General features: G+C 43.9%; 1 protein-coding gene across 3 annotated transcripts; it reads left to right on the top strand.

Annotated features, from left to right (window-relative positions):
• The first annotated feature begins 44,174 nt into the window (after positions 1–44,174).
• LOC142310932 (ATP-dependent translocase ABCB1-like) lies at positions 44,175–130,789 on the top strand. 3 transcript variants are annotated; one of them, XM_075348778.1, is made up of 29 exons: positions 44,175–44,256; positions 61,830–61,901; positions 70,101–70,191; positions 81,488–81,545; positions 81,633–81,777; positions 82,113–82,188; positions 84,006–84,197; positions 86,071–86,242; positions 88,604–88,728; positions 89,823–90,000; positions 90,889–91,002; positions 94,163–94,273; positions 95,986–96,111; positions 96,223–96,426; positions 96,892–97,062; positions 97,145–97,306; positions 97,606–97,857; positions 97,941–98,093; positions 98,194–98,298; positions 98,544–98,621; positions 100,227–100,310; positions 101,336–101,539; positions 106,954–107,054; positions 114,957–115,097; positions 117,704–117,860; positions 120,101–120,298; positions 124,913–125,119; positions 126,493–126,639; positions 129,024–130,789. In XM_075348778.1, the coding sequence occupies exons 2-29, from the start codon at positions 61,856–61,858 to the stop codon at positions 129,219–129,221; spliced, it is 3,996 nt and encodes a 1,331-aa protein (XP_075204893.1). In that variant the 5' UTR covers positions 44,175–44,256; positions 61,830–61,855; the 3' UTR covers positions 129,222–130,789. The 3 variants fall into 3 exon arrangements, with proteins under 3 accessions (XP_075204893.1, XP_075204894.1, XP_075204892.1); XM_075348779.1 differs by lacking the exon at positions 44,175–44,256 and adding an exon at positions 44,344–44,411 and having other exon boundaries at positions 81,491–81,545; XM_075348777.1 differs by lacking the exon at positions 44,175–44,256 and adding an exon at positions 44,344–44,411.
• Positions 130,790–144,179: the final 13,390 nt, after the last annotated feature.

The following is a 144,179-nucleotide window of genomic DNA, read 5'->3' as shown; positions in this document are numbered from 1 at the left end:
CCAGAAGCCTTCACAAGCCGTCATGGCGCCAGCGCATGCGTGGGAGCGGTGACGCGTCACCATAGCTCCCGAGCATGCGCCGACGCCAGCCAGAGACGGCCAGGAGGAGGACGGGCCAGAGGCACAGCACGCGCACGCGCACCATCCATGACAAATATGAAGGCATCCGGTATTTGTGCTGCAAGACGCACATAGATTCTAAGTTTAAATGTAACCCATCTGTATGGACACTACCAATGATAAGTACAATTCAATAAACAGAAAATGCAGAAATACAATATAACATAATCTGTATTAGATCCGATTCTTCGGTCCATTTCAATGGTAAGTACATCGGCAATTAGTTCCAGTATATCCAATATATCGAGTTTTAGCCAGTTCAGATGGAAAACAAACGGATCCAAGCTGCTTTAAAGGGACATGTGAAGGAAGGACAAAAACAAATAAATATAATAAAAAAGCATATAAATGACATTAAAAACATTAATCCCTCAAACACATAAGAGGGAGAAAACCCCAAAGGGGTGATGTCAGAGGAAAGAGGCAAAACTTAAAGCCTCATTAAGGCCCGAGGGGGTGACTGTACCCAACGTCACCATCCATCTCGTCTCACGCTGGGCAAGCCTTTTCTTAATATTGCCTCCTCTGATACCACCATGAACCACCTCAATTCCACGTACAGATAAGGATTTCGAATCACATCCGTGGTGGATCTTGAAGTGGCGGGGAATGGTCTTCAGAGAGGCAATATCATCCACGGTCCGGGCCGCAGCAATGTCCCTTACATGTTCGCGGACGCGGATACGTAGTTCGCGCGAGGTCAGGCCAATGTGAATCAGTGGACACCCACAAACGGCATAATAGATGACGTTTGAGGTGCCACATGACACATAATCCCTGATCTGAAACTCGCGCGTCCCGTCCGCTGATGAGAATACTGAACTCCGCAAGACATTGCTGCAGGCCAGGCAGTGGCCACATGGAAAGCAGCCCACATGAGGATTCCTCGAGCCCAAAAAGCCAGATACTGGTGGAACGTAATGACTCTTAACAAGCACATCACGAAGATTGGCCGATCTTCTGGCCGTCATCATAGGATAGTCCAAGAGGGAGCCCTTCAGAAGTGGGTCAGTATTCAGTATGGGCCAGTGTCGGTTCAAGATGGCTCTAATATTATGCCATTCATGATTAAAGGTGGTAATGAACCTGACCACTGAGCCATCTGATTTATCTTTGTGTCTTGCCAGGAGGAGTTGGGATCTTGGAGTATTTTTAGCCCTAAGGTAGCCCTTCTTGATACTGCGATTGCTATACCCCATTTCACGGAAACGTGACATGAGGTCGGCGGCCTGTTCCTCAAACTTTTGATCCGAAGAATAAATTCTTCTCACTCTCAGGAACTGTCCGGTGGGGACAGCGCGAATGTAGACATATTGTGGGCAGACGAGGCATGAAGTAAGGCATTAACAGATGTTGATTCTATCCTCTCGGACTATCCTATGATGACGGCCAGAAGATCGGCCAATCTTCGTGATGTGCTTGTTAAGAGTCATTACGTTCCACCAGTATCTGGCTTTTTGGGCTCGAGGAATCCTCGTGTGGGCTGCTTTCCATGTGGCCACTGCCTGGCCTGCAGCAATGTCTTGCGGAGTTCAGTATTCTCATCAGCGGACGGGACGCGCGAGTTTCAGATCAGGGATTATGTGTCATATAGCACCTCAAACGTCATCTATTATGCCGTTTGTGGGTGTCCACTGATTCACATTGGCCTGACCTCGCGCGAACTACGTATCCGCGTCCGCGAACATGTAAGGGACATTGCTGCGGCCCGGACCGTGGATGATATTGCCTCTCTGAAGACCATTCCACGCCACTTCAAGATCCACCACGGATGTGATTCGAAATCCTTATCTGTACGTGGAATTGAGGTGGTTCATGGTGGTATCAGAGGAGGCAATATTAAGAAAAGGCTTGCCCAGCGTGAGACGAGATGGATGGTGACGTTGGGTACAGTCACCCCCTCGGGCCTTAATGAGGCTTTAAGTTTTGCCTCTTTCCTCTGACATGACCCCTTTGGGGTTTTCTCCCTCTTATGTGTTTGAGGGATTAATGTTTTTAATGTCATTTATATGCTTTTTTATTATATTTATTTGTTTTTTGTCCTTCCTTCACATGTCCCTTTAAAGCAGCTTGGATCCGTTTGTTTTCCATCTGAACTGGCTAAAACTCGATATATTGGATATACTGGAACTAATTGCCGATGTACTTACCATTGAAATGGACCGAAGAATCGGATCTAATACAGATTATGTTATATTGTATTTCTGCATTTTCTGTTTATTGAATTGTACTTATCATTGATAGTGTCCATACAGATGGGTTACATTTAAACTTAGAATCTATGTGCGTCTTGCAGCACAAATACCTGATGCCTTCATACTTGTCATGGATGGTGCGCGTGCGCGTGCTGTGCCTCTGGCCCGTCCTCCTCCTGGCCGTCTCTGGCTGGCGTCGGCGCATGCTCGGGAGCTATGGTGACGCGTCCCCGCTCCCGCGCATGCGCTGGCGCCATGACGGCTTGTGAGGGCTTCTGGGATCTGGGAGCGCCGCGCGCGCATGCGCCGTGATGATTCATTGACTGAATACAGCTGATCACGGGCTGTTTCCGGCTACTTAAACCTGCCGGTCACTGGGACTAACTACTCCCTGATGAAGCATGAGTACATATTCCTTGTGAAACGTACGTTGGAGTCTATTCTTGGGTTTTAACCCCCTCCTTATCTGATTTTCCTGCTTGCCGGCTTTCTCCCTACGTGATAACAGTACTTTACGGTATGTAGTTGGCTCTCTTTTTACATGTGCCTATTTGCTGCTGTGATGGAGTCTTAGGCATATTAATGTTATAGCACGTTGATGCCTTGCTTGTATGATTATCTTGGTGACCATCATTGCAGCATTTTGGCATTATGCGAATGGGACCCCTGCATGACTGTCTCTACTGATATATGGCTTTATGAAATAATTCCAGTTTTGGGATATTTTTAATGAGGTGTGCAGGTGCTCTTTTTGGGATATATGCTCACACTGCTGTACCGAGGCTTGGTGATTACTATTTATGCTCCCTCATGGTTTCAATTAATATGGTCAGCAGTGTCTGCGATATGTGATTTGAGCATCATGCATAATCCTCTTTTGATGCAATATTTTTGCGTCTATTTGCATACATTGATAACCCTTGTTGGTGCAATAATATGATCTGGCAATCCTTTACATAGAATATCAGTGTTGGGTTCCCCCTAACGAGGTGTGCGTGGGCTCTCTTGCTGCATATGTTTACACTGCTCCACTGATCGATCTTTATACCAGATATTGGGTTATACGTTGTTTAGGACATTATAATTATGATTGACCAATGTGGCTAGTAGTGTTTGCAATATGCGGTTTGAGCATTTTGCATAATCCTCGTTGAGGGAAACTGCTAACCCCCCCTCTCTTTGGTGCAACAACCAACTCTTTCACGTGGGAATGTGTGGATACTTTCATGTGAAATATTCTTATATTTGACTTTGTTACTGATAAGAACCATGTGTTTTGGGCTTGGCAGGATTAATTTGTGCCCTTTTTAATATCCCTCCTCTTGGCCATCCAATTGTTGTAATTTATTTATTTATATACTGATATATGTGTATTGTATCTATTCCACGATAAAATATTACTAAAAATAAGCACATGAAATATAAATAATAAAAAATAAAAAATACATATATTTTTGAAGCAATTTACTCATTTCCTCCTGTTTTGTATTGCTATTTGAGTAGCTCAGCATAGCGTGTGATATCCCCTGAGGGATTGACACACCTGTGCCCCTTGATACTGTTGTATCTTATGTATTTAACCAGGAAAAGAAGTAGGAACAGCTGTGATATGGATCAATGAGAGAATAGAACACTTTTTGTCCACAAACATTTTCAGCTGGTGACAGAATTTTTGTTACCATCCCATCCCAGCCTGCAGAAGGTCTCCAATGAAGTTTGTAAGAAATTATAAAGCTGTAACTTGACAAAAGCCATTTAACAAGACTCTAGATTTTGTGTGTGATTTTTGTCATTGAGGTCATTCTCGACTCATTATGCTATTCTAAGTAAAAATGTTTTTCCTCCTTTATCTATTAAAGGGACTCTGTCAGAAGATTTCTACAATGTAATCTGAAGATAGCATGCTGCAAGTGTCAAAACAGAGACTTCAGCCCTGCCTCTGTTATCTCACAGTCTTTTTTTTTACCTGAAATGTTAAGGTCCAGTCACACTAAGCAACTTACCAGCGATCCCAACAACGATAGGGATCGCTGGTAAGTTGCTAGGAGGTTGCTGGTGAGCTGTCACACTGCGACGCTCCAGCGATCCCACCAGCAACCTGACCTGGCAGGGATCGCTGGAGCGTGGCTACACGAGTTGCTGGTGAGCTCACCAGCAACCAGTGACCAGCCCCCAGTCTCCTAGTTACAGCACACATCAGGTTAATTAACCCGATGTGTGCTGCAGCTAAATGTGCACAGAGCAGGGAGCAGCGCACACTGAGCGCTGGCTCCTTGCTCTCCTAGTTACAGCACACATCGGGTTAATTGCCTGATGTGTGCTGCAGCTACCTGTGCACAGAGCAGGAGCCGGCAGCACAGGCAGTGAGAGCGGAGGAGGCTGGTATCAAAGGTAAATATCGGGTAACCAAGGACAGGGCTTCTTGGTTACCCGATGTTTACATTAGTTACCAGCCTCAGCAGAAGCCGGCTCCCTGCTCACTGCACATTAGTTGTTGCTGTCTCGCTGTCACACACAGCGATCTGTGCTTCACAGCAGGACAGCAACAACTAAAAAATGGCCCAGGACATTCAGCAACAACCAACGACCTCACAGCAGGGGCCAGGTTGTTGCTGGATGTCACACACAGCAACATCGCTAGCAACGTCACAAAAGTTGTTCGTTACCAGCAATGTTGCTAGCGATGTTGCTTAGTGTGACGGGGCCTTTAGCAGTAAGCCTGTTATCTTTATCATTAGTGGATCTCAGCAGCCTATGGTGACCACCAAAATGTCCCAAAACACTCCCTCGGCATGCATTCTTTGCCACATTTTACTGTGGTTTTTTTTAAGTGAAATCTATTGACTGGAAGGACTTAAAAATGCTGGCAAAAACGCAGAAAGAATTGGCATGCTGCATCTTTGTGGTCACCACAAAGATGCAGCCTAAAAAAAAGCTGCAACGTGCGCACAGCAAAAATGAAATCTCATAGAAATCCATCCCCCTCAATGATTAGCAGCTTCTGTCTACGGAAATGTTCACTGAAAGCCCGGTGTGGGTGGAGGTAGCTCTCCCAGCACTGCTACATGCAAAATCTAAAATCTTTCACTGTGTCAGAATGGCTGCACACAGATATATAAGTGATACATCACTGAACGCAAGGCCTCTTTGCCTATATCATGCTGCTCTCAGATGAGGTAGCAAAAATCTGCTGATAGATTCCCTTTAAATATGTTTGTATATCTTTATACCACCAAGAAAATCATCTTACAATGAAAACATATGTTGCAGGTGATCTGAGTTGCAAAACAATCTATAAGGATATAATATCCAACTTTATTTGTGTAGACTTTGGACCAAGCAGGAGATTCTAAAACATTGTCTGGAATCCATTTTCTCATTGCTATCTTAATTTCTAAGAAAAAGAAGAATCTGGTCTACCCAGCGGGTTATGTATAGTGTTGTCTTGAAGGACTACTATATAAGGAACGCGATGAACTAAAGTCACCCGTCAGTTTTCATTCTTCAGATTTTAACTACTAAAAAGCTGCACACTGTGTTATACTAAATGAATCATTTAAAAGGTCATAAACCCAGGAGGGAAATACAGAACATTATCACAAAGGTGACTTTACACGTGAATTAAAATGAATAAAAAAAAATAAAAATAAAAATATTAACTGTTTTTGTTATTTAATGGATACATACAGTATATGCTAATGAGGACAGGATAATAAGTTCATTAAAACAGACAATAAGCACACGAGCATGTGATTAGCATTGCCTCCAGAATCCACAGGCTGATCAATAATGATTAGTAGAATAATTACTAAATGAAAAACCTTTTAATATATTATCACTGATCCCAGAGACATTTTGTTTCAAGGACTATTGCCTATCAGTGTGGATTAGAATACTGGCTTGTCCAGCAACTGCAAGAGCCAGTGCAAGCTACCTGGATAGGAGGATCATTGCAATGGATTAATGGTGGTGTCACTGGTGATGGGCGAATAGTACCTATTAGGTTTCGGATTATTCGTACTGAATCCAAAAGTCCTATTCCAGTATTCATCACGAAAAATTACCCTAATGCAAGTGAAAGGGGAACCTGAGCATTTTTCTGGGAAAACTTCATGAAAAATGCTCTTTTTCCCCATTGATTTGCATTAGGTTCTTTATTCATGACAAATACTGTAATAGGACTTTGGGATCTGTTACGAATAATCCGAACACAAATAGTTACTATTGGCCATTACTGGATGTCACCTTTCAGAAAATCTTGGTCCTTGGGAGTAGTCTATTATTTAAAGACAAATAAACCATGATTTACTCATGGTCTCCAAGTACGGTAAATCACTGAGTATCCGCCGCAGCTTCCAGAGTCTGATATTGGCAGTTAACGTGATGTCGATGCTGCAGCCAATCACCAAGTTCAGCAGCGCTGCCCATTTAGATGTCAGCACTGCAGCCAATAGCAGAAACTGGGACCGGGGATGAAGTTTAAAACCCATTTTAAATGTATATATATATATATATATATACATACACAGTACAGACCAAAGGTTTGGACACACCTCATTCAAAGAGTTTTCTTTATTTTCATGACTCTGAAAATTGTAGATTCACATTGAAGGCATCAAAACTATGAATTAACACATGTGGAATGAAATACTTAAAAAAGTGTGAAACAACTGAAAATATATCTTATATTCTAGGTTCTTCAAAGTATCCACCTTTTGCTTTGATTACTGCTTTGCACACTCTTGGCATTCTCTTGATGATCTTCAAGAGGTAGTCACCGGAAATAGTCTTCCAACAGTCTTGAAGGAGTTGCTTAGCACTTATTGGCCCTTTTGCCTTCCCTCTGCGGTGCAGCTCACCCCAAACATCTCGATTGGGTTCAGGTCTGGTAACTGTGGAGGCCAGGTCATCTGGCGTAGCACCCCATCACTCTCCTTCTTAGTCAAATAGCCCTTACACAGCCTGGAGGTGTGTTTGGAGTCATTCTCCTATTGAAAAATAAATGATGGTCCAACTAAATGCAAACTGGATGGAACAGCATGCCGCTGCAAGATGCTGTGCTAGCCATACTGGTTCAGTAAGCCTTCAATCTTGAATAAATCCCCAACAGTGTCACTAGCAAAGCACCCCCACACCATCACACCTCCTCCTCCATGCTTCACGGTGGGAACCAGGCATATAGAGTCCATCCGTTCACCTTTTCTGCGTTGCACAAAGACACGGTGGTTGGATCCAAAGATCTCAAATTTGGACTCATGAGACCAAAGCGCAGATTCCCACTCATCTAATGTCCATTCCTTGTGTTCTTTAGCTCAAACAAGTCTCTTCTGCTTGTTGCCTGTCCTTAGCAGTGGTTTCCTAGCAGCTATTTACCATGAAGGCCTGCTGCACAAAGTCTCCTCTTAACAGTTGTTCTAGAGATGTGTTTGCTACTAGAACTCTGTGTGGCATTGACCTGGTCTCTAATCTGAGCTGCTATTAACCTGCGGTTTCTGAGGCTGGTGACTCAGATAAAATTATCCTCCGCAGCAGAGGTGACTGTTGGTCTTCCTTTCCTGGGGCGGTCCTCATGTGAGCCAGTTTCTTTGTAGCATTTGATGGTTTCTGCCACTGCACTTGGGGACACTTTCAAAGTTTTCCCAATTTTTCGGACTGACTGACCTTCATTTCTTAAAGTAATGATGGACACTCATTTTTCTTTACTTAGCTGTTTTTTTCTTGCAAATTCTATCAGTCTATTCAGTAGGACTATCAGCTGTGTATCCACCAGACTTCTGCAGAACACAACTGATGGTCCCAACTCCATTTATAAGGCAAGAAATCCCACTTATTTAACCTGACTGGGCACACCTGTGAAGTGAAAACCATTTCTGGTGACTACCTCTTGAAGCTCATCAAGAGAATGCCAAGAGTGTGCAAAGCAGTAATCAAAGCAAAAGGTGGCTACTTTGAAGAACCTAGAATATAAGACATATGATCAGTTATTTCACACTTTGTTTTTTTTAAGTATTTCATTCCACATGTGCTAATTCATAGTTTTGATGCCTTCAATGTGAATCTACAATTTTCAGAGTCATGAAAATAAAAAAAACTCTTTGAATGAGAAGGTGTGTATAAACTTTTCGTCTGTACTGTATGTACAAGGACTATCAGTTCTCTGATTGCTAATCTCTGCATAACCCCATCCACACCACTGATTGGAAACTTTCTGTGTATACTGTGTATAGGCAGAAAACTGCCAATCAGTGGTGGGAGTAGGATTGGACTACCTGGCAGAAAGTTTATTAGTTCTCTTTTGATAATCTCCTGCTGATAAACACTGATTTTATAAAGGCTACAGCAAGCAGAACAGTGAGGCTATGTGCGCACGTTGCGTAAATACATGCAGTTACGCTGCGCTTTGTAGCGCAGCGTAACTGCATGCGTCCTGCGTCCCTTGCATAATCTATGGAGATTATGCAGAAGACGTGCGCACGTGGCGTCTTAGAGCGCAGCGCTTCGGCTGCTGCCCGAAGCGCTGCGTTCAAGAAGTGACATGTCACTTCTTCCATGCGCTTTGCCTGCAGCTCCTGCTCTGTCTATGGCAGGAGCTGCAGGCAGAGCGCATGGAATCGGCCTTTTTTTTTTTCTCTACGGACATTTTCTGCAGCGATTTGAAGCGCACGTGTGCTCTTCAGATCGCTGCAGAAATTTCTGCAGGGCTAGTACGCAACGTGCGCACATAGCCTAAGTGATACATTGCTGGAATCAGGGTCTCTGCCTTTTTACTTTCAGATTAGGTACAGTAGCAAAAACCTATAAAATAAAAAATAAACTTATCATGTAGCCATATGACATAGCAGAGGAAACTGGAACCCTCGGGTGCGGGTACTGCTGGTGGACACAGCAATCCAAGTAGAAAAATGTGGAGTAGTTATTCAGCATTCAGCACAACCATCCAGTAATAAATCTTGAAATTTTATTGCAGAAAGGTAAAACATGATGATATGGATCCATATAAATCAAAATAAAAAAAACCTGACTCAGTTTATTCAGAAGTGCCCTTAATCATAGCATGTTTAAAGGCACTTCTGCCTGAAACGCGTCAGTTTATTCTATACGGATCATATATTCATGTTTTAACTTTTTTAAATAAAATTTAAAGTTTTATTACTAGATGGTTGTGCCGAATAACTACTCCACATTTTTCTACTAGCAAAAACCTAGTGACAGATTCCCTTCAAGGGGCTACAGGATGAGAATTCATACAAGTCTCTCCTCTCATCCTCTGTGAGGCTTGATCTGGGAACTCTGGCTGCAAGCGACAATACTGATCTCTCTCTTTAAATATAATTTTTTTGCTAGTTTACACCAATAGGCATTTATATGTCTCATATCTGTCTATGAAACTGGGAGGCTAGTGCCAGGGGCTGAAAATTGGATAAGAAAAATAAAGGTTTGTATATATACAGTATATCCATATATTGTTTCTTAGGACCAGACCCCCAAAAATTTCTACTTTCAGTTATTCTGAGATTACTATCAATTTTAGTTCACATGAGTTTTCAAGTGCCAGTGCCACAAACTCGAGTGAACTATTAATTCAGCCTCACGGAATGCAGTGACATAAGTCTGTCCGTACATTTGTTCTGAAAACCTTAATGTAATACAATGTATAACTGTAGGTCAAGTACAGTTCACAAGAAGCCTTGGGTTACTACTTGTTAAATATATTCTGATTTCTGCACTTCTTAAGACATTGGTAATTAAAAGCTGTCACCATCACTAATGCTGCAGTGTGAAAATAAGAAAGTAAGGATACGGAGGTTGGAAATAGCACATAAAATATCCTTGATTGTCTTCTATAGAGAATGACAGATAAAGAAATTGAAGGCTCCCAAACGCTGGACCCACCAACCATTATCTCACTCAAGAAATATCACTGAAGGGGGAGTCGGACTTGTTGAATTTCTTTTCTTATTGCAGGAGATCTGTCTGGTAGCGGTTTATTCCCCTCTCCCATTGAATACACATGGTTGAACCAATAAGAGTAGCGGGGTATGAGGGATTAGCTTTTGGTGCAATGAGTGTTTGTAGTGCCCCTGAGACACTCAGGGCACTACTAGGAACTGATCCTCACCAGAATGCAGGGCCTACCCCCTGGGACCTGGAATACCAGTGCCAGTAACACCCACACACACCAAAATTATAGTTACACTCCACACCAGGGGTAATTGGCTAGTCGGACACAAGGAGATGGGCACCTAGAGGGTGGAGCCAGACCAAGGGGACTAGACAACGTGGTGGGAGGGGACAGAAGACAGTCTGAAGTAGGAAGTGAAAGTGGAAAGACGTGCCTGAGAGCTGGATCATGTAAGGGTGCCCCGAGAGCACAGGAGAGTGGTCGCCAGGGCGGGTACACCCAAGTACCGCTGGGACCAGAGCACGCATGGGGCACAGGGCCCTAGGTCAGGCAACAGTTTCAGATGGCCTGGCAAATACCTGCACAGTGAGGGGACCTTCACGGACCTCACTGACTCACGAATCCGGAGGCATCAGCAGTAAAGCAAGGATCAGGGTTCAGGACACAGACCAGCCCTAGAGGGTCCACACTGCCCGCCGTACGGAGAAGGAGACTGCCACCACAAAGGGACAGTTGGGCCCCAAACGCTCCACGCTACGGGGACCAAACCACACTGAGAGTCCTGGGGACAGAGCAACTGAGTCATGAACTGGCACTGGAAATACAGGGGCCTGAACCAGCCGTCTAAGGGTCCACGAGTGAGTAGAGACTGTTAATTACAATTCCGATGTGGTCTCCCTTATTACTCCATTATACATCTCCGAGGCTCAGCCCTACCTGCGGCGGTTTCACAAAATTAACTGCAACCCTCAGGTGGCGTTACAGAAATGACTTTAATCTCCCTTGTAAATACTCCCCATTAAAAAGCACCCAGGGCACAGGACCGGGCAACGACCACCAAAGTGACATTCCCCAGTTGTACACTGCCAGAGACCGAGTACCCCATTCCCTGGGCGACACATGTTCAGCTGACTTTTATCCAAGGTGTATGAGTAGCCTCATAAAACATCCACATTTAGTGCCATTTCTCTTGTCTCACACAACCAATTGGCAGTTAGAATATGTACACACCTGACAGATTAGCTCTAGATATATCTGTGTCTGAAAATCCATTCCATAAATCTGAATGGGGCTGTTTTTACAAAGTGTGCAAGTTTGACGCCCTGGCCGGGCTAGGTAGTCACAAATAGGGCCCCGCATTACACCTTTCCCTCACAGGTAACACACAGCCAACCTTAAAACCCTAGTCACCCCCCTCAGGGCTTGATAGATACACCAGGGGGCGGAACCAGGCGGTTGGAAGACGCCCACCGAGGAGTTTTAGACAGCCCGAGGGCGGGAAACAAGTCAGTTAAGTTCAGTTCAGACAGATCAGTTTCAGAGTTCAAGGAGAGTGGAGATCAGGCCTGTGTCTCAGGCCTGAAGGCAAAATGACAGGTACCAGGGTTGGAGCCCTGGTGCCTTTGGCTAGGAGGCAGACGGCGGTCTCTGTCTGCAGGAGCCGGGAAGATGGCTCGGTGGAACCGAGGTGGATCCCGCTGGTACTGACCCCGGGAACCGACTCGGAAACCAGAGCACGCACACAGGGGGGTACTCAGACCCTGAAGCTAGGTCCAGAAGTGACTAGAACTGGTTAATTAACTGATTGCGGGCAGGACTAGAGGTCCTGTCCCACCCAAATTCCCAATTGAAGGTAACAGCCCACCGAGGGGGATAAAAGGCCACTGCCATGGCTCAGAGGCAAGGGCTCCTTAGGCGACAACCAGCCGGGAGCGGACTCCTGAAGTTGCAAGCACAGGCAGTCCACCATTCTAAACAGGTGCAGGAGAAAGACAGAGACCACCAGCCGGGTGGGGGAACCCGAATGCAGCCGGCTGCGGACACCGACCACCATCACCTTGGTTTACCAGAGACTCGTATGTTTTCTAATAGTGAGTACACCAGCACCCTGCGTTCGCCCATCTCCCTGTACCGCCAAACCACAATGGGTCCTGGGGCCACCATCCCTTCCCACGGAGGGGTTAACAACTTGCTGCACAACATCTCCCCCGGGTGCCCCGTAACTGCAGCAGTGGTGTCCAAATTCACCACATACCGTGGATGGTGTCACGATCTCCGTACGGCCCAGCCCGTACATATACGTCCTACATCCACCATCCCATCACCCCACTTTTTACTTGAAGTGACCGAGAGACCCCCGGGGTCCGGAGACCCTCGAGCCACCCACAGAAGGACCGGATCCAAGCAGCTCGGCTGCCGAGAGCGGGGCGGTACACATGGATTTTCATAGGTAAAGTTTCAGAAATGTCTAGCTCTGTAGTGTGTGCAATCTTATAGTGATGGGCCACTGGTTTTTTTTATTGAAAAGTCAATCCTTAGGATAGGCCATCAACATCTGATCAATGCGGGTGCGATACACAGTACTCCCACCAATGAGCTGTAAGTGGTGCTGGTCACAGCTGGAAGTTCTCAGCAGCTGCTGGAACAGTACAGCTCCGTCATTTCTATAGTGGTTGCACTCCCGATCAAATGAATATGAACAGGGGGTGGATCTGTAGTACCTGGCTGTGGCAATTAGCCAGCATCCGTAAAAGCTGATCTGCTAGGATGCTGGGTATCCTTAGGGTAGGCCATTATTAAAAAAAAAAAAAAAAAAGTGCCCAAACCCTTCAAACCCACTAAGGATATTAAGTTCTTAATGCTAGTAGCATGAGAGATCACAAACTTCAGTGACCATGTCATGAGTCCACACTGTTAATCTTCAAGAGCATACTGCGTCCGGCAGCTAGGAAGCTGGGAGGTGATGCTCTCCTAAAGAAAAATCAATGAGAAAACCTCTTTAAAAAAGGGAATCTGTCAGCAAGATCAACCACCCAAGAACATTTCTATGGGCATGTAGGTCAATTAAAGGTAAACACATTTGTACCTTAATGTCCACTATCAATTGTCTGAATACAGAAAAATTTCACAATTTTTACAATGGGAAACTGAGGACTCTAGTTACTCGTCACACTTAGAACACATACAACTCCCCCTGAGGTTATTTCCAATCTTAGCATCTCCCTCTATGTGAGTGATATCAGGCCCCGGTCAAAAAATCTAGCGAATGTATAGATCACTGATCTTCTCGCTACTGCGCACTAAGGTGCCGTGCTCAGGGTACTGACTTTGGCGTTCTATTCTGCATGTGCCGTCCAGTCAGATATGCCATGTCGCCACCTTGATCTTTTTCAAGTTGATGTTGCTGATGGATTAACTTTAAAGGGGTGGTTCACTACTCTGCAGTAGTGACCACATCTCTGTAGGGAAGGCTTTTATGTAAATTCCTTGTGTTGGCAATTCAGCCTCTGAGCAGGCGCTATCGCGGTCCACTCTTTCCCATCATATGATTCCTCAGGCTCTGTGACCTCTGGGATCTGGTGAGGTCATGCCAACTTTAGTTGACCTGACATCACCACATCCACCCCCAGTCTTCCTGAGTGACTAGGCTGTGGGAGGAGTTTCTCCGCTGATTACAGCCCAGAATATCACATGCGCTCTCCTTCACTGCAGAGCGCCGCAAGCAGGGAGATGCTGGGCTGTGACGAGTAGTGAAACACTACCCACAGCCCAGTCACTCAGGAAGACTGGGGCAGGCCGCGGCGATGTCAGGTCAACTAGAAGTTGCCCGACATCACTGAATCCCAGAGGTCACAGAGCTTGGGGCGGGTCACGCGGTGGGTAAGAGCGGACCATGATAGCACCACTCAGAGGCTAAATTGGCAACACAAGGTATTTACAAAAAGGCTCCACTATAGAGATGTGGTAGTGATCTACCCCTTTAAAGTTAATCCATCAGCAACATCAACTTGAAAAAGATCAAAGTGGCTGAGCAGCACAAAAAGCCTCCCCTATCAGTTTCACAGAGATGTGGTCACTACTGCAGAGTAGTGAACCACCCCTTTAAGGTCTAATAGAGATTTCCTTTCATTTGTATTGAACCTCTAAGGCTAAGACCCCACTGTGCCTTTCCACCTGCGTTTCAGGTGCTTTTTAGGTCCGTTTTGAGAAGCACCTTTTTCATGCCAAAAGGCATGCGTTTTGATTTCACAGCAAAGTCTATGGAAAATGGGGATTTCTAGACTGCACTTTGCGTTTCTAAACGCTGCGTTTAATTTGCATATTTTGTGGCAAAAACCATGCGTTCAAAGAAGGAGCCTGTCAATTGTTTTTGCCATTTTGGGTGCGTTTTGGTAACATTGAAGTCAATAAGAAATGGCAAAAACCAAGATTCCTTCAAATTCCTGCGTTTTACCTGATTTTTCAGTGCAGAAAACATGCGTTTTGGACATCAAAATAATGATTTGATATGTCCCTTTACACACACACACACACATAATCTGACAATTAAATTTAAGAAAAATATGCATTTATTGCTATTTTAGCGATAAAATGTATATTACCGCTATAATTTAATGAAATATATCTATTTTCATTATTTTTCCCATTAATATAGCTATGTTCCTTTTTTTTCTCTTTTTTCATTATGTTTGATTGTTTAAACTTTATTTAGCAGTGTCTTGATGTTCAAAACGCATCTGTCAAAACGCAGGTGAAAAAGCATGTAAAAAGCGCTGAAAACGCATCAAAAAAGCGGTAAATACACATGCGTTTTAAGCGCTAAAGTTCTGAAAAAGGCAACTTTGGTCAAATCAATTAAGCCCAAAACGTAATGCAAGTAGGATGACGCAAAGTGCGGTCTCAGCCTAAAGCTTTTCATAAGAGTTTCTACTTGGGGATTAGAAACAAAACTAAATTTAAATGCGAATCATCAGATACTATATAGAGATGCTAATTTCTTTTATATACATTTGTAAGATCACTCCTACAAGACTCAGAGACTGGGTCAGTAAGGAAAAGGTGCTTTTCTTATATAGTGTTTTGGCAGATTTTTGCGGCTTTTTTTTTTTACTACCACTTTCTGGGCCTTTTACAACCCTATTCAACAATGAAGAAATTACTGGTGGTTTTTCAAGAAAAAATGCTGGAAATCAGTTGGAGAAAAAAAAAAAAAGACATCCGGCATCTTTTAAAGCAGCATTCCAGCATTTCTTTTTTTATTTAACCTTTGGAGTGGTGTTTAAATCTATCTCTCCTGCCCCTTGTATTATACTCACTGTCTTCCTCTGTTATCGTCGCCACTCCTGGCGGTCTCCTGTGATTTCTGACCTGCTGGCTGCTCCAGTGTTTCATGGAAAGTTCCAGAAGTTACAACTCAATACGAGTCTATGAGAGCCTTGTTCTGAAGTCATGTGAACAAGATGGCACTGTGGGTCCGGAGTGGAGCCAAAAAAAGAAGAAGACGTCGGAGAGTGAGTATAAGACCTGGGTCCTGGGATTCAGATTTAAAAGCACCACTCTAGCGGTAAAAAAAATAAAATCAAACTTTGGAGCAGTGCTTTAAGTCTTGACATTAACTTTTATTGTAAAATACTGAGCATCTTCAGAGCTGAAGAAGCCTGAAAATGGTCAGGTCACTTCTATTAACCACTTGGCATGTTTGGAAACCTGAAGCAGTTAAAAGACACTCAAAAGAACAGCAAATCATTTTTTCCATAGAAATGCATATATGTATTCTTTTATGCGTTGAGATGGTGCTTTTTCAGGTAGTTTTCATAGTGGGCCCGCCTCAAAAAGACATCTTGTGCACATGTAAAGGGGAGCCAAGGGATGGCCGCTCTACTTTACTAGACTGAGCTTGTGTTTGTGTTCCGCTCCGGCCAGGGGGTGCAACACTTACTTGGGTCTTCAGGGGTGTGTCCGCCACCCCACAGATGGTCACCATTGTAGACATAGCAGGTCAATCCATCACACAGAGAGTTTCTTTTCAAAACTACAACTATTTTATTTGTTTCTCTCTCAATCTTTTGGACAGACATTCTTGTTCTGCTGATGCTATTCTTTAGGGTACTTTTTCCTGTCTAGCCCTCGCCCTGGGTATTAACCTACCAGCAGCTGAGTCTAAACATCTGCTTTTCCCCAAATCTTGTCTCCACGGCTTCCCTGGTCCGCTCCAGTACCTCAGACGGCTTCTAACCTCTTGATCTCTACAGTAAACGTGCCCAGAAGCCCAACTGGTCCCTGCATTCTCTTAAGCCCGTCACGAGGTGAGCCGTAGGCTCTGGACCGTTGGAGGGTACCTCCTGGTTCCGCAATGGATTCTAGTACAGAGCTCGTCCTTGCTTCAGCAACTACTCTGCAGAACTGGCCATATTCTGGCCTGAATCACTAACCAACCCTCTGCTCTCTGACACTCCTCCCATCCTGCCTCAGCAACCATCTATCTATTACACTATACATACTAAAATCCTCTAGTAACATTCCTACTTAACATTTCACGATTAACACATAAATCACACATGACAGATTATACTATAAAGTACACATCATACAGTAAAATGCAATATGCAATAAAACACTTAAAACTGCCGGTTGCTAGAGGTCACCGATCGCTGCACTGCTCCAGCTGTACTACATTGTCAGTCGTGCTCTTTAGCAGCAGCACTTAGACATTTACTTTAATAAACATTATATACACATCGTAAGTGAAGCGCCCACGGGGTCTGGGGGGGTTACTCGTCACTGGGCCGGTGTAGGGAGTGGGATGTCACAGCGGCCAGACCCGGTTCTGTGACCCCGGCGGTGTCAATAAAAGATGGAAGTGTGGCGCCCCTGAGGCTTCCGTCACCACAGAAGATATTGCACCTCAGCCAGAGGTGTGGTATCCCATCCCGGGTAGGAATGGGGTCAACTGCCGGTGTACAGACAAAACTTGCACACACCAATTGGTAGGCATACACCGGGTCAGGGATAGTGGCAGCAACCCCCATCGATTTAGTCATGGGGCCGTAAGTCCCATCACTGGTCCCAATGGTGTGGGTGGGGCCTAATCAGTGGATGTGTGGGAGGAGTCAGAAAGGGAGAGTAGAAAAATTGAACTAGGAAGTTCAAGTTTGGTCAGTCTGTCAGGCAGCGAGTGAGAAGGAGTGAGGAGGTGGGCTGTCAGGAAAGGACAGCAGATAGAGAGTCCAGAGACAGAAGGAGGTTCCTGGTGGAGATCCTGGGGTCTTGATAGGCCCAGGTGACACCGAAAGAAAGGAAGAAAGGATTTCAGGGCCAAGGAAGGGCAATAGTCCCGTGACCTGTTCCACTGACAACATCGGGTGGAGTGATCTGGCTGCATTCAGGGACGGTCCCTAGACAGAGGGAAGAAAGACAATTCCTCAAAAGTAAAACCGAAGGCCTGGGAGATCGTTGCAAGTGCCCAGGGCCACTTCCCGCCACAGACCCCCGGTGAAGGAGGCAAGAGACGACTGCGGTCAGCCCCCTTTGTACAGGCCCTGTGGTGGAGACCCGAGACCAGCTAAACCAGTCGAAGGCTAGGAAGCCAGTCAGAAAAGGACACACACAAAAGGGGTACACCGGGACTGACCCTTGACTTATCCGGGATCGGCGGCGGCCCCTGACAGCGGATCCTGGCATTCCGTGGGTAACTGGTCAACTGCAGCACTGAGACTGAACAGTGAGTAAAACATCTTAACTGCAAGCCCTGTGTCGTCTGGTTTATCCTGCACCTCATCAACATCAAACACCATAGACTTTACCAAGCACCAAAGGTTGCCCCGGGGTACCCGCTCTACCTGCGGAGAGCAAGAAACACCTCAGCTGCCATAACACCAGCCCCGGAGGTCCCTTCCAGCAGCTGCGGCTCCATAGCTGCAAATTACCACAGGTGGCATCACGAATTTTATATAAACATTATCACCATCTTCCCCAATATCGCCACATTAATTGACTCCACCGGGGTCACGGAATCGGGCCCCGCCACCACTGACTACCCCGGACTAGTCCGGCCCGACACCAAGTCACCTAAGGCCCTGGGGTGGGCGAGTCAGAAGGAAGGGAATATATACAGGGGAGAGAGTTTGTATTTGTGACGCCACCTGTGGTTTGCAGCCAATATAGGTGCCGCTGCTGCGGGAGGTGTCCTCTGGGGCAGATGGTAGCACAGCTCAATTGGTGCAGCTCTCCACAGGCAGAGCTCAGGCCTCAGGGATGTTGGGAGTAGTAGTCTCCTGCTGCTGTGCAGCTAAGGCAGGGGTAGGGTGCGGGTAGTGGACGACACAAGGTGTAATACTTATTATATGTTCTGAGGATTTCGATAGCGTAGGGCAATGATCAGCAGAGACGAGTTTTTGATACAAGATGTTTTATAATCTGTAACCACGGTAGATAACAACGGAACAAACACAGCAATACAAATACACACAATACCTTCCCGAAACGGAGCGGAGGGAATTCCCGGGGCCACGCACCGGACTCCCCCAGGGAGACCACCAGAGCGAACCCCTATACAGGGACTGTCCGGCAATCACCCCGGAAGGCCTAAATGCGCAGCAGCCGGGACACAAGGGGCAAGCGGTAAAAGTCCAGGAGTGTCCGTACTGGATGATTGTCCAGAGTGGTTACGAACCAGAGAGAACCGGGCAGAGTGCTGACCGAAGATGGCAGACGGAATCCGGGCACAGCTTGAGAAACCGGGTAAGGTCCAGAGTCGGTCGGTCGGTAGTCTTTAGGAGGATCCAAAAGCAATCAGGATTAGCAGCAGCAAAGCAGGAGCACACAGCAAGCAGTATACTCAGGCACTGGACTGGGCTGAGAGGCGGCCTTTTAAGCAGCTGGACAGGAAGTAGGGCAACAGAACCTTAAAACTCCATGTTAACTGAGGGCAAGCTCATTCAAAAGAGAACTGGAAAACCTGGAAACCTGACATTACTCCCCCCCCCAGAGACGGCCTCAGGACGGATCAGGGCCCGGCTTGTCCGGGAACCGTCGATGAAACTGAGCGATCTTCCGGGGTGCCCGAATGTTACCCACCGGTTCCCAGGAATCGTCCTCGGGGGCGTACCCCTGCCAACGTACCAGATATTGAAGCCGACGATGGAGCCGGGAGTCAATAATGTCCTCAACCACGAACTGCTCCTCGCCGTCGACCATCACAGGCGGAGGAGGAGGCACAACACGACCACGAAACGTATTAGGGGAGACAGGTTTGAGGAGAGACACATGAAAGACCGGGTGTACCTTTAGATGGTGCGGCAACCGTAGCCGACAGGCCACAGGGCTCACGATCCCGGTGATCTTAAATGGACCGATGAATTTTTGTCCCAGCTTCTGCGAAGGAACACCCAATCTCAGGTTTTTGGTGGACAACCATACAGAGTCCCCTACCTTGTACATGGGTGCCGGTTTCCGGTGAGTGTCGGCCGACCTCTTGTAACGCTCCTGGGCCGTAGCCACAGTGTCCTTCAGAACCTCCAGATTTTGTCGTAGCTCTGTCAATCTGTCCTCCACCGCTGGCACCGAAACCGCAACCGGTGACCTAGGCAAAACATTCGTATGGTAACCCAAGTTAGCGAAAAAGGGCGTTACCTTAGTGGAGCTGCTCTGAGTGTTGTTATATGAGAACTCCGCCAACGGAAGCATCTTCAACCAATCGTCTTGGAGATGGCTGACATAACATCGAAGGTATTGTTCCAGGGTTTGATTCGTCCGTTCGGTTTGCCCATTTGTCTGAGGATGGTATGCAGAAGACAAACAGACATCAATCTGGAGTGCCGTACAAAACCCCTTCCAGAATCTAGACGTGAACTGCACGCCCCGGTCAGAGATGATCTCGTCTGGTACCCCATGCAATCGGAATACATTCTGGATAACCAAATCCACTGTCTCTGCGGCTGAGGGAAGACCGGTACACGGAATGAAGTGAGCAGCTTTAGTCAATCGATCTACCACCACTAAAATGGTATTGTGTCCGCATGAGACTGGCAACTCCACAATAAAATCCATGGAGATAGACCCCCAAGGGCGAGATGGCACGGGTAACGGTTGGAGGAGTCCCGTAGGAGCCACACGAGGGACCTTGCACCGGGCACAAACCACACATGAGTGGACATAGTCCTTCACATCCTTTAAGCAAGTAGGCCACCAGAAAAAACGGCTCAGAAATTCTTGCGTCTTCTGTACCCCCCTATGACCAGCCAACACGGAGTCATGGACCAACTTGAGAACCCGAAGTCTTACGGCCTCCGGGACATAAATGCGTCGCTCTCTCAACCACACACCATTCCGAAGAACAAGCGTTACATCATTCGGGGGGGCAGCAAGAAATACGTCACCATCATAGGCCAGCTTGATGTCCTTCCACATGTCCTGGTCCTGGAGTACTCCAACGAAATTGGCATCCGATAACACGGTCTGAGACGGGGTTCCAGGCACGGAGTCCACGGCGTGGATTCGGGACAAGGCATCGGCTTTCCCATTACGTGAACCTGGACGGTATGTAACGACAAAATTGAATTGGTTAAGAAATAGGCTCCAACGGGCTTGCCGTGGAGACAGGCACCTGGCAGACTTAAGAAATTCCAGATTACGATGATCCGTGAGTACTATCACTTGCTGCGCGGCTCCCTGTAAGTGGTGTCTCCATTCCTTGAAAGCGGAAATAATCGCCAATAATTCTTTGTCCGCAATGTCGTAGTTCCTTTCTGCAGGGGACAACCGGCGGGAAAAGAAGGCACACGGATGCAAGAGACTCTTGTCCCCGGTCCTTTGAGAAAGAATGGCCCCTAATGCATAGTCGGAAGCGTCGACCTCCACGATAAAGGGAAGTGCGGGATTCGGATGGACTAATATTGGCGCTGAGGTAAAACATACCTTGAGACGATGGAATGCTTCCTGGGCCTGGGCGGACCACACAAACTTCTGTCCTTTCTTGGTTAACAGAGTGATGGGACGGACAATCTCTGAAAAGTTACGGATAAAGCGTCGATAAAAGTTGGCAAAACCGACAAAGCGTTGTACCTCCTTGATGTTTCCCGGTTCCGGCCAGTCCAGAATGGCTTGTATCTTGCTAGATTCCATGTTTAGTCCCTGAGGAGAGATGACATAACCTAAGAATTGTATTTGTGAGCAGTGGAACTCGCATTTCTCCAGCTTAATGTACAGGTGGTTTTCCCTCAGCCGGGTAAGTACGGTCTTAACGTGCTCCTGGTGTTCCTGTAAAGAATCAGAAAAGATTAGGATATCGTCCAGATAGATCACCATGAATTGGTCCATGATATCCCTAAAAATATCGTTAACTAGATGTTGAAATGCCGCGGGAGCGTTACAAAGTCCAAAAGGCATCACTAGGTACTCAAAATGTCCGTACCGACATCGGAACGCGGTCTTCCACTCGTCTCCGGGACGTATACGAAGCAGATTATATGCCCCACGGAGGTCCAATTTGGTGAATATTTTTGCCTGTTGGACCCTCTCCAATAGCTCAGGAATCAACGGTAACGGATACCGGTTCCGGATGGTTATTTTATTCAGTTCCCGGTAGTCAATACAGGGTCTCAGAGTCCCCTCCTTCTTTTTCACGAAAAAGATGGGTGCCCCTGCGGGTGAGGTAGACGGACGAATAAATCCCTTGGCTAGGCTTTCATCAATATACTCTTTTAGTGCTGCTAGCTCAGGTGCCGCCAACGGGTAGACATGACCAAACGGAATCTCCGCCCCTGGGAGTAAGTCTATGGGGCAATCATACGGTCTATGCGGGGGAAGTCGGTCGGCTTTTCTTTTGTCGCATATATCAGCGAAGTCACGGTAAACCGGGGGTAAAACAGGTACCTGTACAGTGCTCTCCGTATTTGGTGGTACTGGAACCGGAACAGTTGGACTAATGGTCGGAATATTCTGCGGTGGGAAGGATATTTCCTTAGTTTCCCAATCGATGACCGGATTTGTAGACCGTAGCCACGGAATACCTAAAATAATCGGAAAATGAGGAGAAGAAATTAGCATGAAAACAAGGGTCTCCTGCTGACCTGGCTTCATGACGCATTCTAGCGGTACGGTTTCCCGATCGACTGGTCCAGAGATTAACGGAGATCCGTCTACCGTCTCCATGGTAACCGGTGAGGATCTTTGCTGAGTCCGGATACCGTGTTTCCTGGCAAAAGAAGAGTCCATGAAATTTCCCCCTGCCCCAGAGTCTATCATTGCAGAGGTAGGTATTAGCTGTCCCTCCCACCGGATCTGAATGGGGAGCGAGCAATGGGTATATTTCCCTTCCGAGTCCTTCGGTGAGGTTGACATTACAGTCAAGGGAAATACCGCATCCAAGTGTCCACTTGCCTCAGAGATATCGGACTCTGCGTCCGTGTTGTCACACTCTGCCATGGCTGCCAATACCTTATTTGGGCGATTCGGACGTTTCGGACAGTCGATCAAGAAATGGTCCGATTGACCGCAATAGAAACACAAACGCTCACGGAGCCGGTGTTCGCGACGTTCATTGGTCTCTCGCTTTTGCAGAGAGTCTACTTGCATAGGAACGTCCTCGGCCTCCCGTGGCGTCCTGAGAGCGGGTTCTCTGGAAGGAAACGCAAAGTTGTTTACACGGTTTACAGCTGCCCATTTTTCCTGTCTACGTTCCGTCAAGCGGGTATCAATACGCACACAGTGCTGGAGAAACAGTTCAAAATCCCCTGGAGATTCGGAACGAGCTAACTCGTCCTTGATGGTACCGGACAACCCCTTTCTGAAAACAGACAATAATGCATTGTTTCCCCAGTCGGTGTCTACCACTAACCTCTTAAATTCAGTGGCGTATTCAATGACAGAACGCTTTCCCTGACGTAAGGAAAGGAGAGCCGATTCAGCGGTAGCACGGCGATTCGGATCATCAAACATTTGCGCCATTGCAGTCAGAAAATCATCTAGGTGATTTAAACGGATGTCTCGGTTCTCTATCATAGGATTAGCCCAAGCCAGTGCTCGTGAGGTTAATAACATAATTATACATAACACTTTGGACCGGTCAGAACGGTAATAATCAGCATGTACATCAAAAAACAGTATACATTGGTTCACAAATCCACGAAACTGACCACGGTCACCATTGAAACGGAATGGGGGTAACCTAGGCATACCGGCTGCTGATACGGACGTAGTGGGGACGGCTTCCTGAGCCTCCACTCTGACTTGAAAATCCTGTATAGCCGGCCCCAGTACCTGGTGATCATGGCCCAGCTGTGCCTCCACATCTCTAAGTTTAGTCTGCACCACCTCCATCTCCTGCTGCAAGGAGTTAATCATAGAAAAGAGCTGATCTACTCCTCGTGTCTCAGTCATTGCCCCAGCGAAATCCTCTTTTTTGGCCTGAGTATAATGTAATACTTATTATATGTTCTGAGGATTTCGATAGCGTAGGGCAATGATCAGCAGAGACGAGTTTTTGATACAAGATGTTTTATAATCTGTAACCACGGTAGATAACAACGGAACAAACACAGCAATACAAATACACACAATACCTTCCCGAAACGGAGCGGAGGGAATTCCCGGGGCCACGCACCGGACTCCCCCAGGGAGACCACCAGAGCGAACCCCTATACAGGGACTGTCCGGCAATCACCCCGGAAGGCCTAAATGCGCAGCAGCCGGGACACAAGGGGCAAGCGGTAAAAGTCCAGGAGTGTCCGTACGGGATGATTGTCCAGAGTGGTTACGAACCAGAGAGAACCGGGCAGAGTGCTGACCGAAGATGGCAGACGGAATCCGGGCACAGCTTGAGAAACCGGGTAAGGTCCAGAGTCGGTCGGTCGGTAGTCTTTAGGAGGATCCAAAAGCAATCAGGATTAGCAGCAGCAAAGCAGGAGCACACAGCAAGCAGTATACTCAGGCACTGGACTGGGCTGAGAGGCGGCCTTTTAAGCAGCTGGACAGGAAGTAGGGCAACAGAACCTTAAAACTCCATGTTAACTGAGGGCAAGCTCATTCAAAAGAGAACTGGGAAACCTGGAAACCTGACACAAGGGTTTCAGTCAAAGTTTTTTACTCACTGAAGTATCACTGCCTCTGGAATGCCGGGTTCCGCTGTCATGGGCTTGTGTCGCCCGGGGACCAGGGGGTACTCAGATCCGGGCCACGGGGTCACTTCTGTGGGTATCACGGTAGCGTGACCCGGTCTGTGATCCCAGGCTCCACAGTAAAAGGGGATTTGGTAAGGGAGATTGTCCGTGACGCCACCCACGGTTGTGGTGAGATTGGAACACCACCGCTGCTCTGGACGGGGATCCCGGGAGTGATGGTATGGAGCAGCTAGATGTTATTTCTCCCCTCCGTGGGTAGGGGGTTGGTTGTCCCGGGACACGGTGATGGGGTAAGCAGGGAGCAGGGCGCAGTGCTGCGGTGCGGTGCCCGAGGGCACGGGCGTACTCACAAGTAATTCACACAGAGTCACTAGTAAACTAGGAATTGCCGGTGTCCGCAGCCTTCGGTACGGGGGTGTTAGTGTCCTACACACGGTGCAGCAGCTCCTGTTCTTTCCCTGCAGCCAGGTGCCTTTCTCTCCACTCTCTTCCTCTTTCTTCTCAGCCGGGAACGGGGAATCCACTCCCCTGTAGTGATCCGGGTCACCCTAGGTACCGAGGGGCCACTACCCTGCTCCAGCTACCGCTGGCCCCTTCCTCACTACGGCCTGTCCCAGCCCTCTCGGAGCACGCTTCACTTTCAGCCTGGGAGCTACAACTCCAGACTTCTCTTCTCTCTGTCTCTCCAAACACTCTGCTCCAGCCCCTCCCCTCTGCTCTGCTTTTCTCTTACCCTGGGGGGTGTGCTTTGTCATGCTGCACCGGTGTGAGATCAGATTACCAAGGAGTATTAACTCTTTCTGTGACAACCTGGCTTTGCCAGGGCGTCACAGGCTCCATCCGTTATTGGATAGTTCGGAGATCAGAGCCGGTGCTTCTCTCGGTGAGTCCTTCCTACTTGCGCTGTGATGTGTGGGTCCCTGCGGCTTGAAGCTACGCTTAGACACTCTGCCTTGTATTGGCTCCGATTCTCACCCATATGGCAGGCAGCACAAGTCCTTTACTGGTGCCGCTCTTTTGTCATGGCTCCTGGCTCTAGTATGTGGCTGTGCCCCGGGCACTTTGTGGGCCAGAATACTTGAAATCTCCTACCCTACGGATTCTGCTGGTGGGATGTGCAGTACCCACTCAGCCTAAGGCTCCGCACCCTGCGTTCTGTGCTCGGTCCTGAGAAAGCTTTTACGCAGCTCCCTTTCCAGCGATCATTTTCTCCCCACTCCCCACTCGTTCTCTGTCTGTCTGTCTCTGAGTGTGTCTGTGTGTCGCCTTGCTCCCCCTTCTCGAACCTCCACCCTCACGGGTTACTGAACTAGTAGGCAGGAGGTCCCATATTGTGATGGCCACCCCCAGGACCCTACCCTAACCCGTTCCTAGTGGGAGGGAAATTACTGTGTGTTGTGTGTATTGTGGTGGTTACCGGCAATTACCTCCTCCGTACCCGGGATGAATACCGCACCTTAGCCGAGGTGCAGTACCCTGTGGCGACCGAAGCCTCAGGGGTGCCACATAAGCGTGTGGAAATCTGGCCATCTCCTAAATACTCTCATACTCAAGCTGATAACTAGGAATGCAACAATTACCTGATTAGCCTGGGCAACTAGACTTATGGCCAAGGTACTATTTGTAGCAGATATAACTGTGCAAAAATATGGCTGTATTATGTATGTGCGAAACTGACCTAATTGTGAGAAAGCAGATAGAATGGTAGACACATAGAATAATTAATAGAAAAAAGTCACTCCATCTTCTATGTCCACAGATAAAGCTAACATATTTTTATCTTAAGGTAAACAGTTGAAAATATTGAAAAAAAAAAAAATTAAATAAATAAAAATCGCTGCTTTATTTTTTTTGCATTCCCTCTACACAAAAAAAATTAATGAAACAAAATAAGATACATTGACTGAAAAAAAGTTATGAATAAAAGGATGAATTTTTTTGGGATTTCTAAGATCTAAAATAGACAGCTCTTTAAAGGAATTGAGATTTTATTTAATTTGCATTTTTACCTGGACTGTTAAATGAGTTTCTGTTTGGAGATTGGAAACAGAATCAGAAATCTTCTGAATTTAAATGCGAGCCATCAGCTAACGTATAGAGATGATAATTTCTTTTGTATAGATTGGTACATTTGTAAGCCCAGTCCTGACATGACTCAGTTGAGACTGGGGCAATAAGTAAAAGGTCGTCACGTGTCTCCTTATCTCATTAGCTGGCAGCGCAGGTATGAATTGACTACTTACAGAAGTGCTATACAAGGAAGGAAATGAACTGAAGTCACCTGGTTCATTCTTTAGGCTATGCGGCTTATATAACCTGTCACACAACTGAATAGAGGTGTATTTACCTGTACCATTTTTTTGGGAGTTTGAAGGTATGTGCATACAGGGGATTTTGATGAGCAGGTATGCTTCCAAAAACACCTGAAAAATTACTTGAAAAATACTTGAAAGGTTGCATTAGCATATGTGCACATGGTGTGTTTTTCATGCAGATTTCACTCAGAATCTACCTGAAAAGGACCCCATAAAATGATCATAGTGCACAGCAAAGTCAAAAGAACAAGGCTGTGCACATACTCCATCTTATGTCATGTCTTTTAATCGCTTTAGGGTTCGTAAAAAGAAAGGTCATGCAGTTCTATAGAGTACATTTTTCAAACTAAGGCGCCCTCATACATCCATGTAAAAAAAGCAAGTTTTGCATGGTCCGTTTTGGACATCCTACAGCCATCCGTTTGTCCATGTGACAGGTACAGAGGAAAAAAATGCATTATACGTGAATTAATGTTTTTTATGTGTAAAAGATGTGTAAAAGCCAGAAACAGTGATAGATAAATGATAGATAACAGAGTATACAGAGAGAGAGAGAGAGAGAGAGAGAGAGAGAGCTTGTACAGCTATTTAGCATAGTTAATACATAATTTTAGACAAGAAAATGATGTGGGATTTCCCCTAATTTTCATAACAAGCACAGGTTACAGCAGCAGCTGTAGGCTGCAACCCTCAGCTGTCAGCTGTGTCTTGGCTGGTTTTGAAAAATAGAGGGGATCCTACACTGATTTTTTAAATTATTTGAACAAATAATTTTAAAAAATGGAGTGGGGTCCCCCCATTTTTTAAACTGGCAACTTATATTATTAGGGTTGGAACGGCCATGGTTATTTGGCCCTTTACAGCCTAAAAATAGCAGCCCACAGTCACCCCAGAAGTGGCACATCTACAGTATTGGAAGCGCCAAATCTGGCACTGTACTCAGCTCTTCCCATTGCCCTGGTGCAGTGGCAAACGAGATGATATATTGGGGTTGATGCCAGCTGGGAATTCCCAAGCTGGCATCGTGCCTGGGTAATAGTAATATGTGGGTGTCTATCAGACACAAAGCTGACATGCTCTTTTCAGGAGATCCACCAGCTGGTCCAGGCAGTGCGATATTATTTTTGCGTGAGGCACATGCAAGTATGACTCCAGCCTAATCAAAAGGGTACAAAAACATCTCAGGAAAAAAAAATCTTCAAAATAATATCAGGTAATGAAAAACTCCACAAAGAAGGAGAAAAGGTGTCCATTAAAAGTCGTTTTTGACCACCTCAAAAAAATAAAGCCTTGTCTAAGGCATGTATGGCGCCCTGGACAAGCCAGGACATCACAAGCACTACTTTCACACCAGGGGGTGGGCCAGGCGGTTGGTCCCGCCCACCGAGGAGTTCACAGTCCTGGAGACGGGAAAAGAGTTCAGATAGAGTTTGGAGAGGAGTGGAGAGAGGAAGTGAAGTGGCAGTTGAGCAGTCTGAAGTTGGTCCGGGTGTGTGGCCCGGACAGTACAGCAAGGTTGGCAGACGGTGGTGACCGTCTGCAGGAGAGGCCTATCGGAGCCAGCCGTAAAGACCGTGGACGGGCGGTGGCCCGGCGGTACCGGACCGGTACGCAAAGAGAAGCCAGCACCAACCGGCAGGGCTTACGGACCCCGGCAAGGCTAGGAGTCACCGTTGAAATTGTCAAATCCGTTAGCGAAGGGAACCTCCTGGGTTTCCCAGCAGCCAAGTCCCGACAGAAGGCAACAGTCCAACTGAGAGAGGGAAACACAGTCACCGCCAAGGCTACAGTTCCCAGGGCCAGAGCCTGCGGGCAAAAGGGGCTCCTCCGGCAACCATCAAAGCTGGGGAGCGGGTTACCAGTGGGAACCCATTCGAACCGTTTACACTACACAGGTGCAGGGAAAAGCAGTCACCATCAACCTGCCGGGAGGAGAAACACCGCAGCCGTCTGTGGGACCCGTCCATCCAGCCGTTTGTTTTACCAGAGACTTTGTGCACATCATTGGCTGAGTGAGTACCACCGTGCCATGCGGCACAGCGCTGCCCCCACGACCCTGCACCTCGCCAGGCCCCGTAACCCGCCTGCCATCCATCCCTACCCCTCACCGGGCCCCGGGAAAACCAACCCCCTACCCACGGAGGGGAGAAAACAACATCCAAGCTGCCCCTGTCACCGCTCCCGGGATCCCCGTTCAGAGCAGCGGTGGTGTCACAACTTCACCACAACCGTGGGTGGTGTCACGGACAATAAATCCCCAAAACCATTCCCCTTTTCACTCATGGGCGAGGAGCGCCGCTCGAGTCCCCGGGATCCGGCCCACCGCTCGAGCCACCACTGAGCAGCAGCAGCAGCAGCTGGACCCGAGCAGTGGGAGAGCCCAGCGTCCCCTCCTCTGCCCGCGACACATGTTCAAATTATGTTCACAAATGTATACAGTGGGAATAAGAAAAACATACTGCACATTATATATTTTTTTTTTTTTAAAAAAGGACCTTATCTTTGACACGTCATTGTATGCCTACATGGTGGTATACGTCAGAGAGATTACTATAAACCTTGTGTAAATAAAGCTGAATGCAAAGTTCAAAAAAAAAAACGAGATCACTTATAAGATCACTAACGAGATCGTGACGCAGCAGTGATCTCGTTATATGTGACACCTACCAGCGATCAGGCCCCTGCTGTGAGATTGCTAGTCATTGCTGAATGGTTGGGACCATTTTCTTCAAATGCTGAGCAGGACACATCGCTGTGTTTGACGGCTACCAACGACCTCCTAAATAGTGCTTTACACGCTGCGACATTGCTAACGATATATCGGCGGGGTCACGTCGTTAGTGACGCACATCCGGCGCCGTTAGCGACATCGCAGTGTGTGACACCAATGAGCGACGATCAACGATCGCAAAAACGTGCAAAATTGTTGCTCGTTGACACGTCGTTCATTTCCATAATATCGTTGTGGCTGCAGGTACGATGTTGTTCGTCATTCCTGCGGCAGCACACATCGCTATGTGTGACACTGCAGGAACGACGAACATCTCCTTACCTGTGTTCACTGGCAATGAGGAAGGAAGGAGGTGGGCGGCATGTTCCGGCCGCTCATCTCCGTCCCTCCTCTGCTATTGGACGGCTGCCGTGTGATGTCGCTGTGACACCGCACGAACCGCCCCCTTAGAAAGGAGGCGGTTCGCTGGCCAGAGTGACGTCGCAGAACAGGTATGTGCATGTGACGCTGCCGTAGCGATAATGTTCACTACGGCAGCGATCACCACATATCGCACCAACGACGGGGGCGGGTGCTATCGCTCACGACATCGCTAGTGATGTTGCAGCGTGTAAAGCACCCTTAACACAGTTTCAACACTCGCCGAGATCGTTATACAGGTCGCTGATCGTTACTGCGTCGTTGCTAAGATCTGACTGTGTGACATCTCACCAGCGACTTACCAGCGATCCTTATCAGGTCACATCGATTTCGGGATCGCTGGTAAGTCGTTAAATGTGACTGGGGCTCTAAATCAGACGTCACTGATAAAACACAAACACATTATAGTCTATAGGAGACTGTTCACAGCTCTGAGGGGATTTTTTGTGGGCAGTGTGCTGTAAAAGAATCTTGGAGACATGTTTTTGTTTTTTGTTTTTTGTTTTTTTACAGGCATCATGGCTGAAAAGTGCCAGTACAAGTGTGTGATTTATAATTTATTTATTTTTCCATACATGAAAAGCAATAACACATTAAGGCTATGTGCGCACGTTGCGTTCTGCCCTGCAGAAATGTCTGCAACGATTTATACAGCACACGTGCGCTTCAAATCGCTGCAGAAAGAGTCCATAATGAAAAAAAAATAAGGGTATGTGCGCACGTTGCTTTTTACCTGCTTTTTTGCTGCTTTTTCTTCTGCGCTGTTTAATGCCAAAATGGATGTGTTCTTCTATTCAAGCAAAGTCTATGGGAATTTGGGTTTCTTGTTCACACTATGTTGTTCAAAATGCTGCCTTTTTGTGGCAGAACTTTGGTCAAAAACTCAGCTTTTCAAAGAAGCAACATGTCAATTGTTTTTGCCATTTGGGTTTTGCACTGCAAAGCTGAGTTTTTGACCAAAGTTCTGCCACAAAAAGGCAGCATTTTGAACAACATAGTGTGAACAAGAAACCCAAATTCCCATAGACTTTGCTTGAATAGAAGAACACATCCATTTTGGCATTAAACAGCGCAGAAGAAAAAGCAGCAAAAAAGCAGGTAAAAAGCAACGTGCGCACATACCCTTAAGCCCATTCCATGCGCTCTGAGTACAGCCCCTCCCATAGACAGAGCAGGAGCTGCAGGCAGAGCGCAGGAAAGAAGGGACATGTCACTTCTTAGAACGTGCGCTTCGGGCAGCAGCCGAAGCGCTGCACTCTAATACGCCACGTGCGCACGTCTCCTGCATAATCTTTATAGATTGTGCTGGGGACGCAGGACGCATGCAGTTACGCTGCGGTGCAGATCACAGCGTAACTGTATGCAAATATGCATCGTGCGCACATAGCCTAAGCTGAACCTGACCAAACACTGATGAAAATCAGATCCAAAATATTGATAGCACTTTGACCACTTTTTTTTTTTTTTGAGTACATGAAAACATACAGACGACTGAATGAGGCCTTAAGGGTGCTTTACACGCTCCGACATCACTAATGATATATCGGCGGGGTCACGTCGTTAGTGACACACATCCGGTGCCGTTAGCGACATCGCAGCGTGTGACACCAAGGAGCAACAATCAACGATCGCAAAAACGTCAAAAATCGTTGATTGTTGACACGTTGCTCCTTTTCATAATATCGGTGGTGCATGCCACTGGTTGTTTGTCGTTCCTGCGGCATCACACATCGCTATGTGTGGCACCGCAGGAACGACGAACATCTCCTTACCTGCGTCCACCGGCAATGAGGAAGGAAGAAAGGGGGTGGGCGGCATGTTCCAGCCACTCATCTCCGCCCCCTCCTCTAATATTGGGCGGCCGCTTAGTGACGCCGCAGTGACGTCGCTATGACGCCGAATGTACCTCCCCCTTGAAGGAGAGATTGTTTGGCGGTCACAGCAACTTCGCTGAAAAGGTATGTGCGTATGACGCTGCCATAGCAATAATGTTCGCTACAGCAGCGATCACCAAATGTTGCACGAACGTCGGGGGCGGGTGCTATCGCGCACGACATCGCTAGCAATCACTAGCTATGTGGCAGCGTGTAAAGCACCCTTAAGACTAGGTCCCTAGTCCAAAGACTGTCTTTTTCTACTCTAGTCTAAAGGCCCCGTCACACGCAGCGACGTATCTAATGATATATCGCCGGGGTTACAAATTCCATGACGCACATCCGACATCGTTAGCGACGTCGTTGCGTGTGACACGCACGAACGACCATTAATGATGGAAAATACTCACCAAATCATCCATTGTTGACATGTCGTTCCTTTTTAAAAAATTGTTGATTGTTGAGGACGCAGGTTATTCACCGTTCCCAAGGCAGCACACATCGCTACGTGTGACACCTCAGGAATGACGAACTGCAGCTCACCTGTGGCCGCTAGCAATGCGGAAGGAAGGAGGTGGGCGGGATGTTACATCCCGCTCATCTCCGCCCCTCCGCTTCTATTGGGCGGCCGCTTAGTGACGCCACACGAACTGCCCCTTAGAAAGCAGGCGGTTCGCCGGCAACAGCGACGTTGCTAGGCAGGTAAGTCCCTAGTGACGGCTCCGAACGATATTGTGCGCCACAGGCAGCGACTTGCCCGTGACGCACAAACGACGGGGCGGGTGCTTTCACCAGCTATATCGCTAGCGATATCGCTGCGTGTAACACCCCCTTTAGGCTGTGTGCGCATGTTGCGTATTTTTCATACGTTTCCGCAGCGTTTTCAACTGCGTTTTAATGTAAAAATGCATGCGTTTTGATTTCCAAGCAAAGTCTATGGGAAATAGGGATTTCTTGTGCGCACAGTGCTTTTAAAAACGCAGCGTTTTAGGAAGAAGTTTGAAGAAGCAGCATGTCAATTGTTTTTGCCATTTTGGCTGTGTTTTGCTAACATGAAAGTCAATGAGAACTTTCAAAACACATCCTACATCAAAAGCCTAGCTTTTTACATGCATTTTTGATGCAAAACGCATGCTTTTTTGACAAAATAAACGCATGCGTTTTTGACAATATACTGAGGTCATGATGTGTCCCTTTTCAAACACATATAGTCCGACTAGAAAATAATAGAAAAATAATAATTTAACGTTATTTTGTACATAAATAATAGATCACATTTATCTTTTTAATAAAATTAGCTATTTTGTTTGATTTAAAACATATTTGTTATCATTTTTTTCATAGCGTTTGAATATTTAAACTTTATTTAGTAGTGTATTTGTATTGAAAACGTATCTGACTTTAAGCAATGAAAAAGCATGTAAAACGCGGTCAAAACGCAGGAAAAACGTATGCATATTTTTAGCGTTTTTGTGGCAAAAAACAAATTTGATGGATGCGTTCATTTCTACAAGGTACTGGACGCAATGTGTGCACACAGCCTTATTGGAGGATTGCAGGAATAAGATGCACCAAATATCATTCAGGCCATGTGCACACGTTGAGTATTTGGAGAAGGTTTTTTTACCTCAGTATTTGTAGCTAGAACTAGGAGTGGGTGAGAAATGCCCGTAGTGCACCGGTTTCTATTACACGTTTCCTCTGATTGTTCCACTCCTGGTTTTGGAGGTATACTTGCTGTATTGGAGTATACCAATGGGCATGGACCATCGTTTCCTTCCACGCGTTATATTGCTTACCTGGCTCACTTATCATTGGTTGTCGTATTCATCACCTGTGTGCCACCACTGCCTGCTTGCAGTACACCGCTTGTCAAATTTGTTGCCTGGATCGGTGGGCGTAGTTTCCTTGCAGTGTCCAGAATGAGTGGGCATGGTGGCCAGCTTAGTGAGTAGGCCTGCCCGACTTAGTAAGCGTGTCCCTGCATCTCCTGGGTACTACAAATGACTAGCTGCTTCTTGGGGCATGCTCACTCACAGTGTTGTAGAACGGAGTTGGTCAGTGGGGGATGGCAACCTGATTTAGTTGTTAAGCAGAAAATGACTGGTCGAAGGACATTCACTAACAAACCAGGTATAGCACGCAGACAGAAACACCAGGCATGTCTACCAACTCGGGTGTGATGCCCACCAAGTAAGCTGGTCACACCCTCTAACTTCCGATCCCCTGATACTGCAAGTATGCCGGATTGGCTTTCAAATACTGAGGTAAAAACTCACTAAATACTCAACGTGTGCACAAGGCCCAAGAGGTGCACACCAGAAATGTTACTCTAGTCAGGACGCTGCCACTTTTAATGAATGTCAGTTGGGCACTGCCACACCCCATCGCTCCCTGAGTCCATTACAGCTTGTCCCCATTTTGATGGCGCTCCCCAAAAATGTTGTGAAAATGCCAAAAGTTGCAATATTGCGACTTTTCTAGGTGCTTTACACCAGAATTCGGAGAAACACTTTGATTAATTGGAGCCTATGTGCTCATACTGTAAGTCAATGGCAGATTTCATAGTGGAAATGCTATGGTCCGGCCACACATTTTCAGCCATTGCAGTGTGAAATGGTGAAACCACAGTAAAATCCACAGCATACATTAACAAGCTTCAGATGTCAAATACACAATAGACAGCGCCACGACCTTTACCTTTCTGAGTCACTTCTGGTTATGCCCCATGACAGTAACCATGTGTACATCATGTGAACACAGAGAAAGAACTGTACAAGTTTTTTTCTTTTGCAAACAACTTTTCTGGTACTTTTTAATTACTCTGGGATCACATTAAATTGAGATATAAAAATGTGATTCCCCCAGCTTCATTGCAACAACTGGTAATTTTTCTGCTGCTGAGAAAAATCATAATTAAAATTACAGCTATTCTCTAGACAGAAAATACAGAGATTCATCCATCTATACAGACATATCATGTGTAAATTCATTTTGTCATGGGTTCATTGCAAACCACCAGATCATTTATATTGTGCACTTTACTGATGTGTGAATACATTTATTTGCTTTTATTGGCACTATATCAAATTAAGTTGTACATAATATACACGCGTCCGTTTTTCATGTCCTTTTCTATCAATGATTTTTACTGATAGAACAAATACTTATCATAGTCAATGAAGTTCTTTACATACATACATACATACATATTGCGATCTTTAGAAGATCATATGTCTGCAAAAAAATTAAATCTGAGTCAGTGATTGATCAAACCAGCGCACAGGTGGCATCCATATACTACCCATGTGGTGTTGGTAAGTAACATTGTATTAAATAGGAGATTTCCAGTTTATTTTTCCATATGGTAAAAACTGACATGGACAAAACACAATGACAATGTACAGGGGCCAGCCCAGCCATTGAAATGGGTGTCAGGCTTTGGGAGTGAGCACAGTCTCTTCCTCCTGCTCTGATGACGCTTTGTTTGAGTATCCCAACATGCACTGGGATATTAAAAACAAAGCGTATCAGACAGGAAGTAGGTAAAAAAGAAAAAAACAATAGCAGTGATAATAGCAGTTAATCAGAGGGTTGGGAAGCATCAATTAAAGCAAAGAAATACAGCTAGGAGTATAGAAACTGTCATCAGCAGAGGTGAGTGTTTATTTAATCCCATGGAGAATTTTTAGCAACATGTACACAATTTAGTGCACTGCAGACTTTTCTAAGGATATGTTTGGATTTGCTAAGGAGAGCTGCTGAAGCCGGTCTGTAACATGTGAACTTACCCAAAGGGTCTTTACACACAGGGCATATACACAATATGGTAAAACTCATTTTCTTTTTCGCTCTATTGGGAGACCCAGACAATTGGGTGTATAGGCTATGCCTCCGGAGGCCGCACAAAGTACTACACTTAAAAGTGTTAGGCCCCTCCCCTTCTGCCTATACACCCCCCGTGCTCCCACGGGCTGCTCAGTTTTTTGCTTTGTGCGAAGGAGGTCAGACATGCACAGCACAGCTCCACAGATTGGTCAGCAGCAGCTGCTGACTATGTCGGATGGAAGAAAAGTGGGCCCATATAGGGCCCCCAGCATGCTCCCTTCTCACCCCACTCTTGTCGGCGGTGTTGTTAAGGTTGAGGTATCCATTGCGGGTACGGAGGCTGGAGCCCACATGCTGCTTTCCTTCCCCATCCCCCTCTGGGCTCTGGGTGAAGTGGGATCTTACCGGTCTCCAGGCACTGAGACCGTGCTCCATCCACAACTCCTGTGGAGCCTGATGGATAGGAGCCGAGTATCGTTCAGGGACATGGCCCTGCATCTTGGAGGTACTCTGTATCCCTGTGGGGACCGCGCACGGCATCACCTCAGCTTTGCTGGGTGTGCTAGTGCACCGGGGACCGCGGCGCTGACCGGGTCTATATGTGCCATTACACACTCAGCGTCGCTGAGTGTGTTTATATGTAAGGGCTACCGCACTAACCGCCGCTGCCATGGGACACTGCGGCGCGGCTGGGACTTGTAGTTCGCCGGGGACTTTCACGCCGGCCGCGCTTTTACGGCGGCCGCGTTTATTACTAGAGTCCCCGGCTTCCTTGCGGCCTAGTTTACTTTTCTCCCGCCCTCAGCCCTGACAGGCAGGGGGAAGGGCGGGACGCTGCACGGAGCGAGCAGCTCTGAGGGTTGGAGTATGATTTACATACTCCACCCCCCTCACTGTGCACGGTGTGAGCACCAGTTCGCGCTCTTTCTCGGCCACGCCCACAGCTCCCTCATCTCGTCAGGACGCCGCAGCCATTCCTGTCAGCTCCACCGACGCTGCAGAAGAGGGACAAGTCCTGGGAGACCCAGACACGGTCTCTGGTGGCCTCACAACCGCTTTAGGCGGCTGGTAAGCAGCACCTGTTGGTGCTAGCCCCATGGTGCTGTAGTGTATTGGTACATTATTTGTGTATCATATATACTTTACACTGTATGAGCACAGTGCATTCTGGCTATATACCCTTTTGTGTAACTCAAGGAAAACTATAGCATGGCGCCCACAAAAGGCAGGGGTGCCAAAACACAGGCTTATTATGCTGCCTGCGCCGCTTGTAAGACCCCACTACCGGCAGGTTCCACTGACCCTCATTGTGTGCAGTGTTCGACCCCTGTGCCACTTCTTCAGCCGGAGCCTATGCTAAGAAGGGCCCAGGGGGAGACACCTGTTGACACTGTCCAGGTGACGGGGACTGAGTTTGCTAAACTCTCTGAGACTATGGCTAAGATACTAGAAGCCTTGCAGTCCAGGCCGGTATCTCAGCAACGGGACCCTGTTGAATCGTTGTTCCCGGGCCCCCCTCAGTTGGACCAACAATGTCCTCCCGGGGTATCTCCTACATCCCAGTCTGAGGGTTCTGACTTAGACCCCAGCCCCAGATTGACTAAGCGGGCTCGCTTAGAATTTCCCTCGACATCATATTGTTTAGGGTCTCAGCGGGGGGAATCTTTGATTGATGATGCGGAGACAGCTGATCAGGATTCTGATCCTGAGAGCGCTCTCAATCTTACTACTCCAGACGGGGACGCCATAGTAAACGATCTTATTGCGTCCATCCATCAGTTGCTGGATATTTCTCTCTCAGCCCCTCCGGCGGAGGAGTCAGCTTCTCAGCAGGAGAAATTTCGTTTCAGGTTTCCCAAGCGGACACAGAGTATGTTTCTAGACCACTCTGATTTCGGAGAGGCAATCCAGAATCACCATGCTTGTCCAGATAAGCGTTTTTCTAAGCACCTTAAGGATACACGTTATCCTTTCCCCCCGGACGTGGTTAAAGGTTGGACTCAATGTCCCAAAGTGGATCCTCCAATCTCCAGACTGGCGGCTAGATCCATACTTGCAGTGGAAGATGGGGCCTCGCTCAAAGATGCCACTGACAGGCAGATGGAGCTCTGGTTGAAATCCATCTATGAAGCTATCGGAGCTTCTTTTGCCCCAGCATTCGCAGCCGTATGGGCGCTGCAAGCTATCTCAGCAGGTCAAGCGCAAATTGAAGCAGCCACTTGCACGGCCGCGCCACAAGTGGCATCCATTACCACCCAGACCTCGGCAATTGCGTCTTACGCTATTAATGCTGTCCTGGACTCTGTGAGCCGTACGGCGGTGGCGACCGCCAATTCGGTGGTACTCGGCAGGGCCTTGTGGCTACGGGAATGGAAGGCAGATTCTGCTTCCAAAAAAGCGCTTAACCAGTTTGCCAATTTCTGGCGACAGGCTGTTTGGCGAGCGTCTGGATGAAATCATCAAACAATCCAAGGGAAAGGATACATCCTTACCCCAGCCCAAACAGAACATTCCCCAACAGAGGAGAGGGCAGGCGAGGTTTCGGTCCTTTCGGGGCGCGGGCAGGTCCCAATTCTCCTCGTCCAAAAGGTCTCAGAAAGAACAAAGGAACTCTGATGCATGGCGGTCTAAGTCACGTCCTAAAAAGAACATTAGAGGCACCGCTAACAAGGCGGCTTCCTCATGACTTTCGACCTCCTCTAGTAGCATCCTCGGTCGGTGGCAGGCTCTCCCGCTTTTGCGACGCCTGGCTGCCACAAATAAAAAACCGCTGGGTGAGAGACATTCTGTCTCACGGTTACAAGATAGAGTTCATCTCTCGTCCCCCGACTCGATTCTTCAGGTCTTCTCCGCCTCCCGAGAGAGCCGAGGCTCTTCTGCAGGCGCTGGGCACTCTGAAGGCAGAAGGAGTGGTGGTCCCTGTTCCTCTTCATCAACAGGGCCACGGTTTTTACTCCAACTTGTTTGTGGTCCCAAAGAAGGACGGGTCTTTCCGTCCTGTCCTAGACCTGAAACTTCTCAACAAACACGTAAAGACCAGACGGTTCCGGATGGAATCCCTTCGCTCCGTCATCGCCTCAATGTCCCAAGGAGATTTCCTTGCATCGATCGATATCAAAGATGCTTATCTCCACGTTCCGATTGCCCCAGAGCACCAGCGCTTCTTGCGCTTCGCCATAGGAAACGAACACCTGCAGTTTGTGGCACTGCCATTCGGCCTGGCAACAGCCCCACGGGTTTTCACCAAGGTTATGGCTACTGTAGTAGCGGTCCTCCATTCTCAGGGTCACTCGGTGATCCCGTACTTGGACGATCTGTTGATCAAGGCACCCTCTCAAGAGGCATGCCAACACAGCCTCGACGCTACCCTGGAGACTCTCCAGAGTTTCGGGTGGATCATCAATTTTCCAAAGTCAAATCTGACACCGGCCCAATCGCTCACATACCTTGGCATGGAGTTTCATACCCTCTCAGCGATAGTGAAGCTTCCGCTGATCAAGCAGCGGTCACTACAGACAGGGGTACAATCTCTCCTTCAAGGCCAGTCACACCCCTTGAGGCGCCTCATGCACTTCCTGGGGAAGATGGTGGCAGCAATGGAAGCAGTCCCTTTCGCGCAGTTTCACCTGCGTCCTCTTCAATGGGACATCCTACGCAAATGGGACAGGAAGCCGACGTCCCTCGACAGGACCGTCTCCCTCTCTCAGGCGACCAAAGCTTCCCTTCGGTGGTGGCTTCTTCCCACTTCATTATCGAAGGGGAAATCCTTCCTACCCCCATCCTGGGAAGTAGTCATGACGGACGCAAGTCTGTCAGGGTGGGGAGCGGTTTTTCTCCACCACAGGACTCAGGGTACGTGGTCCCGGCAAGAGTCCTCGCTTCAGATCAATGTTCTGGAAATTCGGGCAGTGTATCTTGCCCTGAAAGCGTTCCAGCAGTGGCTGGAAGGCAAGCAGATCCGAATTCAGTCGGACAATTCCACAGCGGTGGCATACATCAACCACCAAGGCGGCACACGCAGTCGACAAGCCTTCCAGGAAGTCCGGCGGATTTTGATGTGGGTGGAAGCCACGGCCTCCACTATATCTGCAGTTCACATCCCAGGCGTGGAAAACTGGGAAGCAGATTATCTCAGTCGCCAGGGCATGGACGCAGGGGAATGGTCCCTTTACCCGGACGTGTTTCAGGAGATCTGTTGCCGCTGGGGGGTGCCGGACGTCGACCTCATGGCGTCCCGGCACAACAACAAAGTACCAACGTTCATGGCACGGTCTCAAGATCCCAGAGCTCTGGCGGCAGACGCCTTAGTTCAGGATTGGTCGCAGTTTCAGCTCCCTTATGTGTTTCCTCCGCTGGCACTGTTGCCCAGAGTGTTACGCAAGATCAGGGCCGACTGCCGCCGCGCCATCCTCGTCGCTCCAGACTGGCCGAGGAGGTCGTGGTACCCGGATCTGTGGCATCTCACGGTCGGCCAACCGTGGGCACTACCAGACCGACCAGACTTGCTGTCTCAAGGGCCGTTTTTCCATCTGAATTCTGCGGCCCTCAACCTGACTGTGTGGCCATTGAGTCCTGGATCCTAGCGTCTTCAGGGTTATCTCAAGAAGTCATTGCCACTATGAGACAGGCTAGGAAACCAACGTCCGCCAAGATTTATCACAGGACGTGGAAAATTTTCCTGTCGTGGTGCTCTGCTCAGGGTTTTTTCTCCCTGGCCATTTGCATTGCCTACTTTTCTGTCCTTCCTTCAATCTGGACTGGAAAAGGGTTTGTCGCTCGGTTCCCTTAAGGGACAAGTTTCAGCGCTCTCTGTGTTTTTCCAGAAGCGCCTAGCTAGACTTCCACAGGTACGCACGTTCCTGCAGGGAGTTTGTCACATCGTTCCACCTTACAAGCGGCCGTTAGAACCCTGGGATCTAAACAGGGTGCTGATGGTTCTTCAGAAACCACCATTCGAGCCAATGAGAGATATCTCCCTCTCACGACTTTCGCAGAAAGTGGTTTTTCTAGTAGCAGTCACTTCTCTTCGGAGAGTGTCTGAGCTAGCAGCGTTGTCGTGCAAAGCCCCTTTTCTGGTTTTTCACCAGGACAAGGTGGTTCTACGTCCGGTTCCGGAATTTCTCCCTAAGGTGGTATCCCCCTTTCATCTCAATCAGGATATTTCCTTACCCTCATTTTATCCTCATCCAGTTCACCAATGTGAAAAGGATTTGCACTTGTTAGATCTGGTGAGAGCACTCAGACTCTACATTTCTCGTACGGCGCCCCTGCGCCGCTCGGATGCACTCTTTGTCCTTGTCGCTGGCCAGCGTAAAGGGTCACAGGCTTCCAAATCAACCCTGGCTCGGTGGATCAAGGAGCCAATTATCGAAGCTTACCGTTCGGCTGGGCTTCCGGTTCCCTCAGGGCTGAAGGCCCATTCTACCAGAGCCGTGGGAGCGTCCAGGACTTGGAGGCACCAGGCTGCGGCTCAACAGGTGTGTCAGGCGGCTACCTGGTCGAGCCTGCACACTTTCACGAAGCACTATCAGGTGCATACCTATGCTGCGGCGGATGCCAGCCTAGGTAGACGAGTCCTTCAGGCGGCGGTTGCCCACCTGTAGGAAAGGGCCGTTTTACGGCTCTCTTACGAGGTATTATTTTACCCACCCAGGGACTGCTTTTGGACGTCCCAATTGTCTGGGTCTCCCAATAGAGCGAAAAAGAAGAAGGGAATTTTGTTTACTTACCGTAAATTCCTTTTCTTCTAGCTCTAATTGGGAGACCCAGCACCCGCCCCTGTTTTTTTGTGTACACATGTTGTTCATGTTGAATGGTTTCAGTTCTCCGAGTTTCCTTCGGATTGAAGTTACTTTAAACCAGTTTATAATTATTTTTCCTCCTTCTTGCTTTTGCACCAAAACTGAGCAGCCCGTGGGAGCACGGGGGGTGTATAGGCAGAAGGGGAGGGGCCTAACACTTTTAAGTGTAGTACTTTGTGCGGCCTCCGGAGGCATAGCCTATACACCCAATTGTCTGGGTCTCCCAATTAGAGCTAGAAGAAAAGGAATTTACGGTAAGTAAACAAAATTCCCTTCGCCTCCTACAGCTGCAGCAGTTTGCAAGATATTTTATGAAATTTACTATCAATTGAAGTCCACAGCATGTCAGTTTATGAGAGATTGCACCACAACTTCACCCTTTGTAATGTAAAGGATAAAATGTGTGACAATGACAAATCCATATGAACGAAATTCATAGCCATAAAATCCGCAAGTTGTTTTTTTTGCATTTTAAGGTAATGTGTACGCACAGTGCGTTTTTCGGGTGTGTTTTTGGTCTTAAAACTGCATGACTTTGTTTCTCCAGCAAAGTCTATGAGTTTTCATTTTTGCTGTCCACACATTGCAGTTTCGTTTTAGGCCCGTTTCACACATCAGTGAAAAACACAGACGTTTTTCACTGGCGTGTAAAACACGCACATGTCCCTGCGTGTGCCGTGAATCACGGCACACGTGGGTTGTCTAAGTGCAATCCGGGCTCTGTTCTCCGTGGCCCATGATTGCACTTAGAAATCAACTCACCTGCGCCCGCTCCCGCTCTTCATGGTGCTGATCGCTCCCGCGGTGCAGCATCCGGCCGGCGCTGACCCCTGCAGCAGCTGCTTCCGGGTCGGCTGTGTCGTGCATCATTAATATGCGCGACAGTAATCAGCCGGCTTAGAAACAGCAGGGAGAACGGGCTGCAGAGAGCGCGGCTGAAGCCGGGTGAGTAAAAATGTTTATTATTTTAAATGCACGTTTTTTTCTGGCACATGTTTCATGGACCACACCACTGCGTGGTCCGTGGGACATCAGTGATGCCAGAAAAAAATGGACATGTCTCCGTGCGGCGATCACGCACACGCGGGTACGCCGCACGGAGACACGTGCAGTGAAAAATCACTGACGTGTGAGCAGACCCATTCATTATAATGGGTCTGCGTATGTCAGTGATTCTGGTACGTTTAAAAAAAAGCACAAACGTACCAGAATAACTGACATGTGAAAGGGGCCTTAGGTGCGTTTTTGTGGTGACCACAAAGATGCAACATGTCAATTCTTTCTGCGTTTTTGCCAGCGTTTTTCACCCATGCAATGCATTGGATAAAATGCAGCGTAAAAGGCGCAAAAAATGCGTTCATTTAATGCGGATTTTTACCGCAGGTGCGTTTTTTAGCTGCCAAAAACGCACAAACGTTGCATCTTTTTGGTCACAAAAAAGCAACAGGCACACACAGCCTAAGAACACAGTGATTGTTGCTCCCATTCACAGATGTAGACAGAATTTAATGGATTCAGGTCCCAAAGTAGTACATATTAGGCCTCTTTCACGCATCAGTGTTTCATCAGTATTTGGATACCAAAACCAGGAGTGGAACTTACAGAGAAGAACTATTAGACTAAGGACACATGACAAGTAAAGCAGAGCAAGTGGAATGCGATTAAAAAAAAAAAAAAGAAAAAATCCCACTAAGACCAATATTACTGTTTAGGGCAGCTCCCATGAGCAATTTTTTTTCTCAGCCCAAATCGGACCGAGAAAACAATCGCAGCATGCTGTGGGTGGAGTCCGATTTGTTTTCTCTCGCACCCATACAAGTCTATGGGTGCGAGAGAAGCATCGCATTACAGCGGAGTGCAGGTGCAATATACGCATCAGGTGATAATGGAGGAGTTTGATCCCTCCCTCTCCTCAGATGCACCTGCCTTCTCTTCTGCAGCTGTAATCTGATTGTAGGATCACAGTATAATGCCATTTGGCTTACACTTCAGCAGAGCGGGGGTCATTAGCAGAACGCATACGGTTCTTAATGCCCGTGTGTCCTTAGCCTAATTGGAAAACTGACACCTGTTCTATGTTTTGGCAAATACTAATGAAACCCTGATGCAAAATGGTGACGTGTGAAAGAGGCCTTATAGTCTATTATGGAAAACTAGGTACCAATTCATCAAACAATCTTCACTAAAAATCTGGCATAAAATTGTTTTGCAATTTTGAACATTTTTTACGTGTCGAATCGTTCAGGAAAAATGTTGGACTTTTGCTGTCATGCCAACTTTGGCCGGTTCCACCAACTTTTTTGAAAAATGGCTGGAGCTAAGTAGGGAGGGGGGCACAACAAATTCATGAAAACAGTAAAATTACAACAGAAATGTATTACAGTCCCTGTGTGATGGCTGAAAGATGCAATATAGTCATTAAGTCTCTCAATGAATTTGTCGTGTCTCACTTTAGTGGACCCTTCATCAAGAATGGTGTTTGGAGCCCTGAACTTGTATCGGGGGCTGAAATCTCTCCCAACTTTCCCTGTCAATAATTGTAGGAAAACATGGATTCTGTTTCAAACATTAAACCTAACATTGTCTTTCACCATTGTATTAAATACGGGAAATACATCCTGTTATGGCTATTTCTTCTACAATCCCTGGAAGCGGTCACACTTCAGAAAAAAAAAGAAACCTGTTAGAGGCTGAAGATTTTCAATGTAGGCAACGAAAACATATAAAGTTCACTATCCAAAACCTCTTAAAATGTATATTCTTATTGTCTAATTATATAATCTACGATAACGCATCACCATATTATTATAAATGAACTCGGTTAACTTTACTAATAAAAAAAAGTCTCCCGTATGCCCTTCTCACAGCAGTGACATAGCAATTCCAAGGAATGTAAACTGCAATGATCCCCCGCTGTTAATGGCGACTTCAAACCAGTCTGGTAAGGAAGAGGTGAGGCTTCAGATGCAAGGTGATTGCTTTTCACCTGCTTCAAATTGTTTCCCAGCAAACTGGTCAGGCAAGTATACTCTGCTATATATAAGAAGGGATTGCATTGTTTGGAGACAGTTTCCATCATCCAGATTACAGACAATTATCATCATCTGGTAAGAAGCATCTGCTATACAGCAGCCATTATATAAATGCATTCAGCTTATATTAGTGGTAGAATGTAGCGCATAAAAGTAGTATTCTTCGTTCACGTTTGATTTTTCTTATGTCTTCTAATAACAGAGTAGTGTTTGCCATTTGTCATAAATCATTGAGAACTAAAGATATAGGTAATCTATAGCATTACTGTAGCACAGGATGAATGTGTATATACAATAAGAGAAAAAGTAGAATATTTTCCATATAGGTAACCTTCATTTACTATCCAATATATGCCTTTAAAAAAAAATCAGTTACAATTGAAACATTTTGGTAAAAGCTGTTCTAAAGTAGTAAAAAAATTAAAGTGCAGGTTACAGAACTCCCAAGAAATCCAAGATTACAGGATAGGATCTTCTTACTAATCGTTAATTGTGAGCATGGATTAATCAAAGCAGATTAGGAGGTAAAAGTAATGTAATGGATTGTAATATGCTAATGTATTGTAGTTGCTTATTAAATGCCGGGTAGTGCATAATGTAATTTATAGTAATAAATTGTGCCCTGATTGTTAACCTGTTCACACCATGGCTATTATCCATTTTTGTGCATTGATTTTTTTTTTTTTTTTTCTTCCAAGAACCATAACTTTTTTTTTTTTTTTTTCCTTCAATATATCCATATGAGGGCTTATTTTTTTGCAGGATGAGTTTTACTTTTGAGAGATACCATATAGTGTACTGGAAAGTGGCAAAAAAAAATCAAGTGCTGTAATATTGCAAAAGAAAAATTTTTTTTTTTTTTTCTTTTTTTCTTTACCATGTTCACTATATGGTAAAACTGACCTGCAGAATGATTCTCCAAATCAGTATCAGTATGTAGATGCCAAACATATAGTTTTTTTTTTTTATTATTATTTAATGAGTGAAAAAGATTTTTTTAAGAAATTTGTAAAAGCAAAAAACCCCCAAAAAGTCACTTTTCTCACCATTTTCCAAGACCTGTAATATTCTCGGTTTATCAGGATCTGGGGCTGTTCGATGGATGATGGTTTTTACTGATTTTTGGGGTAGATGCGATGTTTTGACCACTTCTTATTGCAATGTTGCGGCAATAAGATGTTTTCCTGATGTTTTTTTTAATTTTTTTGTTACAGTATTTACCAATTGGATTAAATAACTGTATATTTTTATTGAACATTTCTGAATGCAGTGATGCCACATATGCATATTGTATTCAGTGGGGGCAAAAGGGAAGGGGGGTGATTTGAACTTTTTATTGCATAGCTGAATTCAAGATCTCCTATGAATGCTCACTGCCAGTATTCATAGAAAGATCATCATGACCGACATAGGGGTCATCAGCTGACCTCTGATTGATAACCCACTGGCATCATGCGATGGTGTCACAAGTGCGCCGATGGGGACCAGGGGAATGACGCCCTCCATACCTACATGTGTTAAATCTTGCTGTCGGAGATTGACAGTGGGCTTTAACTGGCTAACAGCCAAAGGTAGATCACCCGCGGCTGTGGGAGGCACATGATTAGTATTGAGTGAGTAATTGACTATTTGTTCTCGCTATGCTGTTAGTGAGTACTGTCCTCTACTCGCATATTCATTATGAGTAGTGGGCGCAATGTAAGTCAAGGGGAAATACTCGCTAAGTAGTGAGTAACCCGAAAGCCTTACTTTTCGTGCGAGTATCGAATAGTACAGCTTTCGGATTACTCGCTACTTATCGAGTATTTCCCATTGACTTACATTATGCCCGCTACTCGTAACGAATATGCGAGTAGTAGACAGTACTCGCTAACAGCATAGCAAGTACGAATAGTCAACTACTCGCTCAACATTACATATGATGGCTGATCAAATCAGCTGTCATGTGCAGGGAGAGATGTGGGCTCAGGGTGTGAGCCCACACCAAAGCAATGGATACAACATTTGACGTAAAAATAGAGCCTATATAGTGAAGGGGTTAAAATCACTTTTCTAGTGTTTAGTATAATTTATAAAGTTAGTAGTCAGCTGGAGGAAAGTAGTGTTTGTCAAGGGCAGCAGAGGAGTGCCATGTGTGACTTTGCGCAGCCCTTGTACCTTCTTAATCTTTGCCATAATGTCAAAGTTGTTTGTGACTTGTGACATAAGTTTGGACTTTTTAAGACTACCATGTCATGGGTCATAATGACAATCGGTACATACGGTGCCATTGTAATGTACTGTAACTAGATGTTATATTACTCTAAAAGGAAGGCAAATAAATTGGGAGAAAAGTAAATAGTGTGTATTTAAACACTATGGTATATGTACTAAATCACTGATACTTGTATTGTGTAATTTCATGTAAATGAAGCTGGATAGAAATGTATCCAGACGTTAACAACTCTCTTGCATAAGAACTTCATATTATATGCTGAAATGAGGATATGAGTCACAACATATAGAACGGAGAACATCTCCACAAGCTAAAATATATAGAGAGGGAAATAACCCAATCTGATTAGTCACTGCACCATTAAAAGCTCATAGCAGACGAGAGGTGGGTAAAGGTATGTAACAGTTGTCTGTGATTGCTTTGTATTGAAATAATATAAAATAGATATGAATCTTAATTTTCTTTAAATGCTCATTGATTTCTTGTATACATATAATAGTCTGAGTTTCATCATGATAGTTATTATCTGTGTCATCGAAGTTAGTGTTCACCACCAGAGTTTGCTCAGTTTCAGCAATTTTCTTAGGTTTCCTAAGTTTCTCCAATCAAACAGTTCATGAAAAACCGAGCACATGGATAAAGATGAGCGGACTAGTGGAAGTTCGGTTCAGCAAGAGCAGTTGGATTTTAGATAAGGTTCAGTTTGGGACCTGGACTTGACCTGAACCCCAATGGAAGTCACTAATTGGGCAGTTCAGGTCTCCGCCCACATACAGCCAGCCATAAACAGATCACTTCCGGGGAGGATGTGGTTTTTCAAAAATAATTTGGATTTGGTTTGATGCACACTCCATCTGATCACGCTCTTGTTACCCCCAGTGCGAGCCAAGCAAACACTGGAAGCGTCTCGCACTGGGCTGAACACTGAGCATATCAATGTTTGCATACATAAACCAGGCAATCTTCGAACTCAAACTTGGTGTTTTTCTTTTTTGTGGTTTGTAAAGTCGGTGTTCGGTACCAACAACGAACCTTGGGTTCTTTCATCTTTACACATGGATGGTATCCGAGAGTGGTCAGTTGTTCCTTTTTCCTCTCGGACCCCTATATTTTCATTGCTGATTTTGATCTGACACTTCAATCAATATTGGAAAAGTCTTTGTGCGGCCAACTTGGTCCATAGACTATCATAGGTACGAGTTCTGTGTATAAAAAAATCCCAGCTGATGAACATAGAGGTTTAAATGATAGATCCTATCAGATGGATTATTTGTATTCAGAGATTAAATTCAGAATGAACTGTTGGATCAACTTTTAACTAGTTTATGGGGATTGTGTAAAAGTCAGTTTTATAAGCCTATTTACTTGTTATGGATTTCATGACCTGATTTTTTTTTTTTTTTTTTTTTTTTTTTCTTTGTTGACTGTATTTGTGATCTTTGGACAGGTGGTGGTGTATTCATAATCCGCTGCATTAATTATGATCTGTTTGGTGCCTTAGGATCTGATTTATTTAATTTACTGTGCTATAGGGATCTTTGGGAAGGTGAAACTTAGGTCGGGGTCATACTGGCGTATAGCATTGGATCAATTATGCTACTGACACTTGGCTCAGATTCTGCTGCGAGCGTGAGCCAAGGGTCATTATACTGGGTTTCGATTTTTGTCGCATGGGATCACAGGTGAGGAGGAGAGATTAACTTCTCAGTCATCAGCTTTGCCTGTTGCTGCATATATCCTACTGCACTTGGATGTCATCTGAGTGCAGTCCGATGTTTTACACGTACCTATTGACTTGTACGGATGCGAGTGATCAGACATAACAGTGATTTTTATTTTTTTTCTAATGATGAATCTATACTAGAAAAAAAACTCCAGTCGGCAGTGCCCCATAGCATAACATTGGAGGGAGTGCTATCCTATAAAACATCAGATAGCCCTCGTCCTTGTTATACGGTGGTATGAGTGAGCTCAAACTATGGCACTCGGTCCCTTTTATTGTTTTACGTCACAGGTGAGACACCCATTTCTATTTTTGATAACTGCTGTTTAATTACTTTATATTGTTAAGTAGTGATAAAGTACATAATGTGCAAAAAAGCAAAACTAAGGATAATTATACCCCATATTAACAGCTTGTTTAAATTACAACATATATGACTGACATGAGTCTATAATTAGTAAAGAAAAAAAAAATGATCTGTAAAGGTTCACGGAGTACCTAGCACCTGTTATGTAATGAAGGAGGTTACGGATGGTTTGTTCATTAATGCAGCTGCACACTGGTATTAGTATAAAACAGTTGTTCGTCATGCCCTTTCTAGACAACTTTCATGCTTTGTTTTAATCTTTAGGGAAAAAAGTGCAGTGAAGTGTTATCTTTGCAAAAAAATTTGCCGTTGCTAAAAAGAAACTTTACAAAAAATATGCCCTAGAATAGAAATTCCTGCTGCATGACATTGACTCTGACTTTGTTAAAAAAAATATACTTAATAATAACATGGCATATTTTCATAATGTGAACATGAATAACATATTCTGTCCATAACACAAAAAAAGGAAAGGGCACCCTGCTGGTTCATGCTAAACCATGGGACAGGATCGGCAGTCCTATAGTATTAGGTTAATAAGGAGTAGACGCACATAGTCCATGGGTTATATATCAAGTCACCATACAACAGCCCTCTGCGAGTTAGTGAATGCCACTATTGTGCTGCTAACTTCCCATATTTATTTATTATATAATAAAACAAAAAAAAAGTCCAAGCTTTATCTAGAAAACTGACTTTTTTTTTTTTATTTTTTCCATCCAGACATCCATAGGCAATCAACATTCCATCTATGTGTCTTATGTCCGCCCATTTTATATATACACATCAACATTTTAAAGTGTACATGATCTATTAGAGTTTCCTAGGTTAATAATGGTCATGTATCCATAAAAACTGGTGCTATATGGATTTCGTAGGGGATCTGATTAAGGCCAGTATCACACTTGTGAGTGCCTTGTGTGTAATTCACGCGAGTCTCTCATTGCATCACCCATCACGGCCGCACACTCTCCGGACAGGAGTGTCTAAGCTGCATAGAGATGCATGTAAGGCCAGAATCACACTTGCAAGAGACTCGTGCGAGTCTTGCATCGGCCTCCCCTGGCATGGTCGCACACTCTGTGGACAGGTGCGGCTCAGCTGTATAGAAATACATGCAGCCGACCCGCTCCTGTCAGGAGAGAAGCCAGCCGCGCCGGGTGATGCGAGGCAAAACTCGCGCGAGTCTCTTGCAAGTGTGGCTCCGGCCTAACCGACCCACTCTTGTCCAGAGAGTGTGCAGCCGTGCCGAGTGGATGCAATGAGAGACTCGTGCGAGTTACATGCAAGGCACTCGCAAGTGTGACTTCGGCCTAAGAAAAGAAATGTTCACATGCGCAGATTTAGTTAGTGAAGAAGACCCAAAAAACCTAACTCTTCTTAGCAGACCAACTGAGTAACATTGTTCCCAATGCTGTTCGTGTGATGATCATTTTATTTTTTTCTGACAGTTGTTAACTTGGCCAATCTCTTCATGTTGTATAAGCCAGTGATGAGGCGACCTCATTGGACGACTCACCAAGCCAGCTCTCTAATGAATTGGGAAATAGATGGCATCCAGCTCAGCTTTTAGTGCATTGGGGAAGGGGGGGGGGGGTGTTTGCCACCTGGCCGTGCACCATTATCCCAGAAAGGTTTTAATTAGTGCAAAGCTGGATCCTGTCTGGGGAGAAAATGGGTGGCCAAAGGCGCTCTGCCCAAGGATCATCCCACCCCCTAATGCACAAAGCAGAGAAGATTGAGCTGAATCATAATCTGTTCTCCAATTAATTTGAGACCTGGATAGGCATATTGAAAGGTGAATCAGTCATGACTTATCCAATCCAATGAAGTAATTTTAGATTACTAATGTCAGCAAAGTATCTCATGTATTGATGCTGTTGCATAGTGTTTGTATGTATGACAGGCTAATATTAGTTAAAGGGGTTGTCCACTCCTTTTACAATGCTGGCCTTTCCTTTTAGGTTAGGCTAGCAACATTTTGATTAGCCGGTGTCTGACACCCAGTACTCCAGCAGATCAGCTGTTCTCTGTGCCGGTAGCGTCAGCAGGTGGTCAAAATGCTCAGTTCATCCGCTGCCACGTCAACTGATATCGGGTGGGTACTGTACTTCTGCCTCCTATTGATCTGAATAGGAGGCAGATGTGCAGTACCTGGCTAAGTCCACTCAGAAGACGGGGCAGCTCCAGAACTGAGTGTTTCTGGCCACCTGTTGCCGCCAAAAGCACCATCAACAGCTGATAAGCGGCAGTGGCAGGTGTCAGTCCCCAGCCAATCAAACACTGATGACCAATCCAGTGGACGGGCCATCCATGTTAAAGTAATGGACAACTTCTTTAAGTATTACAGAATTATAGACAGCTATGGTATTCTGTAGTATTCAGGAATGAATCTCTCTACTTTTATATTCTAAAAATAAAAAATGTATGTGCACATAGTAATAGATTTTCATTCTAATTAATTGTGTTCGGACCAATAGCTATTCAGCAATGTACCGATGAAAAGTTAAAACAAACAGCTTGCTTGCGTTCATTACTGAAGCTAACAATTACATTGTGCCCATTCGTACACAAAGTATATCTCCTTCTGACAAATAGCGTCCGGTCCTAAGTTTTCCGTCTATAGGACCGGCTGAGACAAGAATGCATTTAATGTTCTAACATGTTCAGCACAGAAATGGGTGTTGAGAATTTAGGGCAGACTTATTAGCATTCATTGATGAAACACTTGAGTCAAGGACAGAACATTGAGTCACTCGTATAATAGATAATCATAGATCCCAGAACTCCTCCCGATATGGAGTTCCCGTCTCTATTGGTGACTCATGCTGGCTGCATTTAGGAGTTGATTTAAGTTTCTTCAGATGATCGCAATTTACATCATTATTTGTAATCTTAAAACTAGAATATTTTTAAATCCTAGAAGAGGTGCATTTTTTTTTTTTATCTCCCCCGTCCCCCACATTTTACTTTTTTCTTGGTTTTGGGTTAGAAACTCCGATGCAATATCCCCTTTTAAATAGAGCATGGCAGGATATCCATGATCTTTATTAAACTCTCACATACTAAAGTTACACTTAGTTTTAAATTGATATTATTTTCTATAGGCATACGCGATTTACCAGTTAAAGTTCGTCAGATCATATGCCATATATTAACAGTTAAGCACCTAATTGCAACTAAATGGAAACAGCCTAATCCTCCTAACATTTCAGAAATAATAGAAAAAGTTTCAGTATATAATACGATTGTATATAATTTAGCAATTAGAGAAAAACAGAATGGCCGGAGCACTGCCCCCCCCCCTCCCCCCGGGCATGTGAGGAGGCCAGCATGACACTGATTGGAGTGGAGGTCATGGTGTCATGGGTAGGGGAGGTGGGGTAAGCCCGGGTACAGGATAAAAGGTGAAGCTGGGGGAGGAGTGACACTTTTCCCGCTTTGGGACACAATTGAGAGTCCCCATCCCTGTACCTGTTATGGACTCCGTGGATCAGCTCCTGGAGCGGCTGAGAGCTGCTGCTGGGACCATCCCCCCAGGTGGCTGCAGAGCATGGTAGCGAGAATCTTCGGTGGGAGTCCGGGGGAGGTAGGGACTGCACCCCTGCGACAGCGGCGCCCCCGGAGGTCTGGACCGGCAGAGAGGCGGTCACCGGACCTGACTCCCAGGGCCCAGCGTCGCCGCAGAAGCCCCTCCGGGGACCCTCCAGGCCGGACGCCGCGAGCTGCGAGGTCCAGCAGGCCCCGGCCTGGGAGGAATTCAAACGGGCGGCTGGGCCCAGCGGCGGTTGGCAGGCCTGCGCTGGAGTTGGGGGCGGGGCCTGCTGCCGCCTTGTCGGCGAGTGACGTCAGCGGTGCGGTGGGGCGCTCTGGTGATGGACCTGCCGAGCGCCCTGAGCCCCTCCTCCCTGCAGCATCGATGTCTCAGAGGGATCCCTGTGAAGCGGGCGAAGCCGGGCGGCTGCGGTCGGCAACACATCGGGCCTGGCATTCAGGGCCTGAGGCTACAGAGGCCCTGTCTGGAAGAGGAGCCACATGGAGCGGGGGCGGGGGGGCTGCGCTCGGAGAATCCTGAAGAGAATATGCAGCTCCCTCTCTTTTGTCGGCGCCACTGATCGACGGGTCCAGGATGTGCGGCCTCTGGGGCCTTGGACTGTGCGGCTGCAAGAGCCAGTGGAGCAGAGTCAGAGGGGAGGAGCCAAGTCAAGCTAGATCGGAGGGACGTCAGGATGCAGGAGGTCCGGCTGGCGGGGTCTTTACCCTTGTGCAGCTTGGTGAGTATGATTCTATGTTTTTGTTTGTCTTCACATTCTGTCAGGTACACAGTATGGGGGGGGGTGACAGGTCGGCGGGGGGTTCGGATTTGTGGGTGCCGGTGGGTGTCAGGGGGAATGCGTCAGGTGGGGAGTTTTCAGAATTTAAGTTGTGTTCACACGTTGCTGACGCGGATGGGTGGCCAGAAAAACCCCTGGCGCTAGTGGCAGCTTGGCTTCATCTGTCTGTCATTGCGGTTAGTGAGTCCACGGTTGGGAGTATTTCTTCCCCAATATCGGCTCAAACAGAAAAGAATAAGGAGGATAGGATTAGTTTCGATGATCGCACGCGCGGAGAGGTTTATGTGGGTTTTGAGGGCCCATTGGATTCCCATCTTAAGAAGAAAGTGAGGAAAAAGGTCTGGAAGAATGAGTATGTTGAGACATTTTCCCTCCCCCCATTGGCCAAAAATTTAGTTGGACAAAAAGGGGAAAATGATGTTAGCAAGCAGGAAAATGAGAATTGGCGGTGGAGTTTGTTTCCTCAGACATTTGATATTTGATTGCAGGTGTTGCAGTTTGGGCAAGCAATTGGCAAAAAGGGCCGGAGAATTGTTCTTATTGGTTCTGCTATATGGGCTCCATTGGGGAGGCCTATAGGGTTTATGAGGGGCAGACCTGGCTGTGTTCTATCAGTCCAACCATAACATGGGATCAGATGGATATAGGTTTGGGGTGCGGGTGATGGGGCCAGCCAGGTATGGGCAGTCCATTCAGGGCATGGCTGGGTTATACGGCCAGTCTTGAAGCCAGGATGCTAGTGGTCAGTACGGAAAGGCCGGGTCCCAGAAGCCAGTTTGTGGGGATAAGTTAATGAGGGGTAATGCAAGTTCGGTGCCATTTGCTGTTTTTAAAATACCTCTGCACCCGAGCAGCAGAACATCCCATGGGCATCCAAGTGTTTTTAAAAGAATAAGCCCAAGTCCGCTACCTCTAATACACAAGGGTCAGACGCCGGCGAGCTTAGTCGGATGCTTCCGTACCTAAATAGGTATCCTGATAGGGACAAAATTGAAATTTTTGAGGTTAGGTTGGAGAGGGTTTTAGGATTCCTGCTCCTGTTTGGTGTTACAGAGACAACCAGGAATCTGCCTTCGGCGTATCAACATGCGGTGGTTGTAGCTGAAAGGTTGGGAAAGGGGGAGGCGTTGGGGAGAAGGGAGGGCCCGTTTTGCCCTCCCCCCACCCCCCCCTTTTTCTAATTTAGGGTTTCGCCATTGGGGGTGGGGCCGAGGAAGGAGCCAGGTTAATTTCGGCAGATCCACCATCTGTCTCATCCCGGGGTAGGTCAGTGAATAATGGTATACTGGCTGAGCTTTGTTCAGTGGTGTATACGTCATTGGAGGAGGCTATAAAATGGGAGAAAAGTTGTGGGAGGGGTGCGTTGATGGCAAAAGGCAGATGTTGAGTCAGCTTTTTGGCTCTTGTCAGTTCATCCGGAATGGGTTCGGTTATTGGGTTGTTGTTGGGAGGGATATTATTTGGTGGACCGCTGCTTGCCAATGGGTGGTTCAATATCATGAGCATTTAGTGAAACTGTTAGTTCTTTTTAGAATGGGTGGTGCGTGATGTTTTTGGTTTGGCTTCACTGGTACATTACCTGGATGAATTTTGTGGGATCGGTTGTTTCGGCGCAAGGTACCAGCATTCTACCAGCAATGGAAGAGGTAGCGAGGTGTTTTGGGGTGTTTTTTGCACCTGAAGAACTGTTGGGTCAAATACTTGTATTTGTTTTCTGGGCGTTGTAATTGACTCAGTGATTTGTGAGGTTCGGCTTCCTGACGACAAGGTCGCGGCGCTTAAAGTGGATGTAGCAAGGGCATGCCGGTGAAGGAAATTACAATTAAGGGAGGTTCAATCACTTGGGAAAACTTAATTTTGTGTGTTGGGTAATGTCAATGGGCGGAGTTTTTTCACGTCGGCTAGCTTGCGCTACAGCTGCAGTGCTTGCTCCTCACCACGACATACTTTTGTCGGCGGAACAATAAGGGGACTTGTCGGTTTGGGGAGAGGTTTTGCTATGGGATAGTGGTCGTTGCTGCTAAGGGATGAGGGAGGGAATATTTCGAATGGGAGTGGTTTACGGATGCTGCGGGTGGCTCAGGTTTCGGGGCCTTCTTTCAGGGTTAGTGGTGTGTGGATCGGTAACCAGAAAGTGGGATGGCGGAGGGTGTGATAAGGAATGTGTCGCTATTGGAAATTTTTTCCAATATTGGTCCCACTTCATTTGTAGAGGCACCAGTTGTCGAATACGTCGAATCAGGTTTAAATATGACAATATGGGTGTGGTGCTGGCGATTAATCATGTCTCAGCATCCTATCCCCCAGTTGTACGAAGTGTTGCGGCAGCTGGTGTTGAATTGTTTGAAACTTAATGCGTGGCACAACAGCTCGTGTACCGGGTATAGGGAACCTAATAGCGGATCCCCTTTCTTGTTTTCAGTAGGGTAGTTTATGGGTTGTGCACCGGAGACAGACGTCAGCAGCTTGTAGTGCCCTGCGCAGTTTTGGAAATTGGGTCTTCCAGCAGCAGGACCACTGATTCGGGCCTTTTTGTTGGCTGGTACCACGTGGGCGGCGTATCAAGCCACATGGGTTCTCGGGGAGCAGTGCGTGAGTGGTTGCAGGTTGACGGCCTGTGTCATTTAGCTTATTGGAATGTTTGGGTAAGGAATTTGCACGTAGTTTGTACATCGGCATGGTAGTATCATTGTTATGGTTGGCTTTTTCGTGGGCGTTTTGTCGGGGCGTTGTGTTTTGGTGAATTGGCATCTCCCAGTATGACGTTCACCGGGGGATGGGGTAGTAGTGGCATCCTAATTTTGGAACATGGGGATCAAATTTGGATCTGGAAATCAAAAATGGATCAAGTGGGGGCACGCAGGTGGGTTCGTTTAAGGAAGTTCACGGCACCGGCTATGTGCCCGTGGCAGTGTTTTGAGTTTGGCAAGGGTCCACCCGAGTCAGGATGGCCCATTGTTATGTCACGAGGATGGGTTTTGTGTCTGAAGATCAGTAATTAGTGTTTTTCGTCCATGTTTGAGATCATGGGGGTTAGATCCGGTGATTTGTGCGTTGCATTCTCTTGGTATTGGGGCGGCGACGGAAGCCTCTATGTGTGGTCTCCCTGCTGAGACAGTTAAACAGATGGGTCGAGGGAAGTCTTAGCGTTGTTAAGTTGTAGGTTCAGCCGGTTTTTGTGGATAATTGACCGGGGGACGGGTTTCGATAGAGTGGGGCCTGGGGGGTGTCATTTTTGGTGTTTGTATTGGAGCTAATTGGTTTTGGCGGTTTGTGCATTTTGTTTCAGAAGCCCCCACCTCCCTCCCCCCCCCCCCCCCCTTTTTTGCTTGGTCTGGATCCTGGGCCATTCTAATGCGTACTGGGGGACATAGGGAGCAGAGGCGAGAGGGAACGGGAGGCAGCTGGTTTTCAGAGGGATAGGATTCTTGTCAGATGGCCCGGGATCAGGGGTATGGGGTGGAATAGGGTTTTGCAGGAGGTGCATAGGTATGCCCGTTGCCCGTTTTGGACAGGCTTCCTGAATTGTTGTTTTACACGTCGGGGGAAATGGGTGAGCGGCTTTTTCGCATTTTGATGAACAATATTTAAGCTGATTTGTTGGGGTTATGGGTGTCTTGTTCAGGCATGATAATTGTGTGGTCGGACATGGTTTCCGACAAGGGTATGGGCGGAAAAGCACGGTATGGGGAGAAGCTGAATAAGGCTCGAGTGAAGGCTCATAGGGTTATCTCAAAAATTGTTAGCCGCAATGGGGGTGTTGCAGTATGGCATTTGGAGTTGGAGCGGAAGGATGAAGAATTTTGGTAGGGGAATGGGGTGCATTTGAATGCAGTAAGGATCGTTGTGTGGGCCCTTGGATCACAGGGAGATATTGAACGGGCTTTGCCATTGTGGGGGGTCTCAGGCACTTGAAGGTTATCAAGGTGCCCTCGTTGTGGCAGGTTTATTGGTGGGTCCTTGAAGTTGGTTTAAATTGGTTCGGGGAACCCATCCGGGTATGGATCCCCTCATTGGCAGAATGGTTGGTCACCTGGTGATTTTTGGGGGATCCCGACGGGGTATGTCGGGGCCCCCGTGGGTGTTTGGTGGTTAATGGAGGAATAACCCTCACTGTTTCGTGCTCCTGAGCCAGTGTGGGTAACGGCTGGGAGCAATTTGGTTCTATGTTTTGGTTATGTGAATCACCAGGGTTTTAGCTTCAAGGACCTTACCATAATGCAATTTTCTACATGTTATGTATTTGTTTAATAAATGGCTGCTATGGCCAAAATTATCCAAAGATAAATTGGTGTCTGAGTGGTTATTAACGGATAAGGGGGAATTGAAAAGGGAAGTGTGTGCTAAATTCTGTCCGGAATCTACAATTCCAGGGTCAAGTTAAAACAATATTCACTAAGATGGAACCTATGGAATAATAGATGGAACACCTACGTTAAATTTAGATAAATGCATTGATTAACAATGGTTAATCTGGTTTAGTGTAAATTGCATATTCAGATTGCTTAAGAAGTTGTATAACTACTCCCCCCTCCTTATTCTCCATGTGATCCCTTCATTCGCGGTTTCCTATTCGTTTCTTTGTTTCCCCAAATGTTTCTAGCTTTCCCTTTTTTGTTTCTTAAGTATTCAAAACCAATAAATATTTTAAACAAGTATTGATGCAAATTTCTGATGTATGAAAATGGCCTTGTGGGTAAAATTAAGGCCACATTTGGGTGTCCATGTGTCACGCTAGGTATGGGGGAATACTGGGCAAACAATGAAAAGGGAGGGGAACCCTATCTTTAGAGAAGGGTAAGATGGTGACCCCCTGATCAAACCTTCCACTGGGACCTGGCTCTCTTGATGTTCCTAGATAGGTTCCGCACCCAGCAGGATATCTAGACCCTAGTTGACCCTGAAATGGATCATGGGATGAGCACTAGTCAACCCCACAAAAGAACTAAAGTGCCAAAGAACACAGAGAGAAAACAAACTGGGGAATACAAATGGACAACTTATCTCCAGAATAACTTTGAGGGAAGTACAGCAACATGCAACAATGTATCTCCACGGGTGATTGCAAGCCGACTGCTTGCAATCTGGACAGCATAGGAATAACTCTATCACTGGCAACAAACCAAGGGGAAATGCAGGTATATATGGACACAAGGAGGGGGGATAAGGATTAGCAGCTGAATTGCCAAGGTTCCAACAAGGTCCTAAAGGGGAAAGATTTCACCCTGACAGAGAAGATACATGGAACTCAATTCACACCAGAGAAAGAATGAAATATCAAAGAGCGATTTGTGTAGCCAAACGCAGTGACTCTGGAGCCGGACACCATGGGGTTGTCTGTCAACCGTGACACCATTTATTTCAAATTGCAATATACAGACTGACCATGGGTTCACGACCCAAACTTGACACTGTCAAGTTGGGGTCTGGAGACTCTTAAGGTACCGTCACACATAACGAGATCGCTAGCAAGATCGCTGCTGAGTCGCGGTTTCTGTGATGCAGTAGCGATCCCGTTAGTGATCTCGTTATGTGAGACATCGACCAGTGGCCAGGCCCCTGCTGTGAGATCGCTAGTCGTTGCAGAATGGTCCAGGCCATTTTCTTCAAAGGCGATGTCCTGCTGGGCAGGACACATCGCTGTGTTTGACACTGTGTGACAGGGTCACAGTGACTGCTGAGATCGTTATACAGGTCGCTACTGCGATCTGTATCGTTCCTGCATCGTTGGTAAGGTCTGACTGTGTGACATCTCACCAGCGACTTACCAGCGATCCCTATCAGGTTGCATCGTTTTCGGGATCGCTGGTAAGTCATTGTGTGTGACTGGGCCTTTAGCCAGTCTGTACATTGTGGTCTGTACTCTGTCCTTAAAACATGGATGCCTGACTTTGGTGGCCACATCCTAGATGGATGCTAGGCAACCATCCACCATCAGAAACCATTGTGAAAAATTATATAAAAGCACTATCTAATACATTTTACTAAACCGTTAAATGATATGAATAAGATGCATATTCACCAAGTGGAGGGCAAAAGAACACCTTTTTATCCAGACTCTGGTGTATTGGGGGCCTATGGGAAAGGTTATTGCTATAAATTATTGGCTCAGTGCTCAAACAAAGCAGAAATCCATGTCATCGCTATCTAATAATTGATCATTCTGAAGTATCAATATATTGGGTGATCCTTTATTATTTATTTTTTTATTGGAATTTTAATTCTGTAATGTACATGGGTAGATGGATACATTATTATTATTATTTATTTATAGAGCACCATTGATTCCATGGTGCTGTACATGAGAAGGGGTTACATACAGAATACATACACAAGTTACAGTAGACAGACTAGTACAGAGGGAAGAGGGAACTGGCTTGCGGGCTTACACTCTATAGGATTTTGGGGAGGAGACAATAGGTGGGGTGTAGGTGGGGCGGCAGCTCCGCAGGGTGGTCATGAGAAGTTTGCAATGCCAGCCAGCAATTTGGTTTATTAGGCGTTTCATTGACCTTACTCGACCCTGCTTTTTTTTGTTTTAAGTCATCTGACTTTAACAAGAAGGTCACTCCTGATCTTTAGGGTCATTAGCTAAACCCTGATGTTATGCCAACAGCAATATACTACTCACAACATTACACAATTCCCCTGAAGCAGAAAAATTAAAGGCGAGTGCTATGGCCTTAGCTAGTTTATTGTTTTTGGCATTTATTGCTTAAGATCCCTATGAAAATCTATGCAAATACTTAGCCATTCAGTTCACATATAATTTGTTTAATTAGCGTAGTGGAAAATTTCTGAAAATGTTACGATGCTGTGACCCGAACCAATTCTGTGCAGGTTCTCTTATATGTGGCGCTGATTGTTTGTCTTGCCTGTATTAACCCTAGTTCCTCTACTTAATTGACACTACAGCTAATTTCATTTTCATCTATCTTTTTAATGAATTTCATCATGCTCTGCTTCTCAGATGTAGCTGTAATCACAAACCCTGCAAGTGAAGTGTGTGGAGAAAGTCTGATTATGTCCAGATTTTTACATTGTGCTGTATATACTGTTTATTTTTGGGGGAGTTTCTTAAACGGTTAGCTGCCAATCAGTATGGCCGCCTTTATGACCCGTAACTAATTATGCAGTAATACAGGAACAAAATAAATATGCAAGAATAAATTTAAAGGGCTAAGACTATCCGGCTCTTTTTGATAGTCCAACAACTAGATACGACATGGTCACTATGGCTCCAACAGTACATTATGTACAGTACACCGCTGTGATGTCCGATGGCGATTTACACTAGAGGGACACAGAAGACCTTTCTATGGGGCTACAACATGGCTCCATACAACTTATTATGGGTTCCTAATAACGCATACTTTAGTGACTATATGAGATGTTTAACTATATACATAAAATTATCTAGCCATACACATCATACAGCTATATAACACGCTATCTGTTCCCGTCCCCTGCTTCCGCGCACATGCACACTCGGTTCTACAGAGTGTGCACATATACGATTAGGTAGAGGACAGTAAGGCTACGTTCCCACAATAATAATATTTATTCACATATAGCACTATTAATTCCATAGCGCTTTACATACATCAGGAACACTGTCCCCATTGAGGCTCACAATCTAAATTCCCTATCTGTATGTCTTTGGGGTGGGAGAAAACTGGAGAACCCGGAGGAAACCCCCACAAACATGGGGAGAACATACAAACTCCTTGCAGATGTTGTCCTTGGTGGGATTTGAACCCAGGACCCCAGCGCTGCAAGATGTCAGTGGTAACCACTGAGCAACCGTGCCGTCCTACAATGAGTTTTTAATGCTGCTTGTTTTCGCTGTATCAGAAATCTCACTCCCACTGGGCTTCTTTCTTACGCTGTGTAAACTGATCTGCGGTGCATGTTTCCAATCCGCAGCATGTCAATTTTCTCTTGTGGGTGAGCTGAGTTTTCTGTACAGATTTTCCCCATAGACATGCATTAGATACAGGTAAAAAAAAAAACCACGCATGCATGTTTAGTGTGTTTTGACGGCGCAAACGCATAAAAAAAAAATACATGTAATCCTCACCTAAGAATGTCAATAAAGTTTTGTCAAAGCCAAGTACCAGGAAGTGTCAAAAACAAAACAGCTTTATTTAATGTATGACACACCAAACAGACACAAAATCCGCAGCGTCAAAAACACAATGAAAAATGCATGTAACCTAATTTACATAATAAGTGCAGACATTTTTGGTAGCAGATTATTAAAATAAGGAAGGAAAAGATTAACATCCTTTTTAATATATGGATTAAAATTAATAATTATTAATGAAGCTCAACATGCCCAATCCTTCTTTTTTCCCCCACCATGATCTGTCGGATGGTCATTCACATTGTAATATTCTTTATTTCTATAGCGCCAACATATTATGCAACACTTTACTATCGAGATGGGACATATACGAACAACATCTTACATTATAGAGTAACCATTCATCAGATATCAAGAGGAGTGCGGGCCCTGCCCACAAGCTACAATCATATCCGCCAACCCCAAATTTACTGCCATGCCCAGCCATAGGCTATGTCACCCAAGTGCTATGAATATTCATGTCAAGATCTGATGTTATTTAAGGACAATGTCACCGTCATCATGTTCCTAATTAGCAGATGGGACGGTGTCTGTGCTACGTAAGAATAAATAATGCATATTAAGGATGGGCTGGGACGGTGACTGTATCTGTTTTGCTCATGGCAACGTGACCTGAGTTACAGCTTCTTCACATGTACAGAATAACTTCATCTAGACTTCTTTTGTTCTACCTTTATTTAGAAGTATTCTATCTTGTGTGTCCCTCAGGTCTAAAAACTTTACATTGAGTCAAAATGAGAGAAGAGATGGATTTACCCAAAAAAGACAAGTACATCATTGGTAAGTTAAAAAAAAAAAATGACAACCTGAAATTTTCTTTTTTTCTTCTCTTTTTAAACTGTATGAAAGAGTTTGACGATTTTAAAGACATTTTTGTTAGCCACCTTAGAGGTGATCCATGATCTATCGCCTAGCGTGTAATATGTTATGTTGACTTGTTTTTATAAAGAATATTTGGGGCCATGCCATTTACCTATAATTGAGGAAAGAGGAGATCTCACATGTCAATAATTAGAGGTATTGTATAGTCAAAATAACAGATTAAGCTACCTATCACTGGGCTGGGCTGTGTGCACACAATGTGTTTTTGATGCAGATTTTGATACAAAGCTGCATGTCCATCCTTATACCCGCTATATAGTCAATGAGAATTCTGAATTGTTCTGCGCACGTTGCTTATTTTTTTTTTCCTTGCAGATTTAGTGCAGAAAATAGTCTCCAGCATGTCAATTGTTGTGTTTGCCTGCGTTTTTGAATCCTTCTACCCATAGACTTCAATAAGAAAAACACAACAAAAATTTGTGTTTTTCTGCCAGAAGGTGCAGATTTGATGCAGAAAATTTCTATGTGCACACATAGCCTAATACTTTTAGAAAACCAATCCAGCAGGAAGATCATGTCCTGCTTACAGTTCCAAAACATAATTATTCTTCTGCCTGATCAGATAACATTCACACACCAATGATAGGAAGGAGTAAAACTTGGGAATATATAAGAAATATCTTAATAGGAAGTCAAGAATCGAGGTCCTTAGTGGTAGAGGTACAGTGGAATCAAAGAGTTTTGCATCACTTGGATAACAAAATTTGTAGACCTCAGGTTACAGGGCATGAGGCTTTAAGGGGGCTTTACACGCAACGATATTGCTAACGATATGTCGTCGGGGTCACGGAATTTGTGATGCACATCCGGCGTCGTTAGCGACGTCGTTGCGTGTGACACCTATGAGCGAGTGTTAACGATCAGAAATACCTAATCGTTGACACGTCGTTCATTTCCCAAATATCGTTCCTTGTTCTGGACGCAGGTTGTTCATCGTTCCTGAGGAAGCACACATTGCTACGTGTGACACCCCGGGAACGACGAACAGCCTTCCTGCATCCTCCGGCAACGAGGTGGGCATGTCATTAATGTGACTGGTCTTCGTCCCTCCATTTCTATTGGCGGGCCGTTGTGTGACGGGGAATGAACCTCCCCCTTAAAAAATAGGTTGTTCGCTGGCCACAGCGACGTCGCTAGGAAAGTAAGTACTGTACGTGTGACGCTTCCAAGCGATATTGTGCGCCATGGGCAGCGATTTGCCCATGACGCACAAACGACAAGGGCGGGTGCTTTCACGAGCGAAATCGCTAGCGATGTCGCTGTGTGTAAAGCAGCCTTTAGGCTCTGTGCCCACGCTGCATATTTTGACGCAGATTTTGACTCATATTTTCAGAAATTTGCAGCAAAATCTGCATGTCGATTTGTGAAGCCAGCAAAGTCTATGAGAATTCAGACATGTTGTGCCCACGATGAGTATTTTTTCTTTGCGTATTTGGTGCAGATTTCTTTCTTTTTTTTTTTTTTTTTTCTGCACCAAATACACAAGGGAAAAATAAGCAACGTGGGCACAGCACGTCTGAATTCTCGTAGAGTTTGCTGGCTTCACAATGGACATGCAGATTTTGCTGCAGATTTCTGAAAATACGTGTCAAAACTACACAGGCACTGGGCCTTAGACATTTCCACTTCGGGAATACTATGAAGACCACTAACAAGGATTTCATGTGATTAGGAGACTAATATTGATCTGACGGATGAATGAGCTTTTCTACTTTACACTATAAAGCCCACTTTACACGTTGCAATTAGTTGTACAATCGCATTTGCGATGTGACACGCCCAGGTTGCATACGGGATCTATGAGATTTCACGTTGGTCATTCATTTGCTGTCACACGAGCGTTAGTAGTCTATGTTAAATTGATCAATGTTATGTGCGATCCTTTAGATCATGTGATCTGTGACGTATGCATTGGGCACTTTTTTTTTTTTTTTTTTTTTTTTTATTTATTGACTTGCCAAGCGTGTGTAATGTGTAGGGATGTGTTTTTACTATGTCATCTGCCATTCAGCTCTGCTACATGGCCGCTGACAGCAGACACAGACAGCCATGTAGCAGAGCTGAATGGCAGATGACAGCAGACACAGAAAGAGCCGCACTGTCAGAATGAACTCGGGTGAACTTCACCCGACTTCATTGTCAGGGTACGCTCAAACGAGCGTATAACTCGCATGAGTATCGGACCGCATCACCCGGCGCGGCTAGCTTCTCTGCTGACAGGAGCAGCTCAGCTGCATGTATTTCTATGCGGCTGACATGCTCCTGTCCGGAGAGTGTGCGGCCGCACCGAGTGATGCGGTCCGATACTCATGCGAGTTATACGCTCGTGTGAGCGTACCCTCATGCTGCGGCTCTGTCTGTGTCGCGTCCTGATTAGCGGTCACCAGTGAAGGACTCACCGGTGACCGCTAATCTCCTAAATTACTGAAGTTAGCAGCCCTCTCTCATACTCACCAATCCCCGGCGCTGCACGGCATTCACACTGCTCCGGCGGCTTTTACTGTTTTGAAAAAGCCGGCCGCCCATTAAACAATTTCGTATTCCCTGCTTTCCCCGCCCACCGGCGCCTATGATTGGTTACAGTGAGACACGCCCCCACGCTGAGTGACAGGTGTCACACTGCACCCAATCACAGCAGCCGGTGGGCGTGTCTATACTGTGTAGTGAAATAAATAATTAAATAATTAAAAAAAACGGCGTGCGGTTCCCCCCCAATTTTAAAACCAGCCAGATAAAGCCATACGGCTGAAGGCTGGTATTCTCAGGATGGGGAGCTCCACGTTATGGGGAGCCCCCCACCCTAACAATATCAGTCAACAGCCGCCCAGAATTGCCGCATACATTATATGCGACAGTTCTGGGACTGTACCCGGCTCTTCCCGATTTGCCCTGGTGCGTTGGCAAATCGGGGTAATAAGGAGTTATTGGCAGCCCATAGCTGCCAATAAGTCCTAGATTAATCATGTCAGGCGTCTAGGAGACACCCTCCATGATTAATCTGTAAATTACAGTAAATAAACACACACACCCGAAAAAATCCTTTATTAGAAATAAAAACACAAACATATACCCTGGTTCACCACTTTAATCAGCCCCAAAAAGCCCTCCTTGTCCGGCGTAATCCAGGATGCTCCAGCGTCGCTTCCAGCGCTGCTGCATGGAGGTCACCGGAGCTGCAGCAGACACAGCCGCTCCGGTCACCTCCACGCAGGTAATGAAGACAGCCGCGCGATCAGCTGCTGTCACTGAGGTTACCCGCGGCCACCGCTGTATCCAGTGACAGCGGGTAACCTCAGTGACAGCAGCTGATCGCGCGGCTGTCTTCATTACCTGCGTGGAGGTGACCGGAGCGGCTGTGTCTGCTGCAGCTCCGGTGACCTCCATGCAGCAGCGCTGGAAGCGACGCTGGAGCATCCTGGATTACGCCGGACAAGGAGGGCTTTTTGGGGCTGATTAAAGTGGTGAACCAGGGTATATGTTTGTGTTTTTATTTCTAATAAAGGATTTTTTTCGGGTGTGTGTGTTTATTTACTGTAATTTACAGATTAATCATGGAGGGTGTCTCATAGACGCCTGACATGATTAATCTAGGACTTATTGGCAGCTATGGGCTGCCAATAACTCCTTATTACCCCGATTTGCCAACGCACCAGGGCAAATCGGGAAGAGCCGGGTACAGTCCCAGAACTGTCGCATATAATGTATGCGGCAATTCTGGGCGGCTGTTGACTGATATTGTTAGGGTGGGGGGCTCCCCATAACGTGGAGCTCCCCATCCTGAGAATACCAGCCTTCAGCCGTATGGCTTTATCTGGCTGGTTTTAAAATTGGGGGGAACCGCACGCCGTTTTTTTTTAATTATTTAATTATTTATTTCACTACACAGTATAGACACGCCCACCGGCTGCTGTGATTGGGTGCAGTGTGACACCTGTCACTCAGCGTGGGGGCGTGTCTCACTGTAACCAATCATAGGCGCCGGTGGGCGGGGAAAGCAGGGAATACGAGATTGTTTAATGGGCGGCCGGCTTTTTCAAAACAGTAAAAGCCGCCGGAGCAGTGTGAACGCCGTGCAGCGCCGGGGATCGGTGAGTATATGAGAGAGGGGGATATACTGACATGGACAGAGAGTGAGGGACAGAGATAGTGACCGACTGACAGAGATTAGTGACTGACAGACATTGTGAAGCGCTTCAGAACGCAGCTTTTCAGCTGCGCTCTGAAGCGGACCTTTTTTAAGCTGCGGTGCAGAGCGCACACCTGCGCACATAGCATCAGACACCAAAATCGTATGAGGGATGTCACACGTTACAATTGACTAGGTTCGTGCAACAAAACGCTCAATTCTAGAGAATGATACGATGTGTTTGCGATCAACGGTTTTGCGTTCAATCCTGATCGCAAGTAGATGTCACACGCAGATACCTCACAAACGATGCCGGATGTGCGTCACTTACAACTTGACCCCAACGACAGATTGTGAGATATATTGAAGCGTGTGTAGCGGGCTTTAGGTTATGTGTCCACGGTAGAATGTACCTGCGGATTTTTCTGCATGAAAATCCTCGACTTTCGCGGCAAATCCGCACCTTATTTTTGCCGCGGATTTGCCGTGGATTTGCCGCGGATTTACCGCGGATTACCGCGAAATTGCCGCGGATTTTGATGCGGATTTTTTTTTTCCCCATTCTATACCCAAAATCCGCACCAAAATCCGCAACAATAATTGACATGCTGCAGATTTTTCCGGATCAAAATCCGCGGCAAATCCGCCGCGGAAAAATCCGCAGCATGGACACAGCATTTCCAAAATGCTATTGAAATGGCTTGGGAGTGCCGCTGCTGCAGATTTTCGGTAAATCCGCGGCAAATCCGCGGCAAAATCCGCAGCGTGGGCACATAGCCTAAATATCCATGTTATATAGGTTATATAGGTTGAAAACAGAACTAGGTCCATCAAGTTCAACCTTCCTCTACCATTAGGAAATCATCCAGACCTTTTTTAATAGTTGTTGGTATTTGCCTATATTACTACCTCTTGCAGTAGGGCTTTCCACAATCTGACTGCTCTAACTGTAAAGAGCCCTTTCCTATTGAGCCGCTGGAATTGCCTTTCTTCCACTCAGTCAATATCCTCATCATACTACAAGCTCACTGTCATGGTATCATTTGCTATTTAGCCATTAAATTATGTGCACATTTATATTTATCCGAGTTTAGAAACACACACCCTGCATCAAAAATTAAGCCTCTAAACATTCATCTTTTTTTTTCTCAAAAGCTGTTAAAGAAAATCTGTGGCCAGGTTTTTGCTACCCCCATCTGATAACAGCATCATGTAGGGGAAGAGACTCTGATTCCAGTGATGTGTCAATAATGTGCTGCATGCTTTTGTTCTGCACACTGTACACAGAAAGTTGCCAATCAATGGTGGGGTCGGTTTTATACTGAGCTCATGGATATAGAGGACTACCTGACAACATGTTTACTAATCCTCTACTGATAATCTCCTGCTGATAAAACATTGATTTAATAATAATGACGTCAAGCAGCCCATTAAGTGTTAAATCATTGGAGCCAGGGTCTCTGCCCTTATATTATGCTGCTCTCAGATTAGATGGCAAAAAAAAAATCACCTTTTTAAAGAGGTTTTACATAAATTTTTTTGGGGGACTTTTTATGTATTTTTTTTTTTTTTCTCTTTAAATACATGTTTTTGATACCAAAATAATTTAGCCGTTTGGTTTCAGTAGACATTTTGCACCGTTTGCCATCTACCACCTCTGTGTTGCACGGTATATTACTGTTATCTCAGAATCTTTTAGTCACTTTGTCCTGATTGTCTAAAAGGAGAGTTTGTGACTTTTTCTGTGTTTTTCTGGCCCGCTTTCAGATGATTTATGACCACATCAAAGTTAAATGTCCCGAGAAACACAGAGCCTGTAAAAGCCAAATGATACAACATTTTTAATCAAAATTTATATTTGCAGTTGGACTTTATCTTAAAATAGATGCACTTAAGAATAAAAAATGATATCTGCTGATGGTCAACCTGTCTAGACTGGCCGGTAAATGACCACTGAACGACTTGTACATGGCCTGATACTCTTTGCATGTATAATGCTTTCTGCAGCACGTCTCCTGTCTACACAGGATGATGTGTTACTGGTGATGGCTAATTTTTTGCATGCAGAAAAAAAAATCTCACCAGACTAACAACCTCTTTGCTGGTTTGCCACTGGTCCAGTAGTCGGCTTATTGCCGATTATTAGCTTGTCTAAATGGCCATTATTCAGGCTTGCATCCTTTCATCTTTGCAGGCTTTCAGCAACCTACTAATTGGTCTTCAACTTGCCAAATTGGTTCTGCTTCAATCACTTTCTAAATGTGGTGCCAGGCCGGATTTCTTACTAATCCGATGTTACTACAGCTTTTCACATGTCATTTATGAATAACTTGTTCCTGAATACAAATGTGAATTTAATATATAACCATGAAATATTTTCTACAGTTTTCTACTAACCTATCATACTCTTCACCTCTTCTGTTCTTTTCTATTAATTTATATGTGCACTCACTAAACTTCTACCTTGAATGCATAAAACTAATCATGGGTTCACCATTACCTTAATGGTCTTCCTGGTGCCATGATCCGATCCTTTCTTTACCTAAGGAGTCACTGTTGAGCAGACCCGTGGAAGATCTTGGTCGCAGGGTTCAGTCGGACTTTAGATAAAGTTCAGTTTGGGACCCAGACTTGAGTCCGAACCTTATTGGAAATCATTGATTGGGAAGTTCGGTTCTTCGCCCACATACAGACAGCCTTAGGCCTCCATCAGATGTCCGTGTTTCCAGTATGTGTGTGGTCCATTTTCACACGTACCGGAGACATGTAACTACGTAGTTCCATTAAAATCAATGGGTCTGCACACACGTACGAGTTTTCACATGGAAGGTGTGTGCTTCGTGTGCTCCATGCATCAACATGTCCGTTTTTCTCCGGCAGCAGGCTTGTCACATGATTGCGCACTGATGTGATCTGTGTGACACGTACTGGAGACACACATGTCTTGAAATAAAATGATTTTCTACCTGTCTCCAGCCCTGCTGTCTCTGCCTCTGCTGTCACTTGTTTCCGACCCCCGCTCATTATGCTCATGCATATTCACTGCACCTTGGATCGGAAGCAGCAGCAGCGCTGGAGACATCAGCACCTCGGACAGGTAAGTATAGAAGTTAATGGTGTCAGTGTGCTATACGGATGTCACACAGAGCACAGGGACAGCACACGCTGAACACCTACACGGACACACATATGCTTCTACACCATAGACCGTGTAAAACGTGTGTGTTTTGCATGGACATGTGAAAGAGGCCTCAAACACAGTTTTTCCGGGGGACGGAGGGTGTTTTTTGTTGTTTTTTTTTTAAATTCCGCATTCGGTACAAACTCCGATCCTTACAGTTTGGGTTCACTGATCCCTAGTCACGGATATACACAAGTACTGAAAATGTGATATAAAGATTATTGATTGGCTATTTCCTTTCACTGAGCCCCATTGCCATATCATGCCAACAAAGTGGAATGTGTGGTATCTGTAAACCTTTTTGTCAAACTGTGAATTCAGCTTCATTCTAAAAAAATCCTTGTTTATCACTAAAAATGTAAAACCATACAGAATATAGCAAACCACTTTATTTTCCTGACCCACAGCCGGGACATCTGTTCTTGCTATGATGCTGTGAAGTCATGATTTCCGATTATAACCGAAGCCATTACGCTATGTTGGACCTTTTGTATGATAGATCCTAATAGACCTTATTGACTTCTCACGGGATCTGTCTTGGTTCCATCGACGTTTCCATCATTTTGACGCCAGAATAGCAATGCAATCCTTATGTGAATAGAATCTGTGTTCTGCAAAGTGCGGCAATGCATCATTTTCTTATCAACCACAAAACTTGAAAACATTTATAATGTAATGGCAATATTAGTTAGACGTTAATGTGTAGACGTCTTTCTAACGGTATCATAACATATTAAAATGAGATATTACTCTTTTGATTGTTAAATTTTGCGGCATTATCTCCGACTAGATGGCTTCCCTGATAACAGTTATGACAACCCTGCCTTTCAACAAGATGAAAAGCCTGAACGTAATGGGATCGTAAAGGGGAAGAGAAACAAGTAAGTCACAGCTCTTCTGTATCTTCTTTTTTACATCCACAGCATTGATTTAGGTGGGATCAGTCAATGTTGACAACTACTCACAAAAGAGCATTTATATTGTAATGTTTGGTCGGCTGTGCATTGTGATGCCACCTAGTATTCTCCCTATTTCCAGGGACCCGCTCAATAAATCTTAGTGATACTGGTATTAAAACAAAAAGGTCTATATTTTATTACACTGTACTTCAAATGGCTACTTGGTGTCAGTGGAAGTTATTTACGATGTGGAAAAATCTGTCATACATCCTTCATGTGCCGAAACGTCAAGTTACTGCTGCTTGCAGCCTCCCGGGGATGTCTACCGTCTACCCCAGCATCTCTGTAGTTTCTGATGCCTGCAATATTGCTGCTGGTCTGCATCAGCAAATGGACATGGTATCATGGCCACATTTCTTTCCTTTGCATTAATACTCTTTTATTATTACAACGTGATGGTCAGGTTATAGAATATACTTCAGAACAGATTTTCCATTAGACTCCTGACCTTCAAAGATTAATTCTATTCTATGGTGGCTTAAACTAATGTTCATGTTAAAATGTTTCACCACCCCACCACCACCATTTCTATTCTAGCGAATATTTTATGTTTTTGACACTGGGAGTGACAGGAATGGGGGTGACTGGAAGGGGAACCCTATGCTGACCCTTAGACTAAGCGTACCCTAGGTTTTCCCTCAACCCAGTGGTATGCTTAATTGTAGGAAGGCCTTGGCCCCCAACGTCATTCTAGCTCCTGTCCTTGTCCATGATGGTAAGACACCCCCCCCCCCCCTCCACAACCATCACCCAGTGGGAAGGGCAAGGATAGAAGTGGAAAACCCCAGAGACAAAACTGACAGACGGGTACAAACAAAACTCACTCACACCTAATACCAACAATAGGGGACCACAAAAGTTGTACAGGGAGGGGAAACACAGAAAGGAGCAAGCTACCTTCACATACACCAACGCAATAGACAGGAGCAGCAGGAGAGCACCTCCTCATAGCTCCAGGTCTGGCTCCAGAATGAACTGAATAACCAGCACCCTCTGCTGTGAGCAGAAATGGTCATCCAAGGAATCACCTGATCAATTAATCTTTGAGGGTCAGGAGTCTAATGGAAAATCTGTTTTCAATTATATGAATGAGCTTGCAGCTAGCAAGGAAAACAGACATTAACTCTGCAACTGACAAAAGAAAACATACGTATAATATATATAAGGCCTTTGATGATAAGAGACCCTGAGCCTGTCACTAACCTCACCAAGAGGTGACCGTGACAATTTTTCAGTAAATAATTCTAGAGCACTGTGCCAGTTAAATATTATAGATGCTAGAAATATATGAATTAAAGAACAATTGTTACTATTTTGTTGAAAGACGTGTGGTGGGGGGTTACATTGTGACCTTGTTCTGTCAGAAATACGCCCCCTTGTCAAGGAATGGTAATGCCCATTTGTCATTTTATTGATGAATATCCAGGACGAATAACAGATGAACAGACAGTTAGGATACATGGCCACGATCCGGGGACGCTGCATCCTGGACGCAGCGTGTCTTCTCTTGTGGAGACGCAAGTGTTTTTGCCCAAAGGAGAACATAGCTGCCCATGCCCACGATTGGAGTTCTGGGCTTAGTGGATTTTCGTTATGTTCTCCCCTCTGAGAACACTCGCATCTCCGCAAGCATAGATTGACATGATGCGGCTCAGAAAGCTGCACCGCATGTCAGCTTACGCTGCGGAAAAAAGAAGCACCATGGGATGGGATTTCTATAAATCCATACGTTGTGCTTGTACTGTACAATGAAGAAAAAACAAAAAGCCAGCACCAAATGTGCACTTCAGCACTAAACATTCCAAACTGTACTTATTATAAAAATTTTGAGATTTTTGGCAAAAAATTGCAATTTCTTGAGCTGCCTCGCCACGTCACGGCAAATCTCATTAGAGGCAGTCCTACACTAAAATATTTTTATAAAATGTGCCATACGGCCTCACATATGAATAGTAGAACTGCTCTCAGCAGCACTCACCTGGTCTATTTCAATCCCGTACCCATGACTGAGTCATGGCTGTGGGCGGGACAAATCTCAAAAATTTTTAAAATAAGTACAGTTTGGAATGTTTAGTGCTGAAGTGCACATTTGGTGCTGGCTTTTTGTTTTTTCTTCATTGAATTGGTCGGTGGTTGACCTCCACCTTGCTTTGCACCCCAATTTGGGATGTATTCCATCTGTCTAGATTTTGGCGGTTGGTGACTGTTCACATTAAGTCATCAGGCTTTGTCCACAGGCTATTTACTTCATGCAGCATTTGCTTGGACCTGTCCCGCCTACAGCCATGACTCAGTCATGGGTACGGGATTGAAATAGACCAGGTGAGTGCTGCTAAGAGCAGTTCTACTATTCATATGTGAGGCCGTATGGCACATTTTATAAAAATATTTTAGTGTAGGACTGCTTCAAATGAGATTTGCCGTGACGTGGCGAAGCAGCTCAAGAAATTGCAATTTTTTGCCAAAAATCTCAAAAATTTTTAAAATAAGTACAGTTTGGAATGTTTAGTGCTGAAGTGCACATTTGGTGCTGGTTTTTTGTTTTTTCTTCATTGTACTGTACAATGCAGCGTTTTGGACACAGTGAAACGCGCAGAGTCCAAAATGTTGCAAACACTGATCGTGGGAACGCAGCCTTAAATGTATTGTTACAGAATGGGAAATAAATTAATTTAATAAAACCGTCCTTTCAGAGACATCTTCTCTACATACCCTGTATCTTTTGCATCCGAGGAGCACTGGCATAGTCTTAGTTGACAGTCACATACCTGATTAGAGTTTCACCTTCGAGATTTGGTTACTTTAAGGCAGATAGAACACTAAATGTAAAAATCACAGGTTAGCCTTTTTCCCGAAAAAAATCTCCATTCACAGCTTATTTAAGTCACTTGGATCCTCTATAAAGCTATGATTATATTTCTATTACAGGATATCCCCTTTGTTCCCCATGATGGCCATTCTTTCCTGATCATTATTTAACCACACATTTCTTTATTGTTAATTGGCTTTCTCATCACTGTATATTCTGGCAAGTCTCAGGCATATGTATTACTTCTTGATTGGTGGGAATCCCACTGCTGGGACTCTCAGGTTCCTTTATATCTTGAGGATCATTGTGCTAATTAAATGCTGTGGCTCCTTTACAGTATTTTCTCGAAGAGTCCATACTGTTCATCTACTATCCAGAGAACTGCAAAGCCAAAGATATAAATAATATGGACATATACCCTAACTGTAAGCATAAAGCCATCCCACCAAAGACAAGGTGTACCCAGTTGGGACAGTACCTACACTCTGTAATATTAAAACCTTGCCATGGGTTTAAAATAGGCCTCAATGTGACTAAGGGCTGAGAGTGACTGGGTCCCAACTGGACACACAGCCATGGGAAGCAGTAGATGAAATGCCCAGCTCACTAAGAGCGAGGGCCACACCCTATTTGTACTGAGTACAAGAGAGTACATAAAAACAAAAAAGTGCTTCCCATGGCTGTGTACCCAGTTTGGACCTAGTCACTCTCAACCCTTATTCACATTGAGGCCTATTTTTGTCCCATGGTAAGGTTTTAATATTAGAGAGTGTAGGTACTGTCCCGACTGGGTACACCTTGTCGCGGTGGGATGGCTTTATGCTTTTTTTGATCAATATCCAGAGAACTGCAACACATATCGCCCTTCTCCAGTGCAGTGAAAAGCCAAAATGAGGCCACGTGCACACGTTGTGAATTTCAATTTTTTACCCAAAAACCAGGAGTGGGTACGAAATACAGAAATGGTGACGTATTTCTATTATACTTTCCCTCTGTTTCACTCCTGGTTTTGTCTTACAAATACTGAGTTAAAAACCTCACCAAATACTCACGTGGCCTTCTGGCACATCCAAATGTGTACTTTAACATTGTGTCTGTAAATACTTAGCATGGGCCCCAAACAGAACTTTTCTTTCCTTGTGTTCTTTGCACAGGACGATGGCAAAATCATTTTCTACTACCATAATGGCTGTCCAAATTTGCGGTTGGGGTGTTTGTTTTTTTTTTGGGGGCAACAGTTTCAAATCCTATGTTATGCCACTCCAAAAGTTGCAATTTTTTTTTTCCACTCCACAATTGAAGGTGTTAAACACCAGTATTTTGGCAAAAAAAAAAAACCCTTAATGAATTAGACCCAAAGTATCACACAGTTTGATACTGTGTTTTGACTCCTGCAAATTAGAGACCTTTGGTCACATGACGTGATGTCACTAAGGTCCTTAGGCTGTCCTATAATTAGAAAATAAACGCTGAAGCCCCTAATAGAATGGGGGCCATGTGAAATTTCCCAGTTTGCTCTCCTGTCTCCCTAATGCCAGTCCTGCATACCAGCCTCTCTCCTGTTAAGTTTTATTTTAGACTCTTGCAATTAAGGGACCTTCGATTACATCATGTCATATGACGACTGAAGTCATCAAAGGTCCTTAAACAATCTTAACCTTGGAATACAACTGCTGGGGTCCCTAAGAAGGTGGTGTCCCTGAGAAATTGTGCAGTTTGATTCCCCCTTATGGCGGCCCTGACTGGATCTAGGACTCATTTTTAGAGTATGGCTTATATTTCAAGGATACTCTAAAAATCCTGTGAAATCATGCTAGGGCTTATTTTCTGGGTAGGTCTTAATTTTAAGGAAATGGGGTATTACAATTTTGTCTAGAAATCTTACTTTTTTTTTATGCCCACTTCCACCTCAAATTATAGAGTGGGCTTCCAAGTTATTTTTTTAGTGTGGGATTTAAAAAAAAAAAAAAAAATTACAAGTAATAAATAGCTCTAACACAGGGAAAATACAAGGGGGCTGCCTCTGTTGATGAGCGCAAAATGCATTAAAAATGGAGCACAACTTAAATAAACGTAACTATAAAGTTTTTAAATGACACAAAATGCGCCAACAACCAGGTGCAGAAGGCTTGATATATTTCCCCACCGTGGTGTTTTTTTTTTTTTTTTTGGATAGATAAAGAAAACTCACATGTGGTTACACGAAAACAAAAAACTTTAAAGCACCTCGCCTCAGGCCAATTGAGCAATCAGCACTATTCAAGGATTAATGTTAGCCCTGCGTTCCTATAGAATGGAAATTTTCTTTTATTTTATCACTGGACATAGGAAGTGCTGCTCACATATGCGGGCTACGCTTTACCATGGCGTTTTAATTAGCCAGTTATTGTTACTACATACTCTGGTAATGTTAATGCATGATATCTATACATCGTCAGTTTCATTCATGAATCACCTGAATTGTGGGCACATGGACGAACAATATAACATATATTTGTATAAAAGGCGTAAATTACACACTGAGACTGCTTATTACAGAACGGAAAACTAAGCTCGCCAGCCTCTGTATGGTATAACCTTTATTACAATATCTCGTATTGTTACTCTTGCATCTACTTTTACGTAGGCAACTCATTCCTCCTAGCTATATTACATCTGAGTGTAGAGCGGAGATTTTATATATATATATATATATATATATATATATATATATATATATATATATATATATATATATATATATATATATATATATATATATATATATATATATATATATATATATAAATTTATTTTTTTTATTCTGCACACCATGCCTTTGTAAATGACAGCTTTTCAGTCATGTGACTAGTGTTTCTTAAACCAGTGCAATAACGCTGTGTATTGCTTTACTGCTCTATTTATTCTTTCAATTTTTAATTTTTTTTTTTTTTACTTTACACATTTAAAGTATACAGTGTGTGTATGTGTGTGTGTGTGTGTGTGTGTGTGTGTGTATATATATATATATATATATATATATATATATATATATATATATATATATATATATATATATATATATATATATATATATATATATATATATATATATATATATATATATATATATGAGTACACCCCTCACATGTTTGTAAAATATCTATACCTGGGACAACACTGAGAATATGACACTTTTATACTATGTAAAGTAGTCAGTGTACAGCTTGTATAACAGTGTAAAGTTGATGTGCCCTCTAAATAACGCAACACAAAGCTATTAATGTCTAAACCGCGGGCAAGAAAAGTTAGTACACCCCCTAAGTGAAAATGGCCAAATTGTACACAATTTATATTCCCATGCATTTGCAATGTTTCACAAGAGTATAATGGCACACATTTCTTTTGCTATGTAGAGGCTCAATGTCACATATTTTGCAGTTTTGGCTCTCCACATGCAGAATGCAAATTTATCACCTGTTAAAGGGGCTCGGCAGATAGGGAAAAAAAAATGTTTAGATGAATTGGTAAACTTAAAATCCCAGATATACCCTTCAGTGAGGATTTAACAAAAAAAAATGCCTAAGTACTAAAAGGCAGGTGGTTGTCAACTACCTGCCTGTGGTGCCCAATGCCGTTCTTTGCTGGCAAAGAGCAGCCAAAGACCACTACTGCTGGCGATACAGTGGCTTCTTCAACAGATCGAAGGCTTCTTTTCCACTCTGCTCTGTATACTGGGACAGCTATAGATAGATAGATAGAGATTTCTCTTTCTCTCTCTCATTAATCAGCATTACGTTGGCAGTCCCGCTCCATCTACAGAGCAGAGCGGATGAGTCGCCGGAAGAAGCAGTCTGACAGCACTGTGTCGGCAAGAAATGGCAACTGGCACAGCAGGCAGGTAGGTAGCAACTACCTGCCTGTTAGTACTTAGGCACGTTTTTTTTTGTTTTTGTTTTTGTTTTTTTTTTTTTAAATCCCAGATAGGAGTCTGGGGATGGTAGGGGGAAATGGGCATGCCCATAAATTACAATTGGTATGTGCTCTATCCGTGAAAAAGGCTCATAGAACACATGAGTGAAACATGGACAGATTAAAGCCTTACTAATATACTTAAGTCATGAACTCTCCTCTGATGTCCTGCGGTCATCCTTCAGCAGCTCACCTGGTGCATTTGGGTTAGATCTGGCCAAAACAGACTGTCAAGTGGGTTGCATCAGCTAATGAAATATGCAGTCAAACATGCCTTCATACACCTCACATGCTGACCCAGGCATGGGATGAGCCCGATATGGAAGCGGAGCTTTATTCTCAGCAAGACATTGGTGGAGCGTTCATAATAATGGTATATGTTAATGTATTATTAAAAGCTTGAAATGTATACAGCTTAAGAAGGTTGTCCAACTAGGAGGGGAACCCACACACCTAAAGTTGTATGCAAAAGAGCTGGAAGATGTGTTATCTCAGATATCGTGTTACGGTAACCCTTGCAAGTTCTATATAGGAAACCTACTTTATTTAAAGGGGTATTCTTAAATTACATTAGACAGCATGAAAATAAGCAAGTCTGCATGAGAATGACAGTGAATAGAAAAAGCAATTCTATTGCAAAGAGAGATTATATTTTTTGAAGTGTACAGCTGGTTTCCAATGAACTTGGCCTCTAATGTCTGGCCAAACATTCCTAATAGGCTGGAGTTACACTAGCGTATAACTCGCACGAAAATCTCACAGTGCACTCGGCCCCATAAAAGACCATGCTGCAGCTCAGATCTGCGAGTTTTTCCTCAGCACTAATCAGACTGAGAAAAAAAATCGCAGCATGCTGTAACTTTCTGCAAGTCTCATCACTTACACGCATACAAGTCTGAGTGCGAGTGAAACATCGGACTGCACTCGGATGACATCCGAGTGCAGTGCGATATATGCATCAGCTGACAATGGAAGAGATGGAGAGGTTAATCCCTTCCTCTCCTCCACAACTGTGATCTGAACACAAGATTGGATCACAGTTGCATGACATTCGTAGCAGACCTTGAGCCGAGGGTCATTAGCATATCGCATCCAATGCCATATGCTAGTGTCTCTATCCAGATGGAAAGAGACTGGGGAAAGAGACTGGGGAAAGAGACTGGGGAAAGAGACTGGGGAAAGAGACTGGGGAAAGAGACTGGGGAAAGAGACTGAGACAGACAGAGAGAGAGACAAACTGGGAGAGATAGAGACAGTTACTATCCCGGGCAACGCCTGGATTTTATAGCTAGTTGTACATTTCAGTCCATCTCCTCTATGACTAACTTTAGATTTACGATCCTAATAGAAGCCACTAATTTAATCAAATACGCCATAACATACACAATAAATAGCGAAGATTCATCCCATCAAGTTTCAATCCTTCTGTCTTTTCATAGGCGCATCTCTGTACATATAGTGAGATAATCACAAACCGTATTGTGTGATGCTGAGTTTCTGCATATTAGTCTTTAGCTACTGCTACCTCTTTTGTTCCTTTTTTATTCTTTCAAAGTTAATTGCTAAAGCAGCAAATGTAATTGTACCTACTGGCTGGGGTTCAGCCACGCTTAATGCTCTACTTGGTAGAAAAGCAGATATAAAGGCATTATACACCGGCAATAAAGTATACGAGGGTAATGTGCAATTACGTTTTTAACAACATTTCCATTCTGTTCTTTGGGCTAAGCTTTATAATCCAGTGTAAAATTATGTTTGTGCTCAGAAAACCGCTGACTTTTCTAGGCAGAAATTAACTAGCAAAGTGCAGTTCTATTCTTGGTGTAATATATACTGTAAATGATATGTAACCTCATACATCTACAAAGGACCACACAATACTAGTGTGGGCCCTTTATTATGTGTTCCTCTAAAATACGCTCATTGGTAAATCCTGTAAAAAATCAGGAACACAATCAAATCAGGCATGGCAATTGTATATATTATAATCACCGCCAAGAATAGGTTTTGCTCATATAAGACAAATCACTATGAAATACCCCTATAATTACCCTCCTCAATCAAACCTGCCTCCACTAGAGGAGAAATATTGAGCTTTTTTCTTTTCTGAGATCATTAGAGGAAACCAGAGATCAGTTACTTAAAAGTAGATATAAACTTGATTGTACTAGATATCAAGAAGGAAGAATAAGACACCCTTGACAAGTGGCTAGATGTTTATTTGATAGACTGTTGGCCAAGTGTCGAACACGGTATGATCAGGGAGGAAATAACGTTAAGAGGGCACCATATTAATGAACTGAGGTCAAGGAAAATAAGAGACCATAGTTGGGTTAGAATTCCTATTCAATAAAGCATGGTCTTAAAAGAGGCCATATAGAAAGTGCCTCCATTGTATGGTAACATAAGGAGACCCCCGGGGCTCAGGCAGCCATGCTGACATAAGTGGGCTTTACACGCAACAACATTGCTAACGAGATGTCGTTGGTGTCACGGAATTCGTGACGCACATCCGGCCTCATTAGTGAAGTTGTTGCGTGTGAAACGCACAAACGACCGTTATCAAAATTACTCACCTAATCGTTGATCGTTGTCCGGTCGTTCTAATCCCGATTTATCGTTGCTGTTGCAGGACGCAGATTGTTCGTCATTCCTGAGGCAGCACACATCGCTATGTGTGACACCGCAGGAACGAGGAACATAATCGTACCTTCGGCCGCCGGCAATGAGGAAGGAAGGAGGTGGGCGGTATGTTCGGCACACTCATCTCCGCTTCTATTGGGCGGCTGCTTAGTTACGTCACTGTGACGCCGAACAAACCGCCCCCTTACAAAGGAGGCGGTTCGCCGGCCGCAGCGACGTCGCTAGGCAGGTAAGTATGTGTGACTGGGACTAACTATGTTGTGCGCCACGGGCAGCAATGTGCCCGTGATGCACAACCGACGGGGGCGGGTGCTTTCACCAGCGACATGGATAGCGATGTCTCTGCTATACAGTCTACCTGAAACCTAAAGATTGATAATATAATAATAATAATATTTATTCATTTATATAGCGCTGTTAATTCCACAGCACTTTACATACATTACATATACTGGCAACACTGTCCCCATTGGGGCTCACAATCTAGGTTCCCTATGAGTATGTTTTTGGCGTGTGGGAGGAAACCGGAGAACCCGGAGGAAACCCACGCAAACACGGGGAGAAATTACAAACTCCTTGCAGATGGTGTCCTTGGTGGGATTTGAACCCAGGACCCAGTGCTGCAAGACTGCAGTGCTAACCACTGAGCCACAAGATTGAAAAGGCTTTCCACCTTTTTGGGGATTTTTTTCCCCGCTCCTTATACTGAAGTGTTTGGAATGAAGTAATTCTTGCAATTGGGCTTCTCTGATTTCCTTCATATTCATATTTATAGTCAGAAATCACAAGAGGGGCTCAGAAAAAGACAAATCGGTTACAAACTTTTCCATCAGAATGTGCTCACTGACAAATTCTTAGTCAACTGATTCTGCAGCCAGCAAAAGACAGTGAAACAGTCTTTAGAGTGCAAATCCAAGTAGTGGAGCCCTTTTCAATCAGAGCAATGGCCCCTGTTAAAATAAAAACACTTCTACTCGTTGACAGTGCCGTTCCAGCGATGTTGGTACTCTCTGTCCTGGGGCTCACATGACTTTATGTCCCACGAGCTCTGCGCTGGCTGCACTCTCCCCACCTTCGGACAAAATGAACATCGATCGGCAGTCAGCGCTGTGGCCACTATTGATGACTTAAAAGTCTATGACCAAAATTGATCACTGTGTTTTGGAAATGAGATGTTTTTGAGGATGCTAGTGAACCTAGAGACATAATTAATATCACAAAAAATGTGAGTAGTGGGTGCTTGGAAGTATTCAGAAAGGACGCATGTTTGTGTGTACAATATGTAAGTACAGTACTGCTGTACCACCCCTATGCTACTGACGAACACGGCCACTTAGACCCAGTTCTTCATGTAGTGTTAGAGAGCAGCTCTTCACCCTGTGCCACATGAAATAAACTATTCATGGGGGGGAATTTGACTAATCCCAAAGAAATAAATTAACGCCTCCCCAACCCCCCCAAGAAAACAAAGACAAAACAAATGTGCAGACCCCCCCCCTCAACACCTGTGTGACATGAATGTATTGTACAGACGTCAAGATGTTAGCTGCTCTGAGAATAATACATTACCCTATACTTACAATTGCCCCCAGCCAGTCTTGTTCTATTCTAACTGTATCTGATTTCACCCCTATGCTTATTATTACACCGCCTTTCTAAGTGAATATATCGTGCTTTTTGTTGCTTTTTTTTTTTTTGGGTGTTTTTTTTTTTTTTTTTTTTTTTTACTTTCTGCTCTATTTTATTTTGCAAATACCAGAGCCATTTAATTATCAGACCAATGTCCATTTTGTTAACGCTGTCTTGTTTCCTTAGTAGAAGGAAAAGAGGGAGGAGAAAGGAGCCTGTATCGATGGTGGGCTTTTTTGAGCTAGTAAGTATATACAGTAAATAAATTACTTACTAATTTTTATTTTATTTTTTTTTTTACCACGTACAATGATTATTTATTTTCTTCCAGTTTCGCTATGCCGATTTTTGGGATAAATTATTGATGATCATTGGCCTGGCATGTTCTCTTGCCTCCGGCACTGGACTCCCAATTATGATCATAGTCTTTGGGGAGATGACAGATGCTTTTGTCCAGAGTGGTATTAATGCAAATGGTGAGCATTTTAGTTTTATCGTATTGTGCACTTGTCCTGTCGCACCTTTTTAGATAAGACATTACAGCTTTCAGTATGTACTTTTCCTCGCCTTCTCACACAATTAGCTCTGTCCTTGGCCTTATGTGTTTACTTGGATTTGCACTCAAGGGAAGGACTTTCTTTACAGTAAACTGAGTGAAATGTGAAATATACATAATTGTTGAGGAAGAAATTATATTTGCTCATAAATATATATTCTACATACTGACATTAGCACATTTTATTTTGTCTTTATGAAATTTTAATAATGTTCATGGCAATAAAATCAGACTTTTACTTTTCTCTATATAAAGGTACAACAATGAACATGACAGGAGAATGCAATCAGAAGTTTGTTGGATCTATTGACATAGAAGCTGAAATGACAAAGTAAGGGGATTATGGGGATCTAATAATAATCTTTCACCAGATTTCGCAATACAAACTGTTAAGAATACACATGGTTGGTGTAATTGCATTCAAAATCCCTGCCAAAATGGCTCTGTAATCCTGATATTTCTATTAATCTAGCTAGAGTGAGGGCTCACGTGTCAGAGTATTCATCCTCTACCTGACTGACAGCTGCAGCTTGTGCAGAGCAGTGTGAGATCTCCGCAGCAGGAGGGCCACTGTAACTGTCTCATTACTATGAATTTTTGAAAGTTTATCAGTCTCATTGGGTCCAGGATATCTAATCAATCAGGTATGCAGTGTGTATTGTGAAATCTGGTGAGAAATTATTTTAAGTGCTCTATGGCAAACCTAATGTACTATAGGTAGTGTCATATTTGTGTCTCTTACCATAAAGTACTGTGTGTAAATTATATGTCTTTCATGAAAAACCAATTCACTTACGAAGAGCTCCAGAATGGTAGTGTGAGGGTATGGACCAGCAATAGTAGGGAATCGATTTTCTTTCACCATGTGACAACAGTAAAAACATATCATAAATATAGAGAACACCATAATATTGGGTTGAATGAATGAATTAGGGTAATGAATCCTTAATAGTGTTTTCTGCTGTCCGTTAGGATAGGTTATCAATATAAGATCAGTGGGTGACCAACACTCGGCACCACCGGCCAGACTTCTCCCATTACACTTTAGTACTGCAAAAAACAGAATTCAGAGTGCACCCGTTAAATAAAATGATGGTGCAGTGGTTTTCTGCCCACTAGCACTGTGTACACCTGGCCACTGATACCAGTTTTAGTGCTGGTGTGGGATTTTGCACCCCCCCACCAATCTAATATGGATGATATTGGGGGACAGAAGAAACCATTTTTTACCTTTTCATCTGTCTTCTTTCTCTTTTTTCCCTTGTCATGTCTGCTTGGTATACATTGATTCCCCTTGTAGGTTGCATCTTCACAGAAGCTGCCATTTGCTTGCGAGAGCTGTTGGCTTGTCCTGGCTGCATCACGATATGTCCCGACCTCAGAGGGCGCGTGTTGGAAGGAACAGGGTTCCCGTGACATGGAGCAGTGCGGAATGAGCCAGGAGATAGTTATTAGGCAGTTGGAGTCCTCGTTATGTAGACTAGTTTTTATATTTTCAGAATTAATATTGAATTCTGCAAGTATATAGCCCTTTTTATTGGAAGTTAATATTTGAGTATATTGTGAAGTCAGTGATTGATAAGCAATTCATGAAAAGATGTTACCTCATTACGAACGACTTAAACTGGAACTGTACTTTGCCACCGTTTGGCCTAGAAATTTTCACTTGTGTCGCATTTATAAGTTTGCCTGGTCGTGCCAAAAATCTGATTGACTGCAACATCTGTGTAGTACTGGGAAACCCCTTTTTAAAGCTGCCAAGATTCTCTGCCCCTTTTACTGTGTCAATTATCTTGAAATTATTCTCCTTTCTAAACCATAGTTTGATTTTCCGACTATGTATCAAACTATTCATCCAATTATTACTTGTATGCAATAATGGACTAATTTTACATAAAAATTATGCATAATGTCAATGCAAAGCCAATATTCCTCTCTGGCAGACAAACTCTTTGTTTTCAGATTATGAATCAGTTTTATAATGTATCTCATATCTTATAGTTCTGTTGGTACTTTCCCTATTTTTCAAAAACAACAAACATGTTTTCCATAGTTCACGAAGGTCTATTATTCTATGTTCAAGGATGCCGTGATGTGAAGAGGTAATCATGAACGAATGATGACCTAACCTTCTCTTTCCTTCTACAGATATTCATACTATTATGTCGGAATTGGTTGCGCTGTCTTTGTATTATCCCTCTTTCAAATCTGGACCTTTTTGTTATCTGCTGCAAGACAGACTCATAGGATTCGGCAACGGTTTTTCAAAGCTGTGCTTCATCAGGATATGGCTTGGTTTGACTCCAACCAAATTGGGACTCTGAACACCAGACTAACAGAGTAAGAAAATCCATTCGTGGTTGAACCAGACGCATCACGTTATATAGATGGTGTCAGGGAGTTGGGATGTGTAGTAACTACGGCGCTGGCAGTTTGGCTTTACCATTAAATATGTAGATAATGGAAGAAGAGCGGAATAGGCTCTTATCCAAGATTAGTGGGTAGAGCTGAGCTGACCCGTGGAAGTACAGGTTCGCGAGGTTCAACCGGACTTTACATAACGTTCACTTCAGGACACGATCTTGACCTGACTGTCAATGATTGGGCATTTTAGCTCTCTGCCAATACACAGCCATAAACAGAACACTCCCTGGGAGGGCGGGTATTTTTATTTTAATTTTTTTACACACTACATCCAGAAATGTTGTTTCTACCACCAGTGCGAGCCATTCAGAGACTGCATGCGGCTCGCCCTGGGCCAAGTATTGAGTACCCGAATACAGAGATACTCAATCAAGTGGTTAGCAACATAAAGCACTAGAATTCTGAACTTGGAGACTGTTTTTGTTTTTATTTATTTTTTAAAAGTCCATGTTCGGTATGAACCCGAAACTTTACAGTTTGTGTTTTCCTATATCTATTAGTGGGTAGAAAAAGTACAGGGATTTGCTAGCCTGGAAGGGTTGTGTTACGGACAACGCAAATAAGCAAACACCTTAGAAAGCCAAAAGGGAACTGAATGTCGTTCCTCTGAGGTTACTTACTGTGGTTATATCCTGAGGAAGATTTCGGACAACCTCAAAACATGTAGGTAATAAAAGCTGAATTCAGTTCCTTGAGTATTCCTGTTTATTTTCCCTTGGAATACTGTCATCAGTGCAGAGGAACCACATATGTTTCCCTTTTGGCTTTCTGCTAAATATTTAGAGGCAGTTTAATCCAATATTCACCAGTATTGCAGTAGTTGCAAAACCAATATTAAAAGGAATCTCTCTCCAGATTTTGCTCTCCAGATTTTGCTATCCTATCTGAGAGCAACACAGTTACGGGGCTTCTTGCTGCAGTTTTGATTTAAAAACTTTTATCTACTGCAGATCTACCAGTTCTCTGACTGTTGAGCTCTGTATAACCCTGCCCACACCACTGCTTGGCAGCTTTCTATGTACACTGCCAAGCAGCAGTTGGGGAGGGGTGTGGGTTGGACAACCTGGCAGCACATTTACTAGTCCTCTAGTGAGGACTAAAGATGAGCGAACCTTCGTAGATTCAGTTTGCTGGCAGCAAATGAACTGAACCTCCATGTGTCTGAACCTTGCCCGACAAGGCTCGGAAGTACTAATTGGCAGTTTGAGTCTTCTCCCACATGCAGCCAGCCATAAGCAGATCACTTTCAGGGGACGGACATTTTTAAATTTGTGTGTTTTGGGGTTGCCCACTACATGTGTTAATGCTCCTGTTACCCCCCCCCCCCCCCCCACAGTGCGAGCTGTTTAAACACTGCAAGCACTCGCACATGGCTGAGCACCAACATGGCTCGTACGAGTTAAGTTCGCACATAAAGCATCGAAACTCCGAACCCGTTTTTTTTTTAAGTTGGTGTTCCGTTCAAAAAACCGAATCTCAGGTTCGCTCATCTCTAGTGATGATGATCTCCTACTGATAAAACAAAGATTTTATAAAAACTACACTAAGCAGCCCAATAAGTGACACATCACTGGAATCAGGGTTTTTGCCCCTACGTTATGCTGCTCTCAGATTAATTAGCAAAAATCTGGTGACAGATTCCCTTTAATAAAAATGTAGTCACCAAATGCCATTCTTGTAGGAAAAGCCTGCATGATACTAGTACTAATAATTGATTGCATGATTGGAAACAACATTTTTAACACATTGGTACCCTCTTGTGTTTTTTATTTATGTATTTTCTTTCTAGGGATATTAATACTATTCATGAAGGATATGGGGACAAAATTGCTATATTTTCCCAGTACTTCTCTACCTTTATAGCTGGAATAGTCATCGGGTTTGTGAATGGCTGGAAACTGACATTAGTGATCCTGTCTGTGAGTCCACTGCTGGGTGTATCTGCCGCAGTCTGGTCTAAAGTAAGTCGAATAAATTAAATGACGTGAACTAAAACCATAACTAACTAACACACACACACACACACACACACACACACACACACACACTACATATATACATATATATATATATATATATATATATATATATATATATAGATATATACATATATATGTATATATGTGTATATATATGTGTATATATCTATATATATATATATATATATATATATATATATATAATAGATAGATAGATAATATATATATATTATGTATGTATTGATTTTTCACATATTTCAATTAAACTGTTTTTTTTTTTCTTAAAATAAACCTGGTGTGTGCATGAAATACATTAAAATAACAACAGTAATCTCTCTTAAATGCAATCAGTGCCATACAAACTGTGGTGCAAAAACATGTTTAGGTCACGGATCTGCCTACAGGTATTTACGATAAATACTACCGTTAGTACAAGGGTCACATAATAGACAAAAGTGGAGCCCGTATTTGTCAGGTTCTTTATTGTGAAAGCTGACCAAAGTAGCATGGTTATCTGCAAACTAGGATATATAGCTGCACAGTCTGAGACCCCTTTTCCGAGATATGTCAAAATAGGTATTGCTCCCATAATTTTTCATAACACAGGAGTATTTAACATCACATAGACTTTTTTTTTTTTGCTTAATGAAGTAACACATTGGGGTAAATCTATTACTGTCTTGAACTTTGCATGGAACTAGGTCATGCAGATGGAAGACGTTATCACAGCGGCACGTGCCGTGATAGATTTGATGCATCTTGCTAGACATGTTATCCTCTTCATTTCCTTGAGCGCTGCCCTTTTAAGAACAATATTTTGTGCCAAAGTGTTGGTGCTTTAACCTGAGCCATTTTTGAAAGACTCATTCATTATTGTGGAACAAATAAAAGAAAAACCTGGAGCATCACATGTATACTAGGGTCACAAACTGATGAACAATTCTTGATATAGATGTATAATAGCTGATCAAATAATAATAATAATGTTTTATTCTATGTGTAAATATATATCCTTTTTTTATTGTTTAATTGTCAACAACAATGATTTTGTCCCCCTCTCGCCCCACCACACAATAGAAATTTCAATTAGCACAAATATTGATTGAATGACTGGTACGATACTAATGCACCTATATTTAAAGGGAACCTGTCAGGTGCAATATGCACTCAGAACCATGAGCAGTTCTGGGTGCATATTGCTAATCCCTGCCTAACTGTCCCTGTATCTAGTTGTATAGATAGATCATTAGAAAAAGTATTTATAAAGATCCTTTATAATATGCTAATCAGGCCAGGGTCTATTCGCAAGGGTGTTAGTTCCCTTGGCTAGTCGGCCCCCTTACCATGTAGGCACGCCCTTATGGGTGTGCTAACATGCTAATGAATGCATAGCGTCAGAGGCATGGTCGATCTCACGGCTCTCTGTTGCCACCGTGCCTGACAATTATAAATCTGGGTGCACGTGTCCCGGCCTCAACCTGTTGTAGTGTGCATGACCATAAATGCCAGGGACTTCTGATCATATACACTGACCCTATGCCCAGTCTTCTGAGGCGGAGCACCGGACACAGGTATGCATGTCCTTGCCGATACTGACGCTGGGCAATGGGCATTGAATAGCATATTAGCATGCCCCTGTAAGTGTGCTACCATTCTAAGAGGGCGGAATGAGCACAGGAACTAATGCCCAGAGGACTAGTCACCTCGCTCATTAGCATATGATAAAGGATCTTTAAAAATACTTTTTTTTCTAAAGATCTCCTCACCTATGCTATTAGATACAGGGATGGTTAGGCAGGGATTAGCAATATGCACCTAGCACTGCTCATGGTTCTGGGTGCATATTGCACCTGACAGGTTCCTTTTAAAGAATTCCCTACAGAATATGCCCACTACAGTGTGTCTGTAAAATGTATTAAATAAGCACATACTCCATATTTGAACAACTGACATTTAAAATGATAATAAAGATTCATGTGAATAGTCTTATTGGTTTACATTAATTCCATATTATCTGTATAAAACAGATGAAATATAAATGACTAATACACTTATCGCCTAAAAGCAATCTTCAGGCATAAATTTAAATGTGGCATAGTTTGCGCTATAAAATTTCTTTAAAAAAAATTAAAGATCTTGATTAACCATAAATTTAAAAGCTAAAATTAATCCTTTTTAATTACCGCGCCCTCAGCTGATACTGGGGGAAACCTTCTAAGTAAATTGCAGAATTATAACGCTTATTCATGGTGACCTTTCAGACCTGTCCATTCTGCTCATTTTCCATGCGTCTTCTAACTGTAATGACTACAACAAATTAATACATTTGTCTTCTCTTCGCAGCTCCTTGCTTCTTTCACAACAAAAGAACTAGCTGCTTACTCAAAAGCGGGAGCTGTCGCCGAGGAAATCCTCATAGCAATACGGACAGTTGTTGCATTTAATGGGCAAGAAAAGGCTCTTAAACAGTAAGTGGTTATAGAAGTAGCTATAAGATCATTGGCTTTGATGCAAAAAGTTTATCTAGTGAGAAAAGGATATAATTTTTCCTTACATGCATTTAACGTTGCTGATCGCAAAGTTAAATGGTCGGCTCCATGCCTGACTATTGGAGGTCATTTATTGACCTGCTAGGCTGATTGCTTAAAAATGGTTGTACCCAACGAACATGCGTTTTGCTCATTTGCCAGTTGATTGTTGGACTGTTTAAACTGTATGATATTTGGAAATGAGTGTAATGAAAAATGTTATGCACCTACATCATTCGTGTACAGATATTACTATTCTTCTTTTTCAGCCATTCTTCCATGTGCAAGGCCAAGAATATGTTTACAATTTTACAGTTTTATCCATTTATTTATTTTTTTTAGAAGTTGCATTTAAAACGATTGTCCACCTGTGAAAGAAATGTGTGTGTGTGTGTGTGTGTGTGTGTATAATATATTATATATATATATATATTATATATATATATATATATTACACACTACACACACAAATATATATATTTATTTAAACAAAAAAAAATAGCATTGAAACTTCAAATATACTTGACTTAAGAAAATAATATGCTGCTCCTGATATCAGAACTATTCCCGGAACCTTCTGAATCCTGGCTTCCGACACAGGAGGGAACTTCCTCTTTCTTCCTGTGTCGGTGACTTATATCCGTAGCTGAGGCTACCCCTTATTTGTTATGGATAATGATAAAATGGATAGGCTTGGCTGTCACAATGAGCAACCAGACTCATTCATGAATGAAGGCTCTTTTCTGTGTCGGATCCAAGCCAGGAATGCTGGTAAATTTTTGATTTGGGCCGATTAATTGAAGTATTTTAGAAAGATTCTCCTTCCTTTTCCACATTACATAAATTATCTACTTTTTTTAGCTGGACAACCCTTTTAATAATGTGAATTGTTAAGAGATCCACCATTTGGGACAACAGCTAGTTGATGGATGAGTACAACTCAAGGACTTGTAGTCAATGGTTATTCCTGATATTAAAAGAATACAGCCATTAAGTAATATATTGCAGATTAATGCTTCCTTTTTCTTTGGCAGGTATAATGTAAATCTATTAGATGCTAAAAAAGTTGGCATAAAAAAGACAGTTACAACTAATGTGTCCATGGGACTCTCTCAGTTTCTCATCTTCGGAGCCTACGCTTTAGCTTTCTGGTATGGAACCAAACTCACAGTTGATGAACCTAAGGTCTATTCCATTGGCAAAGTTTTAATCGTAAGTAAAACCTTTTTCCATCATTTTAATGGATAGTGCTCAAAATTGATGAAGAAATAATTTTTGACATTCTATTTATTTTATTTTTTTATACAGTAAAATAAAGATGTCGTGCCACATCCTTGTCTTTGCACGTCACTGTACATATTTCACTGTGTAACTAAAAAATCTCCATGGCTTTTCTCAGCTTCATCCATCTGCATTTTTCAACTTTTGGAGGGATTTTTAATGCTATCGTTTACTGATCATTCCAGTGGCTGGTAACCTATACGGTACCAGATGTGGCAGGTTTCCTAGGCAAGGTGCGCATTCTAACAATCTTTATGATATAGATCAGTGTTTCTCAACTCCAGTCCTCAAGACCCACCAACAGATCATGTTTTCAGGATTTCCTTAATGTTGCACAGGTGATGGCATTATCCCCTGTCTAATATTGAGGAAAACCTGAAAACATGATCTGTTGTTGGGTCTTGAGTACTGGAGTTGAGAAACACTGATATAGAGCTTATAAGAGCTGCTCTGAAGCTGAGAGGATCATTGCATCCTGTCAGCTTCAGTGCCCTGGCACGTCCTAACGCTGCAGAGGAAATCTGGTAGCAGAATTTGGAGAATGAGCAGTTCGGACTAGAACCTCAACCATGCTGCTAGTCCAAACAGTTAATGATCAGGAGTACACCAGACCCTGGCAAGGAGGCAGAGGAGCGGTGTGCACCTGAAGACAGAAGATAAACCCTCTATTGCTGCTGTAAATAAAATTTAACTTTTTTTGTTTTTTAGTAGTAGCCATATGCTACGTATGCATTCTTAATTTTTGTACCCGATGCTGCCACGCGGTAGAATAGGCTGGAATAGCCCATGTGACTTAACGTTGTTTTCTCCTTCGAACAGGTGTTTTTCTCTGTACTCATCGGTACATTTTCTCTTGGTCAAGCCGCTCCTAACCTAGAGAGCATTGCGAATGCCCGTGGAGCTGCCTATGAAGTTTATAGGGTCATCAATAAGGTAAGGTCTGAAGCCATTGCACAGAAAATTGCCTCTATAATTCGCAATTAGCATAAAATGATGGATGTATAAAATTCTAGCTAAAACTAGTCATGGAAGACAATGTGAAAAATCTTCCAAATAAATGCTGGGAAATTGATTTTAACAAATTGCATACATAGGTGGCTATGACCATTTAAAATTAAAACCATAAATTATATGATCTGAACATAAAAAAGGTCATTTATTATAACTAAAAAAGAAAATATCATAGATTCTCATTCAAATTTATATAGGATTTAATATGTGTGAATATATAAACCGTGTATAATTACCCATCGTTGAAAATGCCAAATTTATGTCTGTCGAGGATCATACATGATTTTAGGGGGATAGTGTGCACACACTTATAATGGGTTGACAATAGAGGTGCAAGTATCGGTCAGATAATCTCTGGAACCAATATATAATAATATACTGCACTCTCTTAGTTAGGAACAAAACAGACTAGTTTATTAAGTGGATGCTAATTTTTTTATTGCTTGTTTAAGACAAAAAATTCAGGATATAAATAGCGACAATTGAAATAATGTTTCGGTCCTTTCCTGGACCTTGGTCACATATTGCCAGCTTATCTGTATGCTTAATTAACAGTTGAAAGGTTTTGGTTTGTAGCTCTCATGTGCGAGGCAGCAATGATTGGTACCAGTGGTGATCACTACAATAGAAGCTCCAATGGGGAGAGACGTGGTTAGCGTATTGAATCCGGTGAAGTCCCGTGTCGTAATCGGGTTATGGCGGGTTTTTTTGTATGTTCTCGGGGTTTGTACAAAAAGAGAAATGATTGTAGGGCATTGCCCTGTTCGATTCCGGTTCCTGGTGACCCTTAATGAATGTTAAAATCCAGTGGTAGCACTGATCTGCAATATCATGGGATCTGCTGTATCGGGTCTCCTAATTGTAGGTAGTTACTCTTTTGGAGAAACCTCTGTGTGAAGAAAATCTGCCTTGCAGACTCTGCTGTCTGTTTAAAGAAGAAGAATGCCAGCTACCTGGGGAAATACCCGAGTAAATGGTAGCCAGAGGGGACACTACACAAGCGTTCTACTAACAGCTACCATTTACTCGGGTATTTCCCCAGGTAGCTGGCATTCTTCTACTTTAAACAGACAGCAAAATCTGCAAGGCATCTTTTCTTCACACAGAGGTTTTTCCAAAAGAGTAACTACCTACAATTCGGAGAACCGATATAGCAGATCCCATGATATTGCAGATCCGTGCTACCACTGGATTTTGACATTCATTCAGGGTTCCCAGGAACTGAGATCGAACAGGAAAACTCCCTATAATCAATTATTTTTTTTTGTACAAACCCTGAGAACCTACAAAAAAACACCATAACCTGATTACGACATGGGACTTCACAGGATTCAATTCGCTAACCACGTCTCTCCCCATTGGAGCTTCTATTATAGTGATCACCACTGGTACCAATCATTGCTGTCTCGCACATGAGAGCTACAAACCAAAACCTTTCAACTGTTAATTAAGCATACAGATAAGCTGGCAATATGTGACCAAGGTCCAGGAAAGGACCGAAATGTTATTTCAATTGTCGCTATTTATATCCTGAATTTTTTTGTCTTAAACAAGCAATAAAAAAATTAGCATCCACTTAATAAACTAGCCTGTTTGGTTACTAACTAAGAGAGTGCAGTATATTCTTATATAGAGGATCATAAATGAGCAAATATAAAATATTCTGAGGGACTTTGCTCATTGTTCTATAAGAAATGTCTTAAATACAGAGTCGACCGTCTAAATTCTGACTGTAAAAAAGAATCTTCCCTGAAGGACGTGAAATGTCAGAAATCCCAAAGGGAAGAAATCCAGTATAAGGCTAGAAGCTCAGCTCAAGTAGCATTTCTAGATATAAGCTAAGCATAATATCTTGAAAGGCGATATAAGTGGATGCTAAAATATACAAACATATGTTCACTTTCCTTCTGGTTACAAATTAGTTTATGTCCTTAAATAAACCGTTCGGCTCTGCTTCAGCAGACTTCACAATGATGTTTAATGAAAATTCAGCTGAATGTTAAAATTAGTTAAATACTTCTAAAATTACAGTGCCCTTCAAACAAATGTGGATTGGAAATAAAGAAACAAACCAAAATGATGTGTGCTCCAGCCTATTTTTTTATAGACTCATAGAATGGTTGAGTTTGAAGGGACCTCAAATGCCACCAGGTCCAGCCCTCTGCAAGTGCAGGTTTTCCTAAATCATCCCAGCTATATGTTTATCCAGTTTCTGCTGCAAGATTTCCATTGATAGAGAGTTCACTAACTCCTGTGGTAACCTCTTTTGATAACCAGCGTAGGTAAAGCAGACAATGTTAGTTGCAACACTCAGCTGTCAGCTTTACCTTGACTGGTTATCAAAAATAGAGAGGATCCCAAGCAGTTTTTTTTTTTTTTTAATATTATTTAAATAAAAAAAGGGCGGACCATGCCTTTTTTTATTTTTTTTTTTAAATAATCAGCCAAGTTAAAGCTGACACGTAGGGTTTGGTATTATCAAGGTGGAAATGTCCATGGTAATTTGGCCTTGCCCAGCCTAATAATAGCAGCCCACAGCCACCCCAGAAGTGGTCCATCTATTAGATGCGCCAATTCTGGTGCTTTTGCCCAGTTTTTCCCGATTTGCCCTGGTGCAATGGCAATCAGGGTAATGGTTTATGGAGTTGATGTCTGCTGTGAATGGACAGTTGGCTTCAAACCCTAGGGAACGCAATGGCTGGGCGTTTATCAGACCCACCCATTACTAACCTAGCAAGTGTAGAGTTAAAAAAAAAAACAAAAAAATCCCAACACCCGGAAAGAAAAGTTTATTTGACTAAACACTCCCTCATTTCTGGATTTCTTTTTAATTCCTAAATTTGTGGCGTTCCAACATATTCCAATTGCGTAATGTCCTGCAACGCCCATCGATTCCTATGGAGTCTCATTCTCAGAATGAGGCTCCATTGTTCACTGCTTGTCAGAGGCAGACCCTGAGTTACTCTAATTGCCAGCTTGAGTTTTCAGATTTGGATTTGTAGATTTACATTTACTAACCTATTATAATATGTGTATATTCAGTCACAAATTGCATTTCATGTTATAATTTTTTCATTTTCAGGAGCGGCCAATTGACAGTAGCTCCCATGAAGGACACAAACCAGATAAACTTACAGGACACATTGAGTTCAAGAATATCCAATTCTGTTATCCAAGTAGACCTGATATACAGGTAAGTGTACATCAAATTTTATTTTTATATATATATACAGTGCCTACAAGTAGTATTCAACCCCCTGCAGATTTAGCAGGTTTACACATTCGGAATTAACTTGGCATTGTGACATTTGGACTGTAGATCAGCCTGGAAGTGTGAAATGCACTGCAGCAAAAAAGAATGTTATTTCATTTTTTTTTTTTTTTAAATTGTGAAAAGTTTATTCAGAGGGTCATTTATTATTCAACCCCTCAAACCACCAGAATTCTGTTTGGTTCCCCTAAAGTATTAAGAAGTATTTCAGGCACAAAGAACAATGAGCTTCACATGTTTGGATTAATTATCTCTATTTCCAGCCTTTTCTGACTAATTAAGACCCTCCCCAAACTTGTGAACAGCACTCATACTTGGTCAACATGGGAAAGACAAAGGAGCATTCCAAGGCCATCAGAGACAAGATCGTGGAGGGTCACAAGGCTGGCAAGGGGTACAAAACCCTTTCCAAGGAGTTGGGCCTACCTGTCTCCACTGTTGGGAGCATCATCCGGAAGTGGAAGGCTTATGGAACTACTGTTAGCCTTCCACGGCCTGGACAGCCTTTGAAAGTTTCCACCCGTGCCGAGGCCAGGCTTGTCCGAAGAGTCAAGGCTAACCCAAGGACAACAAGGAAGGAGCTCCGAGAAGATCTCATGGCAGTGGGGACATTGGTTTCAGTCAATACCATAAGTAACGTACTCCACTGCAATGGTCTCCGTTCCAGACGAGCCCGTAAGGTACCTTTTACTTTCAAAACGTCATGTCAAGGCTCATCTACAGTTTGCTCATGATCACTTGGAGAACTCTGAGACAGACTGGTTCAAGGTTCTCTGGTCTGATGAGACCAAGATCGAGATCTTTGGTGCCAACCACACACGTGACGTTTGGAGACTGGATGGCACTGCATACGACCCCAAGAATACCATCCCTACAGTCAAGCATGGTGGTGGCAGCATCATGCTGTGGGGCTGTTTCTCAGCCAAGGGGCCTGGCCATCTGGTCCGCATCCATGGGAAGATGGATAGCACGGCCTACCTGGAGATTTTGGCCAAAAACCTCCGCTCCTCCATCAAGGATCTTAAGATGGGTCGTCATTTCATCTTCTAACAAGACAACGACCCAAAGCACACAGCCAAGAAAACCAAGGCCTGGTTCAAGAGGGAAAAAATCAAGGTGTTGCAGTGCCCTAGTCAGTCTCCTGACCTTAACCCAATTGAAAACTTGTGGAAGGAGCTCCGGATTAAAGTCCCTATGAGACACCCAAAGAACCTAGATAACTTGGAGAAGATCTGCATGGAGGAGTGGGCCAAGATAACTCCAGAGACCTGTGCCGGCCTGATCAGGTCTTATAAAAGACGATTATTAGCTGTAATTGCAAACAAGGGTTATTACACAAAATATTAAACCTAGTGGTTGAATAATAATTGACCCACACTTTTATGTTGAAAATTTATTAAAATTTAACTGAGCAACATAACTTGTTGGTTTGTAAGATTTATGCATCTGTTAATAAATCCTGCTCTTGTTTGAAGTTTGCAGGCTCTAACTTATTTGCATCTTATCAAACCTGCTAAATCTGCAGGGGGTTGAAGACTACTTGTAGGCACTGTGTGTGTATGTATATTATATATAATATAATTAGTACCAATAACTGAGTAAATGAGAAGATCTGAATATGTTGTTCCTTTCAGATTTTAAAAGGTCTTACTCTTAAAGTTGAAGCTGGAAAGACTATTGCCCTTGTGGGGTCCAGTGGCTGTGGAAAAAGTACAACCATTCAACTACTGCAAAGATTCTATGATCCTCTTGCAGGGGAGGTACGAATGGAAAAAAAACCCTACCCTAGTCAATAACATCTCAAATGTTTGTTTCAGAGTTAGCTTGAGATTCCCATAATACATTATTTTTTGTGTTGGCTATTGTCGTAGGTTACGGTTGATGGACATGATGTCCGAACACTCAATGTCAAGTGGCTAAGAGAAAATATTGGAGTTGTCAGCCAAGAACCAGTCTTGTTTGGAACAACAATCAGGGAAAATATTCGCTATGGAAGAGAAGATGTTACTGAAGGCGAGATCATTCAAGCAACCAAAGAAGCCAACGCCTTTGATTTCATATCTAAGCTCCCAGATGTAAGGAATTATTAATTACATACACTCTATGAAAAGCTTGAGGTCATGTGCAATTTCTGCTATGAAGGGCCATTCAGCCTTAAATAGATGTTTTCTTTGTAAAGATGATATCCAGTTCAAACAGATTTGGAAAATTGTTCATTTTCTAAAAGAACTTGAGAGGTTTGGTATTTTACACTTGCTATGTGGTATTGTTTAGCTTCACATGGAAAGTGCCAATATCTGTGCCTTCTCCATTTTCTCAGTGGAACATTGCATTACTGTCGGCCAATCTATTTGGTCCTCTATATAAAAGCTAATTAATCTGTTCGCATTCATTAGTGTAAAAGTCTGCAGATCAACTGAAGAGTCAGTTTAGGTATAAAAAAATCATTGCGTTACCTTAGAACTCAATAATATTAATGGTAACCATGTTAGACTGACCTTTTTGTGTTGTTTTTTTTAATGTTTTTTTCTTTGTTTCAGGGTTTGGACACGATGGTAGGTGAAAGAGGAGCTCAGCTCAGTGGAGGACAAAAGCAGAGAATAGCAATTGCGCGGGCCCTAGTCCGTAACCCTAAAATTCTGCTGCTTGATGAAGCCACATCAGCTTTGGACACTCAAAGTGAACGTATTGTGCAAAATGCTTTGGATAAGGTAATTTTACATATAAGCATAGTATGATTAATGATGTCTACCCCATCTGGAAGGGATTTATAATAGTCTTCTGTTTCACCAGGCAAGAGCTGGCCGAACCACAATTGTGATTGCTCACCGGCTGTCTACTATCCGTACAGCTGATGTCATCGCTGGATTTCACAATGGGGTTGTGGTGGAACAGGGGTCCCATGATGATCTCATGAATAAAAAGGGGGTGTACTATACACTTGTGATGTTGCAGGTACAACATTTTATTAAATTAACAAAAGTATCATGTATAGATAGAGATATACATATATACACGTATATAGATAAATATAGGTAGATAGATATCTCTGTGTGTATGTATGTATGTGTGTGTATAATGTATGTAATCTATAGAAACCCCCAGTAATCTGTTTTTCTTGTCTGCTATAGTTTATGAGCAATTATACCATACCCACTTGAAGGGATTTATCAAACATTATCAACATGTATGATAACAGTAGGTTTGTGCCTACTGTGAATCCTAAACATTGCACTTTTTTTTTTTCTGAATAGAATTATGATAAAGCCGAAGAGAGCGAAGGCAGTGAATCTGATGGAGTTGACGAAGATGAGGATGAAGGAGAAATGTTTGATTATGAAGATAAAAATGAATATGTAGAGATTGATGTAGACTTGCAAAAGCCTGATGCCGCCGACACCATGAACCGAAATGAGCTGCATAGACTATCCAGCAGGAGACTGAGTCGAAGATCTACAAGAAGAAAATCAAAGAAATCTGCCAAGGAAACAAAGGATACAAAGGAGGTAAAGACATGTAACCAGGGAAAGACTATTTTTATGTACAAATGTGATCTAGATCAAATACATTTAGAATCTTTTTCTTACAGGTGGTTCAAGAAGAACTTCCCGATTTCTCCCTTAACAAGATACTGGCACTCAACAAACCAGAAGGGTTCTACATAGTCATTGGGGTCATTGCTGCAGCCATTTGTGGAGGCATTTACCCAACATTTGCTGTCATTTTTGGGAAAGTTATTGGGGTAAGAATTTATCAATAGTCATAACAATAGTGTGTGTGTATATATACACCTGTACATTCCAATTATATTATGAGCCAACATGTATATGTTGTTTCCATAGGCATTCAGCATCACTAATGAGGAAGAAAAAAGCCAGCGGACCATTCTACTTTCACTAATGTTTCTTACTCTTGGAGTGATCAGTCTGATTGTATACGTCATCATGGTGTGTATATTAGTTTCCATTCACTAAGATACTTGCTACTCGTAGATGTTCTGATCAGTATGAGTGTATATATACATAATCTTCATTAGTAAACTGATGGCACAAGGAACTTTGTAATCAATTTGAATTAAATTTGAATAAATAATATATAATCTCATTTGTTTACTTTTTTGACTTACTAAACGTATTTTATGTAAAACCTTTACAAAACCTATAATAATATCTAATTCATTTTCTTATGCTAGGGTTTCGCTTTTGGAATATCTGGAGAAAATTTAACAATGAGATTAAGATCATTATCCTTTAAAGCATTGCTCCGACAGGTAGGTGCTAAGCAAATTAACAAAGGGAGATGAATTTCACTTCATCTCAGTTGTTTGATCTTTCGGGTGTTATGGTGCTCATGTAGACCACTGAAATGACACCAACCATTAATTTTTTCACTGTGTTCTACATGTCTCACGGATTGAAAAATAGTAAAATTGCAAACTGATTAAACCAATGTTTTGTTTAATGTTGGAGTGTTATGTCACAGATGAAAAGAAACTTTGCAGCAAAATTTAAGAAAAATAATGATTTGAATTGTAAAGCATTTTCTCTATGGCTTGTCATAATGTAGAGAGCATAATTGTAAGAATGGGACAAATCGGCCAATACTAAATCTTCAGCGTTCTGGTATATGACGCAAAGTAACAAAAAATAGGCTGCTGCCCTCACCCCCGACTGAAGAGCACAGGGGCGAACATATCATTGGTGCAACTTGCGCAGTCACACAGGGGGACAAGAGGGAAGGGGGTTCATTTCTACCAGCAAAGCAGGTGCAATTGTGCACTACGATGAGACATTGGACTCCAAAGGGCCCATATATGCTTGCACAGGGGCCCTCTTCTGTCTGTGTCCGCCAGTGGATGGGTAGGTTGTTGAGTCAGTCCTCCTCTGATATTGACTATCTATTGGATACTTCAGAAATGTGGGTTTTTTTTCCCCCATAATAGTTTGTTATGCTTAACATGTTCTTACCAGATACTCTATAGATGTGTGTGTGTGTGTGTGTGTGTATTGTACTTTTTATGGGTTGTAGGCCACCCTATTGTGCCTGTTCAACCTCAATTCATGTACACTACCTCAAATCATAAGAAAATGATGACCTGTTTATAGAGAAGTCAACATTCACCTTTGAGCATGTGATAAGAATGTTTTCCCACTCATAACTGTTCAGTTTTCTCAAATTTTATGCTTTTTAGCTTAGTTTCACCACTTTCTTTCAATCTTTACTATTCATTATTTGCCTTTGCAGCATGCCCTCCAGTCCTCTGCTCTTTTTTTTCCTCCTCCTATCCTACACAGAATCCTGGAATGGAGAGGATATGTGCGACGGGAGAAGGAAAGAGTGGCATGATGGACCAGACAGTGGGCTGTGTGGTGGCGAGATAGATGAGGTGTGTGTGTGCGTGTGTAATATATATATATATAATTTTTTTTGCTCCTTCCGGACCCACATATACTATTATACTATATGTGTTTGGAGATTATATATATATATATATATATATATATATATATATATATTATATATAAATATTTTATTTTATTTTTTTTTCCTTCAGGACCCACATATACTATGTGTTTGGAGAGATAGGGAGCATTCAAGCTGAGACGAATAACTTCTCTGCATATAACTTTGCCAAGTCGTTCAGCTTTTAGCAGATTCGATCATCTCTATTACTCACATATTACATTTTTTGGCCTGCAGGCATGTTGAGTAGATTTAACTATTGTAAGACCCGTATGCCTGGTTAAAGAATTTGTGTGGAAACTTGTATTAAAAATTTAAGGCATGAAAAAAATGCATTTAGACAGAAAAAGATGGGAATACCATATCTAATTTTAATCTTGTTTTTTTTTTTTATACTTGTATTTCTTAATAGGAAATTGGATTCTTTGATGATCATGCAAATGCAGTTGGCGTTTTGCTTACCAGACTTGCAACAGATGCATCTCAAGTGAAAGGCGTATGTATAAATTATGCACTTTATTTTCTAATACTAAGATCAGTCAATAGTGTAGATTAAAAAATACTTTATCCTACAGCGGCGAAGCTGACTTTCTTGGTGTTTTCCCTACATCTGGATCTGATACGTCAACTTTTGCTTGTCACTTTCTCCTTGGTGTAATTATTAGTGGAGGAAGCGAGAAGTGTCTTCTGTATGAATGCTTTGCTCACATTGTATCATGACTAGAGATGAGTTGACCCGTCGAAGTTCGGTGGGTTCAGCCGGATTTTAGATAAAGTTCGGTTTGGGACCCGGACATGACTTGAACCCCAATGGAAATCTCTAATTGGGTAGTTCGGGTCTCTGCCCACATGCAGCCAGCCATAAACAGAACACTTCCAGGAAAGGGTGGGGTTTTCCCAATTCTATTTATTTATTTTTTTTAAATCTATTTATTTTGTTTTGGTGCACACTACATCCGATCATGCTGTTGTTAGCGAGCCAAACAAACACTGCAAGCGGCTCACACTGCGCTGAGCACCGAGCGTACCCAAACACCGTGATACTCGCTTGAGTGGTATTCATACGTAAAGCACCTGAACTCCGAACCGAAACTCTGTGTTTTTTTTTTTTGGCAAACTTGGTGTTTGCTATGAACACCAAACCTCGGGTTTGCTCATCTCTAATCATAACCATATTTTCGGTCTTTTAAATTTTGTTTATGAAGTCTTGGTTTCCATAATGTATATATTAATTTTTATTCCCACTATACATAGAAAAATGTGTGCTTCAAATCAAGTAATGACCAGTTCTTGAATTGGTTGATGCCACCTCTACATATTTCTTATATCCCACCCCTTTTTTGATAGTCTGTTGGAAAGGGGAGCTGTTTTCACATTATGTGACTTGAATTGACCAACATTGAAGGGGAAAAAAGCAAATATTACTTGGATTTTTATGCATTTAATTTACTTTTTGTTTTATGTTTCATATTAGTTTCTTGTATATGACGTTTTATATTACTCTATTCTTTCTTTATTTAGGCCACTGGTAGCCGTATTGGACTGATCACCATGACTATATGCACTCTGCTGGCAGCGATCATAATTGCGTTTGTGCACGGCTGGCAGCTAACGCTGCTTATTTTGGCTTGTATTCCCTTTTTGATTGGTGCAAATTTTATTAGAATGAAATCAATGGCTGGCCATGCATCAAAGGATCAAAAGGCTTTAGAAGAAGCTGGAAGAGTAAGTCAGTTTAATTGTCAAAATGTGATAGATTTGGCAACTTCAAGTCATTTTCTGTCTTGTGTATAAAAGATTTGGAGATTTAATTAAATAATCAAACACCTGGAGAGTTTAAGACGACAATTTATGAGGGTCATAAAATATCCTTTCAGGACAAAAGGCTACATTTCATTAGAGCAATTGGGAAACATTTGATGAATCTGTAAACCAAAAGTAATAGCAGGGACTAAAACTTAACTTTTAATATTCCAGATAAAATATATCAACATTACAAAAGTGCAGTAAAATTGCCAAATGGCTATAAACTGAAGTGGTCTCACCCAGATGTTCTCCAGGGATAAAAGGACACACCGATCCAGGGTTAATCAGAGGCGGAAAAAATCAGGGTAAAGCATTGGGAGATGGTAAGATATAAACCCTGTCGTGCCCGGTGCCAATGCTTCCGCCCTGACAAGGGCAGCGCCCAAGTGAGCTGTCTGCCCCACAACCAAAGAAAAAGAAGCGTTCGTGGGAGAACGCTTCTTTTTCTTTGGTTGTGGGGCAGACAGCTCACTTGGGCGCTGCCCTTGTCAGGGCGGAAGCATTGGCACCGGGCACGACAGGGTTTATATCTTACCATCTCCCAATGCTTTACCCTGATTTTTTCCGCCTCTGATTAACCCTGGATCGGTGTGTCCTTTTATCCCTGGAGAACATCTGGGTGAGACCACTTCAGTTTATAGCCATTTGGCAATTTTACTGCACTTTTGTAATGTTGATATATTTTATCTGGAATATTAAAAGTTAAGTTTTAGTCCCTGCTATTACTTTTGATATATTGGACTATTGGGCAATATTCACCTGCTTGCAGGTTACTGCTGTTATTTTGAATCTGTAAACCAGCAGTATGTGATGCATGGGAAAGTGCTTCATTTTGGAACATATTTCCTCTTTATTATATATATGAAATATAAAAGAAAGGGTTTAAATTACATAGATTGGTGTCCTAAACTGATCTCTAATCTGACAACCTAATTTATTATTTAAAGTATCATGATGTTTGGCAATGATAGGGTGAAGTATGTTATCAGCATGAACTCAACCTGAGAAATCAATAACCTAATAGCACATGTGCTTGTATTTTTATGCCAGTATAACATTTTACTGCTGATTGGTTGATGTGGAAGAGAAGTTCTGCATCTAAAACCTGTATAGTACCAGTAAGCGACTAGTAAAAATGTCAGCTCACCTATAAAACAAAAGTTTTATAATTGAGTTTTTAGGTTCCACCTGTGCAGAAATGTCAGTATATTAAGGAATTGGTTGGAAGTGTAACTGTCATTTTTAATTCATGAATCAATCTCATACATAAAAACAAGCAACTTTGTAATAAATCGTATCCGACAAAATCTGCTTTTTTCTCTGCCAGAATTGATCAGTCATTATCAAAAATCTCAATTCTGAGATGTATTCTGGGAAGACTTTCCCATTACTGAGATAGGAGATGGCAGCTGTTACTGATGAGATTGTATTATGATGGGAGGAGCTAGAGGCAGAGGGAGGAGCTAGAGGCAGAGCTCTGCCCCCTCTTCTTTTTTCTATCTACATAGGATGGCAGTTTGGTGCTGATGAGATCCTGTCTCAGTAGCGGCCATCCTCCTATCTCGGTAGCGGCCATCTTCCTATCTCGGTAGCGGCCATCTTCCTATCTCGGTAGCGGCCATCTTCCTATCTCGGTAGCGGCCATCTTCCTATCTCGGTAGCGGCCATCTTCCTATCTCGGTAACGGCCATCTTCCTATCTCGGTAGCGGCCATCTTCCTATCTCGGTAGCGGCCATCTTCCTATCTCGGTAGCGGCCATCTTCCTATCTCGGTAGCGGCCATGTTCCTATCTCATCTTCACTGAATCCAGAATTTACCTCAGAATTGATCATATTGATAATGACTGATCAATTCTAGCAGAGAAAGAAGCAAATTTGTCTGATAACATATATTACAAGGTTGCTCATTTTTATATGTAGTATTGATTTATAAAATAAAAATTTAAAGCTACGATTAATCTTTAAGGATAATTTTTTTTAAAGTAGCTTGAGTGTTCTCGAAAGAATTTTTCAAAAGATGTATACATATTTGCTCTAAAATCTATATGCTTTTTAAGGCTTAAAGTGGTTGGCTATTTCTATTTTTTTTCTTGTTAGTGCAGCTTTCCTCAGACACTGACCAGTACCTATGTCCATACAATGACTGCTGAAGGAGGAGCATGTGATCAGACCGGTCCACCAGCCTCCTCCAATAGAAAAGCAGCTTTCCCATGAGGTGTGTTACAATTGGAGGAGCTGAAAGACAGGTAGTCACATGCTCCTCCCACCAGCGGCCATTGTAAGGATAGAAGTGCTGGTCAGTGTGGAAAGTGGAACTAATACATGAAAGTTTTTTGTTTGGATTTTCTTCTGCATTACCCTCCATTGATGTATAAACAATGTATAAGCAACAACCCCTTTAAGTGCTCTAAGAACTGTTTTAGTTTTCAGTCAAAATTAGGGTAAAGTAAGAAAGGAGTTAATATAACTACATGGCATTTCATAGGTGTTGAAGTTCCTTATGAGAACGTGCTTCTCAGCTGTTCCCTGCAGGTCTTTATAGGGCTTCCCATTTAAGTGCACCTGGGATTTAAAAAAAATAAATAAATAAAATAAATATAATAAAAAATGCTATTATCCAGTAGATATGGGGTTAATCTGCAGATTAATTATGTTCTAAAGCTTTGTGGCTGCCGCAGTGACAGCCCAGCAAATGTGAGGAATTAACTTTAGTCACCACTGAGTTCACAGTAAGCAGTCAGTTGTAACCACCTCCGGCATTGACTGACAGCAGGCTCTGTACTGATACAATGCAGAGACAGCTGTCAGTCCGTGCCAGGGCAGGTTACAAGCAGCTGCTTACTGTGAACTCAGTGGTGACTATAGCCACTACTTTATGACTGAAACCTGGAGGCTGCCAGGAGGAATCTAGTTAATTTCCTCCCTGTAACCAGGCTTTCAATCGTGGAGAAGCGGCTTCAGTCACCACTGAGTTCACAGTAAGCAGCCAGTTGTAACCACCTCCGGCACTGACTGACAGCGGTCTCTGTATTGATACACTGCAGAGACAGTTGTCAATCAGTGCTGGGGCAGGTTACAACCAGCTGCTTACTGTGAACTCCGTGGTGACTATATAGCCACTCCTTTATGACTGGAGGCTGCCAGGAGGAATCTAGTTATTTCCTCCCTGTAACCAGGCTTTCAGTTCAGCAGTCGCACAGTTTTAGAACGTTATTAATCTGCAGATTAAGATCATATCGGCAAGTTAATATCCTTTGGGGACATGACAGGTTCCCTTTAAGACCATTTTTAGGATAGATTTTACAACAGTCCAATTACATCTGATGCTTGCTAAATATTCTCCGCACATGTGATATTCTCACTCCCATAAGATCTAAACCTGCTGATGCAATTTGCAGCAACTCTGTTGTCAGAAATGATGGATTGGATAATCCATAATCATAACAATAAGTAATTGCCGTTCTCCAAAAAGTACAAGCATTCATTAAATAGTGTGGTCACTCGCGATGTCCTTTGGGTAAAACATTCTGCTTCATTCTTGAAGACTTTCTTCAGAAATAAATGTTTTCTTTGTACAATAGAATGTCTGTCTGCTGAAAACGCATAAGACTATGCATTATAAATGAATCGTGTCAACAGCAATTATGTAAAAGTCCATACTACATCTGGAAGTAACGGAGGCACAGTTCTGGATAAACTCCCTAAATACTGTACTTGTAAAACTTGTGCTCTCATTGTTCTTGTGAACAGAAATGCAAAGTTCCATAATCACATATGTGATGTAAAGGGGTATTCCTATTTTAGTCATTTATGGCTGGAGTAAAAATACCTGCCTATATACAATGGGCCAGAGCTTATTCACTTCTATAGGAGTTATTGCACAGCGTGCTCAGCTGTTTCTTAGACTCAGATATTCCTATTTTAGCCATTAATGAATGAGACGAGAATTCCCCTTTTTTAATTATGTATTGTACATTCAGATCTAAAGGCCGCTTTACATGCAGCGACATCGCTAGCGATCGCACCCGCCGCCGTCGTTTGGCCGTCACGGGTAAATCGCTGCCCGTGGTGAACAATATCGCCGGTACGCGTCACACATACTTACCATCATAGCGACGTCGCTGTGACAGCGCACGAACCTGCCCCTTAAAAAAGAAGTTGTTCGCCGCCCACAGCAACGTCGCTGGCACTCAGCGGGCCACCAATAGAAGCGGCGGGGTAGAGAGCAGCCGCATTCCCGTCACTCCCACCTCGTTGCCGGAGAACGCAGGTACGTTGTTGTTTGTCGTTCCCAAGGTGTCACACATAGCGATGTGTGCTGCCTCAGGAGCGATGAACAACCTGCGTCCAGCACCAGCAACGATATTTGGGAATGGAATGACGTGTCAACAATCAACGATTAGGTGAGTATTTTTCATTGTTAGTGGTTGCTCGTAGGTGTCACACGCAATGATGTCGCTGACGCTGCTGCATGTGCGTCACAAATTCCATGACCCCAACGATATCTCGTTAGCGATGTCGTTGCGTGTAAAGTGGCCTTCAGGCTCAAATGGGATTTAATCATGGCCATCTAAGCAAACGCCCCCACACCGCGACATCCCTCCCACATGGAATATGGTGAACAGTAAGGACTTGCATTGACTCTCCATAACTAATTGGCTAAAGATTACAATAACACCCAACATCCCTGTGCAAGTGATAAAGTATCTAAGCTGTTATAGGTAGTGATAGGTGAGCACTAAAATGCTCGTTCCTCAATTCGAGCTGGTCAAATGCTCAGATAAGCTCAACGCAAGTAACTTGCATTATGGAAAGTCAATGACTGGCCTATACGGGTCTCCGTCCATATACCAGCAGCTATAAAGAGGGCATTTCCAATGTCTGAGATCATTGTTTTATCCCTTGAGAGCCATTCAGAGATTGTGAATGTCTCTCCCTGTGGTGCCTGCACACATCATGGACTGAAGCAAGCCTGCGTGTTGCGGTCGTTGTTTCACGGACAAAATATCCGCAATACTCGGCCGAGCTCCTCAAGTACCTGAGATCTCAGATGCTTGATTGAGTGCCGAGCACGCTCGCTCATCACTAGTTCAATCCTACCAAGATATCCCGCCAGTTTATGAACACAGTGTTCTAACCTTTTAGACATGTGATTGGTTGCAGCGGTCACGTCTGTCGGGATAGAAGTGGAGTTACATGGAAATGATAAAAAAAAAAATCCTACTTATGCACATTTATTTTATATTTTTAAAATGAAAGCGTTTTAGAATCATAACATTTTTGTTTAATGATTTTATATTCTTGTGTAATACCTGTTTCCATTTCTCATGCAGATTTCCACTGAGGCCGTTGAAAATATAAGAACCGTTGTTTCCCTGACAAGAGAACAGGCATTTTTTGATCTCTATAATGAAAGTTTAAGCGGTCCTTACAAGTAAGTGACAGTATTGGTCGGCCATAATGATGTACCTATAGCACTGTTGTAATTGCATCAATTACAGAAACTTCAAAGACTACTTTCTTAGGAGACCTCTTTTTCCTTGATGAATCTTTCATTTTCAATATTAGATTCTTTTTAAAGGACCACCCTTCTAGAAGATTGTAGCGCATTGTTTTCTAGATTCGTTGAGTTAATCTCTGCTCCAAAGTTAAGCAAGGCATGATATATATAGATATACTAGAAGGTGGCCCGATTCTACGCATCGGGTATTCTAGAATTTACGTATTGTGTAGTTAATGTATGATTTTTGTTTATATATATATATATATATATATATATATATATATATATATATATATATATATATATATTTATTATATATATATATATATATATATATATATATATATATATATATATATGTTGTTGTGTGTAGTTACCAAGTGTTTGTGTAGGGGCTGTACATGTTCTGGGTGTAGCGGGGGGTGAGAGCGGTGTTGTTTGTGTGTTGCGTTGTGTGTCGTTATTTGTGGAGCGCCGTGTGTCTGTATCATTGTGTATGTGTGTTGCGCGGTTTGTTTGGGTGTGTGTTTTGGGGGGAGGTATGTTTTGTGCAATGTGTGTGTTGTGCGGTATGTGCGTATATTTGTGTGTGCCGCGGTGTTTGTGTGTTGGGTGTTGTGTGTCTGCGGCGTTGTGTGTGTGTCTGTGTAGGGCGGTGTTTGTGGTTCCCAGTGTGTGTGTGGTGTGTTGTGCAGTGTGTGTGTGTGTGTGTGTGTGTGTGTGTGTTTTGGGGGGAGGTGTGCACCCCCCATCGTGGTCCACCCCCCATCGTGCTCCATCCCCCATGCTGCGCACCCCCCATCGTGCTCCATCCCCCATCGTGCTCCATCCCCACTCCCCATTGTGCTCCATCCTCCATGCTGCGCATTCCCCATCGTGCTCCATCCCCCATGCTGCGCATTCCCCATCGTGCTCCATCCCCCATCCTGCGCACTCCCAAACGTGCTCCATCCCCCATGCTGTGCACTCCCCATCGTGCTCCATCCCCCATGCTGTGCACTCCCCATCGTGCTCCATCCCTCATGCTGCACACACCCCATCGTGCTCCATCCCCCATGCTGCGCACACCCCATCGTGCTCCATCCCCCATGCTGCGCACTCCCCATCGTGCTCCATCCCCCATGCTGCGCACTCCCCATCGTGCTCCATCCCCCATGCTGCGCACTCCCCATCGTGCTCCATCCCCCATGCTGCGCACACCCCATCGTGCTCCATCCCCCATGCTGCGCACTCCCCATCGTGCTCCATCCCCCATGCTGCGCACTCCCCATCGTGCTCCATCCCCCATGCTGCGCACTCCCAAACGTGCTCCATCCTCCATGCTGCGCACCCCCCATTGTGCTCCATCCTCCATGCTGCACACCCCCCCATTGTGCTCCATCCCCCATGCTGCGCACCCCCCATTGTCCTCCATCCCCCATGCTGCGCACTCCCCATCGTGCTCCATCCCCCATGCTGCGCACTCCCCATCGTGCTCCATCCCCCATGCTGCGCACTCCCCATCGTGCTCCATCCCCCATGCTGCGCACTCCCCATCGTGCTCCATCCCCCATGCTGCGCACTCCCCATCGTGCTCCATCTCCCATGCTGTGCACCCCCCATCGTGCTCCATCCCCCATGCTGTGCACCCCCCATCGTGCTCCACAGTCACACATCAGACAGTAAACACGCACACATCTGATCGCATACACTCACACACACACCCCACTTCTCCCTGTGCCCACCGGTGGGCGGTCCCAGCAGCTGTGCTGCACGCCGTGCTCCTCTGCCGACACTCACAGATCCGATCGCATACACTCACACACACACACACACACACACACACACACACACTCACACACATCCGATCGCATACACTCACACACACTCACACACACACATCCGCATACACACACACACTGACGATATCGCACATACGCGCTGACACACTCACAACATCCGGAGATACCACATGCTTCCGGCCATGTGATCCTCCGGCAGGTCCTGGAAGATCACTGCACAGTATCGCCGCCGAGAAGCAAGCGATATCATGGGATGTTGTGAGTATGTGGATGCGATCTGATGTGTGTGTGTGAAGTTTATGTGAGAGTGAGTGTGATCTGATGTGTGTGTGTGTGTGTGTCTGTTCTTATGTGTGTGTGAGGTGTGTGTGTTCCGCCGCTGCAGGACGTGGATGCGATCTGATGTGAGTGTGAGTCTGAGTGAAAGTGTGTGAGTCTGAGTGTCTGTTCTTATGTGTGTGTGTGTGTGTGTTCCGCCACTGCAGGACCTTGATGCGCTCACCTCGGGGCGAGAAGCCATTCCGTGTGGGGGGCGGGGCCTGGGCGAGCGTCCAATCCGTGCGGGGGGGGGGGCGGACCCGAGGCGAGGCGAGCGGCCAATCCGTGCGGGGGGAGGAGCCGAGGCGAGCGGCCAATCCGTGCGGGGGGGGCGGGGCCATGGCGAGCCCAGCGGCCAATCAGCTTTGTGTCACCGTAAGGACACAATTTTGGAGCAAGACAGACAGGCAGACAGAATAAGGCAATTATATATATAGATATGTCTATATATATGAGAGATTTATTTATATATATATATATATATATATATATATATATATATATATATATATATATAATAATCAGCCTGGAAGTGTGAAATGCACTGCAGCAAAAAAGAATGTTATTTCATTTTATTTTTTTTTTTAAATTGTGAAAAGTTTATTCAGAGGGTCATTTATTATTCAACCCCTCAAACCACCAGAATTCTGTTTTTTTCCCCTAAAGTATTAAGAAGTATTTCAGGCACAAAGAACAATGAGCTTCACATGTTTGGATTAATTATCTCTTTTTCCAGCCTTTTCTGACTAATTAAGACCCTCCCCAAACTTGTGAACAGCACTCATACTTGGTCAACATGGGAAAGACAAAGGAGCATTCCAAGGCCATCAGAGACAAGATCGTGGAGGGTCACAAGGCTGGCAAGAGGTACAAAACCCTTTCCAAGGAATTGGGCCTACCTGTCTCCACTGTTAGGAGCATCATCCGGAAGTGGAAGGCTTATGGAACTACTGTTAGCCTTCCACGGCCAGGACAGCCTTTGAAAGTTTCCACCCATGCCGAGGCCAGGCTTGTCCGAAGAGTCAAGGCTAACCCAAGGACAACAAGGAAGGAGCTCCGGGAAGATCTCATGGCAGTGGGGACATTGGCTTCAGTCAATACCATAAGTAACGTACTCCACCGCAATGGTCTCCGTTCCAGACGAGCCCGTAAGGTACCTTTACTTTCAAAGCGTCATGTCAAGGCTCGTCTACAGTTTGCTCATGATCACTTGGAGAACTCTGAGACAGACTGGTTCAAGGTTCTCTGGTCTGATGAGACCAAGATCGAGATCTTTGGTGCCAACCACGCACGTGACGTTTGGAGACTGGATGGCACTGCATACGACCCCAAGAATACCATCCCTACAGTCAAGCATGGTGGTGGCAGCATCATGCTGTGGGGCTGTTTCTTAGCCAAGGGGCCTGGCCATATGGTCCGCATCCATGGGAAGATGGATAGCACGGCCTACCTGGAGATTTTGGCCAAGAACCTCCGCTCCTCCATCAAGGATCTTAAGATGGGTCGTCATTTCATCTTCCAAGAAGACAACGACCCAAAGCACACAGCCAAGAAAACCAAGACCTGGTTCAAGAGGGAAAAAATCAAGGTGTTGCAGTGACCTAGTCAGTCTCCTGACCTTAACCCAATTGAAAACTTGTGGAAGGAGCTCAAGATTAAAGTCCACATGAGACACCCAAAGAACCTAGATAACTTGGAGAAGATCTGCATGGAGGAGTGGGCCAAGATAACTCCAGAGACCTGTGCCGGCCTGATCAGGTCTTATAAAAGACGATTATTAGCTGTAATTGCAAACAAGGGTTATTCCACAAAATATTAAACCTAGTGGTTGAATAATAATTGACCCACACTTTTATGTTGAAAATTTATTAAAATTTAACTGAGCAACATAACTTGTTGGTTTGTAAGATTTATGCATCTGTTAATAAATCCTGCTCTTGTTTGAAGTTTGCAGGCTCTAACTTATTTGCATCCTATCAAACCTGCTAAATCTGCAGGGGGTTGAATACTACTTGTAGGCTATATATAGATAGATAGATATATATAGAGAGATCAGTCAGTTCATTCCTAGAGAGCATAGGAGCCGGGTGGACGTCCTAGGGTGCGGACCATGTGTGAGATCCAAGGGAAGACTGAATCAGGCGGTACTCAGTGGCATCCAAATGGTAGATTAATTCAAACATTTTCATACCGGGGGGTACAGGTGGTGGGGGAGGGTGGAGGGTGAGGACAAAGTCACAACGCTGGATGACGGTGAGACGTTTCGCACCTGTGTGGACCCGTGGAAGCACAATGTTGCGAAACGGCTCGCCGCCTGATTCAGTCTTCCCTTGGATCTCATAGATGTATATGTATATGTATATGTATATGTGTGTGTATATATATATATATATATATATATATATATATATATATATATATATATATATATATATATATATATATATATATATATAAATTGCCCTATTCTGTCTGTCTATCTGTCTGTCTATCTGTCTGTCTATCTGTCTGTCTATCTGTCTGTCTATCTGTCTGTCTGTCTGTCTGTCATGCTCCGAAATTGTGTCCTTACGGTGACACAAAGCTGATTGGCCGCTGGGCTCGCCATGGCCCCGCCCCCCCACACGGATTGGCCTCTCGCCCCGGCTCTCTGCAGGCCCCGCCCCCCTCACGCAATGCACGCTCGCTCTGGCCCAACTGACACGGAGCTCCGATTCCCAGGTGAGTACACACACACACACGTCAGATCACACTCACTCTCACACTCACTCTCACACACACCTCACACATCACAGCATCCTGGGATATCGCTTGCTTCTACACCGGCTCCGTCAGGATCCCGGCAGCGCCAGACATAACCTTGCGATGCTGGGATCTTGACGGAGGCCGTGAAAGCTGGTAACCATTATAAACATCGGGTAACTAAGGTCCCTTAGTTACCCGATGTGTATCATAGTTACCAGTGTACACCGGCTCACACTCACTCTCACATACACCTCACACACACATCACATCGCATCCACACATCAAGGTCCTGCAGCTGCGGAACATACACACACATAACAGCACACACACACACACACACACACACACACACACACAAATCAGATCACACTCACACACACCTCACACATCACATCGCATCCACATACTCACAACATCCTGGGATATCGCTTGCTTCTCGGCGGCGATACTGTGCTGTTGTGAGCTTCCAGGACCTGCCGGGGGATCACATGGCCAGAAGCATGTGATATCCCCGGATGTTGTGAGTATCAGCGCGTATGTGCAATATCATCAGTGTGTGTGTCTTTGTGTGTGAGTGTATGCGATCGGGTGTGTGTGAGTGTATGCGATCGGGTGTGTGTGTGAGTGTATGCGATCGGGTGTGTGTGAGTGTATGCGATCGGGTGTGTGTGAGTGTATGCGATCGGGTGTGTGTGAGTGTATGCGATCGGGTGTGTGTGAGTGTATGCGATCGGGTGGGTGTGTGTGGGTGTGTGTGTGAGTGTATGCGATCGGATCTGTGAGTGTCGGCAGAGGAGCACGGCGTGCTGGAGGAGGCTGAGAGGACAGAGGCTGATCCTGGGGAAGGCTGGGATGGGGAGGCTGATGCTGGACACGGAGAGGCTGATGCTGGGGACAGAGAAGCTGATGCTGAGGACAGAGAGGCTGATGCTGGGGACAGAGAGGCTGATGCTGGGGACAGAGAGGCTGATGCTGGGGACAGAGAGGCTGATGCTGGGGACAGAGAGGCTGATGCTGGGGACAGAGAGGCTGATGCTGGGGACAGAGAGGCTGATGCTGGGGACAGAGAAGCTGATGCTGGGGACAGAGACGCTGATGCTGCGGGAGGCTGATGCTAGGGACAGAGACGCTGATGCTGCGGGAGGCTGATGCTGGGGACAGAGAGGCTGATGCTGGAGACAGAGAGGCTGATGCTGGGGACAGAGAGGCTGATGCTGGGGACAGAGAGGCTGATGCTGGAGACAGAGAGGCTGATGCTGGGGACAGAGAGGCTGATGCTGGGGACAGAGAGGCTGATGCTGGGGACAGAGAGGCTGATGCTGGGGACAGAGAGGCTGATGCTGGGGACAGAGAGGCTGATGCTGGGGACAGAGAGGCTGATGCTGGGGACAGAGAGGCTGAAGCTGGGGACAGAGAGGCTGATGCTGGGAGGAGAGAGGCTGATGCTGCAGGTAGAGAGGCTGATGCTGGCGCAGCATGGCGGATGGAGCACGTTTGGGAGTGCGCAGCATGGCGGATGGAGCACGTTTGGGAGTGCGCAGCATGGCGGATGGAGCACGTTTGGGAGTGCGCAGCATGGCGGATGGAGCACGTTTGGGAGTGCGCAGCATGGCGGATGGAGCACGTTTGGGAGTGTGCAGCATGGAGGATGCAGCACGATGGGGAGTGCGGAGTATGGCGGATGGAGCACGTTTGGGAGTGCGCAGCATGGCGGATGGACCACGTTTGGGAGTGCGCAGCATGGCGGATGGAGCACGTTTGGGAGTGCGCAGCATGGGAGATGGAGCACGATGGGGAGTGCGCAGCATGGCGGATGGAGCACGATGGGGAGTGCGCAGCATGGGGGATGGAGCACGATGGGGAGTGCGCAGCATGGCGGATGGAGCACGTTTGGGAGTGCGCAGCATGGCGGATGGAGCACGTTTGGGAGTGCGCAGGATGGGAGATGGAGCACGATGGGGGGTGCGCAGCATACGGGATGGAGCACGATGGGGAGTGCACTGCATGGGGGATGGAGCACGATGGGAAGTGCACACCTCCCCCCAACACACACACACACGCGCGCACTGCACAACACACCACATCACACACACACACTGGGAACCACAAACAACTGCCCTACACAGACACCCACACACACAGACAACGCTGCACACACAAATATACGCACATACCGCACAACACGCACATTGCACAAAACATACCTCCCCCCAAAACACACCACACACACACAAACTGCGCAACACACACACAACGCTACAGACACACAGCGCTCCACAAACAACGCAACACACAAACACCGCTCTCACCCCCCATCACACCCAGACAACACCCAGAACATGTACAGCGCCCTACACAAACACTTGGTAACTACACACAACAACATCTATATATATATATATATATATATATATATATATATAACAAAAATCATACATGAACTACACAGTACGTAAATTCTAGAATACCCGATGCGTAGAATCGGGCCACCTTCTAGTATATATATATATATATATATATATATATATATATATATATATATATATATATATATATATATATATATATATATATATATATATATATATATATATATATATATATATATATATATATATATATCTATCTCTATGTTTTTTAAAAAACTAAAATACCAATGTGTTGTTTAAGTGTTCCCTTTACTTTTTTTTTAACATTATACTGTATATAAATCCTTCTCTATATTTGGCATCTATTACATTTCATATAACAGCAATTTCAAAATAGATATATATTCAGTATTTTTCAATACTTTGCTTTTCATTTGTTTCCAATGTACATTAAGTATGGCTTGACTGGTTGGATTCCATGCTCCAGCATCAATGCACTATGAAATGTGAATGTGCCTATGAATTAAACATGATTACAATAGGATACAACATATAATCATATAACATTAGGACTGCAGATCTGACCACTGACAAGTTTTCCCCTTGACATTTTTCATTAGGGACTCCTTGGCTAAAGCTCCACTTTATGGCTTCACTTACGCCATTTCCCAGTCAATAAACTACTTTGTGAATGCCGCGGTCTTTCGTTTCGGAGCCTGGCTGATTGCTCACTGCTACACACAGTTTGAAAATGTGTTCATGTAAGTACTGCTCTTCAGAGAATCTATGAGCTCCATTCTAATATTTCTCCATGATGTAGAAAAAAGAAAAAAAATGTTACCTTATACCGCCAATAGGTTGTGTTGTGCCGCTTACTTCCAAAACTGTGCCCATGATAGTGTTGGGCGAGCACTAAAATTCTTGAATACTCGTTCGTTGATTCAAGCTGGTTACACGCTCAGACAAGCTCAACGAGCGTAACGAGCATTATGGAAAGACAATGATTTTCCATTTCAGGGCTCTGCCCACATACAGCCAGCCATAAACAGAGAATTTTCGACAGGAGGGAGGACGGAGTTTTTTATTTTGGCCACATTACATCTGAAAATGTTGTTTTAACTGGCTCTCCCTTGGGTACAATCATGCAGTGAAGCAAGCCTGTGCTTTGTGGTCGTTGTATCACAAACGAAATATCTGAGCACTCGTGATACTTGGCTAAACTCCGCGAGTAACAGACAGTGGCGGGCACACTCGCTCATCACTACTTATAACCTCCCACACCTAGAAATGCATGCATAATCTGTATTGACCATGCATACAATCTGTGCATTAGAACAGGGCATGTACATGCGTCTCAGAAGGTGTGTGGTGAAGATTAACTAATTTGAGGGGAACTGAATTCTACTCCACTCTTACAAAAATCGGCATCCTGGGTAATATAGGTTTGGGATCTTTTTGTAATTCCCTCAGCGCAAATTCAGCAAAATGACGGCCAGCTACAGCTGTCATCTTACTGAATACACATGGGACAAGAAATGGTTAAAAGGATAGGTGTACAGGGGGCACTCGTCTTTCCAACTGCCCTCACCAATAAATGCCCACTGTTTGGTCCTCCATCTTGCCTCATTTTGTGTTCACTCTAAGCCGGGGCTTCTGGCCATGAGCAGGCACCAGTGAACAATGTGCATTCTCTGGGGACTAATCTCAGCCGCATATCCTGGCCTATAATGAGCACCACAATGGCGTCACAGAGGGCCGGGCATTGGGCAGAGAGTATCCGGAAAGGTGAGCAGTATTTGTTTTACATCTAGGGGGCCCCAGAGTATAATAAAAGACATGAAATACAGGGAGCAGAGGCGGACATATTATTGGTGCAACCGCACAGGGGCCCAAGTGCAGGAGGCCCGGTATAACCACCAAAGCAGCAAGCAGCTTCTACAACAAACACATTATTGGACGGCTGAAGGCCCTTTTACTGTTCTTGCACAGGGGCCTCTCCTATCTGTGTCTGCCACTCACTGGGAGTATAACTGTGTGGATTTTCCAGGCAAATTCAACCTTTTGCCTGGTCCACGCCTCTCTAGTGTGAGTTGTAACCTCATTGGCACAGGTCAGTTTAGTTGGAAGCAGATTCTCCTTTTTTAAAATAGCATTATACAAATTAAGAAAAAGGGTCTCTTCCCAACCCCTCTCCCTTTACCCAATCCCCTTTCTTTACCAACCCCCACAGACACGGTCCATAGAAATAAGGGGTGCTTTTCTGGGGGAAAAGTATTTCTCCTTTATTTGTCTGTGTCGTCTTGGATAACGCCTATTTTAAAATGACCGGTTTATTCTGCTGTAAATATTGCTGCGCAGGTGACTCCTTAGGCTAGGTTCACATTTCCGTTGTTTTAAATCCGTCAGGTCCGTCAGCAACGGATCAGTTGTTTTTTAGATGTCAATTGATGCAACGGATGTGTTTTTCACAGGATTCCTTTCACAGGAATCCTGTGAAAAAACTGATCCGTCGTCTCTGTTACATCCGCTATGCGTCCGTTTTTTGACGGATCAGTCATGATCCGTTTGTGTTTGGGACAACCCAGTGGGTGTGCCAAACATGCTGGGCATGCTCAGTAGAGCATGACGGAATCCAGCGCTGGATTCCGTTGTAAGACGGATTACAACGGAATCCAGCACCATAGAGATCCATTACAAGTTTGACGGATTCCTGCGCGGCGCGTTAGTTTTGACGGCCAGAAAAACGTTACATTCTGCGTTGCTCCCGCCCGGCGGTCAGTCAAAAAACGACTGACAGCGACGCAGGAGATGCAACGCCAGGTAATCAGTCACAATCCGCCACTAATACAAGTTTATGGGACACAACGGAATCCGCTAAACGGATGCCGTTGTTTACCATAGCCGCGGATTGTGACTGATACATTTTAACGGAAATGTGAACCTAGCCTTATGTGTAATAGATTAGATACATCCTTGCAGACATATAGTGGTAAGCAGTAAGGACAGGGCATAATACACGGTTTCCATCTCTTTGAACATTTCATCTCATTTGATCTAATAGAAGGCTGCTCCATTAGTTCTATTCATCTTCATATTCTGCGGGTACTTCTGCCTAATTTAACTTAATTGGTTTATTTTGTTGCAGACTTCCCAGTGAAGTGCGCACAATGCAGTATTAGCTCAGAAGTCACTTACTATCTGAACATAACCACTGACAGTGTTCGCAGTCTAGACTCGTCTGCTTTATCTTACTGTACTTGTGCAGAACACGCCGCCTTTCTCTTACAACATAATTACTTGGAAACCATAATTTTTGCATTAGCGAGTTTATTCTTCTTTATATTGTTTTTTTTTTTCTTCTTTTCAGTGTCTTCTCTGCAATTATTTTTGCTGCTATGAATGTTGGACAGTCCACATCTCTTGCTCCTGACTTTGGAAAAGCCAGGGTATCAGCCCAGCGCATTATGAAGCTCCTGGAAAGGCAACCTGCAATCGACAGTTATTGTGAAGATGGGGAAAAACCGGTATGATTATTTTAACTAGGAGACGATTGTGTTTTAATTTAATAGTTGAGATGAACTATTCATATGGACATAAATCTGCTGAAAGGAGCACAGAAAAACACAGATGAGTGTTTTTAAAAACTCTCCATCTGACCAAACTCTCTTACTGATTCTCAGTTAACTCATTCTGCAGCCAGCATTGTACAGAGAGACCCTGAGCCTCCAATAGCTGAGTGATTCAGGCTTTGTAAGGAAACCCAAATACAAAAAATTTACATGTGCTTTTAAGTTTTAAAAAAAAAAAAAAAATTGTCCTTGAAGGAGTCCATATACTAAAGGCTAGTGGGTTCTCCCACTAACAACGCTCATTTTATAGTTGATTTCAATCAATAAATCTTATAATAATAATAAAAAAAAAGTGTTCCTGTGCTGAGATAATCTTAGAAGCATGCTACTGCTCTCTTGGGTCTGGGAGGAAGTAATAAAGTATACAAACATTACAGCTTAGGATCACAAAATATTCTTTCTATGAGGTAAAATATTTTTTAAAACTAGACTTGAAAATGCTTTACCTCACAAAAAGAATCAGGTACGATCCCATGCTGTCCTGTCTGTAAACTCTCTTTTGCTTCTTCCCCGGTCAGCCACGGCCATTTATATAAATACATGCAATTTGCATAAATTATTATTTTTCTAAGATCTAGTGATTAAAATCACCTTTTAAATTAACTTAGTTTGTGGGAAAACCCCTTTGATTTCTATCTTTTTAGTAAGTTCAGAAATCTTGTTGGTGAATGCTACTTATAACAATACAATTATATCAATTTTTTTAAAGTGGTTTTCCACTACTTTGATAGTGCTGATGACCTACCCTCTGGATAGGAGGAAACCTAGGACCTCCACCGATCAGCTCTTAGCAATGCCGGCTGAAGCCGTTTTGTGGATTCTGCTGGATACTGCAGATCGGCAATGTACTCATGAGTGGACCTAGTCGTTCAGTTGGGGTGGCGACAGTAAATGGTGAAAATTTACTATGGCATGATGACACAAGTTTTCACTGTTGTGCCAATGAAGTACATTAAAGGAAATCTGTCAGCAGGCTTTTGCTATGTAAGCTAAGGCCAGCATGCTGCAAGGGTTCACACACAACCTTTAGGCATGCTTGTGTTGTCAAAATCCAATCTTTTATTTGCTATGTTTGTTTAAGCAGCAGGACCCTTATTACACGACTAGAAACTCATGTGCATATCAGTCCGAGACACCCCCTGCAGAGATTGACACCTCACTGTCAATGTACAATCTCCTTAAACAGCTCCCTGGGCTCAGCTACATGACTAAAGCTAAAAATTCTGACTTTGTCAGAACGGCTGCAGCCAGTAATCTAAGTGATACAATGTTGGATTCAGGATCTCTTTGTGTACATCATGCTGCTTTCAGATGAGTTAACAAAAACGTGCTGACATATCCCTTTTTAATTCCTTTAATATTTGGAGTAATTTTTCTATTGATTTGAGGATTTGTTTTAGGATGTTTCCCATTCTAGACCTTGACAAAGTATGCTTATGGCACACTATTGCATGTATTGCTCCTGTCAATGAGTGTACAGTTGCCCTACTCAATGTCTGGAGTCATGGTATATTTGCTTAATAATGAGGGTGCTGGATGTCTGATGCCCACTAATCTGATATTGATGACTATCCTCAGGATGGGTGATTAATATCTGTCCTATACATCCTCCTGGCAGCATGAATCAGACATTGGCTACACGATTGTAGCCAGGTATGTTGTACTCTGAAACTGTGCTGCATTTCAGTAAACCTACTTGGAAAAAACAGCCAGTGACTAGTCCAAGGCATGCCCTGGCGGCTTCTTATGGCCCCAATCCTTTTGACTGGTTTCTTCTGTACACGTAGATGTAGAGACCCATTAGCCAACTTGATCAGGGCAGGCAGAGAACGATCGGGGACCTGCCTATCTTGTGGTAGGGGTCACTGGTGTAGAAAATGAGCCCCCTGTGCAAGACCAGTATATGGGCCCTTTGCAGTCCAATAGCTCATCATAATGCACAATTCCACCTATTTTGGAGATGGAAATGGACCGCCTTACCTCTTGGACCCTTGTACGACTGTACAGGATACACCAATGATGTATAAGCCCCTGCTACATGTGCATGAATCTGATGACTCCTTCCCTTCTAAATATATGCATTCTTTCAATTGTACTGATTCTGATTTCTATGTTCATATTTTCTTTTGTTGCAGAATGAATTTGAAGGAAACCTTGAATTCCAAGATATCAAATTTGTGTATCCAACAAGACCAAAAGTGCAAGTTCTTCAGGGCCTTAATATAAAAGTTTCCAAAGGGCAAACGCTCGCCCTCGTTGGCAGCAGCGGGTGTGGAAAGAGTACCTCTATCCAGTTATTGGAGAGGTTTTATGATCCAGTCACAGGCACAGTGGTAAGATATGCAAAAGTCTCTAAACGTCTCGTTACCACAACTTTTGATTACCGCCATCCTATCTAGTGCTCAGATATTGTTTCCTCTGGGACAGTTGCCATTTTAATATCGCTTTAGGAACGCCCTGAAGGCATTTTTTTGTGAAAACTGCATGCTATTTTCAGTGTTTAATGTGTTTCTCGCCCACACAATGTTCTGAAGTCAGAAAAAGTCTGAAATATGCTTCTAATAAGTATGTCGCTAAATTTTGGCCAAGCAAACCCAGTTTATAATTACCCTGTAATTACATTGAGCAAGATACCGAGTTTTTCTACTACCCCCCCCCCCCCCCCCTCCACCATTGCTAAAAATCAAGGACTAATTCCACTCTTTAAGCCAGTTCTGATTAACTTTCTTATGCAAATCCTACTTTATGTGGTTCGTATTCAGTATTGTATTTGGCAGACTTGCTTCTAACAGGATTTAATTTGTGTCCAAAAATCTAAATTGTGGATCTTTTAGGCATAATGATGTCTGCTTACCGAGAGCTCAGGTGTAAATGTTATAATAGATGCTAAATCTGCAAACCTTTAAATTCTGATTACAAGGCACCATAAGCTTATCCCATAAACGACCCTGTTTAACATGCCCGATGCCTAATTTACTGATAGGTAGGTTAATGTGCAAATCCCTAATTACAAGATAGAAAAAATGCAATTTCAACATTTTTCAACCAATTTTTCTTACTGCTTGAACAGTCTTATCACATATTAAAATGGGCTCTGAAAATTTACAAAATTAGTCTAATCGCCGTTTGCTAGTTGTTTGGATTAATCAGACATTTGTATTTATCAGTACATTGTAATATGCTCTATAAAATTTCTTATTGGCTCATTCAGTTTATATAGTCCCTTTTCTATATTTATTACTTTGTTAATCTGCGTAATGTATTTACAATGGTTTATGCTTTTATTACGTTGGCATCAACCTAATGCGGGTGGTAAGACCGAGCCCTTCTCCAGGATATTAGCATGCATCATTTAGATGCTATGCAGTTAATTTCTTCCAAAAATGATGCAATGTAATAACAAAATATATCCTGTAAATGCTTTTTTTGCTGCTGGTGCATGAGAATGTAGTCTAACAAATAAATGGCCAATAGTTATGCATAAACCAGCGGCGTTCACCAAAGCGGAAGCCACTGTTTCATAATAACTTATGACATATGTCTGCATATGTCTGCTCTCTATTGCATATGGAGAGGTGTTGAAGGAGTTATTTGTTGCCATCTTCAAGACTATCAGCAAGACACAGGAGTTTCTTCACTCACCAGTATATGGTATTCACAGTCGTATATAAGTCCTGAGATCCAGTCAACTTGGCTAGAGTTAATAGCACTGCAAGGAAAACAAATATATAAGACTGGTATCTTTAATAAAATTAATCTTCACTTTATTAAATTTCCATTAAAAAGGTCATCGCTTCAGGGTAAACGTGTTGATGCGTTTCGATTAAGAATCTTTCCATTTAGCTTGACCTGATGAAGGCTCTTTAAAGGGAACCTGTCACCACTTTTTCGGTCTATAAACCTCGGCCACCACCACTTGGCTCTGATATAGAAGGGTTAATAGTTTCTATATTTCTTCATTAAAGATATTTTATTCTTATTAGTAAGTATATCTGGTGGTAGTTCATAGTCATTATGGAGCCTTCGGAATAAGAGACAGGCTCAATGATTATTTTTGTCTCTAAATGTTCTTGTTATCTTCTTCTTATCTCATATGCATGACTCTACATTTTTGCTTTGCTAAAACTTAAAGGTCATATGAGCAACTTGTAAAGTCCAGCTTAGAAGCCTTATTTGCAATATCACATTGATCTGTAAATGGTATAAATAAAGTGTACTTTGGTTAAATAAACAGAAAATTGATCATGCCCACATGGATGCTGGTCTTTTTCTCCGAGCGCTCGATCTTGATTAGGTCTGAAGAGGCCTAATTGAGAAGACCTCACTGGTGATCCCATAAGCTGACTTGTGACAAAACAGAACAGCTACAACAGCTCTTATATACCATATTCTACCATGCTGTAAAGAAGAGCCTAGGCTGCTGGGTAGAACATTAAAAACACTTTATAATACTTACCTAAGAGGTCGCTCCGGTGCACAACAGTCGGATGGGTGGCGCTGTTCTCTGGTGCCGGCGCCTCAACTTTTGGCCATCTTGGTCTTCCTTATTCTGAAGCCGCGGTGCATGATGCGTCTACGTTATATACACGAGTTGGCACTGAGGTCCTGCACAGGCACAATGCTTTGATCTGCCCTGAGCAGGGCAGATGAAAGTGCGCCTGCGCAGGACCTCAATACCGGCGCGTATGTATGACGTAGACGCATCATGCACCACGGCTTCAGGTTAAGGAAGACCAAGATGGACGAAAGGGGAGGCGCCGATCCCGGAAAACTGCGACACTGCGACACCCATCTGACCAATCTGCATCGGAGCAACCTCTTAGGTGAGTATTATAAAGTGTTTTTTATGTTCTCATGGCGGCCTGGGCTCTTATATATAGCATGTTAGAATGCTGTATATAAGAGCCTAGTGGTGGTGGCTGCAGCTTACAGGCAGAAAAGGTGGTGACAGGTTCCCTTTAAGGGACGAAACGCGTTGTTTGTGCTTTGTAATACAAAATAAAATATTCAGAATTTGTCAGTACAGATACTACATTATTCCTTGGGAGCGCGACATTATACAAACTTCGATTAAGACTTTGGAAGTTGAAACGCATCAACAAGTTTACCCACGATGTAATAACCTTTTTAATGGAAATTTAATAAACCGAAGATGAATTTTATTAATGATACCAATTTTGTTTTTCCTTGCCATCCAAAGGGCTTTATCTGGGATATAGCAAAGCTGAATTCAAGACATATTAATAGGAGATTTTAATTTCCTGCCAGCGTTGAGAAACATGTGATGGTGTCTCCGCGGCTTTCTCATTTGCATACTTTCCAGGGGGCTTTGCTCTAGAATCACTGCGTTGAGAAACACGTGATGGTGTCTCCGCAGTGGAAATGTTGATCTCCCTAAGGTCAACAATGCTTGCTTAAGTAGTCTTTTACTAGGCATTGCCCCCACTAGCCAGATTCCTACTCCACACTGATGAGGGGCAAATACCCCGAAACGGCTGTCTGTGGATGGATACCATGTTTGGTATAGGTGGTCTCCTTGACTGGAGACTGCCCTTCCCGTGGTTGTTCCTTCCCGGTGAAAGACCTGGCTAGTTTCCTGCCAGCGTTGAGAAACATGTGATGGTGTCTCCGCGGCTTTCTCATTTGCATACTTTCCAGGGGGCTTTGCTCTAGAATCACTGCGTTGAGAAACACGTGATGGTGTCTCCGCAGTGGAAATGTTGATCTCCCTAAGGTCAACAATGCTTGCTTAAATAGGAGATTTTAAGAGATAAGATTTCTCCTTGTGGAGAGTACCAAGTTGGCGTAAAGAGACTTTTAAACCAAACACTCTGGGAATTTAAATATGGAGATAGCTTCTTCAAAGAGATAGAGGACAGTGACTCCAATTCCAGTATCAGATGTATCAATCCTACAAGTCGATATTGATTTTTTTCTTAATGAGCCTTGCCACATTGCTTGGGATTAGAAGCTAAACCAGAAACACAGTTTGAAAATGTGTTTGCCCCTCATCAGTGCAAAGCAGGAGTTCTGATTTGGCTGAGTGAGAGGTCTTTGGTGCTAAGGGGGTTATGTTGGTGCATTGTGCCAAGTTGGTGTAAGGATACTTATAAGCCAAGCAATGCTCCCTTTATCAGTCTTGTTGCAGAACTCATTAAAGGGTAGATATTGGCTTAATGGTTGTAATTGGAGATGAGTGAAAACATTAGAGTAGAACTGAATTGTATAAAAATTTGCTTTGCCTAAATGCAATTTTTTTTTGTTCTTTTTGTAACTTCAGTGTGGATTTAGCAAAATGGCAGCCATTTCATTTTTTTTTTTTTCTTGAGCCGTAGAAGGCAATCAATGTAAAAACTTTTTTCCATTCACTTTACTGCTCAGCCTTCCAACTCCTCATCATGACCAATACCATCCTTGTCCCATCTTTAGATTGTCGCTGCTCAGGCTGAAATCCCTGGGTACTGGGCAGGCATGAGAAGTCATGGCATGTGCCAAGGGATGTAAAGATTTCAGCGTGAGCGGCAGCGATGTGAAGATGTGGCGAGTATTACACTGGTGATGGTTAGGAGCAGAGGCATCAGAGATGTGAGCGGTAAGATGAGTATAAGGATTTTTTTTCAGTTTTTTTTTTATGGTTTGGTGTCTTAATGGACCAAAGAGCATAATAAGACATTCATTTTTTTTCTTGGTAAAATCTGGGCTAACAGGTGAAATTGAATCTTGCCTGATCCGGCCAATTCTAGTAGCAATCCAAAGTGTGGCGCGGTGTGGTTCCGGTCTCCTTCCTCCCCGTGCAGTATGAATATTAACCCTTGTGTGACAGTACTCTGCATGATAAAGTCTGAGAGTTAGATTTTATCTACAGTACGTCAAACAAAATGATAAATTTGCACCGTTTTATAAGGACTAATTTATATTTCCAATGTTCATTCTGGTTCTCCAATTAGTTTGCAGATGGAAAAGACACAAAGAAGTTGAATCTGAAATGGCTGAGGTCCCAAATGGGAATTGTCTCTCAGGAGCCCATGTTGTTTGACTGCAGCATAGAAGAAAACATTCAGTACGGAGTTCTTGACAGACAAGTCACTCATGAAGAAATTGTTGAAGCTGCAAAAGCTGCAAATATTCACACATTCATAGACAACCTGCCTGATGTAAGTTTAAAACCCGATGGTCAACCGATGGGAGGGTTCAACAATTCTTTACAGCTTTTGGTTTGAAGTAACATGAAATGTATAAAATGTCATACATCTGATGGTAAATCTCGCAATGTCAAAGAGAATCTACAATACGCCTTTGTTAAATTTTATTTAAAAGAAGAAAATGTGCAAACTTCACGGTCACCTCTGAACCGTAAGAGCAGCCGTCTGGCCCGATGCAGTCTGCATTTTCTTATGGCTGTTAATATGACACTTAAAGGGAATCTGTCAGCAAGTTTTTGCTATGTAAGCTGAAGCCAGCATGCTGTAGGGGTTAAAAAACAAAAATCAACTATGGCTCTCTAATCAAGCTCAGTGCTTTTGTTTAGTTAAACTAAAGGCTTTATCACTTGGTGATTATTATTGCTAGATCTAGCTGGCACGCACGGGACAGTCCGGCACATCCCCTCCGGTGATTGACACCTCACTGTCAATGTAAAATCTCTACAAAGAGCCTGGTTTGGGCGGAAACAGCTCCCTGGGCTCAGCTACATGACTAAAGCTAAAAATTCAGATTGTGTCAGAACAGCTGCAGACAGTAATCTAAGTGATACACCATTGGATTCAGGGTCTCTTTGCCTACATTATGCTGTTCTCAGATGATGTAGCAAAAACCTGCTGACAGATTCCGTTTAATGACTTTAGTGCCTTTGTGTTTGCCATGTATTTACATGTGGGCACATGGCTATGCATTGTTATAAATATTTCCTCCTAAACATTTGTCCCATGTATAATAGTGCATCATTCCCCAGTCTCACTGGATGCCTCGTCGATATGGTGCACGTCTACTTAATTGACCACTTGGATTATTAGCTACAAAATACAGCTGCACTCTAGAATGCTAACAATAATAATAAGGAAATAAGGAATAAGGAAACTCTAGCATTGCATTACTGTTATAGTAATATTTGTAAAAAAAGAGATACTTAGCTTATGTATTGGCCAACGCATGTGAGTCCAGTAACCAGAAGCAAGGTGATCGCCATATACCAGGACCCTAACTCAAATGCCAATGGACCATTGATATTGTCGCACCGTCAGACTGAACTGTGAACTGCGGAGGCAAAACACTCAGGAGTATAGTGGCATAAAAGCTGGCTGGGAACCGGAACGAAGTATATTGCCAAATGCTCATACTCTAGAAATAACCCATTAATAAAATCACAATGTGTTTTTCCCTTTGGCGAGTTACAGAAGTTAGCTGTTCTTCCTTGTCCACAAGGCTCCTGTAGAGGCACAGCATGGCGCCTATAGTGCAAAATTCAATAAATCTCAGATCGTAATCTAAATTTGTAAATGTAATGATTGTCATTATTACATTCTCTTAGAAATATAAGACACGGGTAGGAGATAAAGGAGCTCAGCTTTCCGGAGGACAGAAGCAAAGAATTGCCATTGCTCGGGCATTAATTAGAAAACCTAAAGTTCTTCTACTGGATGAAGCCACATCTGCACTTGACACAGAAAGTGAAAAGGTAAATTTTTGTTCTCCGCTTCCTTGTTACAATTACCTTGCTGACAAACATAAATTGCTCTAATTTGGTTATGTATATTGGATTGATAGCAGCACTTTATATGCAGCATCAATATTTTGTGCCTCGTCACTTGCTGATGACATTTGTTCATTGGTGTACTCCTAATGCATTCAAATGAAATTTCCAAAGACAGAGATTCATTTCTGAGAAAACAAATATAGGTCACTTGATATTTTTGCCAAGCTGCTTGGCTATTCTTTTTGTTCATGCACGATGACTTCCATTCATAGCAGAGGCCATTACGTAATGCATGATCTGGCATACAATGAAACCAAAAGGCCCTTGTGGCGTCATGGTCTTATGACTGAGACTTAGGTTCTCCTTTTTGTTATTTTATGACCATACTAGAGCTGTACACTGTGCAGCACTAGTATGGTCATAAAATCGTACACTGTACTATTCAAGAGTCAATATTTTCCAGTTCTTCTTTAATATCTAGTGAGAATTTTACCATGAAGCCAATAGGGTTGAACAAAAATAGTTGCAGAATCCTAGTCAAGGTCAGTTGTCGGTGGCCATTGAACCAAAACACCACAAATCTACTCCTATATTTTGGCATCCCTGTTGCCTCTTCTGAATAGTAAACCCCTGCGACATCATGTTTGCGTCATTCTGCAACATAATGCTGGCCCTATTAATCAGAAGTGGTGCTGGGAAAGCTGCAGTTAGTAGAAAGTTCTCAGTGCTCAGGTTTGATAGTCAAGAACTACCAACTTCTCTTTTCAACCAGGGTCCTGTAAATCTTTTTGCTAAACTGTAAAAAACTGCCTTTTGGGTTACTTTCACAGGTTTGGAATAGTTTAGTATTCTAGCTCAATATTTAAATGGCAAAGTCATGAACGGAACCTACAGACAAAAAATATAACGCAAAAATTCCCATGCCTTTTTGGCGTTTTGCACACACTCGTGGGCTTACATATAGTGATGGGCGAGCACTAAAATAATTGAATACTCATTACTCGATTCTATCTGGTTAGATGCTCAGATGAGCATTTTATAAAGTCAATGATTGGCCTGTTTGGGTTTACACCCACATACAGCCCAGCCAGCCATAAATGGAGCATTTCCAGTGTGAAGGAGGGGGGGGGGGGTTTGTTTACACTACGTCGGAGAACGTTGTTTTCTTCTCCGTGAGAGCCAATCAGAGTCTGTGAATGGCTCTCCGTGGGGAGCCTGAACACTTCATGCAGTGAAGCAAGCCTGTGCGCTGTGGTCATTGTTTCATGCACGAAATATCCGAGCACCTGCTATAGTTGGCCAAGCTCTGTGAGTACCAGAGCACTCCGATGCTCGATTGAGTCACAATCAGTGCCGAGCACGTTCACTCAGCACTGCTTACAAATACCGTTGTAAGTTATACGGATTTGTGAAAGTTGCTGTTACCAGTATTCTGGATCATCGATAATCTAAACAGATGATTGTTGGATGATTCAGTATAGATTCCAGAACAAGGCATGTCTGGTAAAACTTGACATTTTTGTTCAGCCTAAGGCCGCTTTCACACATCAGTGATTCTGGTACGTTTGTGCTTTTTTTAAAACATACCAGAATCACTGACATACGCAGACCCATTATAATCAATAGGTCTGCTCACACATCAGTGGTTTTTCACTGAACTTGTCTCCATGCAGCGTATACCCGTGGCCGTGATTCTGCACGGAGACAAGTCAGTTTTTTTCTGGCATCACTGATGACCCACGGACCACAGTATGGTATGATCCGTGCGTGATCAGTGAAACACGTACCAGAAAATCACGGACATATTAAATAATAAACATTTTCAAATTACCTTGCCTGCGATTCGCTCTGGAGCCTCTGTTCTCGGAAGCTCCTGCCTGGCTCATGAAAATTCATGAGAGCAGGAACACCCGACCAGGAAGTAGGTGCTTAGAGCAGTGGGCGGACGCTGGAGACCCGAGGAGATCAGCACCATGGACAGCAGCAGTGAAGGCAGGTGAGTAATGTCCATATGCAATCACGGATCATGGATTGCACATGGACAACCCACGTGTGCCGTGAATCACGGAACACGAAGGGACATGTGCGTGTTTTACATGTCAGTGAAGAACGTCTGTGTTTTTCACTGACGTGTGAAACGGGCCTAATGGAAATGAATTCGGACAACCAGTAAGACATTTAAGACTATCAGTTTTTGATTTAATTATGAACTTTTACAGCTAACACCTGTCATCACTATAACAAAGAACCTACAGATTTAGAACGAGTGATCAGTGTCCAGTTGAAACCCCTGAGCTCCTATTCTAAGATTCTAGTGGCAAAAGAGCAATTCGAACAAAAATCTAATCATTTTTTAATTTTTGTAGGTTGTCCAGAAAGCTTTGGATGATGCCAGGCAAGGAAGGACATGTGTCGTGATTGCCCACAGGCTTACCACTGTACAAAATGCAGACATCATAGCGGTAATTCAGAACGGCCGGGTGATTGAACAAGGAACTCATCCACAGCTCTTGGCCAAACAAGGTGCCTATCATGCTTTAGTAAATTCTCAAGTCACCAACTGAGTTTAGAAAATTTCTTAAAAATAACTCCATTGGATCCTAAAATGGAAATCCTATGCAAACTTGGTCTCTGTGGCTGCAAAACCAGGAACACTTTACTGCCTGAAGATTTGCTACTCCTGGCACTGTGGTGGCAGGACCGGACTTTTTCCATCACCCGAAGAATGGATTGATCTGGAAGCTGCAATATATATATTGACTGGTTATTTTATATGATCATACAGTGTATGTCATACTGGTGGGAATATTTTTACTTTTTGGTAATATACCCTGTACAATGCACATTAACACTGTCACTTTTTTGTCTTACTTTTTTATTAGTGGTTACCTAAGCATAAGTCAGTCATTTGTAAAATGGTATTCTATTCTATTATATTTAATGTATTTATAGCAAAGGGATCTCTTTATACAAAAAATGAGTGGAAATGTGCACTTTCTTGTATAAAATGTTAAATATATCATTTGGTTTCCAGCTACAAAATCGATCATTTCAAAATCAAATCTAAGGGACCTGCAATGGGTGTCCCTGTGTTTCTTATTTATCAGTAGGATGGAAGGATGGTTAGGGGTTTATTCTGCGCTGCCAGTTAAAGATGATGCTGTGCGTTATACCAACAAATGTGCTTTATTCAACGCGTTTCGAAGCTGCCTCGCTTCTTCATCAGGAAAAAAGAATCTTTGACCAGCAATGCAGAACAAAATACTAGCTGTCCTTCCAACCTATTAGCTTTGTCAGTCTGTGGATCTGTAGCAGTGGTCATCTATATGCCTTATTTCATCCATCGCGGTGAGCACAAATGATCATCTACTTTCCCCCTTTTTTTCTTGGATAAAACCCATTTCGCTGTTTCTACCTCCTAGCATTTCTTATTTCTGTTGCCAAAGAGCTTTATTGAAAATTTTTACATGAAAAACAAACATCTTACTAAGGATAGAATGGGGAAGGGAGGGGAGGAAGGAAAGAAAGCTTGAAGATCTCCTTTATTCAAGATAGTAGGGATGGGAGGGACAAGAAGGGGTTAAGAAGGTCAGATGTGGGAATGGAAGGAGGGGAGGGAGAGCAGATCAATCTCTACAATCTCAATAAGAGATATTATATATCTATATATATATGTGTATATATAATATATTGTGTGTGTGCATATTTCTCATTTCTGAGGGACTATAGAGCTGTTCTAAAAGTCTAAACTAATACCCCACTGTGTATAGCTATTCGCAGAAACTGAGGCCTCATATACACTCGCATATATAATATGTCTGAATATATGTTATATAGGTCTATAACAAGCATCCTTTCGCCTATGGGCCCATACTTTCTTACATACCTATCATTTCATACAAAGGCCTGCAGGGGTATTGTTTTCCCCATACATTCTTATTGAACTTCTGAGAAAAAAATGCTGTATTTAGAAGGTTGTGCACAGTGTGCTCTACATGGCAAGTTATTATACTTCCATTTTATGGCCCTGTAGGCAAAAACCTGACTATATGACCCTTGACATAAAGATAAGGATATATATATACATATATATATATATATATATCTCTCTCTCTCTCTCTCTCTCTCTCTCTCTCTCTATATATATATATATATATATATATATATATATATATATATATATATATATATATATATATATATATATATATATATATATATATATATATATATATATATATATATATATATATATCTATCTCTATATATATATATATAAATTTTTTTTTTATTTTTTTTTTAAAAATGGTGTAGCGTAGCAATGTAGTTATTTGCCTTATTTGTTACCAATACTTTTCTGTTCATAATGAAGAATGAGGGGCTCAAACATCTTCCAGTTTTCAGTGCTTTTTATGATGACTTTATATCCGCACATGAAAATGGTGGCGACGCCGGATACAGATAAACGTCCATTTGACACAAACCTAAGCATTTAGTTGTCTGATGACATGGCGAAGCATATGGTGCCTCTTATCGTCTGTTAGACAATATTTAAACCTCTTAGTAATATACACTGCAATGTAATTGTTTATGTTCTTTTTTAAATGTTACATTTCAGTTTGAGGATTGTAAATGTTGTTGAAATATTTTCTTTGTAAATGCCTAAAGTAAACATTAAACATTATTTTTTATTAAATAAAGGTTGTCTCACAGTGGTGCATTTTTTTCAAATTGTTTTGAATAAAAATGTGAAATTATTTTCCTAACCAATGTTTTTCTTCTGAAAAAGGATGTCCGATGGTGCACAGGTAGAAAAGGGTGGCTCAGTGGTTAGCAAAGTTGCTTTGCATTAATTGGGTTCTGGGTTTAATTCCCAGCAAGGACAAGATCTGGAAGGAGATTGTATGTTCTCCCCGTGTTTGTGTGGATATTTTCCAGTTTCCTCCAACACTCCAAGGACCTATTGATAGGGAATTTAGATTGTGAGCCCCAATAGGGACAGTGATGATGTCTGCTGCAGAATAAATGGTGCTATATAAGGGAGTAAAATAATAAAATTATTTAGGTGTCTAACCCCTCCAGGGCTGCCACTGTTTGAAAGTTTAAAGTGTGCAAAAATCTCAGTTATATCTAATTTAACATGCACTCTCCAAATTCATAAAATGCCATGTACACACTTGACAATAGCATATAGGTGTGTTTCAGCCTTGGAAAGGCACAATTTTAAAGTAGCCTGATGATATGCCTATAGGCACCATGGGTCTTGCATAGAGATGTTGTATATAAAATCGCCAGACCTGATCCAGCAGATGAGTCCTTTTAAAGGAATATGAGAAAAACCTGGTGACAGATACCTTTTTAAATCTGTGGCCATTGGAGGGCAACAGACTCTTTCCTAAAGGCATCACTGGCTCCACTTTTGATTGACATGATTCAAAATCATCATTGACACATGTGACATCACACCAGGTGAACCAGTCAAAACAAGAGCTGTGGATGCCAGGAGGTAGGAGGCAGTTCCCAGGACTCACTTCCAATGGTCACAGATTACTTACGGGGCCGCTGCACTGGGTTCTGCCAATCAATTTTGCACAACTCCCAGATACAACATTATGTGCATTCAGATTATCAAATACTACAAGTTGGTGCAGGGAACATGGAATAGTTTAAGTAGATGCTATATGACCAAGGCTTTTGTGAGCATTTGACTCAAATAGAAATAACCTAAGAAGAAAATAAATATGGTGGAGAAAATCTGGATACTCTGCTTGTATGTGTGCCTGCTACTAAGGGATAATGTTTTAACCTAGAAGATGATCCTGTTTCCCAAGTTTGTTACATATGCCGATTCCTCTTCCAAAAAAAATCATGGACACAGAGCACCGATCAGCATGTTGTATTTAATACTCTTAAATTGTATTTCCCTGACTGATCATTGTGAACTATTTGTCCTAGAAAGAATCTCTATCACCACAGTGTGTAGGGAACACAGAAATGTTGTGTGCATACACACAACAGGATTGTTGTCCGAATCATTAGAACACTGGAAGGTATAGTATAGTATACTTTGAAGCAGTTGATAGGCGGCTACCAAAATTGCCCCAGGTGTGTAGAGACTTACTGATTAGTTGGTGATATTTCTCCATCCGGTCCCACCCTCACTCATCAAATACTCAACATGTGCGCATTACCTTAAGCCAAACCTATCAAGCAAATAAGGAGGTGATGGGATGGAGATTGAAGGAATACAAGTTGGTGGTAAGGTGTAGGTAAATGTTTGGCCTTGCCAAAGGTACACAGAGAGCCTGTACTTGGCTTGAACAGTCATTTTGTGCTGACAGACTCCCTTTAAGTCCACATGCACATGTTGCGTATTTGAGGTTTTTACCACAGTATTTGTGAAGCCCCACAGGTGTTGTGTCGGTGCATTACCTTCAGGGACTCCACTCGGCTGGATCTTGTCACCGGTAGGAGAATCTTCTATTTGTCGTGACGCCACTCTCAGTATTGCGGTCAGTGGGGACCGCCACTGCAGGTTGAGGGACGCCTGGGGCTGATGGTGAGTGCAGTTAGTTGGAATAGCCTCCTGAGAGTGAGGCAAGCCCCAGGGCCCTGTGTAGGTGCGTAGTACCACAAGGCGCAGAATAACTCCACACACGCAGAATGTCTTTCAGGGGTTTTACTCACTTCAGATGGTAGGGTGAGTAACCCGGGCGTAGCTGGGATGAACCAGGCTGGAACCAGGTATCCTTCAGGCTGACTTCTGATGGTGACTACCAACTCGCCTTCCTTAGCCCTTGGTGGTTTGGGGTAACCCCGACTTTTAGTCCCTATGGGGGTCACCCAGGGAAGTTGCTGGTGCCTCTCTCCCCTTCGTTTGCCGTTTGCTTGTTGCCTGGGCCAGATCACTCCAGCTGCTTGCCTCCTGTGAACTATGGGCCCTAACTGTGGCTACGTGGCTGCGGCTTTTAGGTGTTGTGGTGTGGGCTTTGAGGGCCCCACACCGGCAGGTTTAGCAGGGAAAGGTGGATCTATCCCCACTCCGGGATCTGCCGCCCGTTTGGGCCTGGTTCTCCCTAGCAGTCTCCTTACTTCCCACTCTGTGCTCTCTCTCTAGCTGGAGATGGGTTTCGGGTAGCACTCCTAGGTGACCGTTCTCCCCCGTCGGTAGCCACTGCGCGGACGCTGTCAGACTGCAACAGCCCTAGGGGTCTGCTCCTCTCTGAGCTCCCTGGACTCTGCACTGAGCCGGCTCACTGCTCCTCCTCTCCTGTTCTTGCCTACGCCACCTAGCAACCAGGCTCTCTTACCACACCCCTTGAGAGGAGATGGAGGCTTTTGGCCCCCTCCACTATTCCAGTGGAGGTGAAGGCTTTTCCCCCTCCTGGGATCCCCAGGGGTCCTCTCAAAGGTACATGTGTGAGACCTGATCACTATGCGCCTGTGTAGTCACACCTCGGTCAGCCTTCTGGATTACCTGTATTGTACTGTCCCCAGCATGGGTGCAGTACTCAGTGGTGCCTGACCAGGTCAGGGGCGCCACATATTCATAAGCCAAAACGAGGAGTAGCCAAAAAATGCATTAATGGTGCTTTTATATCTATTAGGGCTCATGCGCACGTTGCCATATTTCATGCATTTATGCTGCGTATTGCACCGCAGCATAAATGCATGCGACCTGCGTCCCCAGCCCAATCTATGAAGATTGTGCATAATCCATGTGCACGTTGTGTTTGAGAGCGCAGCGATTTGAGTGCCAAAATTTTGTTCCAAATCGCTGCGTTCTAAAAAGCAAACATGTCAATTATTCCGTGCGCTTTGGTTGCAGCTCCCGCTCTGTCTATGGGAGAGGCTGCATCCAGAGCGCATGAAATCTTCTTTTTTTTCTGCAGAAACACTGCATCCATGACGCAGTGTTTCTGCAGCGATTTGAAGCGCACATGTACTGTCAAATCCCTGCAGAAATTTCGTTAAGGACACAAAGTAACGTGCGCACATAGCCTTAGACTACACTCACATTGCACTCGGACCATGTTATTCACTAAGGAAGAGCAGATGGTCAGCTTTTTTTCTCATCCAGATTCTGGATGAGTGAAAAGTTGCAGCACGCTGTGATTGCCAGCAAAAGACGTGTCACCCGCACCCATACAAGTCTACAGTCTTATGAAAAACTTTGGGCACCCCTATTAATGTTAACCTTTTTTCTTTATAACAATTTGGGTTTTTGCAACAGCTATTTCAGTTTCATATATCTAATAACTGATGGGCTGAGTAATATTTCTGGATTGAAATGAGGTTTATTGTACTAACAGAAAATGTGCAATCTGCATTTAAACAAAATTTGACCGGTGCAAAAGTATGGGCACCCTTATCAATTTCTTAATTTGAACACTCCTAACTACTTTTTACTGAGTTACTAAAGCACTAAATTGGTTTTGTAACCTCATTGAGCTTTGAACTTCATAGGCAGGTGTATCCAATCATGAGAAAAGGTATTTAAGGTGGCCACTTGCAATTTGTTCTCCTATTTGAATCTCCTATGAAGAGTGGCATCATGGGCTCTTCAAAACAACTCTCAAATGATCTGAAAACAAAGATTCAACATAGTTGTTCAGGGGAAGGATACAAAAAGTTGTCTCAGAGATTTAAACTGTCAGTTTCCACTGTGAGGAACATAGTAAGGAAGTGGAAGAACACAGGTACAGTTCTTGTTAAGCCCAGAAGTGGCAGGCCAAGAAAAATATCAGAAAGGCAGAGAAGAAGAATGGTGAGAACAGTCAATGACAATCCACAGACCACGTCCAAAGACCTGTAGCTTCATTTTGCTGCAGATGGTGTCAATGTGCATCGGTCAACAATACAGCGCACGTTGCACAAGGAGAAGCTGTATGGGAGAGTGATGCGAAAGAAGCCGTTTCTGCAAGAACGCCACAAACAGTCACCTGAGGTATGTAAAAGCACATTTGGACAAGCCAGTTACATTTTGGAAGAAGGTCTTGTGGACTGATGAAACAAATATTGAGTTGTTTGGTCATACAAAAAGGCGTTGTGCATGGAGGCAAAAAAACACAGCATTCCAAGAAAAGCATTTGCTATCCACAGTAAAATTTGGTGGGGGTTCCATCATGCTTTGGGGCTGTGTGGCCAATGCCGGCACCGGGAATCTTGTTAAAGTTGAGGGTTGCATGGATTCAACTCAGTATCAGCAGATTCTTGACAATAATGTGCAATACTCAGTGACGAAGTTGAAGTTACACAAGGGATGGATATTTCAGCAAGACAATGATCCAAAACACCGCTCCAAATCTACTCAGGCATTCATGCAGAGGAACAATTACAATGTTCTGGAATGGCCACCACAGTCCCCAGACCTGAATATCATTGAAAATCTGTGGGATGATTTAAAGTGTGCTGTCCATGCTCGGTGACCATCAAACTTAACTGAGCTGGAATTGTTTTGTAAACAGGAATGGTCAAATATACCTTATATAATATATAATAGAGAAACATCAGACTGCACTCGGATGACTTCTGAGTGCAGTGCGATATACGTGCAGGCTAACAAAGGAGGAGATAGGGGGATTAATCACTCCCTCTCCTCCGCAGCTGTGATCCAATCACAAGATCGGATCACAGTTGCATCACATTCGGCTCACGCTGGCAGCATAGCGGGAGACGAGGGTCATTAGCATATCGTATTGGATGCCATACTATATTGTGAATCCAGCCTCAGGGGTACTTTGCACGCTGCGACATCGCTACTGTGATATCGTCGGGGTCAAATCGTAAGTGACGCACATCTGGCGCCGGTAATGACGTCGCAACATGTAATGCACCGATAAACGATCGCAAAAGCGTCGAAAATCAGTGATCTGTGTAGCGTCGGTCATTTTCATAATGTCGCACCAATAGGAGACACGATGTTGTCCCTCGTTCCTGCGGCAGCACACATCGCTATGTGTGAAGCCGCAGGAGCGAGGAACATCTCCTTACCTGCCTCCACTGGCAATGCGGAAGGAAGGAAGTGGGCGGGATGTTTACGTCCTGCTCATCTCCACCCCTCCGCTTCTATTGGCCGCCTGCCGTGTGACGTCTCTGTGACGCCGCACGACCCGCCCCCTTAGGAAGGAGGCGGGTTGTCGGCCAGAGCGACGTCACAGGGCAGGTAAGTGCGTGTGAAGCTACCGTAGCAATAATGTTTGCTACGGCAGCTATCACAAGATATCGCATGTGCGACCGGGGCGGGTACTATCGCGCTCGGCATCGCTAGCCGATGCTAGCAATGTCGCAACGTGCACAGTACCCCTTATACTTTTCCTCTGATTGTTCCACTCCTGGTTCTGGCTTACAAATACTGACGTAAAAATCTCACCAAATACTCAGCATCTGCATGGGGCCCAAGTCATTGAGACTGTGACTCCTAAAGGCTTCCATTGACAATACATGCACGTCTATGACTATTTCTTGGCTTAAAAACTTAAATCTGTAAATGTTAGGGGGGTTTTATTTTTGTGATTTCAATCTACACTGCATAACAAATTAATAAAAGGGACTATGAATACAAAATTAGGCATATTCAGTTACAGCAGATTCTGAGACTATCTCAATCATTTAACGGTAACCAGATCCATACAATAGAAAATCACCTCACATCACAGAGATTAGGGAATGAGCCAGTGTGTAAACACAGTGCCTGAAGACTTTCTTGCTTAGATAAAGCACTGCGGGAATCTCTTCTTTTTTTATGATATAAAAGCATTTATATTCTTTGCAGCAGTTCTCCATTGCACATTCTTTTATAAACCGAGGCAACTTCATACCTCCCTAATTAGAAGACAATGTGCAGTAAGAATAGAGATGTTTAGTACGGGAAGGTACTGATAGCATATATTATACAGCTTACTACATAATACCAGTAGATTGAGTTGAAAAGAGTATTTGTAGAGTTAAAGGCAATGAAACTGAATAATAATAATATTTCAGCCTGAATAATGGAATATCACTGTGAGAGTCTGTACCCTACTGTCCATCATGTGCAGACATCAGCCTACCTGTTTTACTGGCTTGGAAAATGGAACGCCGCAGGATTTAAACAAAAAATTCATATGCCTCAGCTAGGAATGCTTTTTTTTTTTTTTTTTTTTATATTTTACTATTTTGTTGTTTTTATAATACAAGGATAAATATTATTAGTGATGGACGCACGTGCTTGGTACTCGATCAAGCATTGGGGTGCTCGATACTTGGTCGAGGACTCGGGTGCCATGCTCGAGTCCCTGCCCCTCATGATTGCCGGCTATTTTTCAGCCAGCTATTTTTCAGCCACTAAACATGTGAGGATTGCCTGCCAATCACAGTAATAAGGTAGCCATGTTGGCTACTGGCATTACTGTGATTGGCTGGCCAAATCGCATCAACGGGTCTATATAAGAGCTAGTGATGCCATCCTCGATGTACTGTACCTGGAAATAGTGTAAAGAGAGATTTTGCTGGAAAAATTGAAGCAGGGAGCCCTATCCCGGCCGAGGGTCACCTACTCCCCTGCTCTTGCAATAGTGTGTGTCCGTGTTGTGCACCCGATGGGATGTGCGACGCTTACAACAATGTCCACGGTGCTCTTCATCATGAATTCCGATCCTAGTCGCCGACGTGGAGGGTGACACGATCACACACAAGCCCTTTTTATGAACAACTCAGGAAAAAACTTTATTGTGGCACACTAGGTCTTTCTTACTTCGGACAGACAGACCTTCTGTGGCTGCACTGCTCTCTTGGGGGTATCTGACTTCCTACCCTTGCTCTGGGTTTTTGCTTCAGTGCTTGTTCCTAATACTGACTTCCTCCAGGTATTCTTCTCCTGGCGGCTACCATGCCTCACTCAAACCCTCAGACGAAGTACTAGCCCCTGGATGGTTCAAGGCACCATCGGGAGTCTCCATACCCCATCATCCCACAACCTCTGGAGTTCCTCTAGTCGCCCGCAGGGAGAGGTCTTGGCACTAGGGAGGGCACCTCCCGTCCTTTCAGTAGGACATCTGCAGCTTCACTCACTCACTTCTTCCTGTCTCTTCTTGCTGAACTCCTTGCTCCACCCACCTTAGCTCCATCTCCCTGGCAACCACAGAAATGTCTGCGCCTGTCCTACACTAATGTAAGCAACGTGCTACTACTCCTATCATCCACCTCCTGCTCTGCTTGTTTCCTTAGATGCCTACAATAAACAGCCTATCTACAATCCTTACCCAATGATTACTAACTGCAGTTCTATCATATTATTACTATATCTATCCTTAACCCTTAACCTACAGTACTCCTAACACCTCACACTACATCTCCTGCCTGACACAGCATGAGGAGCACATTACACATTACACAGTGTGACGCCCTGGACTAGCCAGGTAGTCACAGACATAACAACACACACACACCCCCTCCCCTGGATAGTCACACCAGTCAAACAAAAACCCTTGTTGCCTCCTTCCAGGGTCTGATGTCTACACCAGGTGGGGCGGAGCCAGGCCGTGGGCCCCACACACCGAGGAGTTCACAGGCCTGGAGGCGGAAAAAGTGACAGTTTCAGTTTGGAGGTGAAAGTGAGAGGACAGAACCTGTTAGTGAATGGGTAGGAGCCCAGGCACTGTCAGCAAGGTTGGCAGACGGTGGTGGCCATCTGCAGGAGTTAGTGGACCTCTGCGGAACCGTAGGACCGGGGTCGTGCGGTGGCCCGCCGGTACCGAACTGGGGAGCGGAGTGAAGCTAAGCACACAGGCAGGGCCATCGGACCCCGACTAGGCTTGGAGCCGCCGACAACGGTCAAATCCGAGAGTGACCGGAACCCCAGGGGTTTCCTAACAACCAAGACCCGACAGAAGGCAACAGTCCACACCGTGAGGATACACAGCCACCGCCATAGGCTAGAGATCCAAAGGCCAGCGCCTGTGGGCAAAACGGGCTCCTTCGGTACCTATACGCCGGGGAGCGGACTACCGGTGGGCAACCACAGGAGTCAGAACATTCTAACAAGGTGCAGGGAAAGACAGCCACCATCACCCTGTCTGGGGAGAGCACAAACACTGCAGCCTGTTGCGGGACCCGTCCATCCAGCCGTTTGGTTTACCAGAGACTCTGTGCATCTGTGTCTGAGTGAGTACCACAGTGCCATCCGGCACCGCGCTGCGCTGCCCCTGCAACCCTGCACCCCAGCCATCCAGCCTCCCCGTTACACCACCGGGCCCCGGGATCACCAACCCCTACGCATGGAGGGGACAACATCCTAGCTGCTCCCTACCATTGCTTCCGGGATCCCCATCATCAGCAGCGGTGGTGCCCATCATCACCACGATCCGTGGGTGGCGTCACGAACTATCTCCCAAAACAAACCACCCCCTTTTCACTCGTGGGCGAGGAGCGCTGCTCGAGTCCCCGGGTCCGGTCCACCGCTCGAGCCACCGAGCAGCAGCAGCCGTGGACCAGAGCGTAGCGAGCGCGGCCCCTCCGCCCGTGACACACAGTATTTACAGTTCTCTACAACATACATTACAATCAAATACCTTTCTTACCCTATGCTCACACAAGCGTGAAAAACGGACGAGTGTGTGCCGCCCCGTGCTCGGCTGCAAACGAGCCGCTCGGGTCCGGACCTTCAGTGGGTGGCTCAAGGGTCTCCGGACCCGGGGGTCCTGTGGTCACTCCGACCAAAAAAAGGGTTGGCGGTTTGGGGACGTAGGTGTACGGCCGGAGCCGTGTTTTAAGTTCGTGATGCCACCCACGGGATGTGGTGAAGGTGGACACCTGGGAGAGATGGTATGCAGCAAGTTGTTAACCCCTCCATGGGCAGGGATCGTGGCCCCGGGACCCGTTGGGGGTGCTTTGGCGGTGCAGTGAGATGGGCGGCTGGAGGGCACTGGTGTACTCACTGTTAGAATGAAACACTCGAGTCTCTAGTAAACCAAGATGATGGTGGTCGGTGCCCGCAGCTGGCTGCAGTCGGGTTCCCCCACCCGGTTGGTGGTCTCTGCTTTCTCCTGCACCTGTTTGAGATGTTGGACTACCTGCGCTTGCAGCATCAGGAGTCCGCTCCCCGGCTTGTGGATGTCGGAAGAGCCTGTTTGCCCGCAGACGCTGGCCCGTGCGATCTCTGAGCCGTGGCGGTGGCTGCTTATCCCCCTCGTTGGGCTGTTGTCTTCTATGAGGGACTTTGGGTGGGAAAGGACCTAAAGTCCAGACCGCAATCAGTTAATTAACTCAGTCCAGTAGTTTCTATACCTCATTTCAGGGTCTGAGTACCCCCTCTTGTGCTCCGGTTTCCGAGTCGGTTCCCCGGGTCGGTACTGGCGGGCCACTACCCTGTCCCGGTCCACCACGGTTCCACCAAGCCATCTTCCCGGCTCCTGCAGACAGAGGCCTCCATATGCCTCCTAGCCAGAGGTACCAGGGCTCCAACCCTGGCACCTGTCAGTGAGTTGCAGACCTGACACCCAGGCCTGTCTCTAGACTTGAACTTCAGGACTCAACTGACAGACTCAACTGCACTGAACTCTCTGTGTTTCCTGCCTCAGGCTCTCTGAACTCCTTGGTGGGTGTGGCCAACTGCCTGGCTCCGCCCCCTGGTGTGTCCATCCAGCCCTGAGGGAGGTGACTAGAGTTTTATGTGGTTGGCTGGTGTTACCTAGTGAGGGGACTGGTGTTATGCAGGGCTCTATCTGTGACTACCTGGCTGGTCCAGGGCGTCACAAGTGCAATGCGAGAAAATCTTGCATGGCACTCTGACCTATGTTAGTCAATGAGGGAGAGCAGTTGGTTAGCTTTTCTCGCATCCAGATTCTGGATGTGAGTAAAGTCACAACATGCTGCGATTTTCTGCGAGCGCCGTATCACTCGCACCCATTCAAGTGAATGGGTGCGGGAGAAACATTGGACTGCACTGAGGTGTTATCCCAGTGCGAACCTGAGCCAATGCGAGCCTTATCAGTGCGAGCCTGAGCCTGGGGATCATTAACATATCGCATCCAATGCTCTCACATCGGATGCCATACGCTCATGTGAGTCCAGCCTAAAACATGTAATACCTGTGCCCGCTAGGTGGAACGAAACGCCGCACCTGTACAGCTCTGCTACATCCTGCATTTATATATACATATGCATTACAGTTTTTATATACATTAAATTCATAATATACTAACACTTCCTACGTAGGAGTGGGCGCTACTTGCCCCTCTCCTACAAAGGGACAGTATTTTAAAGCGTTAAACCAACAATCCTTTTCAGGGCTAATTCAAATAGATTTTATTCTACAAAAATATCGCTCATAGCTGTAATTATTGAAGGGTTAGGTTCTGGAGTAGGGATATTGTATTGGAGGCATTTAGGCAGGGTGCATTGCCTTACAGTACCTGCTGGTGCTGCCTTCTACAAGCAGAAGTCGTTTCAGGGCTAACTTACATTCATTTTAGTCTCCAAAAATACCACTCTCAGTCTATAATTAGTATAGGGTTATCTTCTGGAGAAGGCATAGTGTACTAGCAGTATATAGGCAGGGTTCATTGCCTTTCCGTACATTGCTGCTGCTATGTACAAAAACAGTTCTTTTCACGGCTAATGTAAATACATTGTAGTCTCTAATAACATCGCTTTTAGCTGTATGCATAATTTATAATGCACAAGGCATGTGATAAGGGATGGGCAAGTGGACGTCTCACTGATGGTGGTGCATGCAGAGGCCGTGGCCATGGCCCAAGGCAAACTGGGCCTGTAATGGGAGCACACCAGACACACTTATAATCTAGACCTAGCTTACTGCACTTTGCTGGGGGGCGCGGGACACTACTGTTGAAGCCAGAACAGTGCAACAGATTGTGGGCTGGATGGCAGATAACACTTACTACCGATTTACCAGCACCAGCCGGTCTTCCACACGGTCCAGTCTCCGTATCCAGGGGTATTAATAATATAATCCTAATCCTGATCCTTTTATCTTCCACCATGGTGACTTCCAAGAGATAAGTAATTCCACACGGAGACACTCCGATGAGCTCTTTACCTTTCCATTTATGGCTTCTTCTGACATCTCACTGTGCACGTATCAAGAGGGAAAATAGGAGATCATGTGCGGTGAGGCCCAAATATTTCAGCAGCCGTGGTCAGTAAATGCCCACAGTGAGCAACAGCAATCACTGTCTCAAGAGGTGGATGATAATGATGAGACACAGTTGCCATCAAATATATCAAAAAGACTGACCCGCACATCCAACAGGTGTGAACAGGTGCTAGCTGAAAACATAATATAACTACAAAAATACATACAACGTCACTCTAGAATGCTAACATTAAATAGGGGAACTCTGGTATTGTACTAATTCTATAGGAATATTTGAAAAAGAGATACTTAGCTTATGTATTGGCCAATGCATGTGAGCCCTGTAACCAACGACAAGGTGATATCTTACATACTGGGACCCTAAATAAAAATGCCTCTATCTGGGTTAAAAACCTACATGTCTCTGCTCATTTTAAGGAAACAAGAGCATGAATACCTCTTTGTCTGTTTATCTGTGTGTGATGTGCATTGGAGACATAATGTCACAAGTCTCCACCTAGAATCAATTACATATTAAACCATGCAGAAGGGAAAACAAGTGAAAAATGTAGGATACAAATCATGGCCAGAAATAGTGTTATGCAATGCGGTATTGATGTGTTTTTTTGCCAGGAGATGCAGATTTGGTGCAGACATTTCAGCACCAAATTTACATCTCCTGGCAGAAAACCGCACCGAAACGGCATCAAAACTGTTTTTGTGCAGTTTTATTGCCAACAGATGCAGATTTGGTACAGATTTTATACACTACATCAGCATCTCCTGGCAAAAACTCGCATCAGTACCACTTCAAAATCGCATAACATTTTTGCTGCTTTTTTTTGCCAGAAGAGGCGTATTTGGTGTTGTAATTTGGTGTATACATTTCAGCACCAAATCTGTATCTCTTGGCATAAAAAACATGTTTTTTTGCCAGATGATGCAGGTCTGATTAAACCCAGTTCACCTGAGGTGAGGTCACTGAGTTCAATCAATTCAGCTGAGGTGAGTTTACCTGTAATCACAGGTGGGATACCGCGGGAACCTCCACCTGTGACTGCAGTTAAACTCAAAAGCAACAGGCAGCATTACAGAAGCCAAGTGGATCCCTTGGACCTCACTTGCATTCCTACTCTTTTGAGTGAGGAGTCTACCAAAAGTGCTGCAAACAAGCATGCTTGCTGTCTACAGCTAAACTCAGTGACGTCACCACTCACAGCTGCGGCTCAGACAGTCTCTGCCTAAAGCTGCAGTGGGCGATCGCGTTGTGTAATATGCCCGTGTGCTGCAACTTCAGTATGTAGCAGAGCCGAGATTGTCATAGGACATCATGTGAATTGCATCGGGTGTTTGAGGTTAATAAATTGGGGAAAGGGGTTTTTTTGTTTTTAATTTCAAATAAAGGATATTTTCTGTTTGTGTTTATTTCTTTTCACTTACAGGATTA

The sequence above is a fragment of the Anomaloglossus baeobatrachus genome, chromosome 5 (assembly GCF_048569485.1).
Source record: "Anomaloglossus baeobatrachus isolate aAnoBae1 chromosome 5, aAnoBae1.hap1, whole genome shotgun sequence".
Classification (NCBI taxonomy): domain Eukaryota; kingdom Metazoa; phylum Chordata; class Amphibia; order Anura; family Aromobatidae; genus Anomaloglossus; species Anomaloglossus baeobatrachus.
Note: the sequence above shows the minus strand (reverse complement) of the source record. Positions and strands in the feature narration are given on the sequence as shown.

What these genes read in the sequence shown, in the direction of transcription:
- LOC142310932 (XM_075348778.1), top strand. Translation starts at nt 61,856, where the DNA reads ATGAGAGAAGAGATGGATTTACCCAAAAAAGACAAGTACATCATTG. An exon ending in ATAGAAGCTGAAATGACAAA is followed by an intron (nt 82,189 to 84,005) that starts GTAAGGGGATTA and finishes TTCCTTCTACAG; the next exon opens with ATATTCATACTATTATGTCG. An exon ending in ATACACTTGTGATGTTGCAG is followed by an intron (nt 97,307 to 97,605) that starts GTACAACATTTT and finishes TTTTCTGAATAG; the next exon opens with AATTATGATAAAGCCGAAGA.